This window comes from Tyto alba, unplaced genomic scaffold, assembly GCF_018691265.1.
Source record: "Tyto alba isolate M040663 unplaced genomic scaffold, T.alba_DEE_v4.0 Super-Scaffold_30, whole genome shotgun sequence".
Lineage (NCBI taxonomy): Eukaryota > Metazoa > Chordata > Aves > Strigiformes > Tytonidae > Tyto > Tyto alba.
Genome location: NW_024881305.1, coordinates 3525388 through 3649782, shown reverse-complemented (window position 1 = coordinate 3649782; position 124395 = coordinate 3525388). Strand labels below are relative to the sequence as shown.

At 52.2% G+C, this 124395-nt stretch overlaps 6 protein-coding genes across 8 annotated transcripts; 2 read left to right on the top strand and 4 right to left on the bottom strand.

The window, feature by feature from the left end:
* Nucleotides 1-3980: 3980 nt before the first annotated feature.
* Nucleotides 3981-46639, top strand: ITPR3 (inositol 1,4,5-trisphosphate receptor type 3). The gene is made up of 58 exons (XM_033009490.2): nucleotides 3981-4450; nucleotides 12228-12298; nucleotides 16251-16372; nucleotides 19478-19564; nucleotides 19754-19912; nucleotides 20045-20143; nucleotides 20266-20349; nucleotides 21332-21478; nucleotides 21863-21958; nucleotides 23194-23244; nucleotides 23833-23975; nucleotides 24130-24229; nucleotides 24514-24674; nucleotides 25380-25521; nucleotides 25759-25920; nucleotides 26074-26246; nucleotides 26385-26504; nucleotides 26667-26849; nucleotides 26934-27185; nucleotides 27470-27614; nucleotides 27781-27928; nucleotides 28237-28433; nucleotides 28587-28716; nucleotides 29026-29083; nucleotides 29293-29458; nucleotides 29623-29787; nucleotides 29976-30044; nucleotides 30486-30611; nucleotides 30786-30908; nucleotides 31097-31297; nucleotides 31668-31919; nucleotides 32010-32135; nucleotides 32426-32551; nucleotides 32667-32787; nucleotides 33543-33727; nucleotides 33864-34012; nucleotides 34194-34302; nucleotides 34456-34546; nucleotides 34788-34957; nucleotides 35643-35817; nucleotides 35900-36084; nucleotides 36431-36631; nucleotides 37056-37166; nucleotides 37468-37563; nucleotides 37807-37908; nucleotides 38197-38283; nucleotides 38965-39075; nucleotides 39579-39771; nucleotides 40749-40874; nucleotides 41399-41571; nucleotides 41685-41849; nucleotides 42343-42535; nucleotides 43001-43096; nucleotides 43287-43411; nucleotides 43689-43854; nucleotides 44570-44730; nucleotides 45251-45412; nucleotides 45775-46639. The coding sequence occupies exons 1-58, from the start codon at nucleotides 4362-4364 to the stop codon at nucleotides 45841-45843; spliced, it is 7995 nt and encodes a 2664-aa protein (XP_032865381.2). The 5' UTR covers nucleotides 3981-4361; the 3' UTR covers nucleotides 45844-46639.
* A 1090-nt stretch (nucleotides 46640-47729) lies between these two features.
* Nucleotides 47730-51651, bottom strand: LOC104366223 (ubiquinol-cytochrome-c reductase complex assembly factor 2). The gene is made up of 4 exons (XM_033009330.2): nucleotides 51353-51651; nucleotides 49047-49121; nucleotides 48622-48691; nucleotides 47730-47908 (listed from the first exon to the last, which is right to left on the bottom strand). Exons 1-4 carry the CDS (start codon nucleotides 51488-51490, stop codon nucleotides 47814-47816), a joined length of 378 nt encoding a protein of 125 aa, XP_032865221.1. The 5' UTR covers nucleotides 51491-51651; the 3' UTR covers nucleotides 47730-47813.
* Nucleotides 51652-53333: 1682 nt separating this feature from the next.
* IP6K3 (inositol hexakisphosphate kinase 3) lies at nucleotides 53334-68479 on the bottom strand. Of its 2 annotated transcripts, XM_042800023.1 has the most exons (6): nucleotides 68097-68479; nucleotides 63262-63588; nucleotides 58136-58358; nucleotides 56936-57108; nucleotides 56119-56294; nucleotides 53334-54866 (listed from the first exon to the last, which is right to left on the bottom strand). In XM_042800023.1, the coding sequence occupies exons 2-6, from the start codon at nucleotides 63458-63460 to the stop codon at nucleotides 54396-54398; spliced, it is 1242 nt and encodes a 413-aa protein (XP_042655957.1). In that variant the 5' UTR covers nucleotides 63461-63588; nucleotides 68097-68479; the 3' UTR covers nucleotides 53334-54395. The 2 variants fall into 2 exon arrangements, with proteins under 2 accessions (XP_042655957.1, XP_042655958.1); XM_042800024.1 differs by lacking the exon at nucleotides 68097-68479 and having other exon boundaries at nucleotides 63389-63454.
* Nucleotides 68480-74481: 6002 nt separating this feature from the next.
* Nucleotides 74482-87660, bottom strand: LEMD2 (LEM domain nuclear envelope protein 2). Of its 2 annotated transcripts, none has more exons than XM_033009473.2 (10): nucleotides 86849-87660; nucleotides 85938-86752; nucleotides 84564-84604; nucleotides 83783-83858; nucleotides 82455-82531; nucleotides 81725-81804; nucleotides 79216-79361; nucleotides 78058-78159; nucleotides 77864-77966; nucleotides 74482-76671 (listed from the first exon to the last, which is right to left on the bottom strand). In XM_033009473.2, the coding sequence occupies exons 1-10, from the start codon at nucleotides 87616-87618 to the stop codon at nucleotides 76521-76523; spliced, it is 2361 nt and encodes a 786-aa protein (XP_032865364.2). In that variant the 5' UTR covers nucleotides 87619-87660; the 3' UTR covers nucleotides 74482-76520. The 2 variants fall into 2 exon arrangements, with proteins under 2 accessions (XP_032865364.2, XP_032865363.1); XM_033009472.2 differs by having other exon boundaries at nucleotides 85938-86093; nucleotides 87363-87656.
* A 631-nt stretch (nucleotides 87661-88291) lies between these two features.
* LOC104365015 (promotilin) lies at nucleotides 88292-96689 on the bottom strand. Its single transcript, XM_033009569.1, has 4 exons — nucleotides 96573-96689; nucleotides 94909-95031; nucleotides 93387-93495; nucleotides 88292-88389 (listed from the first exon to the last, which is right to left on the bottom strand). The coding sequence occupies exons 1-4, from the start codon at nucleotides 96687-96689 to the stop codon at nucleotides 88292-88294; spliced, it is 447 nt and encodes a 148-aa protein (XP_032865460.1).
* A 15281-nt stretch (nucleotides 96690-111970) lies between these two features.
* Nucleotides 111971-116260, top strand: LOC104365014 (green-sensitive opsin-like). The gene is given in 7 exon segments (XM_009971739.3): nucleotides 111971-112029; nucleotides 112031-112299; nucleotides 114145-114313; nucleotides 115311-115476; nucleotides 115577-115632; nucleotides 115634-115814; nucleotides 116008-116260. Coding segments are annotated over 7 exon segments (1032 nt in total). The 3' UTR covers nucleotides 116140-116260.
* The last annotated feature ends 8135 nt before the right edge of the window (nucleotides 116261-124395 follow it).

Below are 124395 nucleotides of genomic sequence, written 5' to 3'. Positions count from 1 at the left end.
CACCTTTCAAATAGCTGCTGGCGGGGGGAGGTTTGGTGTTTGGGTTTGCAGCTCGAGCAAAGCAGATTTGGCGTCTAACTCTCATCGCTGCAGATGCGCATAGCATCTTCGGCACCAAAGGAGCAATTTTTTTTTCAGTGGTAGTTACTCTGGGCTCTGAAACCTTCACCCAGAAGGAGAAACAAGGTTGAAAAAAACCCTTCTTTCTGATAGCTGTAGCCTAGAGTTGGTTGTGGCCTCGCTCTGCTGCTCTCTGTGGGGTGGCTGGGGTGGGAGGATGGTGCAGCAGCATGAAAGCCGCCATACAGAGCCTGGACAGCCTTTCTGTTGCACCCGTAGGCAGCAGCGGGGTCAGAACGCACCCGGAGCCAGCACTGAGGGGGCAACTTCGCCTCCAAGCTGAAGAATCCCCCTCTTATGTGCATCTGTCAGCAGAGCTTTCCTGCTCCCCGCTCTGCTCAAGCACAAGGGACCGAGTGTCTCCCTTCTTCCTCCTCAAACAAAGGAGGCTACAGTCATTTTTTCGCTTTCTTCTTCCCAGTGGCTTCACCCTTGAGTTCCCGGCCTTGATTTGGGATGCCTGAGGAGGCCCATGCAAAAGCCAGATGGGGACCTGGCAGAGTGCTGAGATGCTGCTTGGGTACCACTAACCCATCTGCCTCCCCAGCCAGCATCCCTGCTCACCATCCTCCCCATTAGCGGTATATTTGCTCCCAAAATATTTGGACAAAGTTAAGCTCCAGTTGGGCTCCTGCGCAGTCCTGGGGGGCTACAATCGCAGCTGACCTGTTGGAAGGTTGTGGCATGGTTGGGGAGACAACACCATCCCACGTTGAGGAGTTCTCGCTGCCGAGGGCTGTCGTGGGAAGGGTGTGCAGGCGGAGGGGAGCTTTTGCCAAAGGAGCATCCTGTGGACAGGGCCGGGGGGCCTGGGGGAGGGAGGTGGCCCTGCAGTTTGAGGAGTTGCCTGCAAAGGAGCAATTTCAGCATGTAAAAGGAATGTGGCTCTGTCCCTGCCAAAGATAGAGGCCGTGCCTCAGGAATGGGGATGACTGCTGCTGGACTGACTCACCGGCAGCCTCTCTGCAGCCGCTTCCTTTCTGGGAGGCAGAAACTCCCAGGTTTTATGTATCACGTGGCTTAAAGTAGGGGGTAAGGAAGGAAACACTCTTATTTTTATCTCCTCTATCTCCCTGGGGCCTGGGGGAGCAAGGGCTGGCACAGCCCCTGCTGCATGTGCCCATGAGCATCCCCATGGCCAGGGTTGCTTACTCACCTGAGCATTGCAAACTGTTTGCAACTCCTCACAGTATTCTGGGGTCTTAGCCTCTGCACAAAATGTCCCTGCAGGTTGGGAACAGCCCAGAGACCCTGGGCAGAGTGGGGACATGCAGGGCGGGCAGTGTGATGGCTCAGTGTAGTCATAGCTAGGTTGAAGGCAGCTGAGAGTGACTGAGCCACAGCAGAAACACAGTTTTGTTTTCCTCCTAGAAGCCATGCCACCTGCCTGTGCTGCCGCCTGTGTGTCGGCAAACCTTGGGTGGCAGATGCTGGGGGGTCCCTATTTTTGCCCACCACAGGGACAGAGCTGTTGTGTCCCAGCAGCTTGGCCAGGGAGCTGGAGGATGGGGAGAGTTTCCTCCATCCAGGGAGGATTTGGAAATGTAGCGTCACCATCCCCAGGGTGAAGGGTAGGCAGAGCTGCACCCCTGAAACATTTTGGGTTCCCCACCCTCGACTGAGCTGAACTGGGATGTTCAGGCTGGATGTGGTGTCTGCCACCCTGGCGTGGGGAGGGGGCTACCTCCTGCTGTGGGATAGGAATGAGACTTCAAGAGGCTTCATTTTGCTGCTCCCCATTCTCCTGGGTGGGAAAAATCAGGCCAGACGCCTGTTTGTTTAGTGTGATGGGGTTTTTTTTGCAATTCCAGATAATTTGTATTGCTTGGCACTCTTCAAACACAAGTCATCCTAGGGTTGAGGGAGAATGGGTGCATGGGGAGCCTGGTTTGGGCCAGGCTGGGAGAGGTGGTGCCCAGCCCAGCCATGCCCAGCAAGGCTGGTGGGACCAGCGTGGACACTGGCATGGGCACGCCGTGGTGCCCCTCGGCTGAGATGCCCCTTGTGCTTTTGATCAAAGTGGTTGATCTGTGCACAAAGTTTTGGTCTTTGATTCCTTGGGGGCTTTCTTTGAGCTCCTGTTGCGAAACCTTCATTTGCTTTTAACAGCAGCAAGTTTTTTTTTTTTTCCTTATGATCTTCTCTTTTCCCCCTCTGTTGCCCTGAGATAAAGGCTTCTAAATTTGTCCTGTGCTGAAAACGCAGCTAATCCTGATGGACCTGAATTCGCATCTCCCCCGGAGGAATTGCACTAATTTTTTTCCCTTTGTTCTGCCAGGGGACCTGTCCGTTTCCTAGTGGAAAAAAAAATTCACTATTTAGGGCAAGGTTTATATTCCTGAAACCTATGTTTGTTTGCAAGAAAAGAGGACAGGAGGGAAATAAATGAGAAAAGCGTCATGCTTTTTTTTTTTTTTTTTTTTTGCCTTCTGATATTGTTTTTACAGCAGGCGAGTTTTAATTAAAGTGAGGAACTAGGGCACTTGTGCTGTCCAGAAGATGCTCTGAGGATGTGGTCCTTTTCCACCAGTGCTATATTGGGAGCCAGAGCTGCTTGCCCAGCCCAGTGGTGTTGGGCTGATTGGGGAAAGGCTCCTTAAGGGCTGCAGGGATGGGGGGGGGGACGACGACACACACACACACCTTCCTGCTCACAGCTGCCCGTGGTGATGGGGGGGTTGGGTGCTGCAGTGTTGGGTGCTGGGTGAACCCTGCGGCACCGTCAGGTTGGGCAGGGCTGGGGGCAGCAGCTGGAGTGTCACCCTGGTTTAGGGGTGCCGGGGAAAAGCTCCTGCCTTGAACGGGGGGAGGGTTTGGGCCACGGTGTGGGTGGGAGGGGGATGGGGGTGGTGAGAGGTGAAGCAGGTATGAACTGGACCAGTTTGGGAGCGGCAAGCTGGCAGGAGGCAGCTGGGCTTCAGGAAGCCACAAGTGCTCGCCTGGGGCAGAAAAATCCAGCGAGAGCCGCCTTGTCCCCCCCGCCCCGGGGCTTTCCCTGCTCCGGGTGGTGCAGGATCCCCGTGCCTGCCCCGGGCTGGGGGAGCGCTGGCTGAAGGGCAGTTTTTGGGGTGCAGGGATGGAGGACGGGGACGGAAAGCTGCGACTCCCGGTGTCTGGTCCTGTGGCAAAGTGAGGAGGGGGACGAAGAGGAGGGCGAGGGCAGGGCCTGGGGTGGTGGGAGAGGGGCTGCGTGGGACAGGGGCTGGCTGCAGGAGCTGTGGGCCTCAGTTTCCCTCTGCCACGTGTGGGTGGGTGCGGGGGGCTGGAGGGAGTGAGGACACCCCAACGGCACCGGCTGCTCCTTTCGGCTGAGGGATGCTGAGTGTGGCTGGGCTCGCTGTGCCCCCCGTCCCGTGTCTGGGGTGGGGTGTGGGGGACACACACACACACGACACCCCAGCACCCCCATCACTCCCAGGAAAGCAGCCGGTGCTTCCCCGGGCGGTGGAGCCTCAGCCGAGGACAGCGAGGTGTAGAGACCCCCGCTGGGGTGTGTGTGTGTCTGTCTGTCTGTCATGGGGCGCCGGGGCTGAGCACCCCGGGAGGTCGGCTGGCCTGGGGGTGACCCCGGGGGGGGGGGGGTTCCTGCGTGGCCGGGCGTAGGGGCAGCGCTCCCCTCCACCGGCGTGTCCCGTGTCCCCACTCGCGGGGCCCGGGCACCGTTTAAGAGCAGTGGGGCGCGCACTGCCCCCCCCGCCCCCCCAAGGCGGGAGGAGGGGAGAGGAGGGTGGGGCCTCTTTTGGGGCATCCCTACCCCCCCAGCGGCTCCGGTTCTCCTCCCAAGGCCAAAAATATTTGCATGCTTTTTCGAGCAGGACTTCCTGATCGCTCTCCATTGGCTGCAGGTAGAAAGCCGTGCAGAGACGGAGACACGGACAGCCGGACAGATCTCATGCAAACCTCGAATTGAGCTTCATTCCCAGCCCCACCTCTGCTTCTCCCCCCACCCCCCCCACCCCCCCCCGCCCTTCCTCCTCCTCTTCCTCCTCCTTGCTGCACGCCCACGGCTGCCCGGCTCCCCTGGCTCCCTTCCTGCACAGCACATGTAAAAGTTGTGCGTGGGGCTCTCGCTGCCGTCCCGCACCCCTTTGCTGCTCGCAGGGAGCCAGCGAGAGCCGGGCTGGGCTGAGCACTCCCTCCACACACCCCACGAACAGGGTTTCCCCCACGCCCCATGGTGGATTTCGGCACGGGAAGGTGACTTGGGGAAGAAGCGGCGCAGCGCCGGGACGGGATCAACCATGAATGAGATGTCAAGTTTCCTGCACATCGGGGACATCGTCTCCCTGTACGCCGAGGGCTCCGTCAACGGCTTCATCAGCACTTTGGGGTGAGTGAGACGCTCCCGTGACCCCCCCGCCAGCCGGCCCGGTCCTGGGGGCAACTGGGATGGGACGGTGGTGCTGAGCCTGAGCCTGGTGGGAAAAGGGGCTGGCAAGCTCTGGGTGCTGCAGCAAGGATGGACACGGGTGCTAGGGAGGGGAAGCTGTGTGTCTCTGGGGTCTCCTTCAGCTCCAGCCGCTGCCCAGGGCAGGATGTGGCCCTGGAGGGACCCTGCAGCCCACCCTCTCCATGGCCCAGAAGCTGTTTCCCCCCTTCTCCGTTAGGGGCTGGGGGAGATGAAATGGGCTTTAAGCAGCGTGAGGGGTTGTTGGGGTTAGGAAGGGGATGGCTCCGGCAGCCAGGATCCTTCCTGGGGCAAGGGGTGATTAAGTGCTTCCAGCCCTGTCCGGTGTGGCTGGAGGCTGCCGGCCCCAGGGACAGGCAGCGATGGCTCTCGCTGTCCCCCCCTCGAGTTCCCGCACATCTGGTGGTCAGCAGGAATCACCGCAGGGTCACCAACACGCAGGTGCCCGTGGCCACCAAGTGCTGTTTAGGGCTGGGAGGAGCAGGGCACATTGACAGGTCCAGGCTGAGCCCTCTCCTTCCAGCCTCCTGGATGTGTCAGCACGGGCAATGGGATCTCGCAGCCTGACCTGGAGACATGAGCGGAGTGCTCGGGGACCCGTCCCTTGTCCCTTCTGTTCCTGTGCAAGCCAGTGGTGCTCCTTTGGCAAAGCCAGGCCAAGACCTTCAGCGATCCCCTTCTCCATCCATCGGCTTCCTCCCGCTGGCAGTGTTGGCCCTGCAGCGTGGGGAGAGGCTGTGCCCCCGTGGGGTGAGGGCTCTGGCAGGGCTGCTGGATGCCCTGGAGCACGGGTGGGTTTTTTCCTTACCCCGAAGCGGGGACCCAAACCTTGCCCACAGCCCCAAGTGGGTCTGTGCCAGCGCGCCTGCCCCGTGCTGTGTGTGGGAGAGGCTGAGCTCAGGCAGGAATGCTGGCTTGGATGGGATTCCTGGGGCAGGAGCTGCCCGGCTCTATAATCTGCGATGAATGCACTTGCTCCCACATGCCTAGGTATAACCAGAGACGTACATACCTTCGCCTACACGTGTTCGCGCGCCCACCGCTGGGCATGCACAGCCTCTGGGTTAATGCCCATCGAAGTCTTCCTCCAACTGGCTGCCCAGAAACAGGCTGCTGGATGCGACTGGATGCAGACCCAGGCTCAAAATCCCTGAGTGTGCAACTATACGGTGTCAGGCAGAAGGTTCTGCATGTGCAGGATGCAGCCTGTCTGTGCCCAGCCCTGGCTGGGTGGGAGGATATCCCCACGGTCCTTTTTGGAGAGGTCTCCTTGTAGCTGGCCAGCTCTCCCAGTGCCGGAGCCGTCCCGAGGCAGGGGCACAGCCTCTGCAGCTCGGCGCTCAGCACCCCTCCATCCTGTCTGTGAAATCGGGTCTGGAGGAGGCTCTGCTGGGACCCAGCACTGGTTATTAGCCCACACAGCATATCCCAGTGGCCCACCAGGAGCTGAATCAAGAGGTGTTTAGACTCTTTGGAGTTCTGATCCCTTTGCAGCTCTGGCCCCTAGGTCCCTCTTTTTGCTGGGAGCTTCTCTAGGCTTACTTAGAAGCATCTGAAAAGCAGTGCTTGCTTGGAGAGCCCCATCTCCCAGGCCCCAGCACGGCTTTTGCTGGGCAGCCCCATGTTCCCGGGGTTCTGCCTTCTCCGGGTTGCTTCCTGCCCTCTGAAATTGTTTTCCCTTGTGCCCTGGGACCCTGGAGACCCAACCACACCTTAAATCACTCCTCTGATAAGGGACTGGGTGACTCACTGAGAGTGCTTGGGACCTTATTTAGCGCATTTGCAAGGCAAATAGCTCTGCCAGCCCCATGCCGGATGCTCTGTGCCCGGCTGAGCACCCTGCTGGAAATGCTCCCTTCATCCTTCCTTGCAGAGGGACGGGTTTTGGGTGGGGAATCGCTGGGGGTCTGCAGTGGGATCCTCTGTTTATACGGGAGGATGTGGAGTGTTTCGGGGTGCTGGTCACAAGTGTCATGTTAAGGGATGTACCCCAGTGTGCCGGTGCTGTGCCAGCCCTGTGCCAGCATCCCAGCAGGGCAGTGAGCTCCTCCAGAGAGCGTTTCTGGGGTCTCCAGGTCATCCTGGCTGATGCGGGTGTGAACGTCAACTAAATATCAACCTGGTGGTGCTTACGGGCGGTGCTGCAGGAGGCACAGGGCTCTGTCCATCTGTGCTGGGGATGCGCTGCTGGTGGGAGGCACAGCAGAGTTTGGAACCGCTTGCACCAAGCTCCTCCACAGCTGTGTTTGCAAAATGCCTGGAGAAACCGAGGAAAGGGACTGGGGTCTGACGAGAGCGCGGGGAAGGAGTTGGGGTGCACGATGGGGATGCTTCCTCCTCCCTGCCTCCACTGCAGCTCTTGCTTCACCTTACACCCATTAACCCCGGGGCTTTGTCACTGGTGGTGTCTGGCCCAGAAGCAGTGGGTCTGGGAGCCGCGGTGACAGCGTGCAGCCCTGCCCTGCTCCGCGGGGCAATGGGCCGGGAAGGGTCTCACCCAGGGCTGAGCCAGCACACGGGGCACTGGCTGCTCCCCTCGCCCTCAGAGGGACTGGGTGCCGTCGTCTGCCCGAGCTTGCCACGCTCTTAGCAGCTCCCCCACAAAAGCAGCAGCTTTCCCTTGAGCCCCGAGTGCGTTGGGGTACCTGGGGGGCTGGACCGGCCACTCGCACAGCACCAGACTTCCCTCGTCAGACAGCCGTCCCACGGTCAGTGGGGTGCCTTGAGAAGTATCAAGGAAGCAGAATCAGGCCCCTTATTAACACTAACCCCCATTTTATTTTATTTTGCTTTACTTTTGGAAATGCTTTCCTCCTTTTGTACAGGAAACTTGCTGAGGATGATGGAGGGGAGTTGGTGGCAGAGGTGGGGGGAGCCCTGCAGCCCCCGGCTGAGTCCCCTCTGCTCCCAGTCCCCCAAATCGCACTGTCAACAGCCCCTGGGCACAAACCCTTTCTCCCACACACCCGCTCTGTGGTGGGTGTTTGCTCTCAAGGAGGAAAAACATCCCGCTGAAGGGTGGGGAGTACTTCTGTGTGCTCATGTGCTGGGCTAGGTGGGGGAACTCTGAGCCAAAATACCCAAACTAGTTAAAATGCTAAAGACAGCACAAAAGGAGAAGGTTATTTAAGAAGTCCCATGGGAAGGCAGGGCAAGAGCTGGCCGCTGTAAAGGTGGTTTTTTGGTGTTGAGGGAACTGGGCGGTCACATCCCTTGGCTGTGCTGCTCAGTGCCCTGGGAGCAACACGGTCCCTTGGGGGAGATGGCAGGGACAGGATGAGTGTATTGGAGATGCCAGAAGTGGTTTTGGGGACATGGGAAGGTGCCCGGGAGGAGTCTGTGAGATGCAGGGACCCAAGAGTGGTTTGGTCTTCCCTCTTGGCTCGATTCGAGGCTACTCCTGGTCGGGAGGTGGGGAAGGGCTCTGCGGGGCTTCCTGACTTTGCTGCTGCAAATTAAAGGTGTCTGAGGAAATGGCAGCGTGAAACTGTTTGGGACAAAAGCAGCTGTGTGGGTCAGGGATGCGGGGTTGGTGCTGAGCAGCAGCTTCTCCAGGACCCCACAGGGTGCTTGTATGTGCCACTGCTTTGCTGCTTAGGGACTGTCACTGGTAACGCCTGGGAGATCTGTGCTTGGGGAGAGGGAACTTTTGGGACTGGGTCTGGGATGGGGGGAACAGCCACTGTTGTGGGGTGCCCTGTGGGGATCATCCAGGCAAAGCAAACCAGTGGCCAAGCAGGGAAAGTTGCTCGGAGATCTTGATTTGGTTCCTGCTCCAGCACGATGGATGGGGTGAGGCTGTGAGACACCGCTGTCATGAGTGTCCCCGTCTTGTGTCCCTGATAAGCCATCACCAATGGCCGGAGGGGAGCAGAAACGCAGTGCAGGTGCCTGTGCTCACCAGAGCGATGTGCTGCCCTGTCCCTGCCATCCCTGGGGGGGTCCCAGGACCCGCCGGGGGCTCGGGGACCAGTACTGGGGGCTTGCAGAGGGGAAGGGCTGGTGGCGAACCGGCCTGAATGGCAGTTGGCTGTTTAAGGTGAAATAACACCTTTGATAGCTGTAATTGTGATTGCAGGTGGATTTGCAGGGTGGAGCAGTTCAGGGAAATGCAGCTGGTTAAAGGGTAACTCCAGCTCTGCCGGGTCAGGACGAACTTGTCTCTGTGGGGAGGAGAAGCACGCGAGGCCAAGAGCTGCTTCCTCCTCCCCACACCGGGACAATGGGGAAAAAGCTGCATTTTTGTGACAGCCCTGCTTTCACTCCCTTCATTTTCATTCCTCCCCATGAATTCAGCGTCCATCCTGCACCCCAAGCCAGAGGGGCTGACCTGGCGCTGTGCCCGACAGCGAGCTCTCCTCCTCTTCCTCTTCCTCACCTCCAGGGGATGGTGGGCTTTGTAGCGGGGTGCTCCTGCCCGGGTTGGGGCTCTCCCAGGTCACTCCTTCCCCATCCACCCCCGGACCGTGGCGTGCCGGAGCTCCCCTCGGCATCGGGTGCTCCGCGACGGGGGAAGACTCTCTCCTCTCCCCCAGCCCAGGTTCACGTTGCGGGAGCCGTGCCTCCACGTCAGCCCCAGCTGGCTGCCATCCCCGGGGAGGCTCGGGGTGTCCGACCGCCGCGGATTGCAGCGTTGGACGAGCTGTTTTTTCCCCTGACCTCCGGCGAAGGCTCTGCCTCGCACGAGGCCAAGAGCGCTGGCCCCAGGCCAGGGAATCACTTTGGGCTCGATATTTTAAAGCACGCAGAAAGCCCCACTGGAACCGTGGCGATGACTTGCACGGCTTAAAGCTAACCAGATGCTCGCCCGCGCTTTGCCGGGCTGCGGGCAGTCGGCTCAGCGGTGCACAGGATCCAGCCCCTCGTGCTGCCTGGGGGGTAATTTGAAAAAGCAAAGCGTGAGGTTTTCACCAGCGCATCCAGCCTGCTGCTTCGCACAGGATCTTCCTCCAGGTGCTCAGGCACCAACAGCCCGTTTTCTCATTAACACCTGAGAAATGAAAGCTGCCCTCCGCGTGCCCGGCGTCCTCCCTGCAGCTCGGTGTGGCAGCGAGCACCCGCATGTCCCTGCTGCTCTAATAGCAGAGGGAGCTTCGATTTGCCCCATCCCACTGCTGTAATGTCATTTATTAGTGGAAGCACATCCTGGCGCCAGCAGTCACCCAGGTGACTCATGTCAACCCTGTCAGATTCCTTTTATTTTCAGCAATTTTTAACTGAAGAATGTTAGTCCAGAGTATCGGTTTAATAAAAATAACACTTTTCATTTCTGCAGAGCGTGTAATCCCAGGATTAAAGATACTGAAACTGCCTTGAGATCATTAACTAATTAAGACTTCCAGCCTGGCAGGTCACTATCTCTAATCCTGCCTGGTTGGAGCAGTAACGCCGGGCACGGGGAAGCAGCAGGCGAATGCTGCAGGCAGAGCTGGTCTGGGTGGGAGGCTCTGTGCTGTTTACTTCGGCACTGAAAATGGGCCGCGCCGATCAGGCGCTTCCTCGGAGACCCCTAGCCATGGCAGTGGAGGATTTTTATTTTTTAAAGTGCACGGATGAACTGGGCTCTCTGCTTTTGTAGGCACTGGTGGGAGCTGGGCATGTGCCGAGGGTCAGTGCTCCACTCCATGAGCCAGGGCTCAACCCTCGGTGGTCTTTGCTCTCAAATGCATCAAAAATGTTTGTTCCTCCCTGTCCCCTATCCAAATAATAGTAATAGAAACCAAAACCACCTACAATGGCACGGGGCTGGGCTGAGGCTTTGCATATCTCCTGCGGGGTGAGATGTACCAGAGCCCCTGTCCACAGCTGCCTCCGCTCCGCTCTGTTTTTTCCTCTCTTTACCCTTTTCTCTGCCCTCCCGAGGCTCCGTGCCCCGCAGGAGTTTGGGAACGTGCCTGACTACTTCCCTGCTGTCACAGCCCATGGAAAAGGCATTGTGTTTGGGCGGCCCCTGGTCGGGAGCCCAAAACCCCCCGTGCTGCCGACCACGAGTGTTTGCAAAGCCAAGGCAACCCTGTCCAGCAAACAGCTCAGCGTGCATTTAATGAAACCTCGTGGGTTTTTTTTTGTTTTGTTGTTTTTTTTTTTTTTTATTATTACAATCTGCTAGGTCTTTGCTAATTGGTTTTAAGCTTCTGCTGCCACCAAAAGCTTTAGAGAAAATGCTTTTCTCTCTTTATTTGAAATCTAACGTTAATGTCCTCCAGCCCTGGGGAGCTTTGTTGCTGGGGGCTGCGGCAGCGCTGGGTGTTCAGAGCACCCTGCCACCCCACGCCTCCGCTGCGAGGGACACAGCAGCACCGGGGTCCCTGTGGTCCCAATCCATCAGTGTGGAGGCCAAATTCCTCTCTTCCGAGCTATTGAAAGGAATTTTCCCCTCCTCCAGAGAGCGGCTGGGCTGGGGGAAGGAGGCTGGATCTGCAAGTGGGATATCTGTCGCTTTTGCCAACTCTTTGCAGCGCAGCGTGTCTACCTCCAGCAGTGTTTTGGCTGTTTGGTTTATTGGGGCAGGGGCGGGGGGGGGGGGGGATTGAGAGTCCCTTGGGGAGCAGAGCTGTGCCCTTCGCTCCTGTGCCATGTGCATGTGCCCTGTTTCTCCAGGCTGCGTTTTCCCCTCCTGTCCCAGGGACAGAGCTGCCCCCACGGTGGATGCTCCCTCCCGGGATGCATTCCTGCATCCACTCGCGCGCTCACCAGCTGCCTGAATTCAGCCTCCGCAGGTGGGGACATGCTTCTCACTTCCTCGCCCCGGGCAGGAGCGTAGTTTCTCTCCCTGCATCGCTTCCCAAGGGTTGGGAGAAAGCGGGCGAGCGGGAACAGCCTGTCTTGCTGGAGCACCGAGTTCCCTTGAAAGCCTCACGGGCCGTGCAGATGAGCTCCGGGTGTCCCCGGCACTGCGAGCCTCTTGGGCGATGTTTGTCCCCTCCGTCCCACAATCAGTCCTTGGCACCCAAGGCCAAGCCTGCCGGATTTTGCTCAACACTGGGAAAACAAAGAGGTGTGCAGGGAGGAGACACACAGCCCTTTGCATCTGATGGGCAGAGCCAGCACCTCTGATGAGATAATAATTAATAACTGGTTCTGGGGGGAACCTGCCACCTCCGTCTGCAGCAGCTACTCCCTCTGTCTGGTGGGGTAAGCTCCCAGATGGAGGAGAACCGTTGAATGAAAGTTGAACTCATCCCATTTTTTGCCAGATTAACAGTGAAAATGATGCCCCAGCCGGTGCGCTGTGCTGGGGGGTTGGATTCGGCTCAGCTGGGAGCTGGGCAGGGCAGGATTTGTCCCGGCAGCACAGGTCACTGAGCAAAGGGCCTGGGAGCAGGGCTGACACGAAGCATCACATTTTTCCTGCTGCCAATTTGTATCTGCCGCTGTCGCATCCCCAGGGGAGCGGGATGAAAAACGCAGGTGAAAGAAGTGGCGGGTGGTGGCGAACAAGGGGCGACGTGTTCGGAGCAAGCGCCCGCGAGCAGCTGCTTGCTCCAAGAGCCGAGCGTTGTCGTGCTAAATATTTATAGAGTGCAAATGGGCGGGAAACAGGAGACGCAGCTTTTGCTGTTGTTGCTTTGGGCCGGGTGACGGTGGCGCAGAGCTGTGGTTTGTGGCGAAGCCTCTCTGCTTTGCTCGGGCCCCCGCTGTCATCTCGTTGTTGCTGACACCTTGCTCCGTTGTTTTTTTTTTTTTTTTCCCCACGCAGGCTGGTGGATGATCGGTGTGTGGTGGAGCCGGCCGCTGGCGACCTGGACAACCCGCCCAAGAAGTTTCGAGGTGAGACTGGGACTGGACCGGGGCGGCTCCGTCCCTGCCGTGAGCAGCCTCGGGGATGACGATGGCCCCCAGCATCCAGGCCAGGGATGGGGACTGGTGTCCCAGCTATTCCAGGGCTGGGACGTGATGCTTGTCCTTCGCCCAAAGGAGTTTTGGACAGCTCTCATAGCCTTGTTTCTGTGGCTTGGCCAACCAACCTACCCTCCTCTGTTTGCCTCTGGGGGCATTTATGTGTTTATTGGAACCACCTCCATGGTGGGATGGTCTTTGGGACCCTGCAGCCAAGCCCTAAGCAGCAGGGGTGTGTGGCTGGGAACCGTCCTCTGCAAAGATGGGTCCAACCATCCCAAAATGCATCCCTAGGGATGCTGGCAGCTGGGTGTCTACCCGCCAGGAGCCAGGGACAGATAGAGGGGCAGCTGCAACAAGCAAACTATTTCAAGGTGAGCCTGTTAGCACTCAGCACTAATTACATCTGCTGTGCTTGGCTGCACCTCAGAGAGAGCCCGGGGATTAAGCCGCCCATTTACGAGGCAGGCAGGGCTTAGGGAGAGACAGTAAATCCTGATCTGTCCTCGGCCGTCATGTTTTGGGCTGCGTTGTCTCCTCTGGTACTCAGAGCCACGCTCATTATTTCCCATTTGGGCAAGGGGCAGCCCCGGGCAGGAGCGGGCAGCCGCAGCCAGGTCCAGGCGGAAAAGGGGATGAGTCAGTGGAAGCTGGGGCGGCTCCTGGCCTGTGGAAACGGTGCGGAGAAGCCAGGACAGGCTGCTGGGAAAAGTAGATTGTGCCTCCCGCTTCTATGATTTGCAAGCCCTGGGGCCAGCCGGTGAGGTGGCCTCAACCTTCCGGCTCCCAGGGAGCAAACGGCAGCGCTGAGCCCAGGGGATCACAACTCTGCCCTACGCGGAACCTACCTGGGAATTGCTATTTTTGTGCCTGGCTGCCCTGTGTGCTCGGCACGCTGCCAAGCGCAGGGGAAGGGCCGTGTCCCAGAGAGCATCCCGTTGGGTTTGAGTGCTCAGTGCATGGAGCATATAGCTGGGGAGTGTACACAGGGCTGTGCTGGACGCTGAGAAATTGCCCCAAACCAGTGATTGCATTGTTGGATTTGGGGACTGGCTTAGGGCAGCTGTTCATTTCATCCCAGCTACTGTAATTTCTTTTTTAAAAGAAATCTTTAAAAAAAAAATATTTGAAAATATTGGTCTCCCACTCCGCTTTGTGCCTCCACCTTTCTCTCAGGGTAACTTTAACATCCCACATCGGGGTGCTGTACAGACACCCTTCCCCTGGGGGGTCCCACCCGAGCAGCAATCTGCCCCTCCGTGGGAGCTGTTGCCACTAACTTGACATGGGGCTGATTAATGAACCAGCCAACAGCCCCTCAGAGTCCCACAGCCCTGCACAGCCTGGGAAGCCGTCGGGGCTGGATGGGAAGAGCTAGAAGCAGCCAGGGGGTGACTGGTGCAAGCCTTGTCCCAGCAGCCGCACCGTCTCCCAGCCTGGACATGGGTGGGTGTTGAATCTCTTTTCCAGGCAAAGGTCTGGTCTAGACTCAGCCCTGCTCCACACAAACCCTGTCAGGATATCCAGCCGCTTGTTTTAATGGCCGGAAAAGTAGAGGTCTGCCTTCTCGATAGCCATCACCGCGAGGGAGGTAAAAACAACGGGCTGCTGCTGTTTCCCTGCAGCAGCAGCAAGAGGCTTAAGAGGATTTTCATGTGCTGTTGCCGTCCCCATATCCTGTGGCCGGACCCTGCCCTATCCTGCGCTGCGGTGAGGCACACGCGGGTCGTGCCGGGACCCGGCTCGCCTTCCCAGTGGGGAAACAGGACCCTTCTTCTGGAGTCAGGTCCAAATGGTTTTTTGGGAATGCCCAAACCCCGCCGGGAGCCTGTCCCTGCGGCAAGGGATGCCCAGCTCGGCCGCTTGTGTTGCACCAGGGCTCGGCCCTCCGAGAGACCTGGCACCTCTCAGTTATTTGCTTTGCTTTGCGGTTTCTTCCCCCCCACCCTCCCCACCCACCCCCACCCCCCCACCCCAAGGCTCTTCCCAGCCCTGCGTTCAGGCACGTCAGGGAAAAAAGCAAATAAAGCGCTTCCATCCTGCGCTGTGCCGGCGCCGCGGTGGCTGCGAGGCGAGCGGGCGGCGAGGCTCCCGCAATGCCGTGTTCTCCCCGCTGTGGGCTTGCGGGGGGGTTTTGCCCCCGTGGCCGTGCTGGCTCGTGGCAGGTCGGCCGAGCATCGCTCTGCTGGGTCGCTCTCGCCGGGCAGCGCCGACGTGGGAGCTCTCCTCCGCTTCCCTCTTTCCCGCCCGCCATCCGTCTTGCAAAAAATTGTCGGCGCTTAGGCCTGGGTGCCCAAATCTCCGGCTTTCAACGCAAGCTTTGCTGGAGACTTTCTGTGGGCAAATGACTCTGTGCCTCAGTTTCCCTCCTTGCTTAGTACTGAGATGGGGAAGTCAGGCAGCCCCTCCAGGCAGGGTGTGCTTGGAGCCGGGGGTGGGGGGGGGTGTTTGATTGGCACCTATGTCTTAATAGTTATGTCGGTTTTTAACACCCCCTCATCCCCCTCTACTTTCCACCAGATCCTTTTGCAGCCTAATTAGTAATTTAATGAGAACCATTTAAGGTGCTGCAGGTGGCCCAAGTGTTTCTGTAGCTCTGCTCAGAGGCAGGGGGAGAAGGCAGCCAGGCATTGCAGCAGCTACGCTCAGTCCCCGATTAAAAGCCTGGCGTCACGGCCTCCTTGGCACGGGATATGCCATTAGCAAATAGACCTGTAAAATGAAATGTGAAACTTGGCCTCTTCCCAGCAGCCCAAGCCGGTGAGAACTGTGTTCTGCACTTGTTTGTTCAGTCCCAGGTAAATAAATACGTGCTTGCCAGTGACTCGGGACCGGGGCCAGAGATGGAAGTGATTTTTTTTTTTTTTTTTTCCTTTTTGTGTCTGAAGTTTCTGGGCTGCTATTTCAGGCATAATTAGGGTGATCCAGGCTGCAGAGCCCTTCCTGCTCTCACCCTGTACAGCTTCAAACTCTGAATGAGGGTTTGGGAGATATAAGTGCCTCCTTGACTCCAGACATCTGCTCTCGTGCTTCAATTCCCAAAGCTTGGACCTGGGTGTCCGCACTTTCTGCTCCCCATCCCAGCCGCAGCGGCCTGGGGAAAAAACAGGCAAATCGGGGCAATCTGCAGAGCGCGGATGCACCGCAAGTGCTTGGAGGAGCTGGGATGTAAACCCGTGCCCTTCAGGTCCCCAAAGCGTTTCTTTTAGGACTCAAAATGCAGCTGTTGACATACAGATTTTAGGAGCGGTTGCTGGTAGCTTCCAGCGCTGGTAATTGAGGCTCCCTGGGAGCTGTCACGGGAGAACAGCAGCGTGTTTGCAAAACCGGCGTATCCCGATGGCACGGCAGCCACCTGCGGTCCTGCTGCTCAGGGTGTCCGGCGGGCAGGGGAACAAGGGAGGTGTGGAGACATCTGCTCACGTCCCAGTCTCACGGTGCCTGTGTTCTCCTGGTTTCCCTCCCTTTCTCCTGGCGAGATTTTCTCCTCCTTTGGTACAGCTGGGCTTCATCAGTACTTTTTCTCCCCCTGAAGTTTTCCTTCCCAAATTGCACGGCCGTTTCCAATGGGAACACTTCTAATCGCGAGTCCAAGAAGTGGAGTCACTCCTGGACTCATTATTTACCCTGATTTGAAACTAATCCACCAGCTAATACAACGTGATGTGACCCTCCACCGGTCCCAGCCATGGCTCCTTGGGACCCCCAGCAGCAGACGGGGTTGTTGTGGGTTAGGAGGACCATCTCCCAGCGATGCTGCTGGGACAGGAGCACTGTCCTGGAGGAGCACTTGCTCCTGCCCCTCGGTGATGTTGGCCCCACTGGGGACACAGTGGTGGCTGGCGACTGCTGCAGCCTCACGCTTGCCTTCCTCTCCTCCCAGATTGCCTCTTCAAAGTATGTCCCATGAACCGCTACTCTGCCCAGAAGCAGTACTGGAAGGCCAAGCAAACCAAGCAGGACAAGGAGAAGATCGCGGATGTGGTGCTGCTGCAGAAACTCCAGGTGAGCAGGCGTGAGGGACCGTCCTCCCCAGAGTGAACAGACCCCACGGGTTGGTTAGGTGGTGACATCCAAACCTCTTGCCATGCAACTCCTGGTATGTTTTGCTTCCCAGAAAACAGCCTGCATGGAGGCCAGGACCTGTCCTGGATTTTGCTGCCTTCAGGGTGTCCCTCTGCTCAGCTCCGTTGTCTCCTGTCCCACCGCCCTCCCCTCACCATGGACCATTAGCCACAGCCACCTTTTCTAGAGGAACAGCTCCTGTAGCTGTCAGCTCTTAATTAATCATGGCATACGGTGTCTAATTAAGGAGGTTGAGATAGATAGGAGCTCTGTAAGGTGCTTTGCTCTGGCATCTGCAGGACTGAGGGTTGTGGACCCCAGATGGGCTGGGCCCCACGGTTACATGCTGCACCCTGGGTTACTCATCTCGTGTGATGCTCTTACTTGGCCTCAGACATGAGAGGCAATTGAACCCTGGATCCCACCACAGGCTCCTGATGGCTCCTTGGCTGTTGTGCCATGCCTGCACGCATGCCCTTGGCACAGGGGGGACTCCTGGGCAGCATGGCATGGCCACACCGTGACAGCATGGGGTGAATACAGCAGTGACCAAGGAGCTACAGATGATTTTTGTTGCTCCCAGTGCAAGGGAGATGTCCCAGGGCAGACCTGCGGAGAAGGATCCAGGGGACTGAGCAGGCGAAGAGGGGACGGGGGGGCAGCGATGCTACTTTGGGGGTGAGAGATGATGTCCATCTGCCTTTCCACCCTTGCTGACGTGCCCAGCCTTTGCTGTCTCAGCCTTTCTGATGCTCCTTGTGTGGAAGAGCCCGTGGCAGAGCAGTCAGAGGTGCTCTGTGAGCCCCGCAGCACCCAGGGGTACCTGGTGCGGAGGAGGGAGCCGCTGCGGCCAGGACTTGCTCCAAAGGGCTGTGGAAGAGAAAGGCTCCTGTTTACTTCCACGAGGTTTGGAAAAGGCCCATGTTAAACATTGCATAATCGCCTCAGACAGCTGGCGTGGCCCTGAGGATGATTCATAAAACTGAAGCTCAGGAGAGATTCATTAAATCATCTTGTCAGGCTTGAAGCCCAGCCCCACCAGTCCCCCAGTTCTGCCTTTGGGGAGTGAGGTCTGATGCAGCGTCCGGACAGGGTGTCCCGGCTTGGTTTGGAGGCGCTGGGACGGGGCCGGTACCTCCTGCCATGTCCAGCCGTATGTGGTCACTGGCGTATGGAAATGCTGTTTTCCTGCTCCGGTTAGACTGTAACTTGCAATGTCGACAGCTGGACTGGCCCCGACTGGACACAGAGGCTCATTTCTGAGCCTGATTGATTGCACCTTGGTTAAGATTTCTCTTAAAGAGATTCTGTCATTTCCTTGCTCCTTTCCGCTGCTCCCGGTGTTGCCCTTTTGGCGAATGCTCCTTCGCGTCTGGAGCCGAGCTGCCGCGAAGCCCCTTCACGTCCTGGCAGGGCGCAGGACTCCAGGCGGCCGTTTATCAGCGTCTCCCACAGCCTGAAAACATCTTCCAACCCACAGAGATAATTTCCTGAAGCAGAAGCAGCCTGGATCTCGAGCGGAGAAACCCTGCCCAGCCATCCTCAAAGCCCATGGTTGCCTTGCCGAGCTTGTGCTCTTGTGCCATTGCTTTTGAGTGGGTTTGAGGCTCGGTGTCTTCTCCGCTAATTGTGGGTGCAGCCAGAGGCAGTGCAGACATGCCATGGAGGCTTTCCTCCTGCTCTGCTGATATCTCCCCATCCTCCCTGCACCCTCCTGGGCTGCCCACTCCCGTGTGCATCCCTGACACCCCATTCTGCCGTGGCTTGGGGACAGAGCCCGTCCCATCCAAGGGACAGGCTGGGAACATCAGCCCCCGTGGGCTCGCGTGCTCGGGGCAGGCAGTTCCCACTCCCCGCCTCACTGGCTTTTGGCAAGGGAGGAGCTCAGATCTGGATGCAGATTTAGGACTCGCCAGGGTGCCGGATCTCTCACCGGAGCCGTGTTGCTCCACTGGGCTGTTGTTAAACTCACAGCTCTGCATCAGTGCGGGATTTCTTGGCAGCAGGTTTGTTTTCCTGATGGCAGCAGCCACCACCACAGAGCTCGCATCCCCGGGTGGCACCCAGAGCTGCGTGGGGACGGAGAGTTAATTAAAGTGGTGGCAATCTTCAACAGAGCAAAGGGTTTGTGCTGCCACAATGAGTGCCAGGCACGTTTGAAGCCCTGCTATCACCTGCTTGGGCACTCACAGGCCACCTACCCCCTTCCTGCTGCAGGCTGCAGAGCTGCAATTCCAGCCGTTTCCCAATTCCTTCTGCCCTCGAGTGAAAAGGGGGTGAAAGCAAGATGGGAAAGGGTAGATGCTCTCCCAGCTCGGTCCCCCGCTGCCGTTTCCTATCCCAGCTGCGGGGGAGCACTGGGCTGGCGCTGCCTGGGCTGTGCCCGGGCTGGCGCCGGGGCTGTCGGCGCACCCTCCCCATTCCCAGACAAATTCACTGCGGGAGCAAGTTCCTGCCTCGCTCCGTGTACGTCGACATCACTCCGACTGCCAGAGCCACCGCATGGAAAATGTCTGTGGTTTTGGAGGGAGGGGGGCTGAGCAATCTGTTCTTGGGCCATCTTGGCCAGCGGGACCCATCCTGCCGTATCCACCGCAGCAGGTCTGGACCTGCAGCCGTCTCTGGGCACAGCTCCTTTTGCCGTTCAGTCTCAGCTCTGCCGGGACCCCCTGGTCCTCGTGGCCCTGCTGCAGTGGGGCTGAGATGGGTGCATTGCCCCAGCCCCTTGCCTGTGCACCCTTTTGGTGCTGCTCCGTGAGATCTGCTGGAGTTTTGGGGGAAGTTTAGTGCCATTGTGTTCCTGTCCTAATTTTTACGTCCCCAGTTTAAAGATTGCATGGGCTTCATACAGCTGCTCAGGGCCACACTGTGGTCCTCAGCTGAGCTCTCAGATGCTGAGGATATATTGTAGCTCTGGCCTGTGTTGTCTGGGGGACAGAGGGATGCTGATGCTGCATCCCAGCCTGTCCCATCCTCCCTATAGCAGAGGGTGCAGGTGGTCCTTCTGGGACTACTACACTCAGCTCTTCTCCTTTTGGTGTTCAGCATGCGGCCCAGATGGAGCAGAAGCAGAATGAGACGGAGAACAAGAAAGTGCATGGTGACGTGGTGAAATACGGCAGCGTCATACAGGTACGGGCGCTCGCTCTCCCCTCCTCTGCGCCCAGCCGATGGGTTTTGGGGGGAGACGCACAGATTCAGCACGTGAAAGTCAGGCAGCTACTGGGAATGGGCTCAGGGGATCACTCCTGGGTATGACCAGCCCTGGGGACCCTGTGGGAGCTGTACCACCACAGCTCACCCCGGCGTTCGCCTTTCCAGCTCCTCCACATGAAGAGCAACAAGTACCTGACGGTGAACAAGCGGCTGCCGGCCTTGCTTGAGAAAAACGCCATGCGGGTGACGCTGGATGCCACCGGCAACGAGGGGTCCTGGCTCTTCATCCAGCCCTTCTGGAAACTGAGGAGCAATGGAGATAACGTGAGCGTGGGGCCGAAAAGTCCCTGAATGAAGACGTGCAGAAAGCGCCGTGCGTGCCGCCTGCCAGGGCTCGCCTCCCTGCCGGGCACCCAGCCTCATCCTCTCTGCCCTCTTTCTCATTTTGCTCCTCAGGTAGTCGTGGGAGACAAAGTCATCCTGAACCCTGTCAACGCCGGGCAGCCGCTGCACGCCAGCAACTACGAGCTTGCTGACAACGCCGGCTGCAAGGAGGTATGGGGAGGGTGGGCTGCCTGTGCAGGGTCTGGCTTTTAGGGCTTGCTTGTTTTGTTTTGTTTTGTTTTTCCTTCCTTTTTTTCCTTGTCTCAGGCATCATGACCTCTCTTTCTCCTTAGGTGAACTCGGTCAATTGTAACACCAGCTGGAAAATCAACCTTTTCATGCAGTTCCGTGACCACATGGAGGAAGTGCTGAAAGGGGTAAGGAAGGAGGTTCAGTCACCACCAGCCACCCGGGACACGGTGGGCTCCAGGGTCCTGGCCCCACTCCCTGCAGGGGCAGGACATGTGAACAGCCATTTGGCTCTGTGACAAGGGCAGAGGAAAAAGAGATCCTGCCTTGAGGACCTTATTTCTAGGAGAATTCATCACTTGGAGAACTTAACAGCAAGCTAGAGTTGGATATTTTAGTATCTCCTGGCAGCAGGTACCCAGGGGGGCATGAAATTATCCCTCTGCCTTGGTGTATTAAACTGGCTCTTGACAATACGAGGCACACGTAGTGCCAGCAGTAGCTTCTAGCTGTGAGGACAATTTTCAGCTGTTTAGCTGTGCAGCAGGGCTGGCTGTTGCCTGGGAAAGGAACTTTCCCTGCGGAGCTATTGTTTGGGGCTGAGGTTCTCCAGGAAGCAGCTGGATGGCTATTGATTGTTATGATCTTACAGACCCTCGTCCCCAGGCACCACACTTATCCCCAGCTGCTCGCATCCACTGCATCGTCCTTCCTGGGGTGTTAATGCCTTAAACACGTTGGTGAGCGGGGCCTCTGCCCGCTCCAGAGGTGTAAAATGGTGGGTTTGCACCCATTTTACAGCCTGTGGAGGGGAAGCAGAGGGAAGTGACTTGCGTGTGGAAACGGACTGGTGGCATTGTGGAGTGCAGGGTGCCCTGTGCCTGTGCAAGGTGCCCTCCCCTGGGTTCAGAGGAGCATTTGTGCTGCTAGAGGCAAGTTTTAGCACAGCTCAGGTAGGGAGGAGTGGAAGAGCTGATGGTGCCCTGCGATGCCTGGGCTCCCGCAGTCCTGCTGTGCCACGGCTGGGAGCTGTGCTCTGCTCTGGACCTTCTACGGGGGGAATCCCATCCCCTTTGCAGGGTTGGGGCGGGGGGGGGGGGTCACAGGAGGAGCTACATCCTCTTGTAAGACAGCCGTGTCCCTGGGTCTCACCACCGTGTCCTGGTCCAGGGGGATGTGGTGAGGCTCTTCCACGCCGAGCAGGAGAAGTTTCTTACCTGCGACGAGTACAAAGGCAAGCTGCACGTCTTCCTCCGCACCACCCTGCGGCAGTCGGCCACCTCGGCCACCAGCTCCAACGCCCTGTGGGAGGTGGAGGTGAGTGGGGCGGGGATGGACCATGTGTCCGTGGGCTTTCGAGGCACCTCCGTGGGTCGCTGCCCTTTTACTGGGGTGGTGCTAGAAGCAGTGGTTGTTTCTATATGTTTCCACCTCCGGTAGCCTGACTGCCCCGCTGAAAGCCAGCGCAAGGCTCGAGCTCCATGAGAGCGCTGGGATCCGCGGCTGCTGGTGGACGGGCACCGGTGTCTGTCGGAGCTCTGCGCCCCAAGTATATTTGTTCATGGTCATCTTTGAGATAGGATGGGGCTTTTATTGCTGGCGTGTTTGCCTGAGCTCAGCAGAGGCACCGAGGCGGGAACGGCGTCCTGGCTCCCCACAGCCCCGCATGCCACTGGCTGAGCTCTCCTCTGCCTCTCCCAGGTGGTCCACCACGACCCGTGCCGAGGGGGAGCCGGGCACTGGAATGGCTTGTACCGCTTCAAGCACCTCGCCACGGGCAACTACCTGGCAGCAGAGGTAAGGGGGGGCGAGCAGAGGGACGCAGAGACCTGCCTTGCCCTCGAGAGGCTGGAGCCACCCCTTGCAGAGGCAGTGCCCACCCGCCCTTAGCAGAGCCGCGATGCCCGGGGTTGCTCTGGCCCAACTCCAGTTTGCTTTCGGAGCCGTCCTGCCCTGGGCCTCCGCAGCTCCTCCTTGCTCACAGGAGGCATTGGCACAGGGGCTGCGAGCAACATCATCATCATCATTTGCCCATTTGAAGGGCTAGGCTTTTCCCCCTGAAATCCCCCACCCCAAGGTGCAGGGGTTCACTTGCCAAAATTGCTGTTCCTGGCTCCCTCTTCTTCTGGCCTGGGCGGGCAGGAGGGGGTGGCCAGGGTTTTCCTCTATTTGCTCACTCTGGGCCAAGCAACTGTACTGGCACTACCTTCCGGGGGAGATAATTCATCCTGCTGCATTTAACTCTTCCTGCTCAGGTTTTGCCCATTCTCATATTCTGGTCCGCAGCAGCATTCAGGGCTGTCCTTGCCTGGGGAGGGTGTGAGCAAAATCTGGTCCTGGAAAAATCTATTGCCAATTTTTTTTGCTCCCATTTAAGACCAGCTCAAGGCCTTCTGATAGAGGCACAAAGAGGTTTCCGCACTTAGATAATGTGGTTTATATGACACAAATGAGCTGCCAGGACCAAGGGAAAGACAGTGATACACCCTGCTGCCAGGGGAGCAGGGATGTACCAGGGGGGATCTTGGTGCACCGTGTGCCAAACGTGCTCCCTAGCTGGAGAAGATGAGCAGAGGCAGCTCCCAGTGCCCCTTCCAGCCCTGGCAGGATGGAAAAGAGCAAATACTGGGGCTCTGAAATGGCTGCCTTAAACCAAAAGACACTCAGGTGCTATCTTCTGCAGAAGAAAGAAGATCACAGATCAATCCCCATCCTGGGTTGGTGCTGCCCAACTTGCATTGCTCACTGAGACCTCAGCCTGGGGCCTCGAGGGATTTACAGCAAGAGCTCGTCTTGCTGCAACGCAGAGCCCTGGGTCTGCTCAGCAGGGCTCACCCCATCCTGCTCCTCGGGGACGGAGCGCTGTGCACTGGGTATGGGTCACGTCCTCCAGCCCCATCTGGGCAGGTTTCCTTCTCTGTGATGTGAACGAGGAAGGCAGGAATAGAGATAACACCCCGTGCTCAGGGTTTTTGGAGGGACCGAGCGGGAGGACTGATAGCTGTCTTTCATCTCCCTCTTTAACTTTTCAGGAAAACCCAAGTTATAAAGGAGACGTGGCTGAGCCCAAAGCAGCGCCCACGGTGAGCTCTGTGCAGCCTCGCTAGCAGAAATGCTGCTGCCGCTGCCTGAAATCACGCCGTCTCTTAGACTCTGCCTGAAAGCAGGGAAATGCCCCAAAACAGAGCCTGCTGTGGGGACAGTGCCCGTGCCGGGTCCCGCTTGGTGCCGAGGCTGCGGCCGGAGGCTGTGCCGCTGCCCAGCAGAGCATCCCCGCGCCCCGCACTGTAGAGTAGCAACCCCTATGTCCTGCTTGCGAGAGGACGCTGCTGAAATCCGTTGGAGGGATCCCAGCGCATGTTGGATCCCCAGGCGACGGGGAAGTGCTGTAGAAGAGAGATTTGGACTCACCGCGGGTTTTTTTTTTCTCTTTGCTGTTGGTGAGATTTGGAGAAGGGGTGGCCTCGTAGCTCAGGTGCATCGCGCTGCGCTTGTGCTCTTGCAGCCCCTCGTGGGTCTCTGCGCTGCGAGGCTCAGCCCGGCGTCCGAGCGAAAGCTTCTGCTCTGAGCGTTGCCGCTGCGTGTCTCCTCCGGTGCCGTGTGTGCAGGGAGGCCGGGGCCAGCGGGGCGGCCACCCTGCACCAGGCTCAAAGCCATTTTCCCCGGTGCAGGGGGGCAGCAGCCGCGCCAGCCGCAGGAACACGGGGGAGAAGATCAAGTACCGGCTGGTGGCCGTGCCCCATGGCAATGACATCGCCTCCCTCTTCGAGCTGGACCCTACCACGCTGCAAAAGACAGACTCCTTCGTCCCACGGTACGTGAGCATGCGTTGCCGTGGAGGGATTGAAATAAAGGAGGGAGGCTGAATTTTGGCAATTTTGGGGGCTTTGCCAGGCGCTGGGGGGGAAGCGGGGGGTGCTGGTGTGTCTGTGCGGGGATCGCTCACCGGGACACCGTGCCGTTTGCAGGAACTCCTACGTGAGGCTGCGCCACCTCTGCACCAACACCTGGATCCAGAGCACCAACGTGCCCATTGACATCGATGAGGAGAGGCCCATTCGCCTCATGGTATGGCCCCACTCCTTCCTCCCATGCGTGGATTTATCCCCTGTGCCCCAATAGCTCTTAGCATGCTCCTTCCCACCCAGCACCCAGGCTTTACCCAGGGACTGAAATACCCCAGTGATCCATGTGGGTGGCTGAACACCAGCCTAGAGCCCATCCCAGTAACCTGGAGCCCACCCCGGTCCTTACAATGGGGATGAATGACTTCACCCAAGTTGGTGGCAGATGGTGGGGACGTGCTTGGCATTGCCCTCTCTGTGTGATGCTGCTACCCCGTTGCTTCCCAGCTGGGCACGTGCCCCACCAAAGAAGACAAAGAAGCTTTCGCCATCGTCTCCGTGCCTGTGTCCGAGATCCGGGACCTGGACTTTGCTAACGACGCCAGCTCGATGCTGGCCAATGTGGTGGAGAAGATGAACGAAGGTTTTCTCAGCCAGAACGACCGGAGGTAAAAAGTCATTTCCCTTGGGGGATGGGGCCATACCAGGCTCCTCCAAGGGTTCTCCAGCATCGCTGCAGGATGGGGCCCCTGCCTGGGTCTTGGTGCCAGCGCTGTCTTGCTTTCCTGCCCGCAACCCAAATCCACGCCTGCTTCTCCCAGGAGTCTGGCGAGGAAACCAGATAACACCGCAGCCTTGCTCTGGCCCCTCCTTTGCTGCTAGAAAAATATCTGAGGGGCTGAGAGATGGCCCCACGATAGGGGCAGCTGGGTTAGTCACGGTATTATTTTTAGGTGGGTGGGTTCTTGGTGCTTCCTGAGCAAACACAGATCCCTGTGGGACAGAGTGAGCCAATTCCGCCCTGCCAGCCCGCCCCGCGTGGGTCCCGCGAAGGTGACGAAGGGGGCAGAGGCGTTAAATGAAAAATCCCTGGCGTGAATCATGAGCAAAGACCCCCGACTTTTACCCTGACACATATAGTTTCCTTACGAGCCCTAGGGGCTGTAAAACCTCATGCTTCAGGGCAGCCGTTAATCTCTAGCAGGGAGGGGAGGATTGGCCAGCAGTTTCCCTGGCAGACTTTTGAACCCTGAACGTGGGCTCTTTGGTCCTCCCAAAATGTGCCAGCATCCTTGCAGGGAGCCGAGTCTGGATGGACTGCGTGGGGTGGGTGAGCAGCCCCCACAGCCCACGTGCACCGTGCCCCTTTGCAGGTTTGTGATCCAGCTGCTGGAGGACTTGGTGTTTTTCGTCAGCGACGTCCCCAACAATGGCCAGAACGTGCTGGACATCGTGGTGACCAAGCCCAACCGGGAGCGGCAGAAGTTGATGCGGGAGCAGAACATCCTGAAGCAGGCAAGTGTCCGTGGGACCCTGCATCTGAGCAAGGCTGAGGACCTGCAGAGATGTCCTGCGCTGCCCAGGGCCACGCTGGAGTCCTTGGAAACCCCCATGGAGGAGGTGGAGCTGGTCTCCAGCTCATGCCTCACTGGTGCACCAAGCCCTCCTGGCAAGCACGGCTGGTGTCCAGCCATACATGGGGGTGATGGTGTGGAGGGGGACACAGCACTTACCATCTCTGCTTTTGGGCAGATCTTTGGCATCCTGAAAGCCCCCTTCAAGGACAAGGGCGGGGAAGGGCCCCTGGTGCGGTTGGAAGAGCTGTCGGACCAGAAAAATGCTCCCTACCAGTACATGTTTCGGCTGTGCTACCGCGTGCTCCGGCACTCCCAGGAGGACTATCGCAAGAACCAGGTGCATGGGAGGGGGGGTGGCGGGGGGAGCCCCCATCATGCCACATGTTGTAAAGCCCTGGGGGGGGCTGCCAAGGTCTCGGTGGGGGCAAGGTGGCATCGCCAGACTCCAAAACCCAGCCCCATGCGCTCACCACCACTCTGCCCGCTCCAGGAGCACATTGCCAAGCAGTTCGGCATGATGCAGTCCCAGATCGGCTACGACATCCTGGCCGAGGACACCATCACGGCCCTGCTGCACAACAACCGCAAGCTGCTGGAGAAGCACATCACGAAGACGGAGGTGGAGACCTTCGTCAGCCTGGTGCGCAAGAACCGCGAGCCACGGTGCGTGTCCGGAAAGGCCCCGTCCCAAAGGGCTTTGTGCTGCGTGACGGGTGGGGTGTGCCTCGACCAGAGGTGGAGAGAGCCCCCGTGGACCCCCCCCCCCCCCCCCTTTCACAGCGAGCTGTCTCTGCTCTGTAGGTTTTTGGACTACCTCTCAGACCTGTGTGTGTCCAACCACATTGCCATCCCCGTCACCCAGGAGTTGATCTGCAAATGTGTGCTGGACCCGAAGAACAGCGACATCCTTATCAAAACGGAGTGAGTAGCCAAGGGGAGAGGTTTTCCATGTTCAGGGTTTGGTGCCTGGCCCTGCCTCCCACCAGCTCCCACAGCACCCAGGTGAAACCCCTGTCACGCCTCGAGGTGCAGCCACTCTCAGTCCACAGGAGCATCTCCAATTTTATCCCTTTTCTGTCCTAGGCTGAGACCGGTGAAGGAGATGTCCCAGACCCACGAGTACCTGAGCATCGAGTACTCGGAGGAGGAGGTCTGGCTCACCTGGACGGACAAGAACAATGACCACCACGAGAAAAGCATCCGGCAGCTGGCGCAGGAGGCTCGGGCTGGCAATGCCCATGACGAGAATGTCCTCAGCTACTACAGGTGATGGTCCCAGAGCATCTTCTCCTCGGGTGAGGGTGTAAGGGTTGCATGGTCTCACTCCCTCTCCCCCTCATCCCTGGGCAGGTACCAGCTGAAGCTCTTTGCCCGCATGTGCCTGGATCGCCAGTACTTGGCCATCAAGGAGATCTCCCAGCAGCTGGGTGTGGACCTGATCTTCCTCTGCATGGCAGATGAGATGCTACCCTTCGATCTCCGGGCATCCTTCTGCCACCTCATGTTGCACGTGCACGTGGACAGGGACCCCCAGGAGCTGGTGATGCCTGTGAAGTTTGCACGGCTCTGGACCGAGATCCCCACAGCCATCACGATCAAAGAGTGAGACACGCTGGGGCTTGCAATGACTTTGAGGAACAGAGCAGGAGGTGGGATGGCAGATGCCGTACAGTGTAGGGACTGGCTTGGATTTAGCAGGGACTGGGAGAGGGGAACTTGTGGAGTGACCTCGGTAGGTCTTAGCTGTCAGAAGGAAGTGGGCTCGTGAGTCATGAGCATCACTTCTGGCTGTGGTGGCTCAGCGGCTGCCTGGACAGTGCTCCTTCCAGGCTGGGTGCAGGGACACTCGCTGCCATCCAGCTCGTCCCCACCATCTCCCCTCGCAGCTACGACTCCAACCTCAATGTCTCGCGCGATGACAAGAAGAACAAGTTTGCCAGCACCATGGAGTTCGTGGAGGACTACCTCAACAACGTGGTGAGCGAGGCGGTGCCCTTTGCCAACGAGGAGAAGAACAAGCTCACCTTCGAGGTGCGAGTCGTGCCGGTGTCACTGGCACGTTACAGGATGCAACATGGTTTGGCCATGACTGCCTCTGCAACGCGGGTGGCCGTGCTGGCATCCCTCTCCCCTGTGTTTGCTTCTCCTGCTCAGCCCCGAGCACAGAGAGGTCTGGAGTTGCCTTGTCCTTCCCCAGGTCGTCAGCCTTGCCCACAACCTCATCTACTTCGGCTTCTACAGCTTCAGCGAGCTGCTGCGCCTGACACGGACACTGCTGGGCATCATTGACTGCGTCCAAAACCCCCAGCTGATGATGCAGGCAGTCTACAATGATGAGGTGACGGGTGAGTCCCTGCTCCATTACCAGGCATGGTCCTGCAGGAAGGTTTTTTCTATGGTCTGCCCAGTGCTTTCCAGTTTTGGTTGCAAGAAACAAGCCACAGGTTTGCTGACGTGGAAGCTTTGGCTGGGTCTGCACTGGGAGACAGGAGGTATCAAGCCCTTGGCTATGCCAGAGAAACGGCCAGTCCCTCCTACTTGTTCTCTGATTAATACCTACAGCATGTTCTAGACTGAGAGGGTCCTTTTGTTGGTCCTCTGCCACCTCCCTTTCCATCTGCATTAACTCTGCCCGCTGTGGCTGCCTCTGTAGGGAAGAACGTGCGGAGGTCAATCCAGGGTGTTGGGCAGATGATGTCCACCATGGTGCTGAGCAGGAAGCAGTCCATCTTCAGCCCCCCGAGCCTTAGTACCGGGTCTGCCCCAGAGCAAGTGGACAGAGGGAGGAGCATTGAGAATGAAAACATTGTGGTGATGGAGACCAAGCTGAAGATCCTGGAGATCTTGCAGGTTGGAGCTGGTGGGGAGGGAGAAGCATCGTGGAGCTGTGGGTGGGACCCATGGGATGGAGTGATCCGGGGCAGACATGGTTTTCTGATGCAGAGACACAGCTGGCATGAAGAGGGCACTCACTTTTGCTTTCTTCTTCTTTGCTGCTGCCAGTTCATCCTGAATGTGCGGCTGGACTACAGGATTTCCTACCTGCTTTCTGTCTTCAAGAAGGAGTTTGTGGAAGTCTACCCCATGCAGGACAGTGCGGCCGATGGGACAGCTCCAGCCTTTGACTCCACAAGTAACTCTTCCACTTTGCTCCTGGTACACCTTCAACTCAGCAAACCCCACAGGCTGGGGGACACGCAGGTGGCGGCGGTGAGAGCTCCAGCAGCTCTCTGCCTGCCGCTGCTGCTGGCAGGGAGCGTGGCGGGGACTGGAGTTTGTGAAGATGGCATGAGGTGTCCTGTGCCCATACTCGGAGCAGGGGCCAGGGAGCTGGGCTGGTTCCTGCAGGGTTTCTGCCAACGCTCAGGGATCACGTTGGTCATCATGTTGGCATCAGGATCACGTTGGCCACCCCGTTCATCTCCCTTTCCTCTCCCTTCAGCTGCAGCCATGAACCTGGACCGGATCGGCGAGCACGCAGAAGCCATGTTCGGTGTGGGGTGAGTTCCTGCCCTCTCCGGTGCATAGTTAGTCTGGCCATAGGGCTCTTCCTCTCCTGTCCATACTGCCGAGGCTGAAAGCTGCAGGTGATGAGGAAGATGAGGCTCTAAAGGCTAAAGCAGCTGTCCCCATCAGACCTGAGGGGTGACTGAGTGCACGCAACCTCCCACGTGGCTGCTAACGCCAAGTGCTTTCATCCCGGCTTCAGGAAGACGAGCAGCATGTTAGAGGTGGATGACGAGGGAGGGAGGATGTTTCTGAGGGTGCTGATCCACCTGACAATGCACGACTACCCGCCGCTCATCTCCGGCTCCCTGCAGCTCCTCTTCAAGCACTTCAGCCAGAGGCAGGAGGTCTTGCACACCTTCAAACAGGTAACCCTGGTGGGATGCTGCTCTGGAGCATCTCTAAGCCCACGCTTGGCTGTGGGTGCAGGGCGTGGGATGGATCCTGGCCCTTTTCCTTGGGAGGGAGTTCTGGGAGAGGAGGGGAATGGGGTTCATGCCCAATCCGGAGACCCCTGGGAATATCGCTTCAGGTTCAGCTCCTGATCTCAGCCCAGGATGTCGAGAACTACAAGGTGATCAAGTCAGAACTGGACAAACTCCGCACCATGGTGGAGAAATCAGAGCTCTGGGTGGACAAGAAGGGCAGCAGCAAAGGGGACAGCACAGTGGATGGGAACAAGAAGGAGAAGAAAGAGGTGAGAGCCCTGAGCAAGACCCTGGGAACTGGGGTGGGAGAGGAGGGCAGAGGTACAGCTCACTTTAATCTAAAACCTGACACCTCTTGATGCACCATGCGCCCTTCTCCCTGGAAAAGGAGCATCAGGAAGGGTCTTGCGGGGTGGAGAGCTGCAGTGGGCCCCTGATGCTGTCTCTCCCCTTGCAGCATGCTGCTGATGAAGAGGTCATTGCTCCTGGAGAGAAGAGCAGTGAGAACTATCAGATAGTCAAGGGGGTAAGTGAGACTGAATCCTGTCCCCAGGGCTCTTCCTGGAGGCATGGCCAACGACATCTGCCTGGCATGGGTGCAACAGCAAGAAAGGAAAGGGTGAAATCATGAGGAGGATTTCCAAGCCCTCCAGTGGTTCAATAGAAATGAGCTGGCTTGTTCCTGCTCAGCACAAGGAGGAGCCCTGTTATGTCCCCAGGGCTCTCGAGTGGGCCTTGCACTGGGGGGACTGGAGGGGAGAGGGTGACAGGTACGAGGGCTCTCTGTGTGGCACTGCAAGGAGGATTTCTGAGTGACGTGCCGAGATTTGTGAGCAATGTGCAAAGTTGGGCATGCAGGGAGCACCTGGGCTTGCAGAGGGCACATCTGGATTGCAAGCAAGCCCCCAGCACTGGTGACCATCCTTCCAGGCTCAGTTCCCCTCTGCCATGGTCCTTCTCTCCCCAGATCCTGGAACGGCTGAATAAGATGTGCGGGGTCGGAGAGCAAGTGCGCAAGAAGCAGCAGCGCCTTCTGAAGAACATGGATGCCCACAAAGTGATGCTGGATCTGCTGCAGATCCCTTATGAGAAGGTGGGTGGGCAGAAATTGGCTGGTCCTGAAGTGCCCAAGGCAAGAGGTGGGGGATGCGAGGACCCCCCTGCACAGCTGGGTCCTGCAGTGGGGTAGGGCAGGAGGGGCAGCAGCCTGCTGCTGCTCTCCATCCCTCTCCAACTCCGGGTATTTCTCTTCACTGTCCTTCCTCAGGGTGATGCCAAGATGATGGAGATCCTGAAATTCACCCACCAGTTCCTGCAGAAGTTTTGTGCTGGAAATCAGGAAAACCAGGCTCTGCTGCACAAACACCTCAACCTGTTCCTGACCCCAGGGGTAAGGAGAGGGGACCAAAGGGTGGTCACAGGCAGCAGCCCAGGGAGAGACTTCAGTACCGCTCCTGGGGCAGAGAACAAGAGATACAAAAGCCAGGAGAAGACCCCAGGAGGGGAAGGAACAGGGCAGGAGGGGGGAAGCTCTTCCTCACAGTCGCCCGGCCTCATTCCTCTCCTCTGGTCTCACAGCTCCTGGAGGCTGAGACAATGCAGCACATCTTCCTCAACAACTACCAGCTCTGCTCAGAGATCAACGAGACGGTGCCACAGCACTTCATCCACTGCGTGGCCACCCACGGCCGCCACGTGCAGTACCTCGACTTCCTGCACACCATCATCAAGGCCGAGGGCAAGTACGTCAAGAAGTGCCAGGACATGATCATGACCGAGGTGAGCACCTCTCCCCCCAGCCTGTGGGGCGTGAGCGTGGGGTGTAGCAGGGCATGGCTCCTGGGAGGTGCACAGTTGGCTTCTTCCTTGAGGAAGAGCTTTCCTGGCCATGCTGGCTTCTCCCTAAAGTAGGAAGCATCTCCAGGAGCTTCATGCAAGGTCCAAGAGCCAGTAGCCATTTTGGAGTCCCACAAGCTGTGATTTTTTGATTACACTTGCAAATGCCTGGTTTTCCCTGTAAATGCACAGCCCTTTCACCCTTCACCGGCTGCTGCCTCTCATCGCCCCACTGCAGAGGACACCGTTTTCTGCCTTGCGAGGTTTCTGACTCTCCTTCTCTGGAGTGGTGACCACTGACCCTTCCCTGCAGCTCACCAACGCCGGGGACGATGTGGTGGTTTTCTACAACGACAAGGCTTCACTGGCCACACTTCTGGAGATGATGACAGCGGCCAGGGATGGGGTGGAGGAGAACAGCCCACTGATGTACCACATCTCCCTGGTGGACCTGCTGGCTGCCTGCGCCGAGGGCAAGAACGTCTACACAGAGATCAAGTGCACGTCCCTGCTGCCTTTGGAGGATGTGGTGCGGGTGGTGACGCATGAGGATTGCATCACGGAGGTACGGGGTCCCCAGCGAGGAGGGTGCCAGTGGCTGTGCATGGATTGCCTTCTCCTGACGGTGCCTGTGCCCCCACCCTCTCCCCAACAGGTAAAGATGGCCTACGTGAACTTCGTCAACCACTGCTACGTGGACACGGAGGTGGAGATGAAGGAGATCTACACCAGCAACCACATCTGGACTCTCTTTGAGAACTTCACCCTGGACATGGCCCAGGTGTGTGGGGAGTGTTGGGTGGGAGGGACACAGCAGCAATGGCTGCTGTATCGAATGGGGACAGGTTGGTGTCACTGAGGCTCCCTCGAAGCCTGGGGAGCCAGACATGGGATGTGGGCAACCATGGGGACTTGTGTAGCTGCTGCACTAGGGGCTGGGGAACAGTCAGGGCTGTCTGGAGCAGACCCAGGAGCTGTGTCACTGGCCACATCCTTCAGCTCAGCAGCATCTGATCAGGATGCATGCTCACCTCGCCCTGGTGCCATCAGCTTCCTCCTTTCCCCTCACAGATGTGCAAGAAGCGAGAGAAACGCTTGCCAGACCCTACGCTGGAGAAGTACGTCCTGACAGTGGTGCTGGACACCATCAATGCTTTCTTCAGCTCCCCCTTCTCAGAGAACAGCACCTCGCTGCAGGTAATAAGGTTCTGCGTGGACGTGGCTGTTGGAGGAAAGCAGCTCATCGCGCCCCCCCAAAACAAGGCCTGGACCCACCTTGCACTGATAGACACCTGCCTGTTCTGTCCTTCAGACCCACCAGACCATTGTGGTGCAGCTTCTCCAGTCCACCATGAGGCTGCTGGAGTGTCCCTGGCTGCAGCAGCAGCACAAGAGCTCGGTGGAAGCCTGCATCCGCACACTGGCCATGGTCGGTAAGGAGCCACGCCGGGGTGATGCTCCCTTCTTCCCCACCGACCAGGAGGATTCAGCCACCCTTGGCTGCCACTGCTCCAGCAGCGAGCAAGAGCCATCGTCCCTGCTACGGGCCTTGGCAGGGTGCCCCAGCGAGAGGCTGCTGGCTGGGAATGGGGAAGTTTTGGCTCTGGGATGTGCTTTTTTTGAGCTACATCTTCGGGTGTGACCAGGGTGGCGTGGGGATGAGCGAAGCCTGGGCTTGGTTGGGAAATCCCTGGTGTGTCCCAGCTGGTGAAGGGCCTGGAAGCAAAGCCAGCGTTTATGGTGGTTTTCTCTCGCCAGTACTTTGCCCTCAATCTGCTTGTGGCTGCCTGACTCAGGACAAGGGTTGTTAGCACTGAGTCACTGTGTGGAAAGGATTGCTCGGTGGTTAGACACTGGGTGGGGATTTCCCTTTGTAATTTGGGGCAGGGTGCTTACAACATCTCTGTGCCGGGCTTTCCCAACCAAAAACTTGAGGTGGTGCCTCTTTCCATCCTACATGGGGCTGGGAGGGGGGCTGTGGGCAATGTTGTGCTGCAGCGGAGAGGGATGAATGGAAATACTCCACCCCTCACCATCCTGGAGGATTTTACGCTCGTATTTAACCCAAATCTCTGCTGCAAATGAAGAGCTGGTGAAGGGGTGCCCAGCCCACGGCAGTGTGGTAGGACCCAGGCGATGGGGTGGGCTGGGTCGTGGCTGTCCCCAACCCTGACTCTGTGTCCTGCAGCCAAGAGCCGCTCCATCGCACTGCCCATGGACCTGGACGCCCACGTCAGCTCCCTGCTCAACAGCAGCTCCACCAGCACCGTGCAGAGGAACACGTCCAGCTACAAGACGGCCACACGGACCTTCCCCCGCGTCTCCACCACCCCCAACCAGTGGGACTACAAGAACATCATAGAGAAGCTGCAGGTATGGGGCAGGGAAGCAGCGGTGGCATGGATCAGTGCGTGACAGCCAGAAGGTGCTGGCGTTGCAGGGGTCCCTCTCCCGTGCTCGTGTCTCTTAGGCATGCATTGGCCCTAAAGGTGTGTGCTCTGACTTGTAGGACATCATCAACGCCCTTGAGGACCGCTTGAAACCACTGGTGGAAGCTGAGCTGTCTGTCCTGGTGGATGTCCTCCACCGGCCAGAGCTGCTTTTTATGGAGGGGACAGAGGCGTTTCAGCGATGCGAGAGTGGAGGTTTCCTGTCCAAGTGAGGACATTTTGCAATTGGCCAGGGGTTCCTGGGAGTGCTGGGATGGGCTGGTGACCTTCATCCTTTGTGGGTTGTGCATCCCAGTGTGTACCTGCAGCCTGGAGGGATGGTGGGGGACGGTTCCTTCAGGGACCCCCTTGTCCCTCTCGGCTGTGTGACAGTGGCTCTGCTGTGCCAGGCTGGTGCAACACACCAAGGACCTCATGGAGACGGAGGAGAAGCTGTGCATCAAGGTGCTGAGGACATTGCAGCAGATGCTGGTGAAGAGGAACAAATACGGCGAGAGGGTGAGCACCATGGTCCCATGGCACGTCCCCAGCTCTGCTCCTCGTTCGTGCTGGCAGGGCCCTCCCTGCTGCAGCCCAGGGGTGCTCAGCCTCGTTCCGCTCTAGAGCTGGCCCTGGCGTTGGGAGATTCATGACGTTTATTTGTCTTGGCAGGGCAACCTGCTGCGGAAAATGCTCCTGAACAATTACCTGCAGAACAAGAAGTCCAGCTCCAAAGGGGAAATCGTGGATGCTGCTGGGGGAGGTGAGTGCCCCTCTCCTGCGCCTTCCTTGTCTCTCCGTGCTGCTCACACACACCTTGAATTTCTGGCTCCCGAGCCTCGATGGAATCAGGTCTGGAGCTGGTTGCCATACTCCCACCTCCATGGGAGTAAAGGATCTGGGGAGGTGAAGGGATGGGACTCAGATTCCCCTAGCAGTGATTTAGCTGTGCTCATTCTCCTGCACCACCACAGTATCACATCCATCCGTGTCCTATCATGCAGGCCAAGACCAGGACTGGTCTGCTATCGCTGCTGTCCAGTGCCGGCTGGACCGAGAAGGGGCCACCAAGCTGGTGGCTGACCTCATCATGAACACCAAGAATGAGAAGATCTTCCAAGAGAGCATCCTGCTCGCCATCCGGCTGCTGGACGGAGGCAACACCGAGATCCAGGTGCTGAGCCCTGGCTGTGTGGTGGGCACCAGTCGGAGGGGGATTGGGCAGCCATGGTTTGATGTGTGCAGTGTAACCGCCCCAGCCCTTGGAGGACGTGGGTGCAGTCCTGGGCTGGCCCTTGGGCAGCAGGCTTTGCCAGAATACCGTTTGGTTGCATGTGTTTGCTGGCCATCCGGAGGAGGAACTGCAGAAATCTGTCTGGTTTTGAGTTTTCCAGCTCCATGGCTGGATCGAGCTCGAGGGCTGGATGCTGCAAAAGGAGCAGGTTGTTGCAGGTTGTTTCTGGAGCAATGCTGATGCCCTCTGCCGGGTATTGCTAAAATGGCTCAGGGCTGCAGCTCTTGGGTGGTAACTCATGGGTTATCCTGAATCTTTTATCACAGGAAAGCTGAGAAATTGTATGTGCAAATAACAGTAGGGTTCTAGGCCTGGAGCTGTTGTAATTGCTGCTTGCTCTGTCCTTAACGCTGCTCAGGGTAAAGGAGAGCGGTGGCAGGGGACGATCCATCCCTGTAAATCCAAGAGGACTGTGATGTCTGGGGATGCTGCATGGAAATAAACCTGCTCACCAGCTTATCTCAGACAAGGTCTTGAGTGCTGGAGGCTACCAAATCGGAGGGGCAGGCAGGGACAGTTCGGACCCCATGGTGGAGACCTGAATGACTGTCCTCCCTCCTCCCAGAAATCCTTTTACAACCTCATGACGAGTGACAAGAAGTCTGAGAAATTCTTCAAAGTTTTGCATGACCGGATGAAGAAGGCGCAGCAGGAGACCAAGTCTACGGTGTCTGTGAACATGAGTGACATCGGGAACAAGCCTCGTGAGGACAAAGACGAACCTGACCCCGGCACCAAAGGTACAGGGCCCTGTCCCTTTGGTAGAGCCAATGTCTGTCTCGTTGGATAGCCCGATGCTAACGAGGTTGGATTGCCCTCTAGGACAAGGAGACACCTTCCTGATGCCTGGCACCCCCTCCCGATACCCGATGGCCATAGGGCTGCGCAAGGGCCACGACACTGGGGAGCAGGGCCAGAACAATGAAATGGGGGTGACGGTCCTGATCATGGAGCCCATTCTGCGATTCCTGCAACTGCTCTGCGAGAACCACAACCGGGACCTGCAGGTTGGTGATGGGGGCTGGGTGTCAGGACAGAGGCCGTGGGACTGAGGTGTGGGAAGGCTGGGCTCTGCCCCAGTACGATCCAAAAAGCCATTTCACCAGCCGCTCCGTGCCTCGGTTTCCCCATCTGCAAATGCACCTGCCCTTCTGGATAACTTTTGGTGCTGTGGAAAGAGCTGTTCGTGGCATGACTGTGTGCTGCTCTCGGAGGTCTGTACCTTACAGGGGTGGCCCCAGCCCAATTCTCCATCGAGCTGCAGCTGGAGGCGGTGTCAGGAGGGGGATCAGGGCTGACTCCCCCATCAGAGCGATGCCGCTCAGCCCCGTAACTGCAGGCTTTGCTCGACAGAACTTCCTCCGGTGCCAGAACAACAAGACGAACTACAACCTGGTGTGCGAGACGCTGCAGTTCCTCGACATCATGTGCGGCAGCACCACGGGGGGGCTGGGGCTGCTGGGCCTCTACATCAACGAGTACAACGTGGCCCTCATCACCCAGACCCTGGAGACCCTGACCGAGTACTGCCAAGGGCCCTGCCACGAGAACCAGGTCTGTGGGTATCCCTGCAGGTCTGGGTCCTTCCTGGCATGCCTGGGGCGTTTCACTGCGGATCAGGGCTGCCCAAGGGAGGATTTGGAGAGGGGGGGGGGGGGGGGGGGGGGGGATGCGTGGGAAATCAGCAGGGACAGGGCCAGATTTTGGTTTCAGGGTGTGAACAGGAGCAGAATGTGGGCAGCAGAGGATGCCAGGGATGCTGCTTGGCTAGATAATGCAGTGGTGCAAATAGGGGTTAAATAATATAGTGGTGCAAATTGTGTCCAATCCAAGGAGACAGGGGGTCTGGGGCTCCTGGGGTAGTCAGGCAGGGTCAGTGCTGTAGGCAGGGCACTTTTTTGGTCCTGGGCTGTGTTGGGGGGTGAAGCTGGGAGGACTGGCAGCATCCATGGGATAAGACAGTGCATTGCTCCCCCAGAGCTGCATCGTGACCCACGAATCCAACGGGATCGACATCATCACAGCCCTCATCCTTAACGATATCAGCCCCCTCTGCAAGTACCGGATGGACCTGGTCCTGCAGCTGAAGGTAGGCAGAGCCTCGGGCTGGGATGGTGGGCACGTGGGTGTGTGTCACTGCGTGGGCTTGCTGGCATGGCCAGGGGGTGAGGTGGCTGCTGTAGTGGGGACTGTGCATGTGTCGGGTCCTTGAGCGTGGGAGTGTGTGGGCTTGATGGGACAGGGCTGGTGCATCTCCACCACGTGAGTCTCAGATGCCTCGAGCACAGGGGAGTTACAGCTGACCAGGGCCCGGGGGGGTTTCTGCCCACTCCAGAGCCCTGGGCAGGGGCAAGGCACAGCTCCCCTCAGCAAGGGCTTCTCCTCGCCAGGACAATGCCTCCAAGCTCCTCTTGGCCCTCATGGAGAGCAGACACGACAGCGAAAATGCCGAGCGGATCCTCATCAGCCTCCGCCCCCAGGAACTGGTAAGGGCTGACAGTGAAACATCCCCAGCCTCCCCCCTGGCCCATTGCTGGACCTCCTGCCTGCAGGTCCTGATGCAGTTTCTGGTTTGCAATCCAATAACCATCTCAGCTGTCGCACCACTGGTCACCACCTTATGCACAAGCATCCTTGCCTAACGGTTTTCCCAGAGCCATTCATGGCTAGAGGAGGAAAACGAGGCAAGGAGATAGACAGAAGCTCACTGTCCCTCTGCTGCCTTCCAGGTTGACGTGATTAAGAAGGCATATCTGCAGGAGGAGGAGTGTGAAAACGCTGAGGTTTCCCCTAGGGAAGTTGGCCACAACATTTATATACTGGCGCTGCAGGTACTGAGCTGTAACAGCAGGGTCCCTGCCAGGCTGGGCTCCCCGTGCTGTGCTGGGCTCCCACTCACAGAGTTGCACATTTTTCTCTATATTTATTTACATTTCCTCCAGCCAGGCTGGCCTTCTTGGGGAGGCGCATCTAGGAAATGTGCTTTTGGCTCCTGTGAAAAGCCAGTCCCCAGGCTTTTGGCACTCCCACTCCCTTGTGCACCCCATATCCCACTCCCATACTCACCGGTGGCTGCTCACCAGCCTGTGCTCACCCGGCTATCACTGTCCTTCTTCCAGCTGTCCCGACACAACAAGTCTCTGCAGCAGCTCCTGAAGCCGGTGAAACGAATCCAGGAGGAGGAAGAGGAGGGCATCTCATCCATGGTACGGAGGGGCCTTGGGAACGGAGGCAGAGCCCCCGCAACCTGTCCTGACCCTGACCAGAGACCGCAAAGAGTTGCTTCTCCCACCCTTGCTGAGTCACCCTGGGTTTTGTTGTTTAAGATTTGATGGGTTTTGGTATTCCCCAGGGGGACTAAAGAAAGAGAAACTGCTCAGTGCCCTTGTAGCCCAAACTACAAGCCCAAAGGCATAACCAAGCTGTGGAGAGCTGTCTTTATGGGGCTGCCCAAGGAAGGCTCAGCTGTAGGGTGATGTCCAACTCACTGCAGGGACAGGCTGGTGGCCCTGACAGGGTCCCTGCTGGTACCCATTTTCTCCCCTTCCCTTCAGAAAAGGAAGGGCTGAGTCCTTTGCTGTTGTTTCTTGCCTATCTACCTTAGATCCCTAATGAGATTCAGCAGTAATATGATTTCCCTGCGGTTTTATGGGCATTGATTTGTAATTTGTGGATTAGCAGCATTTGGATGTAATTATTGCAGGGAATTGAATGTCTGTCACCTCAGGGAGGGCTTGTACCCCTTTAGGAAGCTTTAATTCATTTGCTTTTCCCTGAAACCTTGTCAGCTTTGGTAGCTTTTGAGGAACGCTGTTCTCAGTGCAGAGTTAGACCTGACCCCCCGGCTGAGGCCACTCTCATCCTCTCTCCCTGTCCCCACATCCCAGCTCAGCCTAAATAACAAGCAGCTGACACAGATGCTGAAGTCGACGGCCCCGGTCCAGGAAGAAGAGGAGGACCCACTGGCATATTACGAGAAACACACATCCCAAATTGAGGCAAGACGTATTAGCTGTTGGGTTGCCAGTATGCACATGGTCGGTAAATCCCACATGTGCTCCAGCTTCTTCATGCCCAGTTATTTTGCACCAGAAGCTTTCCTATCCCTGTGTTGGCAAGAAGCAGACGGGCCCTTTGCTCTGCAGAGAGCTGGAGGCGTTAGTGCAGAGCTGGGGGCACAAGCTGTCCCCCAGACCCTTCCTCTTTCTCCCACCAGCAGCTGGGATTCAGCCATTTCAGCAGCTCCGTCCCTGCTTGCCAGCATGATCCCCTTGCAGATGAACCAGCAAGGGTTCATGCACTCTCCGCTTTCCTCCAGCACAGCCAGGGCTGCCTTTCCTGAGTCGATTTGTAGCATTATAGACAAGTGGCTGATGATGTTTGGATCCTGGTGGAGTGGGAGGGAGGAGGGGAAGGCACATCTGGGTCTAGGAAAGAGGAAACCAAAGCCTGGCAGGGGCAGGAGCTGACGGCACCCTCCCCTTCGCCCTGCTTCCTGCAGATTGTGCGCCTGGACCGAAGCATGGAGCAGATAATCTTCCCCGTGCCTGGCATCTGCGAGTTCCTCACCAAGGAGACCAAGTACCGGCTCTTCACCACCACAGAGCAGGATGAGCAGGGCAGCAAAGTCAGTGATTTCTTCGACCAGTCGTCCTTCCTCCACAATGAGATGGAATGGCAGAAGAAACTGCGCAGTAAGAGCAAACCAGACCTTCCCTTTGGGCTCCCCCGGGCCAGCACAAGCTCTTGGCATAGCCCTTGTTGTGAAACTGGGAGGCAGCCCTGCTTGGGAAGGGCTGTGAACCCTGGTAGCAGCCTGGAAGTCACATCCCTGTGCTCCTCACTCTGTAGAGCAGTTTGCAGGGGGCGGAGGTTAATCAAGATCCCCGGGCTGTATTTCCTCCATGCCTGTTAGTGCAGCTCCTCAGTAGTTTGAAATGCATTTTACAGCACGTTCACTGGGATTACACCTGCAGGTGTTTTCCCCTGGAAAGCCCTCTCTTCATTTGTTTTTAGTTGCCTTCTCCTAAGCCAGGATCTAGCAGCTACATATGGGAAATAAAACTTGTTTCTCTGCACCCTGCAGACCTGCTTAGGTGCTTTCAGGGCTGCATCAGGACGGAAATCCTGGCTTAAAATAACAGGAGCTCAGTGAAGAGTCACACTGTAAATACTGTGATGCAGCAAAGGAGCAGTGTAGCAGCTCTGAAAACACTTGCAGATCCAGTCAAAACTATCTCAGGAATTCAGCAGGAAACAAGTTTCCAGTATGGATGGGAAATTGCTGGCTGGGTCTCCTCTGGGACCAAGCACTAGCACTGAAAACACAGAGACTGTTGTTTTGAAGGATGTGAGTGGTGAGGCTGTAGGATGTGGGAGATGGGGAGGAGGGGGAGGAGGAGAGTGGAGCCCATCTGCTTCCGAGGTGCCAGAGCAGGTCAAAGGGTCGAGAAGCCAAGAAATGTGAGCAGTAACATCTTGAACTTGCACTCCTATTTTAGCAGATGAGGAGAGAGCTTTTATTAATGTTTTGAAGGAAGTGTGAGGCCGGGGTCCCTCCGGGCCCTCTAGCTGTACTGAGCCGAGCCCTTCGGATGTCTGGGAGGACAAAGCCTTCCCCGGTTGGCACAAGGTTGGCTGAGATTTGTGTATCTGCCTCCTCTCCTTCCAGGCATGCCGCTGATGTACTGGTTCTCCCGCAGAATGACACTCTGGGGAAGCATTTCCTTCAACCTGGCTGTCTTCATCAACATAATCATTGCTTTCTTCTACCCTTATGTTGAAGCCACTTCCATGGGTAAGTGCCCCAGCGTCTGCTGCTCCTTGAGGTGGAAGAAAAAGGGGACCTTCATATGCAGGAAAACCAGTCCCCTTACCAGTACTCTTCTCCACCCTCAGTCTTCTTCTGACTCCTAAAGCCCCAAGTATTTTCTGCTGGTCCAAAGGAAGGGATTGAGTCAAGATTTCGGTTGCCAGCCCTCCCACTGCTTTCTTCTTAGGAAAAAGCCTCTTCTCCCTGGGCTGCACTTTCCCTGTTTGTAAAAGAGGGGAAGCAGTGACAGAATACATACCTGCTGTCAGGCAAAGCCTCCATCATTTACAGTGGGTTTGAGATCTCAGATAAAAGATGCTAGAAAAATGTATCTGTAGGACCATCTTAGTCAATACAAGTCCTTGCAGTCAAGTATCATTTCTCTCTTTCTTCCCTCTGATGATCAGCACATTAGTTTTTCTGGACAGTCTGGACAGCAGGACAGTGTCCAGTTGGCAGCACGCATTTAATCTTGTGCCATTTAACTGCCGTGCATCTTATCTTCCCAGGAGTGCTGGATTCCCCACTGATCTCGCTGCTCTTCTGGATTCTGATCTGCTTCTCCATCATGGCCTTGTTCACTAAGCGCTACGGTGTCAGACCGCTCCTCGTGGCACTGATCTTACGATCGATTTATTACTTGGGGATTGGACTCACTCTGAACATATTGGGAGCTCTCAATGTAAGTTCCCCACGTGCTGGAAAAATAGCATAGCAGCCCATGACACAGGAGGCTGTTCTGCATTCCTGAAGTGCAGCAATCCCCACTCCCTCCCATTTCTGGTTGCCCCCCAGCTGACCAACAAGATTGTGTTCGTGGTGAGCTTCGTGGGCAATCGTGGGACCTTCATCCGAGGCTACAAGGCCATGATCATGGATGTGGAATTTCTTTACCATGTTGGCTACATCCTGACGAGCGTCCTGGGACTCTTTGTGCACGAACTCTTCTACAGCATCCTGGTACAATAAATGCAGATGTTTGGGGCATGGAGGTAGCCTGTCTGCCCCGTTAGAAGCTAGAAAGCTCCCGTGACTCCTTCCAGGGGCTGACTGATAACAGCAGTGAGAACAATTCACTGTGCTCTAATCTTTGTGAAGGCCGATCTTTCTGCCTTCCGACAGTATCTATTACTCTTTCTATCCTGGTCTTTTGCTTGGTCTCTCTTTCTAATCTCTACTGTGTACTTTATCTGGGTCAGCTGGGAGGCAATGTGAGCTGGAGAGGGCAGAGGTAGGGTGCATGTATCCTATTCTCGGCTCTCCTGCTGTGCATAAGTCACTTCATTCTTCTCTGCTTCCCTACAGTAAGCTGGGAAACTTAAATGCTTTATTGTGAAAGTTAGCCAAGGTCTGCTGAATGATCCAAGATGTCAGGATAAAAGAGGATATAGGTAGGCCAGGCATTATCAAGAAAAGCACCCCGCAGCATTTCTTTGCTCCTGGGTCCTTTCAGCTGTTTGACTTGATCTACCGTGAGGAGACCTTGTTTAATGTCATCAAAAGTGTGACACGGAACGGGCGCTCCATCCTGCTGACAGCCCTCCTGGCTCTCATCCTCGTCTACCTCTTCTCCATCGTGGGCTTCCTGTTCCTGAAGGATGACTTCATCCTGGAGGTGGACCGGCTGCCGGACAGCAAACCCAAAGGTTGTTCAGCCCTTTTCCTCGTTGGCTCCGGTGCTTGGGCTACAGAGGAGCCGGGCAGAGCGTGGGTCCCCTTCTGCAGCTGGACCATTGCACGAGACCCTGCTCCCTCCCTGCTGCAAAAGCACACACGTGTCTCTGTGTGTGTGTGTGTGTGTGTGTGTGTGCATGTGTTGGGTTTTATACTCTTGGCGCAAACTCCTGGTAGTAATGGTTTTGGGGTTGGCAGAGGAGAGAGCTGCCTGTGCCAACTTAGGGACCTTGTGCTGCAGAGCACAGGAGTTTGGGGCTAGGAGATTGTAGAGAAGGGGATGAACAGCTGCAAATGAAGTTTTAGCACTGTAGGTGTCTTACTGAAACTTGAGCAAGAGATTCAAAGCCTAGAAGAGGCTAGAAGGTGAAGCAACTGAAGAGCTTTACTGAGGCAAGCTGATGCTCTGACAAGGCTGTGGTGTCTTTTACTTCCAGATCACCCCTTGGGGATGCAAAGGAACATGGAGACTTTCATGGAGTCATGCAGCGGTGACAAAATTAGCTGCTCTGCTGTGCCCACTGCCTTGGAAGGTAAGTGAGCTCATTAGAAAGGTTGACTCTGTTGGCTGGTTGGGGAATCCACGATGAGCATCTGCTCGCAGGGGATTTTCTGCTGCGGCAGGAGTCGTCACTGCAGCTCTGGCTTCTTTGTAATGGTCTGGTAGTTAAGCCCTGTCTATGCTCTGGGGCTTTGCTTTTATTTCCCCCCTTGGTACTCTAGAAACAGATGCTGACCAGTGGGAACGTGCCTGTGACACGCTGCTCATGTGCATTGTAACTGTCCTGAACCACGGCCTGAGGAACGGCGGGGGTGTGGGTGACATTCTGCGGAAGCCATCGAAAGATGTGAGTTTGGGCAGCACGAGAACCCTTTCTTCTGCCAAGTTCTGCTGCATTTACCGCTGTGCAGATACCTTCCCTCCCTGGAAACTGTGACACTTCCAGCTCTGTCCCCCCACACTCTCCTCCAGTGCTCTCCTCCTCTCTTCTCCTCCCACACCCTTTATTCCTCCTCACCTGGTACCCTCAGCCCACGGCCTTGTGACAAGGCAGCAGGGTTGTCACAAGGGGCTAGAGAAGAGGTGGGCAGGAGACACACATTTATCCCTTTCATCCATTACAGGAGTCCTTGTTTCCTGCTCGGGTTGTCTACGACCTCCTCTTCTTCTTTATTGTCATTATTATCGTCCTTAACCTCATCTTTGGGGTCATTATTGACACCTTTGCTGATTTGAGGAGTGAGAAGCAAAAGAAGGAAGAGATCCTGAAGACCACGTGTTTCATATGTGGTGAGCACTGGCATCCTGGTGTACAGGAATTGCCCTAAAGCTCTTCCTCTTTTCTAAAGCTGAGGGAAGGAAAAAAGTTTTAGCTGGTTTCTGGTTTTCATTTGGTTCACAGCAAACCTTGAATCTGTTCACCAATGGGTCACTTGCAGTGTGAGGAGGCTTAAACAAAGACACAAACTGAGAGGGGAAATTATCTGTATTGTTCCTCACCTTCTGTTAATGAGGTGTTAAACTAAAATGCCACATTGTGGAGTTTTTGTTGCTGTGCATCTATCAGTCCTGAGACAATCACTTAGGCAGGGGGAAAAAAACACAACATATTACTAAGGAAATAAAATACAGAAAAAGTTCTGGAATGCTTTAAGTCATCGGAAGGCATCCAAAACAAACCGGAAAAGCCAATAAGTCTAGCTGCTTTTTCTTAGAAGATCCACTGGGTGCATGTTATGCTTTTAGATACATAGGCAGGAAGCATAGCTAGCAGTACTTAAAATAGAAGCCTCCTGACTATGCAACTGGGTTATTTTCCTCCTGTTTTGGATGCTTGTCGTGTGCTCAATGCCGACTAATTATTAAAAGTGCTTCTTGAAAGTCACACCTGGGAGAGGATGCAATTATCAGTACTTCCTTTCACATTTGTTAGCTCACTTCTTACCTTCTTCTCCCCTCCCCATCTCCTCCCTCTACCTCCTCTGTTCTTGACTGTCTTTCCCAGGACTCGAAAGGGACAAGTTTGACAACAAGACAGTGTCCTTTGAGGAGCATATTAAATATGAGCACAATATGTGGAACTACTTGTACTTCATAGTGCTGGTGCGAGTGAAGAACAAGACAGACTACACAGGCCCAGAGAGTTACGTGGCGCAGATGATAAAGGTACGTGTCCTCTCAGGGCAGCTCTTCCACTGTTGCAACCTGCCTACCCTGGGGAGATATTTGAGAACAAGGAGCTTGCCAAAGAAAAACAGTTTTGAGAAAGAGCTTTTGGAAAATATTTAGTAACACTATTGTGCCTTAGTTCTTTCTTAGATTGGTTATTTCCACTTTGCAATCTCAGCCAACACCACATTGTCTCTTTGATGTTTTGTACTGAGTATTTAAGGATTGAACCAAGGGCAGAACCAAGCAGTAGAGTGTGCCTTCAAGGTGATTTCAAGACAAGAGAGGGAAAGGAAATTTAGAAAAGAAAAACTTCTGTACTTGAGCCCAGAAAGCTATAAGAAAAAAAAAAACAAAACAAAACCTAGAATTGGAAAATTCGCAGATGCAGACAAGCCAAGCCATTGAGAACTTCTTTAATTCCTAAGCACGGGCAGGCTTCCTGTTAAATCCTACCAGGTGTCTTCCCTCCTCCTCCCCCCTCTCCAACTCCCATTCTCCACGGTCACCTTTCCAGAACAAGAACCTTGACTGGTTCCCCCGGATGCGAGCCATGTCGCTGGTCAGCAATGAAGGGGAAGGGGAACAGAATGAGATCAGAAATCTTCAAGACAAACTCAACACAACGATGAAGCTGGTGTCCCATCTCACCTCCCAGCTGAATGAGCTGAAGGAACAGGTACAAAACACTTTTAAAAATAGGAACACTTGAGGAACACCTGACTGTAGAAACCTGCCGTCCTTACCAAAATAGACAGCAATTGCAAGGAACAGGAGGCGGAACCAGCCCAAGCCAGTACAACTTCAGATACAAAGCAAAGGTCTCCTGCAATTTTTTTTTTTTGGGGGGGGGGGTGTGGTCAGGGACATTTGGGATGTGTGCTTTTTGATACTTCAACTTTCTCATCAGCTAGAGCCTAACTCAGAGGGTTTTCTGGCAGATGCTTAAAGCAGCCATCAGTCACACACTTGAGGAGCATGTTAGTGAGTAGAAAGGTGACCTGGTTTCCTACCTCACTTGTGTCCTTGCTTGAACTCTAGATGACAGAACAACGGAAGCGCAGACAAAGGATGGGGTTTGTGGATGTCCAGAATACCATGAACCACTAAGACACACAAGAAGCATCAGCTTCACTCACAGATGTATCAGCTAACGAGGCTGCTTGTTCCCGAGTTCCGTGCGTGGATGTCGCTGTCAGAAAAAGATGGACCATGCGGAAGGGCTTCACAGTCAACATTTTCCTTAGTGCTTGCAAGCAATTCAGGAACCAGGGACCAGCCAGGACTCCTCACAATACCTGGACCCCCACGTTACTCTAATGCCCTTGTAGGAAGATAAATTATACAGGACTTTTATTCCTCATTGCAATAACTCTTTATTTTGCAAATGTGGAGGGTTGTATCTTTATCTCCATGCGCTACATTCTGGTGGCCTCCCCCTCAGGTGTAGTGTAACTAGCTGTAGGGCTGCAGTATTTAACTTATTCCAAGAGTGGCACTAGTACACGTGGATCGTTGCAAACCAGCCATCGTATTTGCCGTACCTGCTCCATGCTGATCCCTCTCCATTTAAAGAATTCTGTTCATCACTGGGGCGCAGTAAAGAGGAGCTAAACTCAAGGAGATGGATTTGTTACTTTAACTCACCAGATGAAGATGAGTATCCAAGCTTGTACTAGTGTGAACTAGTCTTTTGCCTTCTGTGGACCAAGAGTATCTGGGCAGCAGTAGTAGGAGGTTTACAGGAGTTCACTGTGAAGGGGTGTCCTGTGTTTTAGTTTCATCTCTGGTGTAATGTTTTACTTTTTTTTGTTATTGTTGTTACTTAAGAACCGAAGTGTAAATTGCCTTAACTAAATTAAATACAAAATCATGTTATAATAAAAACTTAAACATGGTAGAGAAAGCTCCCTCCCTGCACACTCTGGTATGTAAAGGGGCTGTTCTGTATTTCCATTTATAACAATCCAAGGATCTGAAGCCAAACCGGGGCTGTATTACCCGAGGTGCTTCACAACCCAATGCTCTCAGCTCCAGCTGTTAAATGTTAAAATGTAGTACGATGTTCCAGTCAGAATATGAAGAACAATGTTACCATGAAGAACTACCTTGAACACCAGCCTTGTTTTCTGAAGCTTTGAATTAGAGCATGCTGCAAAGTCTCAAATTCTTTCACTACTTGCCAGAAAAACACTGTTCAAATACATAAAAAGGAGCAGCTGTTGGTGCTGCCTGGAGCCAAGAGAAGTCCTGGCATAGCTGTGTTCTAGACACTCATCCTTCCAACCCAAGCAGTGCTGTAGCTACCCCAGCTACATTCCTGTGCCTCTGCCTCCCAAGAACAGACACTGATATAAGCATTAAAGCTTTAAAAAGGAATAAAAATAGGCCACAGAAATGGACTAATTACACTTGAAATTTGTTTATGGCCCTATATACCAACATGCCTTTAAATCCTATCTTTATCCCTCAGAGAGGCAGTAACCCATACAGAAGCTTCTTTTCACACTGAGGGAAATCTGCATAGAGCTCAACCAGCAATACACCACTGCAGCACTCCACTGAAATCTCAAACTCTTACCCTGCTCCACTGTTAACCATGGTAAACAGTCAACCTCAGTCCCCTCCTGTTTCTTCTCATAAGGGAAATAAATGTGATAATTACAGTTACTCCTCCTTCAATTTCACTGCTACCAGTGCTAACACACAGAAACACAAGCACAGCTGTTTTCACATCATCCCTATTGTTACCTTCACAGCAAGTTTCAATCTAACATGGTTGCACCTACTTGCTCTGTGCATCTCCTGGTTGTTTCATTTCTTGTAATACAAAAGATCAGGTCTAACACCACAAGGTGCTTTCCTCTACACTACATTGCTCCAATATGGTTTCAGGACAGATGTGTTAAGCTATGTCCTAGATTTTCAGGAAAAAAACAGAGGGAGCACCAAATATGAAGGCTGTAAGGTGTAGTTCTGAAGAAAAATGCTGTTGCTAAGAGGAATAAGTGGTTTTATTCATCATGGCAACATACAGTGCTTTAGGAATATATACAGTGGAGAATCTGGGAGTTAGCCTATCACTTTGAGTCCTCTTCAGGTTTCTTGGCATAAAACTTTTCTCGCAGTTTTTTCCATGTCCCTTTTTTCATGTCTTCCATCTGTTTCAGAACGTCTGCAAAAGGAGAGAGATGGGGAAAGAGGAAGAAAAGCAGAAAAAGCAAAGGAATGAAAGCCCTCTTATAAAAGCTTTGCCTTACATATATTCTCCTTTTTTGACTTTTCATCTTAATGAACTTCTATTTCAAGGCCTGAGGCAAGCTTGTTTTCCCTTTCAGTCAATTGTGTGGGGAGTCCCTTATCACTAACAACTAATACTCAGTTTCCACACACTGCAATCAAAGTTAGGAACTGGAGAACAAAACCGCACTGGCTTCCTATACTGCACTTAATAAATGATCTGGCTGAGAGTATTTCTGCATCATGGTACCCTGTTTTCTCACAAAATCTTCTACAAAAGAAGAAATACTGACAGGAATTTGAACATGGTGCAACAGAAGTTGAGCTACATTTTGGAATGACATAGCAAATGTGCATTTCTTTGACATAGCTCCTGCTATCTGATCTCAAAGAGCCCTTGCAAACCCTTCACTGTTCCTACCCAGTGCAAAATACAATCGACTTTTCACCCTGATTGGTTACTGAAGATGATCTCAATTACTCCTGAACTTACTCCTCATTAAACATCCTAATATACTTGCACGGCAGTCCCATTCTGTTCTTTGGTCACAGGTGTTTAGTAGAAGCAATGCACTGGACATCACAAAGACTAGAACATACTTTATCTCCTGCACTGACTTATTCTTAAATCAAGCACAGTACTAGTACCTGTCGCTAGGATCATCTTGCAGTCTTCTACTGTCACTCCAGTGAAGCTTGTGTCTTTCAGGCGTGGATACTTCACAAGCAAGCAAGTAGGTGAAAGAAAGAGAGAAAAAGATATCACTTGTAGTGCATTAGAAAAGATAAAAATGTAACAATGTGGTAGAGACCAAGCTCATATTCAATCAAGCTCTAAGAATTCTGTTCATCCACACCAAGCACTATCATCTGCATTGTTCATACACGTCCCAGAGGCCAAGATGTCTGCAGCTTTCCCGGAGCAACTAAAGGCACTAGGTAGTGCTGCATCCCCCCTGACTGCTCATTTGTCTGTTAGACATTCCCAGCAACCCTGCTGGGACCAGGCAGCCAAGTGCAGTAAGTGATGACTCAGCCCCAGAAGATGGATGATGGCTAATGCCTAAGCTCACCTTGTTTTTGTAGTAGTTGGTATGGATTCGGACTAAGCTCTCATACATTCGGTCACAGGTCTCGGGGTCAGCAATCTGGAAAGGGATAAAAGTATCACACAAGGCTTATTTTAACCCTCCATAGCAACACCCACCTCGTTTCAAGGGTTGAGAGAAGGACAGTCAAGGAGCAGCTTAGGTGACTTTTCAGTGTAGTGTAGGATGCTGGTGACCCCTACTACACTGTCTCAGAATGCAGATAACTTTCTTTCCCCTCCACTTCTCACTAGCTTGGCCTACAAGAATAATGAGGCATGTGATTTCCAGAATGGAGCTTAAGCTCTGCTCAAAAAGATTTGACAGATCAACTGTGAATACACAGTTAATGAGAATACCGCAGGACAGTTTTCTTCTCACGTATATTGGCCAGGGCTGTGAAATCTGAGACCTCTTGCTCAAAAGCCAGTTTTGCTGCCTGTTTTATTCTAAAACATCAAATAAGACAATGTACTAGGATGGAAGTTAGAAAATCCTGGTGCAGGCTAAAAATAGTTTATAATGATTAGGGAAAAGCAGCATGAGAGACACTGAACAGCTTGTGAAGGGTAAATGTATTTCTATTTTGGTCTAGTAAGTTGGAAAGATCTTGCTAATACGTAAACCACTGCTAGGTGCCTTGGACAGGTGCATCTGCCTTGAAGAGCCATCTATTTAGCAGCGTGAATGGCACGTCATCTTGGTTTTCTGTTTTACAATGGGGGCCGACTCAACCAGAACTCTGCATTGCTGCTCGATGACATCAAACATAAATTATTAAAGTGGATACATGAATAAGAATAGTATCAACAGAAACACGTCAGGATAAAATGACATGGCTCATCTGTCCTTGGGACATTGACACAGGCTCAGCACAAGGCGGGTAAAGCCTCCTCTGCGCAAACTAGGAAAACTAAGGAAAGGCTCTCCTTATTCAGTAGGTAATGGCTGCTGCAGGAGAGAGGATATAGGGACAGACAGACTGTCAAGAGTGAGCACCATCACTCTGCAGGCGATCTTCAGCTTAACTTATCTTGCAGTCATATTTCAAATGACCCTGCTAATGTTTTAGTAATGATAGTAGAAATAGCTATTAAATGGGTAGCAGAAACAGTACTTTCCCCCCACCCCCCGCCAAAAAAAAACCAGCAAATCTTATTTCATGTGAATAAAACAGACATTAAACTGATACAGTATCCTTTATGGTTCTAGTTCTCTTCTCAGACATTCCTCCTGCTGTCTGCCAGCACATTTCCCTTCGCTGTATTAAGCCTTTATACATACAAATTGACATCAGCGCTGCAGGCATCAATTTAGATTTTCAAGATGAGTGGCAGCTTTGGGTTCTTGTAGCCAACTGGTGCAGCATGTTTAGCTGTCCTGAGCATATCAAAAAGCAATAAGCGCTTTCCGAAACGTCTGCTGGAGACTATTCTGGTGACCAATACAGAATTAGGTGCCTATAATGGCCCCCTGAAGTAGAAAATGCATATTTGGAACAATGTTTTTATGCTAAGAAAGGGCCCATTTACATTCCACAGCACCACCTCCGAGACTGCAAAGGTCTGCAGCCCAAGTCAAGCATTAGCTTCTCTAATTTATTTCAGCACCCAAGCCTAAACTCCAACACAATTACAAGTGTAGCCCGAATACAATTTTATAACTGCTGCATCCTGACAGTGCCAGGCAATGCTGCATTTCACCACGCACTCCGCACTGCATCTCGCCATCATCCTGTCATTACGGTAAGCAAAACACACTGATTAACTCGATTCTAGGACAGCACTGACAAATTCACAGTGCTCTGCATCCCACTGCCATACCCACGGGGCTGGGGTTCTCCAAAACACACGGGGTGAAGGGTGCAAGAACTGGGTATAAACCACAGCTTGTCCCAGGCGAGGAACAAGCGATGGGGCTGGCTGGGGCCTGTGTTTCAAAGGCGAGCAGAGCCTTCACACACCGGCCTGTCCCGGGCCCCGAGGAGGCTCCGCGGAAACCCGAGGGGGGCTCGTTTCACAGCGGAGACCCGAGAGGGGCTCGTTTCACAGCGGAGACCCTCAGGCACAACCCAGCGAGCTCCAAGGCGAGAGGCGCTACGGGAAAAACCCCGTGCCAGCACCCACCTCCTTAGGTTTGTGCCCCAAAAGCGACACAGCCGCCTCAGAGAGATGTTAAACCGTGCCGCAGCCCCCCTCCCACCCACCGCCGTGGGCCGGCCGGGAAGAGGCGCCTGCGCGGCCCAGGCCCCGCCTCACACCCCCCCCTCCCACCACCCCCGCCACCCTCACCTGCGTGTTCTCCCCCTCACGAAAAGCCTGCGCCACCCGCTGCCGAAGAAAAACGCCCAGGTCGCGCTGCCGCTTCGTCTCCTCCACCGGCCACTCCTCGCAGAGCTTCAGGAACCGCCGGTACCTGGTGGCCGCCATCGCGGGGGGGGGGGGGAATCACGTGACCTACGGCAGGCGAGGGGGGTCAGGCCGGGCCGCGCATGCGCCGCGCCTGCCCCGGCGGGAAGCGGGGCTCCCCCTCAGCGCTGCCCCCCGAAAAGGGGGGCTGGGGAGCTGCCGGGGGGCTGTCGTCCCCCCCACCCTTTCTCCTCCTCCTCCTCCTCCTCCTCCTCCTCCCCGCGGTCCCCGGGAGTGCTTTCGCTGAGGGCTGGGAGAATCGCCAGGCACTCGGGCCCCACGTCGCTAAAAGGGGTGGGGGGGGGTCGAGGCCTGGGCAGCACCGGGCGGACTCACAGCCTGCTCTGTGTTGTTAAAAAGCGGCTGAGGAGCAGCCTGGCTTTGCCCCTGCGTTTGTAAGGTCTCTGGCCGTGCTGCCAAGCGCTCTGCCTTGCGGGGCTGGCACAGGGACCTCGCTGCAGATACCCGGGCCAGGCAGCCAGCAGCGCGACACGGAACAGCCACCTCAGTGCTTGGTTTCTGTCCATTTTAAAACCTAGAAAGTCTTGCCTGGTTTTCCCCTTCTCCACGTGGAGTACATAAGGTTGTACACTGGCTCAGCGCTCCTCCTCTTGGCAGGAAAATGGTTAAACACTCGGTAATGTAAAGAATGTAATATAATGCATTTTGCTTCAGCCATATAGGTGGATGGAAAGTATGTTAGTCTCCCAGTGCCCCATCAGAAGGGGAACTGAGATGAGGCTTGGGCGGGTGGGCTTAGGGCCATGTACAGCATACACCTCTGTTAGACAATAGTGCTATAGTATTCCTGGAACAATAGCCGAAGCAGTCAGATAACCAAGCACAGCCAGGAGCACGCTCCAACCCCTGGTGTTGAAAATTAAAGACTGAGGAAGATACTGAGCCTTCCTCCTGAGACCCCCAAAAAGACCCCCTCGAACCAGACTGCGCAGACTTGGAGGGGAAGGATCCGATGTTAACGAGTCCCCCGAAATAATAAAATATGTAAGAGATTTCTGAGAAAATTGATGAATGGGTAATTGATAAGGACTATAAATATCGGAAACCGCGGCTGAATGCGCTTAGTGGAACCCCCACCTTCCCTATGCGCCCTGTACCGTAATAAAGGGCTTTGCTTCACTAAAATTTGTCTCCCGACTGACTCTGTTTCTGAGCTATTTCCCACAATTAATTATGTGCTCGTATATAAGGGGTGAAAAAGGAGGGAGAGGGGTGCATTCTATCATTATTCAAGCAACAGATTGCTCTTTTCTTTCCGGGAGCAATGGCAGGCGAGGCGCTCAGCCAAGGGGGGTGTTTGGCTCTGCTGGGGAGGGGGTCTGGCTGCTGGTGTCGTGCTTAGACCCTTCTTCATCCTTCCCCACCTTCAGACCTGGCAGCCCCACGAGCTCATCCCACAAGAGGCTCGGCAGCGACGCAGATGCTGAGGTGGGTCTGTATAAACCCCATCAGCAGGACCACAGTGCCCGCGTGTCAGCCAAGCCCGTTGATGACTCAATCCTTTCACTACTGAAGTGGAAGGTTTGTGGCTTTTTTTATAGGCATCTGAGTATGGGCAAGAAATAGGCAGCACTGTGGACAACATCCAGTAAATAATGAGGTCTTCCCAGATGGACTTTAGGCCAAGTGAAATAATGCAACTGGGCCAGATGACTTAAATTTTCCAGCTATAAATTGTAGCCATTCACCAGCTGTATGCAGTAAAATACAAGTGAAGGGGTCTCCCTTGAGATCTGGTGTTTAAACCTGTGGAAATAACAGCTTACGTCAAAACATACAGCCCTAAACAAAAGATAAAATAATGTGAGGATGCTGTGGAAGTGAAAAAGAGATGGACAACAGGTAACAGTTACTTAGACAATTTTATTTATATCCCCACTCCCCAGTAACGGGGTTCTGTACCTCTGTTCCTTGTGTAAGGACTTTTTCAGGTTTCCCACACCGTGCAGGAAGGAATTACGTTTGTTTTGTAATAATAAAATCTGTCCACAAAAGCTGTAAACATTTTGAGTCTTTTGTTATTGTCTCCTTCAAACACACACACAATATTGGTATCAAATAATTTCTAGGTGACCTTTAATGTCTAGGTGACCTTTTTTTTTTTCTTTTTTTAAGCAAAAATACCTTGATGTGAATGTTTTTTTGTGACAGATATCTGACAGAATCATCGCATTCCCATACTCCCAGCCCCTAGGGAGCCCCTTGCTTATAAAGTTTCTGAAACATGCCCTGTTATAATCCCTCAGGGATATTAAACCTTTGTGAAGTCCAGTTCTTGGTCTGAGGCCCCCCTGCTTTTACACCTTAAGCAGCACAGAACCCCCTCAGCGTCTCATTTCCACACCTGCACTGTACGAAGAACACCCAACTGTCCTGCAGTGCTGGACAGGTGGAGTGTGAATGTCAGGGTGTGCGGTTTTTTTCTCTCCCGCTTGTGTCTTTGCATTCAGCCCGTAGCGTTGAGCATGAGTTGAAAGTAATGCTGCAATATGTTCAGTCCTGCCAGCTCATTTTAATAGTCTCACTCAGATGCACAATATCTCCTTAGCCCGCTTGGCTTCGTGAGTGTAGAGGTGAGCAGGTCCTATTTTATCATTAAGACTCTTTCAAGTAATGCTTTCTTTCGGCTCACAAATAAATCAAGGACAGCAGTAAAACAAGAAAGGAAAATAAATCTTCTGATTGATCGCAGACAGAGCAGATTCTTTCAGCTCTTTGCTTTTTACGCTTGAGTTCAGTAATGGCACGTAGCGTTTTTTGCACTTTCGTAGCAAGCTGTCCATGCTCTCATTCCAAACCGTGCACGTGACGTCCAGCAGCTGTGAGGGTCCCACACAACTGACCCAATGCGGTACTTCTCAGGGCTATCGGTCACTAGTAAATCCAGGCTATATCACAGAATTTGTCATTTTCCTTCTGAGATATTCTGAAGGATTTTGATGAGATTCTCCAGGCCAAAAATATAGCCGTGGTCTGGCCCGTCGTAAGTGGTGTGATTGCATTTGGAGCCTTTAAAAGTGGTGTGGGCAAAGTCTATCATCCGGACGTCAACTCTGGAGTGATTAGTGCTGTGTGACGCGGTGCGGTTTGGTTTTTGGAAGTGAAGGTGATTATCCAAGGGTGCCGTGTTCTCCTTGTGCTCCTGTCCATCATAAATGATGAGAAGTGAGCTGGAGTAGAACCTGTAAGAGCTTTGCTTCCTAATGACAGAAAGCAGAGCTTTTAGCCGCAGGATGATGGGCTCCAGGAGATCCGCTCGGAGGTGGTTACCGTTGCACAGGAACTGGTGCAAGGTCTGCCTGAATCCCTCTGGTGAGAGTTTCCTGCCGTAATACTTATCTTTGCAGAGGAAATGGCCAGTGTCCACTTGGTAAACCTTGAGGAAAGAGAGCAACAGTCCGGATTCAGTTGTTCAGCTTTCCCAAAGCTCTAGGTTTTGCCCTAATCTAAAAAGTTCAGACCCAAGCTGAAGAGTGGGACACAGATCCTCTGCAGTCTGGCATTATCTAGCAGTGCTGGCAGTGTCCTGCAGGCTTCTCACTGAATCCCACCTCCTGTCTTTTCTGGAGATTTAAACTATTCAATTTAAACCACTGGCGCAGATTCTTGTTGTACTGCTATAAATCACCCCTTTGTGAAACCCAAATAGCTGTAAGTCATAGCCGTGCCACTAGTGATTTACAGCATTTTCCCTCTGGCTATATGGTAGGAGTTTGCAGTAGTACAGGAATACCCCAGCTTTGCAGCTTCTTGCAATATGTAATGCACAGGTAGCCATAACCTTGCTTTCTTAAACACAGAGAGACAAGATGTAGACAGAAATTTGTATGTGAGGCTCTGGTAACGCTAAGAAATGAGGGAGTGAATTTAGAATTAGCTCACATGCCAGTTGTAATTTAAAGGATAATCTCCTCAACAGAAGGATGTCAGAGACCAGAAAGGGACACAAGGTTTGACACTGAGTGTTTATGCTGCTATATATGTGCTTTATAATCATCATTCTCATAATTATCCTTCAGGCACAGCAGAACAACATTTTGAAACCTGCTTGAGAAGTGTGAGTGAAACAAATGCATGGTTTTGGTTTGTAGGAGGAAGGGCGGTGATTTTGAGCAAGAGCAACCATAATATTTAGCACAAAATAAACCCCTTGCTCTTGCCGTGACAGGATGAGACAGCTCTGCAAAGGCACAAGCAGGGCAATGGGATACTCTTTTGTTTTTCTTTTCTGCGCAGCAGCCAAGAAGTGAGCATGAGAGGGGAATCTGTTCATACACAGGCAGATTCTCAGCTGGGGTAAACTGGTTCCAGCTGCTCATGCTGGTGGCAGTGGTGCGGACTGGTGCTTATGCAGCCACTGCTTGTGAAAGCAGCCAGATCTCCAGAAGCCAGAGGGATACGGGGAAAGGGTTACCCTAAATGTGCATATTCTATACTCTTCCCTACGCATCCTCGCCTGTTTGAGGATAGGACACACAGCTGAGTGACCAGTTCTTACAGCCGGTATTTGGTGGGAGATGAGAGTAAAACTGCTTCAATTTACACCAACAAAGAGTCCCTTTAGACTTCCAGCTTGGTTTCAAGCTGTGTGTCGGGAAAGCACTGAAAGGACCCAGGCTTTGTCTTACCTGCATCCCACAGACGCGAACTCCCAGAGACGCAGAGGTGCTTTGTTCACACTTCTTGATGTGCCGGGCTTTCTTCTCCTCTGAGGCATCATCGCCATGCTGCCGAGTTCCCATCTTTAAGTCCAGGATGCAGGGATAGTTGTATTTTGATACCACATTTTCAAGCAATAGAAACTCTGAACGTGAGTTAAGGGAAACCCAATACTTCTAAATTCTAATTGAAAGAGGTCTTAAATCAGAGCAACTGCTGACTCTCTCCATAATAGCTCACGACTCTAATGAGACTTTCTGAGCCAATTTTACCAACATGTCATTGCTATAGGCCCCTTGCTGCCAATTTCAGTTAATTTACTGTAGTACAGTCCTACCAATTAAAGCACCAACAGCTCCATTCTCCAGTGACACGATAGCCCTGGGCTGTCAATCCGACACCTTGCCTCAGTGCTGTACTCACTCCAGTGGGTGTGGGGGAAATTGTTAAACTGTATTACTCACATGACTGGTGGGTAATGAAGTGTAATAGGAAAATAAAAGGTGAGGCAGCTGCTAATTCCTATATAGTTGTGTTTTTAAATGCATGCCACAGGGATCCTTGACTTACACTGAATACCCTTCATGGGAAGTGGGTTTTTTTCTTTTTCTTATTTTTTTTTTTTTTTTATAAACAGTGGGAGAAGATAACAGAGCAACTATATTCTGTGTTTTCCCAGAGACTGGGCAGAGGAGGGATGCATACCCCTGCAATAAAACATACATTGATTACAAGCTGTTATTCACACCCAAGACTACGCTGGAGGGGAGAGAGGAAAAAGGATACGATGAAGTTTGTTCTCATTATGCTTGGAGGACATGCGGTTCAGGTGCTGCCTGTGACAGTGCAGTCCCCAGGGGTTGTAGCTGTTTCTTTCTGGCTGGTTTCCATTTGCATCTTCCAAAAGTGAATCTGTGCGGTACTGAAGGTCTGTCCTCAATAGCATCTTCCCCGGGCAGCTAGACAAAACACACAAAAGAACATGTTTGGTTTATAAACTCCAGAAGAGAATATTCCTTCCCCTCCTCTTTTGTAGAACCTCAAACTTGATAAAGTAAATTTTCAGGGACTCTCAAAGGAAACATGTTCATCATGTCCAACCTGCGGAGATCCTTTGTTACTCCGTAAAAGTAATTTTCAGAAAGCCAGCTATTGCTGGGTGCCAATATTTTCTTTCATTATCATTTCGAAGCGTGCTTGGCTCCCTTGAAAAGTGCCATTCGTAGCACCAATGACCAGCAGTCTCTATTTATCTACCTAATGGGCACAACACAGGCAAATTGTCCAACAATAGGAATGATTCCCAATTTAGAGGGGCTGGCTTCGCGGAGGGGAGGGAAGGAGCGATGAGGAGGTTTGTTCTCCTTGGAGGGTCATTCCTTGGTCTCGCTCATCCAAAAAACATAACTCCCATCACACCGAAGGCAGCAGTTTCACGGTAGCAGTATTGCACCCTTCAGTCATAGCTGAACCAGCTGAGATGAAAGATGTCTTGCAGAAAGTCTCTGCAAGCCCTAAGGTCGTGGTGTGCTTGCAAGCACCTCACTGCCCTTCGGAGACAGCTCTCCCCTGGGACAAGGACAGGGTTGAACCACCCTCGAGCGCGGAGTTGCTGCGTGGCTGTTACCAGCAGAAGGGTGTTACATGCTCTGTGCTTGGTGGCAGCTCTCCGGGGGCCTCTCCTCCTTCTGGAGCCTGCTGCGTTCCAAGGAAACAGGTTTAAAGCAGAGTTTGAGGCACATAGTTGAGCAACAGCATCTCAGCGATAGACAGATCTGCCCCGCTCCATCCAAAAACTGGGAAAGAGATGAACCACGAAGCCACCAGGCTGGCGTTTGCTTTTCGTCACCTTGAGCTTTTGCTCACTTTGCTTTAAACCAGGAGTTGTGCCACCAAAACCATCCCGGTTAGACCCGACCCAAAGCAGCAGGCGAGGACCAAGAGGAGGTTTTCAGGGAGCGTCCCACCCGCGTGCCAGGCCCTCACCTGTCTTTGAAGGTCTTGGTGAGCTGCGTGTGACTCCACTTGACGAGCGTGTGCTCGCTGCCGCTGCCGGTGCTGGCAGCCCACTTGCATTTGTGCCATATCGTCACCGAGGAGTCGCTGATGGCTTTATCCAACCGGCCGCAGCTCTCCGTCTGCAGGCTGGGGCTGGCGATCAGGGTCAGGTTGCCGAGGCTGTCCTTTTTGAGGTGCACGGAAACAACGCCTGGACCAAAAGGGAGGGAAAAACAAACGTGAATGAGATGAACTCATGGGTTACCATGCAGGCTTGCCCGCCGTCTGCACCAGCCCGAGGTGGTGCAGCCCTCCTGAGCGGGCTGGTGCTTAGCAGGACAGCTGCCTCCTCATATTTTAGTGGCCTCTCACACTGATCCCACTCTGATTTGAGGTCCAATCAACACCATTAGTCTGAGACCCTGGAAAACAGCCACAGGCTTTGCTGATTTTCCCTCCTTTTGAGGCACTGCTTGAAACCTGCCTCCTCTGAACATCATGTTCCTTTGTCCTCCATCCCTCCAGGCTCTTCTATGTCGCAAGTGACCCAGCAAAGACCCCTGTGTTGGACCAGGAGCTCCTGGCTTATTTATGACAAGGGATTTAGGTCTCACTTTTTAAGACAGGGCAAGGTTGGAAACGGTTTCCATTGGCAGGAAGCAGAGGGAGGGTCGGGGACCAGGAATTTTCCAAAGACAACCAGTATGCCAACTGCTTCCTTTAATTGGAGAGCCCCCAGGAGCAAGGGCAGAGGCATGTGCATGGGCTGGCAGCGCTGCCTGCATCTGCGATGCCCGTACATTGTCATGGTTGTGTCCTTCCCCAGGTGCCAAGGACCAGCATCCAAAGAGCCGATGGTGGGGACTGGACCTTCACATGTCAGGTGTTCACACACGAGAGGGGGGGATGTGACCATGACCGGCGATTATAACTTTCCACCCTACGTGCTTAAAACACCCTTGGGTATTTTAGCATTGCAATTTTCCCTGACTCTAACAGGAATCACAGGGCTCAAATGCCATTCAGCCCATCACAGATTTAGCCCAGTCTCAGCCCATCCCTGGCATGGGGATGGCTGCCTCCGCCTCTCAAATGACAGAGCAGGAATGGCCATGTCTCGCATACCAGACAGCTCTGACCTTTCTGGGAAAGGCTGATAACCGCAATCCTGCCCCTGCAGCCCGCTGGCATTTTTAGAGTGTCGCCTTTTGGGGCTCAGAGGGGATGCCAGCTGCGTGAGTCGCGCCCTGCTGCTTTCCAGTCTAGCTGCAGGAAGGCAGATCCAAAAGAGGACGGTCAAGGCTGTTGGACCAGCAAAACTCATCATTGTAAAGAGCCCTCGTTAGCAACACGTGGAGCTGCATTTTATCCAACTGTCCCCAGGGTACCCTCGCTTGGTCTGTTGGGCACTGCAGGGTGTCTTAATAAACATGGGAGCTCTGTTCTGCCAAGCAAATTTTCCAAAGCAAATAAATATGCAAACTCCCATCTCTCCATTTAAAGTGAGATTGTAGTAAGTAAACACGGACACAAGGGTTTGCCGTCTCTGTGTGCGCAGAGTCCTGCCTGCTGAGTTCTGCTGTCTGAGGGAGGTTTTCACCCCCTGAATTGCAGGAGCCCTGTGTGTCTGCAGCCACCGGCCGCCTCCGTTAGACTCGGGGTGCCCAGCCCTCCCCAGGCCCTGCACCCCATAACCCTGCGGCTCCAGCTGTATTTGGACACACGTCCCTCCTGCCCCTCGGCTCAGGCACCACAACCATTTCTGTTTCCTTTTGCTATAAAATCAGCATTAATCCAAACAACGTACCATGGCAGGCTCGATTAAATCGGCTAATTTTGCTCTGAAATGCAGGAGGAATATACACAGGCTGCTCTGCCAAGGGAGCTGGGCGGGCTGGAAACCTTAATTAGGGGGTAAGGAATATTTTTAGCTATCTCAGTCCTTTGCTTATGGTGATGGTGAGCACAGGGAGCTCTGTCTTTCTCAGGCACCAACATTACACACCTGATCTTTCACTGAGTCCCATTCGTAAAAAATCTATATTATAGATAACTGAGAGCAAGCAAAATTCCTATCAGCTCGCATGCCTGCTTTGAATTTTCAGGGGAGGTAGGCAGGAAAAAAAGCCAGTGTATCTTTTGCCTAAATCAAAGTCTTTTTATTTTTAAAAAGTCACTGTGAGGCGAACAGAGTCCTCGATTCCAAATCTAGCGCTACGCCTCAGTTATGGCGCTATAGCAGCCTGTAACCTTAAAAACTGTCCCAATTACATATCTGCAAGTCAATGGAGCTGTGCTGATTTACATAGTGCTGACAATCTGGCCCTAAAAACATTACATATATCATGAAACTAAGAGTTCTTAAGTATCTTATACTAATATGAAAATTAATGGAAAGATTTTCAAAGGCAAGAACGAGCAGTTAAATGGCAAGGGAATGTGATCCTCTCACTTCTTCCAGCTGGAAACTCTTGTCTTCAAAAATCTATGTCTCAGTCTGAAAAATACTTTTGTTTCCTGATGTGTTTCCATACAGGTTTTGCATATGTCCAGTGACCAGTGTGCGCAAAACAACCCTGTAGCACATGGCTACCAACCTCCTCTTCTATTGCAACAAGGAAATATCTATCTGGGAGCAAAGGTTTATTAAGCTACTCATTTTTGCTAGCCTTTTAGTGTCACCAAAACTTCAATCCCCCTCCTGCCCAGCACCGGAGTGGCTGCCAGCGGGTATTTACGGGTGCTGTCACCATGCTAGTGGCATCCCAGTGATCCTCAAGAGCATTTTGCTATGGAGCTCTACCCTCATGGATTTATTTTTACATTTACAAGTGCATTTATTTACTGCCACGTGCAATAGGAATCTGAGCAGAACTGAGCTTGAAAACAAGCCCAGCATCCCACTGCAAGCTCAGCTCGGGGCAGACAGAGGCTTACAAGGGGCTGGTGGGGGAAAGCCAGTCCCAAGGTCACCAACCTCCCTGAAATGGTTAAGTGAGCGCTAGACATTTTTTAAGCAGCCGACTTGGTGTTAGATTTGAATGATGACATTTGATCAACATTGCACATAATGTCATCATTACATAATGGTCTCCAAGCCGTCCCCACCCCCGCAGCCTAAGAATAGAGATGAGGAACATGGACACGTGTGAACGGGTGATGAAGACCTCAGGATTATTCCCCCTGATGCTCATTCTCCCCATCAACCTCGTGGGAAAATGTTCCACCTCTTTAATTTGCCTGGCATTCAGGGCTGGGACAGTTATAATCAGAATAAAAAAAATGTGTGTGCCCAATGCCAAATTGGAGAAGAATTGCTATTTAATTACCCCTCATTGCAAAACTCACTGGGATTTGCAACAGAAGAGAAAAAGGAGACCAAAAGTTATTAATAACCAGGCCACCCCTGAACTGATAAGCTGGGACTGCTTAACATCTTTATTAGAGAGACAGAGCAGGGCCCAGCTTTCCAGCAGTGAACTGTGGCCCTGGCTAAAGAAAATTGCTTAGAGGAAGACTTGTTTTCTCTCTTAAGCATCTTTTTAATATTGTCCCATAAATCTGCAAAGGCTCCTGACTTTCTGGGAAAGGGAGAGATTGGATTGGAAGCGCATTGAAACCTCAGCTGACACTTTGAGGTCTTTTCTGTAACGCTGAAGGACCAAAAGATATTTTAAGTTTTTACGTGACAGCTGAGCTTCTCGCCTCTCGCAAAAATCCAGGGTCAGGAGCTTTATGAGCGGCACAAGTCTGGCAGTAAAAGCAGAAATAGCAAGGGAATAAGAAAGGGAGGGAAGGAAGATGTCTTAAAAAATTACTAGGACCCCCACAGACACCAAGGGCTGCTTTTCAGTAGCTAAGCTGAGAAATTCATCTGGGAAAGCGATTCAGGGCAAGGAGAGTTAGGGACAAAGGAGGTGTCTGAAGGGCGAGACCGGGCAGTGGTGGGGGGCACCAAGCGGAGGGGCAGGCGGGAGGCTCTCCCCTATCCTGGGAAGGTCTCGCTTATGGCTGGATAGCTGCCTGGGTTTGATTTTTAAGAAGTGGTCTGTACCTCTGGTTTTCCAGGGACCAGTGCTCACAGGAGTCCTGGGGGGAGCAGGGCTTGGCTCCGGTGGAGCACCCAGGAAAAGCGATGCTTACTACATCCCTGGGCTGATTTTTCAGGCTCGGTATTTCATGATGGCCCCAAGGATCTCTCCCCCAGCTTGTGGTAGTGCCAACCCTGACCCTTTCCTTGCCCTCACTGACTTCTCTGCTTTTGAAACAAACCTTGACCTCTTCTAAAACCAAGGCCTGGAGCAATGGGGGCATGCACGTGGGGTAAAGGCACCCTTAGCTCTGCTCTTGGTACAGAAAAACCTTTCTTATCAGGAGACGCTAATTCCAAGCCCTACTGAACAGAGCACGTAATGTGTCAGACCTTGGGAATCCTGTTTTGGTCAAGTCCCTCCTAGTCCCTGCTTTCCTGCCACCATTCACATGCCATCAGACAAACTTGTGTGGAGCCATGACCTGCAAAATCCTCAAAGAAAACACTGTTGGGAAACCCCATCCTAGTCCTGCCCCTTAGTCTGTGTTTTTTCTGCGTTTACCCTCTTTGTCCCGCTCCTGTGTTGCTCAGGCTCTCAGCTCCCCAGGAGGGGATCATGTTCACGCGCTCAGCCTCCACCTTCTCATGCCTGTCCCCATCAAGAACAAACCAATTTCAGCCCCGTTTGACATAATGGGAATCCCCTGTGTTACCAAGTCCAACCATGGCAGCAAGGGGATGGGCAGAGGGAAGGATCTCCTGGTGCCATCAACCAGCTCAACCCTTATTAGACATCAGAGATTCCCCCACCACCACCAGTCACAGAGACCCAGCAAACCCTCCCAGTCTCACAGACCTGCTCCTGTGCACCCTCTCACCCGGGCAGCATCCTTGCTTAGCAAAACCTGCACAAGCGATGGGGCTCCCACTGCTCAGACCCAGTCTGACCGAGCCAGCCGGTACCTCCCACGCTGTCACTCGTCCCTCACCCCAACCTCAGGACTAACCCTGGGGACAACACAGCCGGCCCTTGGCCCCTTCCCCCAGCATCCCCACCCCCCCCACCCCCCCACCCCCTTACCTTTGTACTGGGGCGTGAACTGCCTCATGGCCAAGGGCAGCGACTCGTAGAAGCTCAGCTCCTGCGAGACCAAGGGCTTGCAGACCGTGTGCTCGTCGTACTTCATCATGCTCATGTGGCCGCCTACCTGGTGGACGAAGGGCTCCAGGAGGACCACGGCCCTGCTCTCGCTGGGGTCCAGAGGGCTCTGCCCCACCATGGTGCTGGGCGGAAGGCGGAGGGGGGCTCGCTCCTCTTTAGCAGCAGCGAAAGGGGGTTGGAAGCGGAGTTGAGGACATGCCGCGCTTGGGCCAGTCAACACCCGCTGTGGGTTTCCACCGGCAGTGTCTGCAAAACAGAGGGTACGGGGGGAGTGTGAGAAAGGGGGACGAGCCACTGCAAAGCCACCGTCTGCGCCGGCACCCCGGCGGGTGGGAGCACAGCCTGGCCTCGCACCGCTCGCCGGCAGCCGGGGCCGGGCGTCGAGGGCAAAGCTGGGCGGGAGGAGAGCTTTAGGTGCCCAGGGGCTGGCAGGAAGCCCCAGCCTGAAATGCAGAATCCAGAAAAGACCCAATTTAGACCTGTTGGAGGGAAAAAAAAAAAAAAAAAAAAACAGAGGGGAATGATCGAGAAGAGCTATCAAGTTAATGCAGTGGCCTCGTCAAAGCAGCTGGATCAGGGCATTCCTTGGACTGGTAGTGCCATGTTATTAATATGCTGTATTAATGACACCCCTTGCTGTGAAACAGCCCCAGTTTGCCTTACAAGACAGTGTTAATGATGGACTTAGTCTTTCCCAAGCTATGACATTTCTTGCAAAGGAGGTTTATTAATAAAGCCTCTGCAAGCTCACGTCCCCGGGCAGTCCCTTGCCTCTTAACACTGCCGATGGGGTTAGCAACATTTTCCGCACCTTCTAAAGAAACCTCAGTTTGGGATATTCCCTGTCATTTAACACCGGAGCATTAGCAGGAGTGTTTCCTCCACTGTGCTAAGACGTGGCATGAGGATGTGTCAAACCAGCACCGAGATGGTTCGCACCCAAGCGCCGGCTCCCCGAGCTCTCCAGCCCTGCCCTCTGCTACAACCCAAAGAAGCATCCAGCAACAAATCCATTCCTGATTCTAGTTCCTGAGAGAAATTCCTTCTTGATTTTGACAAGAACATGTCCTGGCTTTAAAACTGCAAAGCACATACATGGGCCACATCTGTGCCATACTGCCTCAGCAGCAGCACCCTGGTTTCTCTTGCAAGCATCCAGCAACACCCACTCCTTCACTTTATTCTTTGCAAGAAGCCCATGGATAGCTCTTGCTCTGGTGCACATCGGGCAGGGGAATCCCATGGCCACTGAGGAAGATAAAAAGGCAGCTGAACTAGTAGCTACACTGGAAAAATAGTCTGGCTTCATACCACTGAGGCAGTAAAATCAGAGGAAGACACTACAGACCTCAAACTAAGAGGGATGGGTGAAAAAAAAAAAATCATCATCCTTTTGAGGACTGGTCCATGTTCCTGCAGCCCTCAAAAATGGGTGTGCAGAGCCCTGGTTTGCCTGCCCCTGTTAACACAGGTGACTTTCTCTTTGTTCCTCCAGCTTCAGCATAGCTTGGGTAGTTTTGCATCTTATTTTTGCTAGCAAAACTCAGTGCAGTAGACCGTAACATCTTTGGAAGGTCCATTTCTCTCTAGCAAAGCCTCCAGGATGTGGTGTTGGGTGAGCGACACCAACTCTGCCAACCCCAAGCCTTGCTGGGACCAGAGCAGCACCATCACCCCCTCCTTAACCAGGAGACACCAAATAGCAGCGGGATGGGGATGGTGATACCTCCCTGTACCACGCCAGGAATAAACCTGGAATTTCCCATCACGGGCTGCCGGCTGCCAGTCGGCTCCCAGGTCTCTGCAAGCTGGGCAGGCTCAGCCTCTCCGCTGGTGCCAGCGCTTACAGCCCAACCTGGGAGCTTTATCTGCTGAAATGCAGCGTATTCCTCATCCTGCAACAGAGCCAAAGCTGCGCTGCTTAAATTTCCACTTCACGCTCCTCCTGCTGCAATTAAACCACCAAGCAAACAAGCACTCAGCGCAGGTGCCTGTTTTGTTTTCCGCCTGGAGGAGTGGGATGAAGTGGGTTGAAGGCAAAGGGAGAAAAGAAACACTCCTACCTCCAAAACACATGGAGCAGCTCCTTTACCTTCCCCCAAGGTGTTTCCCCCCTCCCCCCATTTTTCTATTCTTCCATCACCGCACACTTTGGAGAGGAATTTCTACTCTACAATTACCAGCCTGTACCGGAGGGAACAAAGCCAGGCCACTTAGATGAGTGCTTTTCAGCTGGGGAAGAAAGCAGCTCTTCAGAGCCTTTCTACAAGTTAATAAAGGCATTTAGCATTTTGTTAAGTTGTGGCAACTTTTAAAGAGGATTTCTTCCTTGAAAGCTGCAGGTTTGTTGTGTGGGTTTTGGTTTTGTTTTTTTGTTTTTTTGTTTTTTTTTCCCTCCTCCCTTCTTTAAAAAAAAAAAAAAAAAAAAAAAGGAGAAAAGCAAAAAGCAAGCGGAGCGGATTTGTCATAACACCTCTTCGGAGCAGAGAGCACAACCTGACTTCAATCCAGTATTTATTACTTCAGAAACAGTCCAAGGCTGAAACTCAGCTGACATAGCACACAATTCTGGCAACCTTGGCATTGCAAAGAGAGTTGGGGGGGAAAAAACCCCACAGTTTGATAAGGCTCTTATTGTTTTCTCTTAAGCAAAACCTCATATTTGTAGTAAGAGAAAGAGGTTCTTTTAATTCAGTTTTTGTTCTGAAGCAGCTTGTCCATTTGGAGCAGATAAATGTTACTGCAAACACTTACTGAGCTGCTCTGAGCTCTTCTGAAACAAGACACTCTTGAAATAAATCACTTCTGCTGGCTCAAGTTATCGCGAATGCCAAAAGATATTTACGTCACTAAAAATACATGGAATTACAGATAAATCTGTATCCTCAAAAACAAAACCAGAAACCTTGAATATTTTTCCCCTACCTAAAAGAAAAAAAAAAAAAAAAAAAAAAAGCAACCGAGGCACTGCAGAGGAAGATGAGTCAGAAAATATTGGGGAAGAAAAATAAAGAGACCTCCCCTCTCCAGAAAAAAAATACCAAGGTACTTTGAAAGATCTGCATCTCCCCAGTGACTGTCAGAACACAGCAGCTTCCCTTCCAGTGCATCGCAGCAGCATCACTGCCCTGAGATGGGCTTGCATTTCTAACGATGGCAGATGCGAAACGAGGACCTGCCAGGCTGATGGGCACGGCCAGACCAGGGTGCCCTTACCCTCCACCCTGCTCTTAGTTAGGACCAAATGTCAACAAAATCTGAATTCAACAGGTTATTTATTCCCAACACAGCCAAAAGAAATCAAGCAGATTGAATTCACTAATCTTTAATTAGCGCCTCACCGTCCCATCCCCATCGTGGCTCTGACATGCTGGGGGCAAAATACAGACAGCCCAGCCCTGAGAGCAAGCCCATGCCTCATAAATAGCTGGGGTCCTCTTAGCAGAAATACTTTGGAATAATACTAAAAATCAGAATCACTTCACAAACAAGTGCTCTGTCAGCACAAAACTGGGTTTCAAGCACTGCAGGGGGCTGCTAACTTTGTTTTCACTTGTTGAAACGCAAGAAAATAACGTAGCTGTTAATTTGAAGAGATCTGTATGTCCGTAATTTTTGGTACTGGAGCCGAACTGGAATCAAAGCCAGCTCCTGCACCAAGCGCCAGCCCAGCCCAAGGGTGAGGTGCGGGCGAAGCCCGGTTGCCCCATTTCCCTCCAGTCTTTGGCCTCGTGCCTCCAAACCCCACGACACCTTGGCCATCAGGAAAATCCTACCGGTTCCAGCTCAGCGCCCATCCCAGCAGGGCTCGAAGCAGACTCGTGCTGTTCACACAGGCAGGCAAGCGGCTGCAAACCTCAATGAACCTTCAAATCTGCCTTTCCTGCTCTTCCCTCGACTACAACCAAAGTCAGAAATAGTTGCAGGGCAGCACCATGCCGCGAGCAAAAAGCTCAGCTCTCAGCAAGAAACCTCACTCTAACCATCCTGCCATAAATCCTTACGTGCAGAAACCCTCGGCCCTTTTATCTTATGTTTCCTTTCCTGAAAGAAAATGATGTTCGCAAAGTTGATGGCTGGTCCCCACATCCCTCACGAAGAAGATGCAAAAATTCAGTTTGCTGATCTGAAGGATTTATTTGGCTGCTTTGCGGGAAGCAGCAGGGTCAACGGGGAGGGATGGGAGCCGCGTTATGTGGGGCTGGCCGGCTGCTGACAGCCCCCTGCCCACCCCCGGGGCTGGCATGTGGGCATCAGGAGATGCTGTGGGGCTGGCAAGGGCTGGGCTTCCCGGCGGGACACGGGGACGTGCCTGTGGACCACGGTAGCGAGCGTGAGGCTGCCAGCAGTGCCATGGGATGGGGGGACACGGTGCCACCACGTCCTGTGGGAAAGGGCACGGGTCCCCACAGCCCCTTGCCTGGTTTCTGCCTTTCACACCACCAAATACCATCTGCCCTTTTTTTTTTTGAGCCTCCCCGCGCTTCCCGGCGATGCCGCGAATGTGACAGAGAACCGAAAGCCACCGGGCTCATTCTTCACAGACCCTGGGTTGCTCCAGAGGTTTGCACCAGCCCCCCAGTTGCCGGCTGCTCCCCTCACTCCCATCCCTTCCCACAACCCGTGGCTGTGCTCGAAGCCTTCCTACTAATATCCCACCCGCTCTCCAAAATCAAGCGCTTGTTCATCCTGCCCGTATTCATCCCGTCCTGGAAGGCGGCTGGTGCTGATGCAGAAGCCACCCTGGACCTCACCTTTCTGGGCGAGTGTGGCCGCTCCGGGCTCGGCGGGGAGCGGGGGTTCGGGGTGCTGCCCGCGCTGGGGTTCTCGCTGCTTCTTGGTGTGGCTCGAGTACGAGAAATGAAGGAGTGGGGGGAGCCCGCAGACATTTGGGCCATCACCTGACCGCCGCCGCGGGTGCTGACAAGCTCCTGGTATGTCCAGCTGACAGCTGAGCTTTAAAGGGGGGAGAAAACACCCTTGGGTGTTAAAGAAAAACAAATCTGCATGTGAGAGAGGGTTACGGATGGAGGGAGAAGGGGCCAGCCTTGTGCAAGGCTTTCCAGAAAGCAGAGCTCCGGCTCCCTTATGCAATCGTCTCTCCAGGAAAACAACTGTTGCTTTTTTCCGGTCTGTTTTCCACTTTACTGCCTGCAAAAGTCCCCCCAGCTCGGCCCCCCCCCCCCCGGTGTTTATCACCTCCCCGTGCGATCGGGGGGAGGATGGGCCAAGGGGCTGCAACCGCTGCAGGGAGAGGGGCTGGGATGCTGCGGGACAGACCGAATCACCAGTCTTTTTGTCGGAGAAAAGCTATTTACGGCAAAGGCGAGACCGGGGTTTGCCTGGAGTGGCGCAGCAGGGGAGCGGATCGGGGAGCGGAGCCCGCAGCCACCCAGCCCCCGGCCCTGCCACCAGCCTCGGGCAGGGAAAAACGACACCCCAGCACTTCGGGCCTGCTGGGGGAATGGAAAAGTCCCGGGGAGTTTCCTGCCAGGGCCGAATTGTCTCCTCCAGTGAGTCAAGGACAGTGCGTGCCCCCCCCCCCAGCCCCCTCCGGACCCCCTCCCCGTGTCCTCTCCAGTGCGTGCCAAGGGCAGGCGTGCTCTGGACATGCCGTGCCAGCCCCGTGCATGCCGAGACAGGACACGTATTATTTAAGGGATCCAGACATCCCCCAGGACAAGGAGGGGGTGGTGCCCACTCTCATCCCCCAGTCCCAGGGGACCCAGACCAGTCCTCAACGAGAACTCGAGGACATTAGCACATCAGTGCCCACAACCGGGGGGGCCCCCCCAGGCTGCGATGGGGGAAGGCGCTGGGAGGGCCTTGCAGCAAAACAGCAGGAGGTTGGGAAGAAAATCTCGCTGTTGAGATAACGATTGATGGATGTGGTAATTCTCGATAACTGGAGGGGAGAAAATAGACTCACGAAGACCAGAGGGATCGAACTGATGGTCGGGGGCAGAGGCCAACATTAAAGACAAAGATGAAACAAAGACCCTGATTCCCAAGACCTGAGTTCACTCTGCTTTATACTGGTACTTTAGTTCAAGAAAGTGCTTTTTTTTAAAAAAAAAAAAAAAAATAAAAATCTTGGTTTCTGAAGGAAAAAAAGCTGATGTGGACGCTCTGCAAAGCCAGCTGTGGACCATCCCCCACCAGCGAATTCTCAACCCATCAGCTAATCTCAGCAAAATGCAATAGAAGTGTCAAAACCTCAGGGTGTGAAATCCCCAAACGTTCCTCACCACCTTCCAGGGACCGGGTGAAACATCCCCTGGCCACGATCCGACTCTGCCCGGCCTCACCTGCACCACACCCGCCCTGGAGCAGCTAGAGGCTGGGGGAGAGAACAGATTGGGAGTAAAACACATGGGGCTGGGGGAGATGGAGTGACCTTTCCAGCCAGGGTGCCTTGCTCAGCCGTGGGGAACATGCTCCCGTCCTCCCCCTCGCCACCATGTCGTCCCTGATCGCATCCCCTCAGCTGAACAGCTGAGCTACAGGTTTTCCTTAAATGTCACTGCTGAGGGGCTGTGGAAAACCCCACCCTGGTGAGGGGTGGAGGGTTTCTGTGGGTTTAGGTGCCGTTCAAGTGGGCGGCAGAGCGGGGAAGGGCCAGCCCAGTCCTGGGGCTGCGGTCACAGCTGGGGGATGCTGGTGCAGACCCGGAGCCAGCTGCTGCCTTCACCACCCCACCTGGGCTGTGGTCCCTGCTGGGCTTACCACCAACAGCGGTACAGGTGACCCAGCTCAGGGCTGAAGCACCTCTTGCCTTTCAGCAAGCCAGGGGCGATCGCTGCAGGCACCAGCTGCCTCTCCTGCGTGTCTGGAAGGGGCTCAGCAGCGCAGGATGGGCCACGGCTCAGCATCACGGACCATCCCAGCAGCGAGAACATGCTGTTTCCTAACATCTGTTTCTCCCTTCCGACCCCTGAGCCAAGTTTCTCTGGTGGTTTCCTCCTCCTTTTCCAGCACAGCTGGGGCAGGGCAGGTCTCCAAGCCAGCTCCCCCCTTGCCATGCCCGCTGCGAGCAGCAGGTCCCGACATCCCCTATTCTGTCCTCCGTGCGCGATAGCACATCGCTCCAAAAGCCCCTGAAAAGAGAAGCCAGGCCAGTATGCAATCCCCAAACACATCAGGCTTTAAATCTAATCATTATTGAGCTGGTAGAAGAGGGCCAGGCCATGCTGGCTGGGGGGGGGGGGGGGTGGGGGGTGTCCCTTGGGCTCAGTGAGAGGCAGCACCAAGCACCCAGTTTGCCCTGTGGCCCCAGGGAGCCCAGCACTGGTGTCTGGCTGCTGCAGCACATTACCGGCGCGCACCTTTCCCCTTTGCAGGAGCCTGTCCTGCCGCATATCGTGTATATTTTTAACGCGTGTGTTAATTGAAGCAATCTGATTTTTATGTCGGGTGTATTGCCGGGCCAGGAGACATGTCCTTTGCAGTTATCACTCCATTAAAACAAGAGCACAGAGGCTGCCCGAGCTGGAGCCCGTGAGCGGCTGCGGGATCCCCACGCAGGTAGCCGGGCTGATTGCGGCTGCCGAACGGCCGCAGAGCCACAGAGGCAATTACTCAGCCTCTTGTAAAAAGCACAGCACTCTAAGGGGAGAGCAACCCTGTCTCATATTAAAACTATGCTAATTAGGAACTAATTACAGGCACAAAGATATTATTACCCTTGGCTAGCCTGCAGGCTGCAGCCTTGGTCCTGACTCCAAACTTCTCCAAGCCCGGCACAATCTCGGGGCAAGATGGGGACGTTGTCATTAATAGAAGTGGAGGCCAAGCCTCAAGTGAGCCAGGGCTGCCTGGTCCCCAGCTCTCAGATAACCTCAGCACCACTGAGCCTCATCCTGACATGACCTGTGCAGGACCTGTCTCATATTAAATGACTAAATTTATACCTGTGGGAGAGCTGGAATAAAACTGTGTGACTCGGGATTGCCTTGGACAATAAAGAAAACCAACAAAAACTGCCAAGGACACGCAGAGAGCCAGCACTGATCCCGTTGTGCTGTGCCCGTCCTTCCCCCTCCTGCACAGATGCTGGCAGTGCAGCTTGTCCCCCTTCCCACCTCCAAAGGCTTTGGACCATCCTTAAGTCTTTGCTGTTGTTTTATTCTCCCCTTTCTCCCCAGACAGGCAGCGGTGCCAGATGGGAGCTGGTGGCACGGTGACACCAGGACAGCCACCCCCCGGGCCAGGCACCCTGAGCCAGCCCCGGGGCTGGAAATGCCCCTGTGCTGCTGGTGGGTGCTGGAGCCTCACCCGTAACCCCTCGTCGAGGTGTCGTTGCTGCTGGTGGCACCTTTGGGACCCCAGCTGGGAGCAAAGCAGGAGCTGTTCTCCCGGAGGGAGCACAGGGACACCCCCAGGACCCATTTCTGAGCTGTTTTACATGGGAGAGCCTCAGCTGCACCCTGCGGGCCCAGCCCTGCTCCCAGCCCCTCGCCACCCGCGAGTATTTTCCTCTGCTGTCGCTGTTTGGATGCCAAGAGCTGTTTTGGAGCTGGGATGTAAACACTGAATCTGGCCCTACAGCAGGTCTCTGCAAAGTGACACGGGGCAGGCGGTCTCCTCCGTCAGAGGGGAGGTCAGCCGAGGCTCCAGTGTCCTCCTGCCACCCGAGAGTATGGCCCCGGGGAGCCGCTGCTCTGCCAGGAGCTGGGGATGGGGAAGCGGCGGGGTGGGGGGTCCTGCGGCACAGAGCCCACACTGCACCCCTGGGTGAGATGAGCTCGAAGCCAAAGGAAGGTTTTCACAGCCCGCTGGGGTCTCCTCGTTTTGGAGGGCCAGTTGAAAAGACACCCGTGGGCTTTGCGCCAGACCTCACCAGCCTTACAGGAGCGTTCCTTCAAAAACAACGTGCCAGTTTGAGGTCAGCGCAGAGGTTTGCTCCCCGCATCGGAGTTTGCTCTGCAGCTCCGGGCAGCCCCCGCCACCCCTAGGGGTAGGGACAGGACTCGCCCCTCACGCTCTGCTGTTGCGAGGGGTCTGCTTATGTCCAAAAACTTTTCACCAGACCTACCTGGAGGCCGGGCTTTAAAGGTTGGATGAAGTCACGGTGGAAATCCCGGGGCAGGCGCTGGAGAGCTGATTGCTTGGGACGCGGGACAGGGGCCGTGCTGGAGGGAGGCACCTTCGGGCAGGACTCGCTGCCCGTGCTCGTTCTTCTCCAGTTCACGTTGATCTTTCCAGGAGAACTGGCACGGCGCCCTGACTCTGCGCCCCATAAATGAGGCGCAGCATCAGCTGTCATGTCAGCAGGAGACAAAATATTTAATGTGAAAGGCTTTAAATGGAAGCAGGAAATGAAAAGATAAAGGGCAAATTTTATTTTAGATTCCTTGTTGGTACATATTTTCCTTTTTGACAGTAAGGGGATGTGATGGCTTTATCAGCCCACCGTTGGAGAATTTATTTATAGAAACTTAATACTTTGCAAGAAGGTGGGAGGGGGATGTTAGCAATTCTGGTTGAGCGAATGCAAGTTGTAAGAAGAGCAGGGCAGGGGGATGAAGAACCCAGCTATTCCCTCTTCTTTGAATGGCCCTGGGGTTCTGGGAAAACTGCTAGTACCACAGAAATTATCAATGCAGTTTGTACAGAGCAAGCAGGAGCTTGGCAGTGAGCGTGGCATGAAACTAGTCTCTGCTCTCAAGATAGTAAATGAAAGAAGGGACACGGAGGGAAGACTATTGCTGAAAATACCACGGCAGCTTGGCTGAAAGCAAACATCCTCTGGCACGTGTAATTACACCAAACCAAAGACTATTTCCTAACCCTGAATATATTTCAGCTGTAACTTAGCAACCTGGACTGGGTAAAAGCATCTGAGCAGGAATGCAGGTTCAGAGGAGAGATTTAGCCTTGCGTTGCCTTTTGTTCCCATACCTTAGCAACAACTCAACGCCAGAGAGGATGGAGCCAGCTCCCACTGACTGCCACGGAGCCAACCTCCTCCTGCGCCGGTGGAAATCTCCCCCTTTGTCATCCAGACCTACATTATGAGACTAATTAAACTTTTCGCTAACCGAACGAGTGACTCAACCACGTCCACAGAAGTTACGCAACGATGATTCATGGACTACTCGTGCTGTGTCCGGAGAAGACTCTGAAGAAGCTGAAACTCACGGTAGCACATGTTCTGAGTCACTCGTGCTCAGGTGAGAGAGGAATTAAAAACACCCATGGAAATGGACCCTGAAGACAACTCAGACCCTGCATCAAGATGTGTTTATGTGTCTTCTACTCACCAGGCAACCTTGGAAACCTTGGGGATCTGGTGAACAGGCTAAGACTTGACTTTTTGCCTTTTTCCTTGACAAAAATCCCCCTTTTTACAGTGCTTTGTAAAAGCCTTGCTTAAAGCTTGTTAACCCTTGGAAGAGGAGGAGGGAAGCGATGTATCCAGTGACAAGAAACAGCCTGGGAGCAAGGGTGGGAAGGGACATCCATCCCACTCCAGCACCATATCCAACACTTCCCTTATTGCTTCCCAGTCTTCCAATGCCGTCACCGGACACTTCACATCACGTCCCAAAAAACCAGGCGAGCTAACCAGGCCCCGAGGATGCCACAACACACACAGGATCAGCAGCTTGGACCAGAGTCAGGGTTTTCTGCAGCAGCTGTTGACTACAGACACCCAACGCACGAGGGATCTGCCTTTCACGGAACAACTGCAAAACACATGAAGCTTGAGGCACCCTCACTCAGTTACCACAGACTTATTGCACCATCCCATTCCCTGCTTTAAATAACTGCTTTATGATGGGCCACAGGAATACTGATCAACCTGCTAAACTAATACAATTTCACAACCCGCCAAGCTGTCAGTCTTTAGAAAACGCAGCTAAAGACGCTAACTGCCTTTCACACACACCTCTGCTTCATGCCAACTGTTCCCAAAACACAGATTTCAGTTGCAACCAAAAAACTTGGCGATTGCGCCCAGGTCAGCGAGCGTCACAAGGATCCACGCTGTCTCGTTAGGCTGTCATGCAATCCCCATGACATCTTCAGTCTTATTCTTAGAAACTGTGAGCTCCCCGGCACAGGATCTATTTGATCTGCCTGACCGAAAGCACTTGGAACAATCTGTGACTCCTCAATAAAAATAAAGGTAACGAGTTATTTGTAATAAATTTATTTTATATATGGATTTACAGAGCTAAATTGAACATATAAACAGCACCAAGCTAGTAAAATTTATTCTACAAAAACAAGTTTAATGCTTAAAGATGACTGCAACGCCTGACTCTTCACTCCAGGATTTGGACGGATTAAAAAAAGCTAACCCAAACCCCACAAATATTTTAAAAAGGCTTAAGAATGTAGGCACTGGTGTTTGCAAAAATTTCTAAGGCAGCAGTGATGATCTTGTTACAGTTTAGAAGAATCAAGCTGCCTTCGCTTTATCCCGTTTTATTAATGGTGGAAGAAGCTGGTCACTGAAGACAGCTGTCGAGTCTCATCTCCTCTTCTGTTCAAACACCCTGCCTTCGCAACCAAAATTAAATATGGGGTAAGAGTCAACTCCACGCAGGATATTTCCCAGTTAGCGGGAAACACCTCCCCGTGTTTAGTTTCCGGAGAAACCTGCTCTCTCCGCTCGTTTCGGCTGACCAGGTACACCAGGAGTCCCTGCAGCCCTTCGGCAGCGGCCCGCGGGGTGCGGAGGTGCCGAAGCCCACGGCGGGCAGCAGCGGGGCGGAGGGAGAGCAGGCTTCACACCGCGAGGTGAGCAGGGACCCTCCTTGGACGTGGCGTCACCAGCCTGCGAAGCGGGGAGCGGGGCTTCGGCCCCCGGCCAGCGCGGGGGAAGCTCCCCCTGCACCCGCCGGCGGAGGTGAGCGCGAGCGTCCGCGCTGTACCCGCGACGCTAAGGAGAACGACATCCATGGGTCACACAGGTTCAGATCAAGGCTGGCTTCTCTTCGCACGTTTTACTGGCTTATGCCAGGAATTAATTTGGTCCCTGCTGTCTTAGCGGTGAGCTGGACAGCTGCTCTGCAGTACTGGGAAGAGCAGATTAGCAGTATCTCTGCCTAGCCTAAACTGCCACACACCGGTGCTATTTTCTTTGAAACAAACACTCCTTTGCTGGACATAAAAAGAAACTTAAGTAGCAAAATGGTTATAGATACAAAACGCAATGCCTGCAGCAGGAAGAGAGGATGGATTGCTGCTCCCTGTACCTATTGTGAGGCTGCAGGAACACTGACTTGGCGATCCCTGTACTGACACTCCACGCGTGGTAGGTACATCTCTGCTCTGACACACAGCACATACATTGCAGCTGCCCAGGATAAACATGTACATTCAGTCCTAGCAGCCTTTCCAAAGCTGCTCTTTAATAGCCCATGAAGCAGTCCCTTTGGCTGCAGCCACAAGAAAGCGCCTTCTGAAGCTTCCTACATCCTTTATTTTCCACCCAAATTTCCCACCCCCCCACCCCCCAGAAATCATAAAGCACACAGACTGCAGACTTAAAAGGTATAACAGGGTCACAGCCACTCCTCCATCCCATCCAACCCAGCCCAAACCACCAAGGCACATTCGACTGCCCTCCCTCTAGGACTATCTTCACCTGACTTTTCCCCTTCTCACCCATTTTTAAAGGGTGAAGCCAACACAGACATTTTCCTCTCTAGGAAGCAGCAAGTGCTTTCATCACTGTTTTTGCACAGATAAAAACAAATTCTAACAAAATGCATCTTAACTGCCATCCTAATGTTTCCATGGGAAATGTTAAATCTTCTTTAAACACATTCCCTGATGGACATTGCCACCAGTTGGCCTTTGCAGAATTAAGGTCAAATTTTAAACACCTGTGCTGTGTCAGAGAGATCTTAAGTCTCTCCGTATTAGGTATGCTTTTTCTTTTTTTCTTTTTAAAAGGTTATTCTAGGTTTGCTTGCCTACAGAAGCCAGAAGGCTAACTTTGGCACAATTCTTGCTTCCCACCAGCTCAAGCCCATCTTCTTTCCAAGCCAACATTATTGCCCTGAATTTTTGTGTGTGAAGATTTTCAGAAAGAAGAGCAAAGAGATATGTGCAATCCCCAACCCTAGGAGATTAGGACCGTAACCTGCTCTTTCCCACCACCAGAGAAGGGACTGTCCCCTTGCAAAGGTCCGTATCAACAGTTGCTCAACTTCTGCTCCTCTTCAGTGCTCTGAATCTGAGACGTAAGAAGGCTGAGTCCATCTCCACACAAGCATATCTTCTCCTGCTACTCTGTGTGACTCTGTCTGAATCCGTGATTCATTTGAAGCCAGAAAGTCCACAGCCCTCTCCCAGACCCGCTTCATTTTTTTCCTGCAAGAAACAGCAACAAAAAGAAAATAAACTGGAATCATATCCTCATTGTGCTTTCCTGCTTACAGCAGCTGTGGCTGCCGATCAAGCTACTGCTAGCTGCCTCCTGTTCCTCGTGCAGACAGTAAAGGAGATTAAACCAGAATTCTGGTTTAGAAGCAATTTCAGGCCAGGTCATGAAAACACAAGTCCTGCCCCGGGGTTGGGAAGACAAGACCCCTCTGTCAGCACCAGTAATTGATGACTGCCCTGAATTTCAAGCTCAATTCATATTGCGAAGGGACTCAATTAGCAAACTGCCCTCACTCTTCCTGCATGCAGAGAGATCTCAGACCAGGGAAGACAAACTGAAGCTCACCCCAGTTTTGAATCAGTGTCCAGTAATTGTGGGCACCGCACACACGGAGATCTGTTCAAACCAGATGAAGTTACCACTAGTAGGAAAAGGAATTTTGTGACTGATAAAGAGTGAGGACCTTTAAGACTTCGCAGCACACATAGCATTCTGTGTCATCAGGAGAACAAAGTAGCTCCATTTAACCAAAACACAAGAAACACTCCTTCGGAGATGGAGCAAGTGGCATCTAAAGTAAGAACCAGGCTGCCGACCTCTGGCCCCACCACCCATGGAGCAAATCTCTTGACCACAGCTCCTTTTTGCAAAAGCACCAGAACCAGCCATCTCACCCTATCTCCCTTTCAAGTTGCCCAACTCAAACTTGCAATTTTCCAAGCAGCAACATACACAACCACTTCAGAAGAGCCTCCCAATACCCTACTCAACTCATGGGAAGGTTTGTTCTGCAAAGCACAGCACCTGTCGGGAGAATAAGGTACAACTGCTGAGAAAGAGGATAGCATCCAACACATGTTAGATGTAGGAGAGAAAATCAGATGTTCCATGCCCAAGCAAAACAAAATCCAATTACTGTTTGATAGAACAATGACAATACACCTGTGTCACTGCACAAAATATCAGCCCTGGGACTGTCACATTAATCTGCAGCAGGTTAAGACATAGCCTGAGTTATGTCAAAATCCTTTATAAACTGAAGGGACAGACACACTCTTCTTGCAGTCCAGCTTCCCATCAATTGTCTGCTCATGGTCCATTGCTCCATAACTGCATTTCTTAGCTGAGCTGCAAAACATCATGCTGACAGCCCTCCTTAATGAATAAAATTCAGCTCACCTGCTTTGAGGAGGGATGAGGCTGTCCCGAACATGGAAAATGCCGACATAGGGGTAACGCTCCAAATTCCGTTCCCATTCCTTGTAGTGGTCCTGGACTACAGCTGGAGGGCAGGAGGACAAAATAGTGAGAAATCTCAACACTGCAGAGGGGAGAACAGGGCTACTTGCATTTACAGAGCTACTGGATTCTACCTATGATCTTCTTCACCATTTCATACATGGCTTGTTCCTCTTCCTCCATCTTCCGCCAGCGATACCTAAGGAAGATCAGGATCCCCCAGAGGATTATCAGACCTAGAAAAATAAAACCAAATGGAAGTTAGTAACTGACAGATGCATACTTGCTGGATGCTAGCAGTTTTATTTCCGATGCTACCCCTCCCCAGAGGCGGCTTTCACTCCCTGCTACCCAGGCCTGCTTGGAACTGAATCCAAGCAATTCATTTTGTTTACCAGTGCAGCTGCGCCCCGCAAAAACCTTGGTACTGACGACACCTGCAGCAGAAGAGCACGTGTGGATGTGGGAAGAGGTGGTTGGAAGGCCTCACCACGGAGTTTCCCTCCCCATCGCCACCCTAGAAACCTCAGCACAACCACAGGGCTTCAATTCTCTAAATCCCAGAGCTATCTCTTTGCTAGAGGCCTCCCCCACAATAATCACTTAGGAAGACTGTCAAGCTTCACTGCTCCGAAGATAGCCGCCTGATAAGGAAATAAAGCCCGGGGCTCCAGCACAAGCCCAAAATTCAGGAGATCTATATTGAAGGTTTAGCACTGACAAATGCCCCCATTACACCATGAGCTAACTTTAGTATCTCAGCCTCTACAATAAACATAACTATCCCCTTTCACCCCCACCTTGTCTGGTTAGATTATAAACTCTTCTAGTCAACACTCATCTCTCGTTATCACCTCACTCAGTAAGACCTCTGTCTCAGCTGGGGCATGACAGACTACTCCAATAAAACCTCTAACACTAAAATGCTACAAGTCGTTATTAAAGAGGCTAGAAGACTCTGCAGCTTAGTGCAAGAAAAGAAAGAAAAACTTGCATCTTTTAGGTAAGTTAACATACTTATTTTGCAGACCGTAGTAATGGGTACTTGAGAAATACCCAGAGAGCTAATCAGCTTGCTGATTTAAAGTAAGTGTTAAGCACTCACAGCACAAGAGCAGGTCTACAGGTCTCCCTCTGCTGCCAGAACAAAGGTTAATTAGAAATTAACTCATCAGTAGGTTTATTTCACCTCTGTTACCAATTTCATATGGCTGGGAGAATGTGTGCACGCGCACAGGTTCATCTCTACAGCTAGCAAGGGGAGAAGCTGATTACTAACACCGACAACTTACACCAGAAAAACAGGAAAAGGTTCATAATGGCCGTGACCACTGCCCGACGGAAACGGCAGCCGAGCCCCATCTGAGGATGGGCTGATTCAAGACAGAACACTTCCTCCACTCTGGTAACTGGTTCCGAAAGGTCTCTGCCTTTCAACCTGATGGGAAGAGGCAGAAAATCTTCACTGAAGAGAGCAGACACTCCAACTGCAGTCTTTAATCAAGACAGGGAGAACAAACAGACTGCGGATGCAGTAACTCGTTCTGTACACCACACAGAAAATACACCAACATCCTTGCAGCTTGTCTTTCCAGAACATTTTGGGACTGGCTGCTTAGCAAGGAATGGATATGGCTTTAGAAAAGGCAGCAGGGCTGGAACTCCCACTGGTAAACTGAAGTCTCCCTCTGCAGACTCTTTGACAGCACCTCTCAGCGTGCAGAAGATTAAACTTTAAATTGGATTCCCACCTCCCAGCATAGAGAAATGGAAATGTTTACTGAGTCACTCATCAGCAATTGCAGAGAGAGCAGTTGAGGGAGACTGCGAATGTCTGTGGAGGTTGCGCTGTTTTCCTCAGTACAGATGAGCATAAACAGTTTAGCTAGAAAAGTGACAACGCATCAACTGTATCTGCAGTGAGAACAGACACACCCTCGGAAAGCATTCATGGCAAAATCGATAACACATCCTCCTGCAAAATCACTTCTACACACCTGCTGTGCTATCCGATATGCTTTTTACCCACTTCTTTGTATACAGGTCTACACTGATGCGGTTTCCTTATTAGATACACTTAGCCAACAGGCATCAAGTAATCCAAGTGAGAGCCATCAGATTCAGAGGAATTTAGACTAAAGGGGATATTATTTTTTTAAGCTACTAATTCATTCTATGTTTGCAATGAATAACCTATTAGACAAAGACGTTTTCTCAATTTACTAGTGCACAGCTCACAAACTGCTGGCAGCTTGTACTTAGCTACTGGATTCTACAGTAGCTGGAGACACACAGTTGTTTCCCACCCCCTTGTCTTATTTACAATCCAAATTCCATGAAAATATTTAAAATATGCAGCAGAATCACCCAGTGCAGAGCTCATTTTCAGTTCTGCCTCCCAGACTAGCACCTAGAAAAATAATCTCATGTAGCATTTGCTAAAAAATGCCACCAGCAGGTTTTTAAGCATGCTGAACACTCATTCTGCATGCTATGCAGACTTCGTGAAAGTGGATCCATTCAGCCAACAGCCAGCGGAGCTGCTAATTATGAAAAAAAAAAAAAAAAAAAGGGAGTATATTGTATCACACAGCTCATGACATAAGCAATGCTCCTGTATAAAAGTATGAATTTGAAAACTCTGGATCCCAGCCCACCTACAAATCCAAACCTGCCACTAAGGAAACTCTATCCTGTCCTGTGAATTTCCACACACCAATAATCAAAGCAGTAGACACATGTCTGATTCCTAAATCACTGCAGTAGCTGCAGGAATTTTTCAGAGAAAAATCGAGCAGTGGAAATTCATACAAGCTATGCCCACCCAACTCCAGCGTTACTACTGTTACAATTCATTTAATCAGAGATGCGTTTAGCAATGTTAAAATGCAAACAAATGTTAGACTTCAGAGTTAACACAGACTGGAAGAAGCCCACACTTCCCAGAAGAAGATAATGATGTCTGTGGACTATGGGTAAGAGTCTTTCATTAGGTTATAGCCCGAATGTTGCATTTTTTACCTGAAAAAAATAGTACTTCTGCTATTTCTCATGTACTGAAGAGGCTGCTAGCCAAGAAACCCCAGAGAAAAAAGCCCCACCAATGACCAACCAACACCCTAAATAGTCAGTAAGACCGTTCGTTTTAACATGTACTGTGTGTTCTGCCAGAAAGACAACTGACACTAAAAAAAAGGCACCATTCAAGAATTCATTTTCCTCTCCTCCTCATCAGGACTTGCTCCAAAGGATCCCAAAGCATGGGTGACGTTACCCACTGAAGAGAGTGCTTTGCTGTCCAATAAACCCTTTGGTCAAAGGATGCAGTTCCACACAGTACTACAGCTCTGTCTCCGTTAACTGTACTGAAGAAAAGTTATATTGGGAAAAGCAACTGCAAGGGCAAGTTTAAGCAGCGTGCTGTAGTCACAGGAGTGTGGGCAGGACACCAGGACCATCACCTCTAATCTTGCGAGAAGCACAACCCAACCATTGACAGCCATAAGGAGCCCTGACCTCACATTTATGCCTCATCTGCAACCAGTGTGTTCGTGAACACAGTGAACACAGTGTCCCCCATTGCAAAGGCTCCCAAGGAATGAGCTCAGTTGCCAATTTTTGTGGCAGGGCTGTACTTTTCATTTGGAAGCTTGCCCAGCAAGCACTGGTAAAGCCAATCCCAGATTATCTTCTGGAATCTAATGAGGTATGGGAGCTTTTAGGGCACACCACAAAGGATGTCAGATTACGTATCAGCCAACACCAAGAAACATAACTTTGACACAGTGGGCTTCCACTTACCATATTCCCAAATCCTTGTTACTGTTTAGTATCCAGTGCAGGGCAGCTTCAAACTTCTGTGGGGAACTACCAGTTATATTCTGTTCAGAAAAATCCGTAAGAAGATTAGTTCTCCATTCATTTAAAATACTGAATAACGCTATTCCATTACAGTGGTGGGAGAATTTGTTCTATACGGTCTGTCCCTAGGTTAATTCTTATCATAACTCTGCAAACTGGAGGAAGGAGAACTAAATCTGAAGGTCTGTCTGGACTAAAGTCTTCTGACTATGATAGACGATGCATGAAGCACTCTGTGAAATAACACTATCCCAGACTGTTAAGACTAACCACTAAATACAACATAATCTTACTGACAGTTTACCATGAAAGAAATGGAATGCTAGATCAAAGCAGTCTGTCTTCTGACACTTTGGGGTATAGAAAAATCCTTCTTCCGCCCAGCCCTCAATCCAAGGAAATTTCTGGTTTCAGAAGACTGATGACTATGGTGAAACAACAAACCGTTAAGTTAGATTTACAGGGGCTGAATCAGAGATGTTGGAGAAGATTATTTTCAAAAGAACTGCTGAGAACAGGACTGGCCAAAGGGGAAGCTAGAGATATGGGAAAGAATCAAAACAGGATGAGGAAGTAAAACAGATGGTGAATTGCTTTAGTATCTATTATTTATTGCCTTATAAGAGACTAAGCACTACGTTATAACAATAGCTGTTCACAGCCTACTCACCACCACATGATCCTTCGCTTCACTAACCCAAACGCATTTGCTCTTCAGATTCTCAGGGTTTCCGCATTCAAAATTACCTGGTAAAAAAGTCAAACAGAAATAATGTTTTGAAAAAAAGCCCTTGAACAGTTCAGAAACACACTAAACTGTCTGGAAATGCCATCCTTTAAAATCTGCTATAGCTCTGAGCAAAATGATTACAAGGTAAGATTGATACTGTAGGCAGATAAGATTATGACTATTAATAAAATGCTCAGCCGCTGCACATAGGTTGGATAAGGGCAATCAAACCTCACACTTCAGTGTGTGAGCTACTCAACACAGAATGAAGGGGAAAAAATACTGTTTCTCCCCCTTGCAAGGTACATAACCATCTTTCCGACCTTATGTCCTGCAGAGGGGTTCCTTCCATCAGATATCAAATGCTGTAGTGTTGGAGTTAGTGATCAGCATTCAAAATGCTTCCAAGGAGCCTAAATTGCAGCTCTACTTTTTACCCAGGCAGAGAAATGCTGGTGAGGAACTAAATCTTATAAATCTTCCTTTATAAAGTTGACTAAACAAATGTGCTGAGAACCTATGCAAAACTGGTGGAAATTCTGCAGGTGCCGAAGTCTGATTTGAAAAGATTTAGAAATCCTGTGAAGCTTAAGTATCTAAAGGCTTCATCCTTGTTGAGGTCTGAAAATCTAGAAAATGGAATTTAAGTACTTTTACTGATTAACACTGTTATACATCTTGCTGAACAAGTTCCTACTCATACACTGAATATCTAGCAGCCTTCTCCATCACAAAACACTAGTTATGGACCAGAGTTGGTCATACATAGTAGAGGCTAGCTGAACTACTGTGCTCGGTTAGCTCCTCATCTAGGAGAGCCTGTCTTAGTTGGTACTGAGAAAAAAAGAGAGGCACTCCTATAATTAACTGCCACATTTCAGCAGAGAGCTGGCAATTTCTTAAGTCACTTTATTTGTAAGAACACGTCAGCTTACACTTACTGGCTCTGAGTGTCTTGAAGACAATTTCAAGACGCTGGTAGAAAAGAACCATAAAACTGAATATTTCCACCTCAAATTCCCAATATATCAAGTGCAAATAAGGACCACTCCACAAGAGCACAGTGATATGAATGCATTAGCTAAGCACTGTTCAGAATAAAAATAAACAGACCTTTTTCTATTTTTCTATTACCTGACTTTCTCAGAGCCTTTCAAGTGGAACTGACTGTTCCATAAACCCCTTCTCTTCAAACTGAGGTCCAGAGAGCTGGGAGAGGCAGTTTACTGAATGCTTGTAAGTGTTTTATAATGACAATTGGAACTTACCAGCTTGTACAGACAAGTAGTTATACAACTCGTGCAGCATGTTCATTATTATGTCCTTCTGTTTAGCTTGACAGAACTGAAAGTCACAAACAGGTAACAAACATGAATAGACAGGCAGGAACAGGACAGCGGTCAGACTAGCTAAAAACATCAAAACAAAATACCAGCAGTGAGGTTTAGCTCAGCCATGCACCACTAGTTCAAATTAAACACATCTGCAGCAAAGACCTAAGTTTCTGAGTCAAAAGCAAGACAGTGCATCCTCTGAAAGTGCCACTGACTTCCCCAGCCCAGACTGGGCCACCAGACGTCCCTGCTGACTGACCACAGGTGGCTTCTTTGCCTCCAGAACATCACAGAAGATTAAGCATAACTCTGAATTCAATACAAAATTTTCTCTCTCCTAATAATACATTAGGATAAAAGAAACAGGGCTGTACAAACACTTCATGATGGAGTTCAGGGAATTAGTTGGATTAAATCTTGTATTGTTAAAGCTGAACACAGCTTTATTGCAAACCAATATCAATTCTGTTACAACTATTAAAGAAATTGATTCACATAATTGGGAATTTAAATTTTTATCTTTCAGAGTCTCATATACAGTTCTAATTTAATCTGGCTCATTAATTCCAACTCATCAAATCAAAACTGTTCTGTAAAATGATAAAACTAATACTTTTACAGTAATACTGATACTGTTGGAAGTGACCTAGAATAATTACTCTTCTGTGAAAACTCCCTGTCCACAATACCTGAAGATAAATAAACATGTGCTTACATCATCCGTTCTTTTGTCACAGTCCACAGGCAAGAGATTAACTATGAGAAAGAAGGGGAAGGCAAATTAGTTGGCTGCAAAACAAGAGCTTTGATCAAAAAAGTAATTATTTTTTTAAAAGAGGGCTCTACTTTAAAGCCCGATTCCTCTATTCTTAATTGCACTCTACACAGTGCCTTGCTATGCAAATAGCGCATTCAAAGCACTGCTTTGGTGGGCAGCACTGAAAGCAAAACAAATAAAACAGGTGCAAACGATGAACATCGTTCAGCTGGAAAGTAAAAACTGGGGTCTGAATACTTTAACAGATCCTTTTAAGTAGATGTTTCGTGCTCTACTACCTACTGCTTTGCACTGATCTTTTACAGTCTAGTAATGCCATTCGCTGCGTGCCATGGTCACCTGAAATATCACGGTGATAACAGGGATTTAAATCAAGCCTCCTCAAGGCAAAAGCGGAGGATTTATTTTAGTTGGAGCTGCTAGCTCTGCAGATTACAGCCTCTGGTTTAACAGCCCCCTCCTGCCCTGACAACTGGATATACACCGGCCACCAGTCCACCACGCAGCACTTTCTAGCAATCTTAACTGCCTGCGAATTTAAAGAATTTGCAGCTGTACCACAAGATTTCTTGCTTCAAAATACCACTGGTTTCAAAATAGCTAACAAAGTTGTAAAGGGTGCATCAGAAATTCACTGACATCGGACAGTTTTATTCTGACTTTGAGAAAGCAGGAAACAGCTTTCCCAGCCCATGCAAAGTGCACAAACACTTACAGGCGGAGCGAGCTGAGGGTCAGGACTCGCACCTTCCCAACCAGACCCCAAGCCCTACTTTCAGTTCAAAGCCATGAAATGCCAGTATTTCCATCTGTTCTAGCTGGTGAATGCTGCTTTTAAAACCAGGTGATGGGGAAGCCCTTTTAATTTCTTCTGGAAGCTCTGGAACACTTGAAGTGCCAAAGTACTAATTCAACCGTTGCGCTTTTCACGTGGCCAGGATAAAGGCCATGAAGGGCTGTGCTGTGCAGAGGCTAACATTAAAGCCACACAACGGGCCATTACACAGACATTATGTTACACAACGGACAATCATAAAACGCATCCTTGGCCTAGCAGGAATGTCACTCTCCATAAAATCCACGGTTTTGAGGAACCGAAGGCCAAACTCGTTTGAAAAAAAGCACACACTTGACTTACTTTCCATGACTAACAAGGTTTCCCATGGGCAAGGGGAGATGGAAATGTGGACAGAAGCAAAGATGTCAGGTTATAGCAATGAGAATGATAAACGTGATGGCAATGGAAGTAATAAAGCAGAAAAGAAAGGTGAAGAATGAAGTTTAAAAACAGGATTAAACCAGTGCACGTACAGTTATCCTCTCTCCTGTCAAGCCAGCCTGACCCAATCATCTTCACCACGAGGATGCCCAGAAAAATCATCAGCAGCACAAAGCTGGCGAGACAGAGGAACTGGGAGAGGTAGTACTCGAGGCCTTTGCCCTTTCCCTCCATCTGCTGCTTGGGGGCTGACCGCAACAAGTGAGTGCGGGAGGTTATTCCCCGCCCTGCTCCCGACGCTTCCCACCGGCTCCCTGAGGCCAGCCCCGCATCAGCTGGAGCCCTCCACGGGAACCGCCGCATCAATCCCCCTCCCCTGCTGCCAGGGTTCAGCTCCCTGTCTGCCTCCTTCCGAACGCTGGAAGCCAAATCCTCTTTCCCTCTCCCAAACTGGTGACTCAACCCCCCAGGTCCCACCGAGGTGCCCCAGTGGGAGCTGGGTGTCACCTCGCTTTCCTGCCTCCATGAGCTGTTAGAGGAGAGCCCCTTCCTTTCCCCTGCTGTCTCCCACTGAGCTCGGGAACTCACCCCCCCAATACCTCCTCCCGACATCCCCCAATGGCTCCTGGACTTCAGATCCCCACTCTCATTGCTGGAAAGTGGTTTAGAGCCGAGTCCCCCACTCCTGCCTGTGGAGGTACCCCAGGGGGACATGGAGCTCAGCCCCCCAACCCCATCCAAGGATGCCCCCAACCCCGCCCTGATGCCAAGCCCCCCACTTCTCTCTGCAGATGGGCTCCACTGGGATGTGGAGTTCGACTCACGAAACCTGTCCAGGGACGGCCTCAACCCCGTGCTGAGCCCCCCACTTCTCTCTGCTGACGTGTCCCACTGCAATGAGGAGCCTGAGCCCCGAAACCCATCCAGGGACAGCTCTGACCTTGCGCTGGGCTCCTCACTTCTCTCCGTAAATGTGCTCCATTGGGACATGGAGGTTGGCTCCCGAAACCCATCCAGGGATGCCCCCAGCCCAGTGCTGAGCCCCCTGCTTCTCTCTGCAGATGTGTACCACTGGGACTTTGACCCAGCCCCAAGCCCCCCACTTCTCTCTGCCGATGCATCCCACTGGGAATGGGAGCTCAGTTCCCCGTGTCCATCCAGGGATGTCCCCAGCCCAGCCCCAAGCCCCCCACTTCTCTCTAGAGATGTATCCCACTGGGAGCGGGAGCTCAGACCCCCGAGCCCACCCAGGGATCCCCCCAGCCCAATCCCGGCCCCCCCACTTCTCTCTACAGACACCCCCCACTGTGCCGAGGGGCTCAGCCCCCCAAAGCTGTCCCGGGACAGGCTTCCCTCAGCCCTGGAGCCGAGTCCTCCGCCCCGGCCGGGGGGGGACCCCCGGGAGTCCCCCCAGGACAGCCCACCACCCTCCCCAGACGTCCCCCAGCGGGACGCGGGTGGTCGCCCCCCTTCCTCCTCCTCCTCCTCCTCCTCCTCCTCCTCCTCCTCCTCCTCACTGTCGCGGGCGGCCCCGACGGGGCTGAGGGTGAAGTCGGAGCGCTGCCGGGAAGGAGAGGCCTGCTGCGGCCTAGCGGCGGTGCGGGCCGGGCTCGATGACGGGCCGCGGCCCCTGCGCCTGGCCGCCGCCATCTCAGCCCGCAGGCAGCCCAGCTTCTTAGCGTAAACCTTGCGGGTGGTGGCGGTGATGGGCCCCGGCCGGTAGCCGAGAGCGATCAGCTCCTTCCGGAGCTCCGCATCTGTCAAGTCCGCCATGGCCGCAGCGCTGACACCAGGCCCCACCGGAAGCGCTCTAGCGAGGAGGGAAGCGCGGCCGCCATCTTGGGTGGGGCCTGCCAGCCCCTCTCGGGCGGCCATCTTGGGAAGGGCAGCGCGGGGCTCAGCCATGCACGGCCGGCGCCATGTTGCTAAGGGAGGCGGGGGGGAGGGGGTAGGGGGCGCCATATTGAGAAGGTCGAAGGAAAAAGGTGCTTCCCGGATACCGCTCCCGCCATCTTGGGAAGGCAGGGTCGCTGATTCCGCCATGTTGAGGAGGTCAGGAGGGGTCTCTCTCAGAGAGGGAATGGCGCTGTGCGGGAGCTGTTGCTCATCTCAGGAGAGGGGAAAGGACGGAGAAATGGAGAAAGCGAAGGGCAAAAGCATCCTCAGCATCTGAGTGCGTCCGTCCATCACGCTGAGGTACCCTGCTCAGGAACAAGCAGTGAGGTTGAGCACCTCTCGCCTCACTCCAACCAAGCCACACCAATGTTTTTCTTGCCTCACTCCAACCAAGCCACACCAATGTTTTGACACTTCTAAGGACATTTATGAGGAGAAAGAAATATCTTTCCCAGCCACCTGCCACTCCCCCCCCACCCCCACCCCACCCCCCCCCGTTTCCCTCATCTCTCTCATCACTGCCAAGTGACAGACATTGAACTGGCATCTGTCAAGTGGGCTGGAGCTTTGCCATGACTTTCAGCAGGATCAGGATCCGGGTCTTCGGGATATTTGCTAGGGAAGGAGGTTCCTTGCATACTTTGCAGCCTAAAAAGGCAAAACCAAGCATCAACTTGAAAATTTATTTTGGCACAGCAATGATGTACAGTAATTGCTTTTTCTTGCTGCCGCCTATAAAGAAAGTAATGAAAGTGGCTGAAATACTGTGGCGTAATATCAGAATTTAATTAAAGGTAATGAAAAAGTAGTGATGAATGCAGGCTGTCTGTGCATTGCCATTTTTATGATTGACACATGATACTGGAGTGATAGAAACTTGGTGGTCCTGCAGGAGTGGGAGCTGGTGGGGGCTCCGGGAGAGCTCTCAGCGTGGACACCCACGGCTTGCTACCGTGAGGCTGGAGATGCTAGCCTGTGCCTTCGCAACATAAAAACCACTTTAGGGATACCCCTCCTTTCACACCCACCCTGCTGCTGTGCCCTTCTTGTTCAGGGCACCAGACAAAGCTCGCCTCGCTATTCCTGATTTATGCAAGAAAGCAGCAACAAGCTGCTGAGATTTGTTAGTCTGGTTAGCAACAACAAATACACACTTAGTAGAGGCCAGGGAGCCCATTAAAAGAGCATACTCGGTTCTGATGGGAAGTGTGAACGTGCTAAGCCAAGCCTCCCCTGCTCACTAACTGGAAAGCACAACTGACAGCTAATAATGTGGCGCAGTGTCTAATGTAAATACAGAATTATAATATGCTCTTAGTACCCAGTTTCTGTAAGCTCACAGCTTTTAGTTTGGAGAATCTCTGCCTAGACATGCAGATGCATGCTGGCATCTAAGCCTGAGCTGATACAAGCCCGTGAATTAAGTGAACTCTTTTGTTTTGGAGAAAAAAGAGCAACAGCAAAAACCCCAAAACCATCCTCCCAACTTCTTGTGTTTCTGGAGGTCAGGGAAGTTATACCAGGACAGAGTTTGTCCCAGCAGCCTCATTTCATGACCTTCCGAGTGGAGAACATGGGAGTGGTGTTTGAAAACTGGAGGGCTGGGGAAAACCTGTGATTCCTTCACAGAAGGGAGGTTGGCAGCGCTGAAGCTCAGCAGGAACAGATGCCTCTTCTTTGTGGAGAGAATCCACAATCCTTCTCCCTTCCTCCCTAGCAAGACAACCCTCGGGAGCATCCCTGCCTTCCCTTGAAGGTACCTGGACACCGTGGAGAAGGCAGCAGGAGAAGACAGCCCTCCGTCTCTCAGACGTGACAGAGCCTATATCCCCATGGAAAATCACCTATTTGTTTCCATCACCCCGCCCACAGTGGCGATGATGAGGCTGATGGTGGATTTTCTGCTTTTTGCAGCCCCTTCGTCATCCCCACAGCTCTGGGCAGCCACAAAGGCTGCTGGGGCGAGCACAGGCCTGCTGATGCTGCAGATGGGCTGTGATGCTTAGAGATGCTCGACTGTGAAAAGCCAGTTTCCCAGCCCACGGTGTAGCCCTTGAATATCTTGGCTGTAAATATCCTGAGCTGGATGTGGGAAGATGGGACAGCGAGGAGGGGACAGCCTCCACCTTCCTTGCTAGCCCAGAAGCTGCCTTAGGCCTGCTGGCAGTAACTCAGATATCGAATGGGAAGAGCAGGCGTGCTGTGCCGTCTGCTTCTCCTCTTGAAGTATCAAGAACAGGACTGGTGTAAGCAGAGGGGTAGAAATAGATCTGCACTATCTTCATGAGACGCCCGAAGAGGGGAGCATGCTGCACCCCAAAAAGCACGGGCAGTAGATGAACCCTTCCACCCCCGATTGAGGGGCTGCTGAAAAAAACCTGCCATCCCACCCCCTCTTCTTATCCCATGGCATTTGGACGACAGTCCTGCATATGTCACCAGGGGAAGTGTCAAATCTTACTCAGGAGCCAACTGTGCCAATTTAACACCCTGTCACTCACAGCCGCAGCACAGGTGTGACCCAAGAACACCACTTCTCATCCTTCCGATCATATGTCATGTCCTCAGCTCTCTGAGCTTCTTATTAGGTTAGAAAGTCAGTGTTGATTTAATTCTTTTCTCTCCTCCTTCTCCTCCTTCCCTTGCCTCTTTCCCCCAACTGTTTGGCTGTTCATCTTGCCGTGAAACTCTTGTTCGGTTTCTAGACTGGCAAGATCTTCCTGCCTGCTTGCAGGCATGGACTTAGGTGCTACTGACTTCCAAAGCAGGCTTCCAGGGCACTGTGGATACGGATCTGTCCTGCAACTTGGAGACAATTTTGCTTCTTAACAAGAGATAAAGCCCTGACAGCAGGAGTCATACCTGGGAGGATGGTTGGGGTCCATCCATCTTCTCCTTCCAGCAGAAGAATATCTGCTTCTTTCCCACTATTCAAGCCTCTGAGGGTAGAAGCAAGGTAATTCCAAAAGCTGAAGGCCCCCTTGGACTTTGGTGCCTATTTGGACAGCACAGTTGTTGCTGCAGGACAAGACAGGGAGTTCATACTGTTACTGTCACAACCAGCCATGTGTCCCTGAACTCATTTATAACTGGGTCAACTGGGAAGAGCCATTGGCACACAACTGAGCACCGGGGTAATAGCAGACTTTTGCTGAAGAAGCTTGCCTGGGTCAAAAGAGCAGAGGGAAATATTCCAGCAAAGTCACATTGGTGGATCTCCTTATGGACCTCTGCAGCATCAGCCCCACCATCACCATGGTGGGAGATGGTCCAGGAAGCAAATCCAAGAGGCTCATGTTCACTTTCTTCCTTGCTATCACTGGACAACATTCCTTCCTAGATGGCACAGGGAAACCACTTGAGTGAAAGTGCTGGGCAAGGGGGGATGCTATAGAGACAGCGCTGACCTGCAGTGGAGCTTATGTAGGGTTTTTAGGAGCAGTTTGCCCCTCAGGTGAAAACTATCCATGTTTTTCCATGGCACAGCAAATTTAAAGAAGGGGTAAAAGTTTGGGTCTTTCAGAAAGAATGAGTCAACTGTGCCCCCTTTGAAGCAAACAGCCTTGCCTCTGGTCTTGCTGACCTCTGGTGTAAATGCAGTGCAGATCCTCTGGTGATTTCCATGCTGGGTATCCCATGGATTTCACTCCACTGCAGACTGATTTGCACTGGCTGAGCTCCTATAGCCCAGCAATACATGCAGTTACTTTCACTTTCATCCTAATGGAATGTATTATTTTCTATCTTCCTCCCGTTCAGACTCATTTATAGTGATTTCGTAGATCAGCAACAATCCCTGCAAACTTTGAGTTACACTGAGCTGATCAGTCCATGGACTTGGAGTGTGCCTTTGAATCAAACGTTAAAGCTGGAATCCACTCTATGCTGGATGTTACATTATACATCGGGAGATTTCTTTTTTCCTAAGGGATGGCTTGCAGCAGAGAATGTACCGAGGAGTGTTGTTCTAGCACAAACACAGCTATTTAAATGAGCCACAGTGAGAACAGAATTTGTGTTAGGTTGGGAGGATAAAATTGGATTGAAATTGGATATACTGACATACATACCATTGGTCTCATCTGTCCTTACTTTACATATGATGGATTTCCTGCTGCCAGTATAGAGGAGCAGCTCTAAAATAAGCCAAAGGTATGTAAATGGAGAGCAATGTGTTCAAGTGGAATTACAATTTCACCTCTAGGTTTGTTTGAGAGGCAGAAATAAGGCCAGAGCTCTGCGCTGTTACACACAGGCTGTGCCTGTTCACATCGTAGTTATGGGAGAGGTGCTCCCCACAATGTTATTTAGATTTATATCGCCTGGGTGAGTAGGAGCACAGGTAGGAACTGCAGATCAGGGCTCCTGCTTTCTCCCAGCAGTGTGGGAGAGTGCCCTCCTGCGTCCAGAGCAGGGAGCCCTCTTAGGGACACGCAGGTCCCCAAGCCAACACTCCTCATCCTACACTTGTGTCACCAGTTTGGCTGGGAGATCCAGTAAATATTTGCCTCAGTTTCCCTCACTGCAAAAAGGGAGAACTAAAACTATTAATCCACAATGATTAATTACTCAGGCTTTGCAAAATGCTTTGTACTTCTCAGAAGGATGGTGATGTTCTCTGGAACTGGAAACCCTCCCTCTCTTCTTTCCCACACTTGCTGCTTGCCATCTGGCTGAGAGGCATGCAGAAAAGACAACACAAATCCTCCATTTAATTATACTGCGCATTTTATTATCTCACCTCAGATTTTGTTGTTAATCTCTTTTACAGATTTCGTTTACATAAGTGGAGTCTTTTAGCTCTAGCAAGCTACGTTGCTTTCTCTTCTGATTCTGCAGATATCAGTCAGCTAAAAAGGAAAGAGGAGAGAACAAGTGTCCTTAAATTTGTCATTCAGTCTTTCCTAGGCTTTATATATTGTTTCCTCCTCCTCAGCTCCCCAGCTAAAAACCTAGAAGGCAAACTGAAATCAGCACAGCCAAAGCAGAATAACAGCTCCCACAGGGATAGATAGAGGAGACCCTCCTGTCTGAGACATCTAAGCCTAGATAAGGCAAAGGTCCAGAGATATCACTAGTGAGACCCATTCCACCACCCCTCAAGTCCACAGGCAGGAATAGCTGCATAACGTATTGCCCCTGGATACTTTCCATTGCAATTCCCATATACTAAGAACAAAGACCAGGGCTGGATTTGTTAGCTCTCAACACTTTGAACTACAGCTAATTATAGTTGTAGTTAAGTGTTCATGTTAAGTCCCTGTGCAGTGAGCAAGGTGTTCAGATCTGACTGCAGGTGCTGAGCTGCCTTGCAGGTGTAGCTTGTTGGAAATTGCACATTGAGGACTGAGGACTTTTGGGGAGGAGGAGTAGGGAAGTGGGAAGAAGTCCCAGCTGCTAGGAAGTGTTGCAATGCTCCTGACAGTCAATATCAGCTCTAAGGCACAGACAGCACCCTAAGAGAGTGAATAACCTTCCCAGAAGCGCGTGTACATGAGAGCGGGTGAGGTATCTGAGGACTCAGTAAAGTGAACAAACATGACACAAAAGCCCTTCTGAGGAATATAAATATCTCCGTGATGATAAGCTGGAGAGAGAAGGGAAAGGCAGAATTCCCAAGGCAGAAATCAACCTCCTGACAGTACCGTCTGGGGTGTCCTGTAACATCTCTGCTAGCAGTTTCTCCAGGACATCTTGGTATTTTTCCAGCTGCTTTGAGGTGAGCCACATCCCAGCTCTGACAGGAACAGCTAGCTGTGGAGGAAGCCAGAAGAGTCAGAAGGAAAAGCTGAGGAGGGCAGAGGAAGCTAGGTTGGGGTGATTTGACCCCACTTTGCTCAAGGCAGTAAGAGGGTCTAGGGCTGATTTGAAAGGAAAAGGATGATCCTTATATGGCGAAAAGCAACATTTTGAAGTCAATCCAATCTTGTGCTGTTCAGCATGCCAAAGTTTTCATGCATTGGACCATCTATGGGCTGATTCAGAAACACAGATAAAGGTACCTCCTGGAAACAGAGACTGTAAAGAAGAAAATAATTTCTGAACCTTATAATCCTCCACTATCTCACACCTTGGCCATTCAAGCCGTCAGCTTTACTGATGCTGGTGAAGCACCCTGCCTCAGTAAAGACTGAGGATGAGACAACATCCTGCCCCCAGCCTGCCTGACTTTGAGCCAGCTGTGGCTCAGATGTACCTGAAATAAATAGAGTTGTTCCAGTCATGGCTGGAGGCACAGGAGGGCTTGTGGTTGCAGCGGAGAGGGGTGTTAGACACTGGCATGTGGCAGTTATTTAATGCTTTGAACTGTGAATCCTTGCTGTTTAAATCCTATTATTGATTGTTGGTGTACCACGTTTGTGAGAGTAGTTTTACATTAACCTGCATCTTGGAAAAATTCCAGTCTAGCTAGTCCCACTGCCTGGCCTGCTCAGTCTCTCCTGCAGTTTGGGGTGGACCTACACACTCCTTTTGCTAGCAGAGAGAATGGCCGAGCTCACCGCAGGAGTGGCTGCATGGACAGGGCAAAGAGTTTCCTGTATTCAAGTGGAAAAGCACAATTTTCAGACTCTGCTAACCAGGTAAGCATGCCTTTGAAGGTTTAGATTGGCACTTAAATCCCTAAAATTGGCAATTTTCTGCTCTGTATATAGACTTCAGGGAGGTGTGGCTGTATGGGCCCATGTTTATAAATAAGGTGTTGCCAGTGCAGAGGACCTTTAGATCAGAGGTGACACCTAGAAGCTAATATGGACCTGGGTGAAAAAGTGACAAGTTAAACCCAGAGCTGAAGCAGAGCTGAAAATTCCTGCCTTGCAGTTGGCTGGCGTTCACTGAATGGCAAAGAAAGACTGCATGTAGTTTCCATCTCCCAAAGGCAGAATCCAGGTGGGTCTGAGGGGTGACCAGGCTGCTGAACGTCCAAGATAATTTATAGGGTGGAAGTAAAACCTGTCTCTAATACAACCTTGCCCAGTTGCCTGCAAGGAAACAGGTGATACTCCTTTATATTGACTGTGAGCTCCCTGATAACACCCGCTGTCTTCTCACACACCACCACCAAACACCGCCCTGTGCTCTGTAACCAGGCCCTGTGGGCTGATTCTTGGGCTACTTGTGCCCTTGTGTGTCCTTGTGGGCTCCTTCGAGTCACACGGTTCAACATACCTGGATGGTCTTGACCTTGTTGACACCTGCACTGGATTGCTCAGAGAAGCCTTCCTCTTCCAGCTGCTGCAGCGAGGTCAGGGATTTCTTCTGCCCTCCTTTGTTCCTCTCCTTTTCCTGCAACTTCACAGCAGAGAGCAGACAGGGCAGTGATGCTGGGACACAGCATCGTGCGGGTATCAAACCCGCTCTGCACCGTATCAACAGTGTGAAGCCCAGCAGCCAGGAGCCTGCGGAGCTGGGCACAAAACCAGAGGGACTGGAGGTCTAAGTGCTGCCTGGAGCCAGTGCAGCATCCTTCCCCAGGACCACAGCTCGCTGAGGAGGGACCCGTTGGCTGCGGTCAGCTTGGCCTTGGGAACCGTAATTCTGACATGCAGCAGGAGCTGCAATGTTGGCTGTAAGTTCAGGTTACAGGACTGCGTGCAAAGATCTGTAGCAAACATGGCACTGTAGACGACTCTTTTGATCTGTGTAAGATAGCACTGTCAGCAGGGTGTGGTAGCCAAGTGTACTGATGTTACAGAGCTATTCCAGAGGCCTGGTCCTGACTCCTGCTGTAGCAGTGGCAATGAAGTTTAATAAAAGCCTGCACAGCCTTCATTGCAAATGGAGAGCTCTGTGCAGATATTCTGTATTACCAGCCTTTCTTGCAGGTCTGTAATGTCAGTCCTTCCTCATTTATGGGGCTAACCTTGGCTTTAGGACCCTCCCTTTCTTCCCAGCACGAAGAGAAAAGCCAAAGTTGCTTTGGGATATGACAGACATGACAGGGCATGTAAAATGCACTGAAGGCTGTGCTCAGTGTCAAACTGACTGCTTGCTGTGCACTTGCTTTGGTTTGAATGCGTGCTCAGAGGAGAAGAGACAGCCTTTGGAAGACTGATTTCACCCACGTACATCTAGAAGACCCTCAATCACTAGCAGATACATTAGCTACGAGGGTTGTGATGTATGAACAATTGATCTGGGGACTGTGCGTGGGTCCCCATCATCTTCCTCAAGGAGGCTGAAGGGTGACTGTACTCCCCACAAAAAGCAATCGCTATCCAGTGAGAGGATAGGTGTTGGAAACGAGATTTCTCCCTGGTATCAATGGGTTGTGTCGTGCGGGGGAAGCTCACTTCAGCTGTGTTTAAGAAGATGCAGTCTCTGAGGCTGCCTGCCTGACACCTTTCAACAGTATTAGTTTCACATCAAAAGAAAAAGCATTCTCCTCTCTGCACATCCCAGAGGTGACAACCATCTGGAGGATCGTTAATTATTTGTTACAACAAAAAGACCCATCAGCATGGTGATGGGAGGCTGCAGCTTCTCTATAAAAATTACAGCCACTAACATGGAGGAAAGAAAAACAAGACCCACTAGCTGCAGATGGTAATCCATACAGGTCTTTTAGTTCTTATGCAAAGGAATACAGGCTCTTCCTTTCTAGTCTCACATCTTAAAAGTTGTCTCTGCCCGCTCCCATAGCCCTTAACTTTGGGATGAGTGAGGGACTGCCAGTATCATTGTATCTCCCCTTTGAACAGAAGGGGCAGGTGATGGGAATGATGACAGTGCCACGATGTGTGCTGGCAGAGCTTGGGGGGTGAGGGAGGAAGAAACACCTTTCCTGATTTATTCAAGGCTCCAGGTCCTGCAGTATGTTTCTTAGGGGTTACCTGCATTTTCTGGAAGTCGCTCTGGGTGAAAAAGGGCACAAAGCCTTCGGTCTGTTCAGCCAGCATAGACACCATGTACACCAAGAGCAAACCGGCCACCACCTTCTTTGAAACCATCACGAGAGTCTGACACAGGAAAGAAGATACCAGGGTGATAGTGAGAGGGCCATTCGACAGAAAAACCCTTTGGCTTTTGATCAGCTGCAATCTAATTTATTCACCAGCTAACTAGAGGTGTATTTACTCTTCCAGTTGCTCCTGAGCTGAGAATAGAAGTGTCTTGACTGACAATTCTCCTTTCAAACCTTTTTCTGTAAACAGATTTGTTCTTGAGCAATATCTCCAGAGACTTCAAGCCCAGCCCTTCAGTACTGTTAAAGACTCCCTCTGTTCTGCAAGCTTTAGCCCTCCAGCTGTACTGGTTTAAGACCTGCACATATCCAGAGCAAAACGCTCCCATCAATCCCACTGACAGCAAGGGAGATAGAGTGATGCTGTAAGAGAGAAAAACCTTAAGACAGCTGTTTTGTTAAATTTTGTTTTCATATTCCTCACCCCTGAAAACCTTCCTTGATGGACTGAATCTTTTAATAAGCCTCATGGGGTCCAAGAGCGCTGGGAAGGGCATTTGCCAGCCTGCCTCCGTAAGAGCCTAGTATAAAGGGCTTTAAAAACTACCTTCTGAAGTGATTTAACAGCAACTTCACGTCAGGAGAGGACTTACGTAAACATTAAATGTTCTCTTTAAATATTAAAATATTCTCTCTGGATGAATTTAATGAAGTCTGGTCCCACAGCTTAACTACTCTACCTGAATGAAGCCAGATCCTTAATTAGTTTCAGAAACCTCTTGGTTTGGACATTATTGAAAGGACACTTAGGTCAAATTTGACCCCTAAATTAGATTTCCCATAAATATCAGCTGATATTGAACTGAAGGCTAGTGGAAGTTAATGAATATTCCCCTTCCATAGTACTTGCCAGCTGCAAAGGCAGCTGTAAGCCCCTCTCCTCTTCCTTGGCACTGCTTAGGGCAGCAGCAGTGCCATCTCCCCCCTGCCCACCTACGCTGGGTCATCAAAGCTCTCGGCTGCCATCGTCCTGGGTGACCCTACCAGATGTACCATTTGCTGCAGTGATCAAAAGGGGATTTCTCAGGCTCTCCCCTTGTAATATAACACGTCAATACGCATATGTGCTGATAACATGGTGTTATCTCAGTAGCATCAATCTTTTGTGTCTTTTCATTTATTCTATCACCGCAATAAAATACTGTTATATACAAAGAAATAAACCCAGTTACCTCCTTCATCTCTTATTGACTATCCCTTTGTGAACTGATTCCCTCCCTCTTCCCCCAGAGAAACACCTTCAACACATTACTCCTGTCAAAAAAATGTCATTTCTGAATGTCCCTTCCTTATTTTGTAAGCAGGACATGTCTTTCAGACCTGAGATCTCTAGCTCAATGCCTCTCCAGGCAGATATGTACTTTGTTGTTAGTGAATTTGCTTCCCAGCTACAAAGAGAAAGCACAAAGCAGGAGGATCCCAAGTTCAGCATCAGCACAACAAAGTACTGCGGTCGCATGGGGCTGGGTGTAGCACTGCCCAGCTCTGCTTAAGCCTGTGTAAAATGGGGTGAAATGCCAGTTTGGGGGCAGGAGGGGTGAACATCCACCTGGTACTGGTGTGAGCACAGTGACAAGACAGTACATTTATCTACCGAGCTGTCTTCCAAAAATATCAAATCATTACTGTTAATAGGGACAGTCTATGACTCATCTTCTGTCTGTTCAAAGCAGCTCCCAAGTGCAGAGGGTACCCAGGGCTCCCTGCGCCTCTGCAGCACGCTTCGGTGTCTGCCGGGTGCTCACGACGAGCAGGAAGGCAGGAGCTGGTGGAATCAATGATCCCGTGATGGGGGGATGAGCAGAAAGCATCTTTCCCCTTGTTTAAGCATTGATTTTGTCCCCCCCTCCTTGCCAGAGCTCCCTACTGAAGCCAACATGTAACACCAGCGCCTACCTGAGCACCCATGACATGCCCATCCACCAAGCTTGAAAGTGGGAGCAGAGACCAAGCACCTACCTGGCGAGCACAGCCACGGGATGCTGGAGGTCAGATTTCTTGCTCCTGCCCACGCCTGGATGCTCCTGCTCGCTTTCCCACCCTTTATATACGTGTAGGGGCACCGGTGCGCAATCACTTACCTGCTCAGGTGCCCACACTTCCAGCAGAGCTGACGAACGGCTACCCGGCGTGCATGGAAACGAGTTTGCCAGACAGGGAACGTTGTTATCTGCATTGGATTTTTAGCAGTTGCTCGTTTCCAGGAAGATCCCCTTTCCTCCTTCCTCAGACTTTAGGCTGGCAGCTGTTCTCAGTGGGTCCCACAGCTGGACAGGGGATCTCTGCCTCAATTTCCCCATCTATAAGTTGGAGAAACTCCTCTCTGACAGCTTGTCTATTTAGCTTACGAGCCCTCCAGCATAAAGCATTCTCTGATATGAGTGTAGCAGTGATCAAATGATGCCTGTGTCTTAATTATATTTCTACTGTAATGTGGACAAATCACAGTAATAACAATGTTGCCACAAAATAAGCATAATGCAGAATGAAATTTGACCCACCAGCATTATAAAAATCCCCGGTCCTCACAAGGGACTTCAAGCACCCCGATACCTGTTGGAGGGACACCCCAGCAGGGCCTAAGCAGTCTGGGAGATTGCTGGAACATGTTGATGATAACTTCCTTCTCCAAGTGATGGAGGAGCGAACAAGGAGAGGTGCTGTGCTGGACCTTGTTCTCACCAACAAGTAGTGAAATGTGAGACTCGAGGGCAGCCTTGGCTGCAGTGACCATGAAATGGTGGAGTTCAAGATCCTTAGGGCAGCGAGGATGGCACACAGCAAGCTCGCTACCACGGACTTCAGGAGAGCACTTTGGCCTCTTCAGGGATCTGCTTGGCAGAGTAGCATGGGACAAAGCCCTGGAGGGAAAAGGGACCCAAGAAAGCTGGTTAATGTTCAAGGATCACCTCCTCCACGCCCAGGACCGATGCACGCCGGCAAAGAGAAAGTCAGGTAAAAACACCAGGAGGCTGCGTAGGTGGACAATTAGCTCCTGGGCAAGCTCAAACACAGAAAGGAAGCCTACAGAGGATGGAAGCAAGGGCAGGGAGCCTGGGAGGAAATCAGACAAACTGCCTGAGCAGCCAGGGACCAGGTGTGGAAGGCCAGAGCACTGATAGAATTAAATCTGGCCGGGGATGTCAAGGGCAACAAGAAAAGCTTCTATAGGTACATTGGTGCTAAAAGGAAGATTAGGGAAAGCGTGGGCCCTTTCTGGAAGGAAATGGGAGACCTGGTAACCTGGGACATGGAGAAGGCTGAGGTACTCAAGGACTTTTCTGCCTCAGTCTTCACTGGCAAATGCTCCAGCAACACTGCCCAAGGTGCAGGAGGCAAAGGCAGGGACTGGGAGAATGAAGAGAGGGATTTTTTTACAAGCGCCCATGGTGACAGGACAAGGAGTAATGGCTTTAAATTGAAAGAGGGCAGATTCAGATTAGACATAAGGAAGAAATTCTTCCCTGTGCAGGGGGTGAGGCGCTGGCCCAGGGTGCCCAGAGAAGCTGTGGCTGCCCCCTCCCTGGAAGGGGTCAAGGCCAGGTTGGACGGGGCTGCCCGGGGCAGGGGGGTTGGAATTAGATGATCTTTTAGGTCCCTTCCAACCCAAAGCATTCTATGATTCTATTAAAAAGCATAGATTTGAGGTAGTAAATCCCCTGACATGACCTAGAGCTAAATATTAAAATAATAAATAAAATTATACATGATAAATCTATCACCAAAGAGCTTTATAAACTGGGCAGACAAGTGGGGAGATATAAAAGCAGTCCAAACAGTCCAGGGGATTTATCTGTCCATTTTGAGTCTTCATGTGGTCCCTTTTACCATCATAATTGGGCATCTCACAGTCCTGGACACACTGATCTCCCTCAGGGACACAAAACTGCACACTGACATCTCTCTCCAGATAAATGAGGTGCAGAGCGAGCAAGTGACTTGTGTAAGATCTCATCTTTGCTTTCCCAAGACCATCAGACGGGCGCTGATGCTGGACGGTTTGGGATCAGGCCAGAAACATCCTGGTGCTTCTCACAGCCGGGTGGCTACGTGTGAGGAAACCTGAGAGCAACCAGGCAAGATGCAAGAGGAAAAAATGAGTCGGGAAAGCAATGAAATCCTCCTGCATCAAATGGCTTTATGGGGTATTATAGCAGGGGTGTGCAGCAGCATTCCTGCCTGGCTGGGTGAAAGCTAAGCACTGGTAGTATTTGCTGGAGACGAGGGGAAAAGAGCTGTTGCCCAAGCCTGTAAAATAGCTTTTCTCACCTAGCTCCAACACAGCTAGTCAATACGACGTGTACACACTGCCCTGCGTGTTGGTCCTCACAAGGGACTTGCTGCTGTCACTACAGTCAATAACGCTCAATTTGGGCCAAAACCTTCCTTAAAAAATGTGGCAGTCACTAAGATGCTTCCCAGATCCCTGTGCATTTACTGCAGCTTATCACCAGGCAATGAAGTGGTTCTAGCTATAAAACTTCCAGAGAGGTCAACATAGTTTTTCTCCCTGGGACCATGTGTATGTGTGTCAATGAAAAGAACATCTCATGTGACAGGTTATTTTTTTTTTTCCCCTCCTTTTGCTAAAGAATTTGCGCAAAACCCATTGGACACTGGTTCTCATTTTAATTGACTTTTCCAGTATTTTTTGCACGGTTATGATGGATGCAGCTGACGAGTCAGCAGATGGTGTTGGGAAGTGACAAATTAATTACCAAGAAAGGTCATTTTTTTTAAAGCACTAAACTTTCCCATGTCTTGTCCCCTTTTACCTCAAAAATGTGACTGTCTGGCAGGTTTCCCATCCATCCGCAATGAAGCTTTCTTCATTGGAAAGGACAGCCTTTAAAATAAAAAGGGAAGATAAAAATTAATCACATCTGTATTAGCTGAATGCTGTCTACCAGATTCACCTCTTCATTATACAAGACTACTCAAAAAGGAAAGGAATCCAAGAGCTGAAAATAAGGGACCCCAAGACTTCGTCAATGGAAGCACCAGACTGGGTGGGAGCAACAGGCACTTTTCTGCTCTAGGTTTCCCTGGTCCGTAAAAGCGGCTTTTGGCACATCCCACTTGCCAATGAAGAATGAGGATAAATGAAAATAAGAATCACAGCTGGAAATAGCACTCCCTAGCATTATAATGCAAAAAACCTGTCCTGCTGCAGTCCTTGTGACAATTTGCAATCCGCAGGCCCCCTGGAACTCTGTTTTATGAAGCAAAATTGCAGTAGAGGTTAGAAGCTTAACAAAAATATGATGTACCAAATGGAGTTGCTTGCAGTTCTGCTCGTACCTAAAGTTAAACATTTGCCATAATTGGGAGTAATTTTAACAGGGAACTGGCAGTAGTAGTAAAGTCCATTAAGCCATGTATCAATTGCAGTGTCAAGGAATCAAGGGAAAATGAGCTCCCTGTGCCAGCGACACTGAGCATTTGTCTCCATGTCCTGTACTTTTCCCTCCAAGTCGCTCTGTGCTCGGGGTATTTTGGCAAGTGGGTTGCATAAAAACCAGGAGATAGAAGCCAATATGAGTCTGAAGCTGAATTTCAGCCCCAGGCAAACGCAGCGGGCGGAGAGCGTGTGGGGAGAGTGTGAAGGACTGAAATCCTGCCCTGCCACTCTGCCTGGCTCCTGGTCAGTCATTGGGGTGTCCCCTAGCAAAGTTTCCTATTTGGGGGTGAGCACCAGAGCCGTAGCACTAGCCCCGACAGCTACGGTGGGGCAAATCACCCTCTTGTCCCCCACATCTGACAACCTCCTTGGACTGGGCTGGTACATATGGGAAGGGAGGACGCGGCTTTGCACATGTCCAGTTTGCTCTCACATCCTCACCAGACCCGCAGCAGCCATCAGGCTTGGAAAAAACGTCTCTCCCAGCCCCAGTTCCCCTTCCCACTGCTCACAGGAATATCTATCTCAGCCTGCTCACATGAAATTATTTTTGCTTGGAGTCAGGTGGGTCAAAAACCTGGCGCATGCTCTGCTGAGTGGAACGTCTGCAGTCACACAGCTCAAGTTGACATGGGTAAGGAGTTAATTTTCGGCTCCCTGCTTTGGAAGTAGGAGCAGAAAACTCCTTCTCACAGCCCAGGCACCATCCTCCAGCTGCTGTCTCTGCATGGACGCATTACAGATTTAGCAGGCACTGCCGTCTGTGGCTGCTGAATGCTCCTGATGAATAAAGCACCAGTGGCAAATTTTAATGCAGTTTTAAAAATATTAATGCTAGATAAATATTTGAAGAATCACAGGCTTAAAACACATGTTAATTTGCAGCATAAATATTTTAAGGGCTCAGACTTCCCCCCTCCCCTCCCCGCACTTGCCTCGCGCCCACTTCAATTCCTCCCCACTGCTCGGTGGTGTAATTCACAGTAATTCACGGCTGCACAGCAGGGCTGGGCAAGAATCAATGGCAGGGATTTAACTCCTGCTGACTCCCCAAAACAGTTCACCCTCCTGGTTCTAGCAGCAAATAATGATCTCTTAGATTAATGGGGAATTTGTCTCACATTGTTTCTCTCTCCTCCCACTCTGCCTGGTTCCTACAGCCAACCCAGAGACCGGGGGCTCTTCTCGCTGGCGGCAGTGAGCTGTGGATGAGGTGCAGGTTAGACGTGGGGAAGGAGGTGAAGTTTTGGATGTGCAGCAGAAGGTAGGGACCATCCCACCACTCGCTTTCCAGAGGCAGCGATCTCCGTTTTACCTGCAAATGCAATGCTCTGTAGATCTTTCAGCACCCACCCCCATCTCCAAGGGATCCCATGTGGAGCAGCATCTTTGCAGCAGACCCAACTCCAGCAAGATTGTGCTGATTTACATCTTCAGCAACTCACTGAGACTCTCTGGGTCTGCAACGCGCCTGCAAGAGCTTTCCACAAGCATTGAAAGCCTGACAAGTGAGTGCTGCACCCTGTAATGCCAAAGCCTCTCTGAAAACCAGGCCTGAGGTGGCCTGAAGTAGACACCCTAAAACTGGGGACACCTGGAAATTCTGCCTGCTGCCTCAGTTTCTTGATGGAAGGGCAAAAAAAAAGAAGAAAATATGTGTTTCTGGACATAGCCTGGATAGATTCAGCTTTTCTACCAGTGGTGGAAGAGACAGGGCCTGGTCAACATGTCCTATCCCAGAACAATTCCCTTCCCTTCTTTTTACATATATATATATAAAACAGATTTTTGTGCTTATAAAAACTTTCTAGCCTCTCAACGAAGGAAGAAGAATAAACAAGAGAAAAATGTCTCCTTGCTTTGTTTTTCTTCAATTTTGGTCACTCCTTTGCCATTCTCTCCCCAGTCTGGAACAAGTGAAGAGAGAAAGGAGAGGAGGTGAGAAAACAAGATGGGAATGCATCTCATCTGTTTCCATTTTGGTTTTCAAATCCAAACCACCAGGTTTTCACTTGAAGGCTCAGGAATATTTTTAGGAACGGTGGAAAAACGCAGTTTCATGCTCAGTGAGGGGCTGCGTCTGGCTGCTCTCCCCGCGCACCCCGCTGCCCTGGCTGCAGGCACGGGGATGCTGCAGGCACGGGGCTTGGCCGGCGGGGCCCAGGGCAGGCGAGGTGTCACGGCTGGTGGTGGGAGACCCTGCCTTCTTCTGATAATCCGAGTCCTGGACTGAGGCTCTGAGGCAGGGAAATCACTTAGCATTTCAGAAAATCAGCTCCCTACCCCACTCACAGGGAATATTTATTAGATTTGATGAAAGAGCAATTTAGCCTTTACACACACCAGGCACCCACTGACCTTTTATTTTCTTATTACCTCCTTTTACCCCCCCTACTGTTCCCGTATCAAACAACAATATATCAGGTTAAGCATAGCAAGACGAAACGCTAAGGCACCAAGAAGTGCATTAAATTGCTGCTTTGCAGGGCCGCTTGCACTGTCAAATCAGCAGGAGGATGATGTATGATATTCTTGCTCACACGTGGGATGCAAAATTCAGTCCTGTGGTCACCGTTGCAGATGAAGTTTGCAGGTAAGCCCCGTCTCACAGCAGAAGGCAGCGGTTGTTTTGCTGACAAGGGAGGTAGGAGCAGTCAGGATCCAACCTCCAGCATTTGCAGTTGTTGTCCATGGGGATTATCTGTCCATGGGAGAACTGTAGCATGAAAAGGAATTGCTGCGCTCAGTGTTGCCAGCTCCCAAGAGATTTCCTGATACAGCGGACTGGATTATGCTGGATGCCCAGGATTTATCAGCGCTTTCAATGGAGAGTCGCCCTTCTCATTCCAGAAACCCTCAGCAGTTAATAGCAGTTTATCTGAAACAGGGGAGAAGAGTTTGCTGCTGCTTTATCTCCTTTCAGGCTTTCAAGGCACCAATTCATTCTGCAAGGCAACAAGGAAACAGGGTCAGATGCTTTTAGGGCAAAAAAGAGACCGTCAATGTGCTCACTGGTGAGTGTTTCTCATGGGAGAAACCTGGTGATCAGTGAAACAGCGGCATATCCATCCCTGTTGGGACAAGGGGCTGGGAGAAGCAAATGGAAAACTCTGACAACAGCAGAAAGGTCTGCAGAGACACTTGGGCCTGTCCAGCCAAGTCTGATTCCAGCACAGGACTCAAATTTGATAAAATGCCCGTTTAATCCATGGATATTTTGCTTAGGTGATGAATAGCCACGTCAGTGAAAGCCTCTCAACCACAGAGGCTTTGGAGAGCTAAAGAGTAAAGATTGGGAATTAAGGAAAATAAATATTAATGAAAGGAGTGGAAAAATCAATAGTTTTTCAAGATAATCCTGCTGTTGCTTTGCTCATCTGTGCGGGGCTGTTGCATTTACTACTTCTCTCGTGCTGTAGGACCATGTGCTCAAAGGTTTCGTGCGGGGTTGCAACGGCTGCACGAGCAATGCAGAGGCTGGAGGGAGCACGCATGGCACGTGGCAAGGAAAAGGAGGCAGCAAATGGGAAGGGGGCAGGAACTGGAAAAGAAAAGGGTCGTTGCACCAGTGTGGGATTCGAGATGCAGTAGGAATCGGTGCAAACACCCCCAGTGGTTCCAGTGGCTGCAGGTCGAGCCCTGAGCAGCACCGTTACACAAAGGGATGGGGAGAAGCCCGGCATGGGCTGGATGGAAGAAATTAATCCAATTACAGGATGAAGGGCAAAGGGAGAGAAAGGACATGTTTGGTCTCAAGCAAATCCCTAGAAGGCTTTAAAGCAGGGACAGCAAGAAAAGGACAAAAATGAATTGCAGTGCAGGACACCCAGCCACCATCAAGAGGAGCAGGGGCCTCAAAATGGGGCAAAAGGCAGGGGATGGGGCTCTTCAGCTGGCTGAGAGTATGGCCAGGGCAGCGAGGTGAGGGATTCTTCCTGGGACACCCAAAGTACCACCAGGACATGGTTTTTCTGGGAGCTGGAACACCAGGTTGGCTGTTCGTGGTCCTGAAGGGACATTGGAGCAAGGAGCCAGCCCAGCCAGGCACCAGGGAACAGCCCTGCTGGAAAGCAGAAAACAAGCAAACAAACCCCAAATTTCCTCTGTATCAATTCCCAAAAGATTATAACCTAGATGGCTGTGTCACAGCAGTCTCCAGGCTTCCACGGAGAAAACCAAGGGCTCTGCACTAGAAATTAAAAAAAAAAAAAAAAATGACCCAGTTACGACAAAACTAAACAGCATGTATAAAGCATCGCTGCAGAGGTCTGTGAACATCTACAATAAGGCCCTCAGGAATAATGGAGTTCAACTTCAAATGGGATTTACAAATTAAAAATAAAAGAGCTGGATTATTTCTATTTGCCTAAACCCCCCTTTCTGACTGCTCAGCTGTTCTCAAAGCTGGGCCATGGCAGGCGCTGCTGGACACTATATAACGAAGGTGGTGGTGAGATGCTCTTGGGTCCCTCTGGAATTAAATGAAAGACTTTCTTTTGCCTCTCTGACTTTGCAGTTAATTACCTGCCGCTGGTTGGGAGAAGCAGAGCTTGGAGAATATAGCTGGACATAGAACTCTGGCTCTCAGCTCTCCCTGTTAACTCCGGCCTAACACCTACCTGGCTCAAATAGCCCATAAACCAGGACAAAGTCCAGCGAGGGATTGACTGAAGTTTGCAAGACAGGAAGAACTCACAGGAGCAGACGGTGTCTTCTCCCTTGCATTGTCCATCACCCTCGGCAGAGGATGGCTTGCTCCGTTGCACAGATGCTACCACAGAGAAATGTGTTTTTTCTGCTTGGATTTTCTGGGCTGGGCTGGCTGCTCATCCCGTGGTGCTGCGTGGCCGGTGAGACTGTCTTGCAAACCTGCCTACTCTGCTACAGCCCTGGTTTATCACTTAGTTAAAAGTGTTGACAGCACCACACGGAGTGGTGCAGGTTCACAGCTGATCCGGGATTGCTCAGCTCCTTGGCAAGAAAATGACACATCCCAAAGACTTTCTGTCTCTCCAAGGAAATCCTACGGTGCTGGTAGAGATGTTACCTGGCTCGGCAGCAGGAGGAAAAGCCTGGGAGGTGACAGGGGCCTGCTTGCTTGCAAATACCATGCACATGAGATGAGGTTGGCAGTGGTGAAGCTCTCCCCACTTCCCAGCTGCCTTCTGGCTCTATCCACCCCCTGCAAGAGAGGGGAGAGCTGGTGGGGAGAGCCTGGGGAAGGAGCTGTGACAGGGAACCCGCATGGAAAACAGGAGCTGGGGTTCCTCCTGCCCAACCCTTGTGGGTGCAGCCCTTTGGAGGCTGTGAGCAAGGCAGGGGGCAGAATTCTGTGCACTTTTATTTTTTTTGGGGGGGGGGGGGCGGGGCAGAAGCAAGGGCAGGGTACCTAGAACCTCTCTGCACCACCAGATCTTTGTCCTGGATGGATGCAAACCCAGAGGAGCAGCAGGCAGCTGGCCCCAGCGTTGAGGCTGCTGGCCATGGCTGGGTTAATCCCTGCTGCGGGAGGACCGGCCCACCGAACCGAATTGTAAATACATCTGTGTCCTCCTTCTCCCCACCACACATTTAAATCTATTTGATCCACTCTAATGGATTGATCTACAAGTTTGTGCACACACATCCTGCTTTGGACGGGGCGGCTGGCAGCGCCTCACCCATCACGACCTGTCAGCTCCACTCAGCCTCACCTCCACCGGGGAATTAATCCAATCACAGGATAAAGGGTTTTCTTCCCCTCCATATGGTCTCTATAATGCTCCGGCTTTATCTTTCTTTAACCCCTTTCCTGGCGAGGGAGCTCACAAGCCCGGCGTAAGCAGTTCAGCACAGTGGCCACTCATGGCTGCGATCTGATATGGGGAAACAGGGTCTTCCCAGGGCAGCTGGGGGTACCAGAAGGCATCAAAATATTTGCACCTTCCTCCCTCTTCTCCTGCCCACCAGGGAGGAGTGAGCCCCTCCAGAAGGGAGACTCCGAGCAGCACGTTACAGAACCAGCCAAAATCACAAAAGCGAGCTCAGCACCATTTTACATTTGGTGTTGGTGCTCAGGGCCAAGGCTTAAGATCCTGTGCGTTAGTCCATCACCATAATCTAGACACAGATGTTTGCTTCATGACTGATTTCTTTTGCTTTTGCATTTCTCCACATCTTGCTCTGCAAGTCATTCCCTCTGTGCCCTTGGGCAAGTCGCTCCCGTGCCTCTGCCCAAGCAGCAAGGAAGAACCTTGCACAGGGATGGGGAGAGGCACCACAAAGAGCTCCCAACTGCCACCACTCTGGGAAATCCACCTCCCCTGGCACAGCCTCGTGGTTTGCTCTGCCTGTCGCTCGAGCCCAGTGAGCCAACCGTATCAGCTCAGTGCAAGTTAGTTATTTGATTATAATTATCATTTCTTGCTTTACACAGGACATGAAAGCCCAGAGCAGCTCAGGGCTCCGTCACGCGTTGTGCTGACAAACAATGAATAAGAGACAATCTCATCTCAAAGAGCTTAGCAAAGCAGAAAAAACCTGCAAGAGGGAAAGAAACCCTTCATTTTCTTACGGACAAACACAAAGAAAGCAAACCTCTCCTCTCACATTAAACAGGTCCTGAATTTTGCTATTGCCTTCTTTGTCATAGAGTCAGCATAGAAAACAATTGAGAGCTCTCTGGGAGACAGCCTATAAAGTTCCCCTGCTAAGAGACACCAAATTAAAGGCATCACTTTCCATTTCTGTGACAGAGACACAGAGGGAACTGAGGTTACATTCAGGACATGTCCTAGAGGAACCAGCTATCCCCACCGGTGTCATTTTCCTACCCTGAGTTTATGCGAGGCCTTCAGCATTGCTCCAGCTGCCACTGACCTGCGGGGAGCTCTAAATCCACCAGCCTCGGGGTATCGACCGAAACACCAGTCTCAGCTCGCAGGGGAAGAAAACTGAGTCTGTGAGGACAACTGGGAAGGGACAGCCCACTGTCAGCATGACAGAGGAGGCTCAGGCTTACCTGCTCCATATTCAGCTTCCAAAATGGGGAAAGGTCCTGGTCCAGATCTAATTGAAGGTCTGGTAAAAGTCCTCTTGGTCCAGTCGTTGGCAGCCCTCTGTATGAAAAGTTTCTGGGTACCGCATATGAAGCCAAAACTGCATCACACCTTAGCATGTGGAGAGGGTCCACTGATCAAGGAAAAAACCTCTGTGCAAAAAATACTGCTGATCCTTCCCCCTACCACCCAAACCAGACTGTCATTTCACCTCTTCTCCCCATAGCTATGCTTCATTTGTACAACTCTTTACTCCTTGGGAGAAGTCAGGACACGATGAGGGTGTGTTAGAAAGCCTCACAGAGATAGGAGGAGAAAATTACTTTCTGGGAGATGAAAATTAACTTTCCCATGAGAGAACCATGTTTGTATACAAAACCTTGGAGAAGCAGCAGAGCTTTCAGATGCTGCTGGCACTGGCAGCGAGGTCCAAGGCTTCTGAAGGTAGACCATCATAGTGAAATATTTTAGCTGAAAAGAGTTGCTTTCTACCATGGAAGTTGGGAATGTCATATTGGACCTGAGGTGCACATCTGTTTATGTGTATCAACATTTTTTTAATAGTCAACTAATTCTGAAAAAATGTGCCCAACTTTTGAACATCCAGAAGCCTGACTGTGGCCAGAAGAGGCATGAAATACCGCCAGGGAAAGGTTTATGAGAAATAAGGCCATGGAACTTCTCCACAAGAAACTCTACCGCTCAAGGAAGGCCTAGATTTGGAATTTCATGACTGGTGGTTTCACAGGACATGAAGTAAGATAATTCTGTGAGGCACAGACGTCCCATGGGGAATCCTTGTCCCAGGGCACCTGAGGCTGACGTGACCCACTTACTCTCACCGTGTCCTAGTCTGCTCCTCTTGGATCTCTGCAGACGGATCAGCGATTAGGACATCATTCATCCCACCCACACCCCTTAGCCTTCCACCCCTGTCCCCTAGCTCTGAGACGCTCCCATCTGGCAGAAGTCCTCATTCATCCAGCAAGACAGCACTGACTTCTTCCATCCACCCTGCCTTGGCAGAGGGCAGCGGTGAGGAGGAGGCTAGCAGCTTAGTGCATTAACAGATCAGGGCCATTAACGCCACCAGATGTCAGAGATTAATGGAAGAGCTTCGCTAAGGTGCCTTAGGCAGGTCTCCTGGAGAAGGAGCACCCATGACCCAGAAAGAAGAAGTGGGGAAGAACTTGGATGGGATGGAGCTTTGGTGGTCCACGTGGCCACTGACCCTGCTGAGAAGGGTTTCACACTCTTGTGTGTGCTGGGATGGGGATCCCCACACCTTGTACTCAGTGCTAAAAGACTGGGAGAGGATTCTTTCCATCCCACTTGCTCTCCCAGTGTGGCTACGGGCTGGTGCTGATCTCTCTGCACTATCTCTGGTGGGAATTCAGGATATCAGCGTTACTGAGGCTTTACCTTCCCTCCCCAGGGGCACCCAGACACTGTTTCTCCAGCAGGTAGTGGCATTTCGTCAGGCTGCTTTCAGAGCTGTGGCTAAACCCTGCCAACCCTTGCAAAGCTAACCCAGATTGGTGTCCCGCTTGTTGGGATGAGGAGGGGGCTCGGCTGGGAAACACTCACCAGCAGCTCCCCAGGAGACAGGGATCCCCAGGACTGGCCGTTCCCCATCCAGCCCTGCTTGATGGTGTGCTCCCTCCAGTCCTGCCAGAGATCCTTGGAGGTTCAGCTGAATAATGGATCTCCTTTAGCCCAAAGAGGAGGCAAGGCAGAGGAGGAAATTCAGTCCTTTGTACTCTAGCACAACCAGGGTACATGATTCAGCGCATAATTCAACCAAGAGACCTGCCCACAAAATGCTGTGTTTACCAAGATTTCAGCCTTTGAGATGGGAAGCAGCTTTCCCTCCTGCCTTTGCACAGAGGTGGCCCTTGGCCATGTCAGCAGAGCCTGGTTTTGCTCTGTGATGGAGACACATACCCATATCAGGCAGCACCCACACTGAACCGGGCACCCAAACAGCCAGAGCTGAGCCCGCAGCTCAGACCCGCAGAGCTCAGTCCAGCTTTTCCCCAGCAATCTCCCCAAGATCAGCAGGTCAGACCTGGGTGCTCCCCAGACCCCAGACACCCCCATGGAGCCCTTCAGCTGCCCAGGGACACCCCAAAGGCTGTGACCCACCACCAACCTGAGCGTGGATCCATTTCCCCATCAATCGCCCAAAGCACCTGCTCCTCAACTCACCGCCGCTCCTCCTACATTTACTCCTCTTCCAAAGGGCTCCCCACCACATCCCTTCCTCCCTCCAACTCCTTAAACAATATTAAACACTTAATGGCAATTATTACGCTTTAATACAGGTTTTGGGGCCAACTGGCTGCTTAGAGGGTACTTAAACCATCAACCCCTCTCAATCCCGTTGCTCTTGTCATACAAAGTTAGCCGAGCCCCTAATCCAGCCTCCTCCCGCGCTTCCTCAAGGAGGCCAGAGGGTATAAAACCTTCTCTGGCATGTGGGCATTGCCAGCCCTCGGGCTGGAGCAGGGGCAGGGTACCATCTCCCATCACCTCAGGACTTACCGTTGTTCTTATTAATTTATTTTTGGATTGCGGGGCCAGCGGGAGAAATCCTTTAGTTGGGTATTTTTCCACATAGAGGGGTGAGGCTTCCTGTTGGTTTTGGGGGTTTTGTTCAACTGGGCATGAAGCAAAATTAGTTAAAAAAAGCCAGAGTGTTTGATTTAAAAACAAAAACAAAAACAAAAAAAACAAAAACAAAAACAAAAACAAAAACAAAAACAAAAACAAAAACAAAAACAAAAACAACCAAACTAAAAGCAAAGCAGCTTCCGTAACATTGGCAGGATGAATGGGACAGGTGTCAATTTTTACATGCCTATGTCCAACAAGACAGGGGTGGTGCGAAGCTGAGCCCTGGAAATACCACGTTGTGTGTTGCTACATCTTCTTCCTCATCTCTACCGGTTCCCCCATCAACCTCCTCACCCTCCTGGTCATCTTCAAACACAAGAAGCTCCGGCAGCCACTCAACTATATCTTGGTCAACTTGGCAGTGGCTGACCTCTTCATGGCCTGTTTTGGCTTCACAGTCACTTTCTACTCTGCCTGGAATGGCTCCTTCGTCTTTGGCCCCGTCGGCTGTGCCATGGAGGGTTTCTTTGCCACACTGGGAGGTAAGGGCTGTGGGGTGGGAGCTTGGGTTTAAGGGCCAGGCTCGGCAGTGGGTGATCTTGCTTCTTCAGGGCTTTAGGAGCCCAATTCCACCCCTTCATCATGTTACTGGGATGGCTGCGATGCCTCCAGCGTCCCTCCTGTGCGGAAAGCCATCTCCCATGCCGCGGCGGTGTCACAGCTCCTAGCACGGGGCAGAGCTCACCATGCAAGGTGCTGCTTCCCTTGATGGGGATAACGAGAGAGATTTATGCAAGTTTGATCTCGATGCCAAGAAGAGCCCATTTCACAACTAGCAGGGCAGCTGTAAGGAAATTAACCCCGGGGAGGGATCCTTGTTTGGAGGATCAAGCCTGGGGTCATCTGGCCACACTGCCCAGGGGTCTCACACCGAAGCTGCATGGCTAGCAGAGACCTGCTGGGGATGACCACACCATGTCCTTGAATCGATGACAAGCACCTTTTCCAAAAGCATCTTCTTGGGAGAAGGTCAAGCATTTGGGAGGGTTTGGGGAGGGAAAAGACATCCCCTAGGAGAGGGACCACTTGGGAGAGGGGCCCTGAAGAAGGGGTATGGACATGGAGAGGAGGAGTTCAAGACAAGGCGAGGGGGTCACCACTTATCTAGGGACAAAAGGAAGACGTGACAGTGCTTAACCAGAAGAGAAGAGCAGCAGCACGGAGGGGAAAGAGGATTCAGAGTAGCAGAGAGCTAGGGAAACCAGGTCCAGGTTTTGCAGCAATTGCTCAGCTCTTGTCCCAGTTGTACTCATTTTGAGTGCCCTTGGGAGCTTCCTTATTTCACTTCTCAGGGACATGAGAGCCGCTAACACTTCGCCCTGCAGAAAGCCCCCGTGCAAAACAGGGAAAATTCATTTTGCACCCTGTGCCCACGCAGCCAGCCGGGCCCACACAACACCTCGTGATGGATCTGACAACTGCTAATCCCTGCTGTAGAGATCCATAACCACTGCTAGGACTTCACTTTTTCTCCCCTAAATGGGGCAATTTCCTGCAATGATGCTGATCTGAAAAAAAAAAAAAAAAAAAAAAAAAAAAAAAAAAGGATATTCTGCCAGGCAAAAGCAGAATGTCCTGATCTAAGCTGAGGATCAAGGAAGGGCTCGGTCATGGGGTCAGAAGATCGCATGGGTCTACACCATTTCTGACCAAGGGAGCCTGTGGGCTTTCAGACAACATTACTTGCCCATCCAATGTTTGTATCTAGTAAAGAACAAGGAGGCTCCTGTTCACAGGGAAGAAAGTTTGATGGGAGGCAGCCACTGTGCAAGCAGCGGGTCTCCAGCGAATCCTAGCACAGGGTGTAGTTATCAGCAGATTATCACAGCTGGGGGCATTAGCAGGCTTACAGCACCGACTAAACGCTCCCAATCCCCTGAAGTTTAATTATCCCTTATAAATACATGTGCACGCATGCCCACCCACACAGCCTCCCCCTGATCCAGAACTGGCGGAAGGCTCATGAAATACACATTTAAAGGCATCAACAGGTTGGACACATCTGGCATTTTTGCCGGAAATTCTGCTTCCTCACACCCAGGTGGAATTCACCCCCTTGATTTTTAAGTTATTAAAAAAACATCATGATCCCCTCCTCCATTGCCAGCATCCCACTGCAGCACAGAATCCCCTTGGCTCCCAGACCTTTTGCATGTTATGGCCAGGATATTCTCAGTTATCGAGTAGGATGCTGGTTATCCCTTGCTGATCCCCAACTCTTCAGTTACCTCCGCTCTTCACCGCAACCACGAGACCACGAAGGGAAGATCAAGCCCAGGGGAGCTCCTGCCACCACCACATGCTCTGTCTTTTTCTCCCTCCCACAGGCCAAGTTGCCCTGTGGTCCCTGGTTGTCTTGGCCATAGAGCACTACATCATCATCTGCAAACCCATGGGAAACTTCCGCTTCTCCACAACCCACGCCATGGGGGGCATTGCTTTTACCTGGATAATGGCCCTTTCCTGTGCTGCTCCACCCCTCTTTGGCTGATCCAGGTGAGCTGAAGGACGCTGAGCAGGAACCCCAGCTGCTGTGCAAACACCCCAGTGGGACAGGAGATGCACTCATGGCTTGGACGTGAAAGTCCCCGGGCTCCAGGAAAAAGAGGCAATGGGGCAAGTTAGAACAGAAACAGGACTTCAGTCTCATGCTGGCTTGGTGTCCCCTAACCAAGGCATCCACAGGCTCAACATCTCCAGTTGCAGTAGCCCCTTGTGCTCCTGTTATGTTCCGCAGAGAAATAGGGTCTTCGATAGGCACGGCTCGCCTCACCCATGCTGCAAAGGGCCCATTTCTCTCTGCAGATCATAAAGAGCATTTGCACAACCAGGCCAGCAGGCAAGGCTGCTCTGGGGAGACAAACCTGGCCTTGCTGACATGCTGCCACCCTGCTCCACTCTCCCCATGATCCCATCTGCCCTGCTCCCAGCACCGCAGCACATTTCAGCCCTCCACCAACAAATGCCCCCCAAGAATAACAGAGGCAACGCTGGCTGCTCACAAGGCTCCAGCAAATGTGTCCCCTGAGCCGCTGAAGCCCATATCTGGCTCTTGCACCCACCCACATCCCTGGCTGGGAGCAGATGTAGCAAGCAAAGGCCACCCAGAGCGTAAGGGAGGTGTTGAGGAGATGGAGGCAATTTCCCTATTGCTGCAGCTCTGGCCCCTCCTGACACCCCACTGCAGAGCTGCGCTGTGGGGTCATAGCAAACCCCTACCAGCCCTTTCCTGTGGGAGGGAGCGAGTGTCACAACAAACTGATGCTATGTGCCCAAGTGCAACCCACCGGCAGGGCTCGTGCCGGCCGCGAAGGAGTCGCACGCTGCAGAGACAGCAAGGGTGCACACGGGAGAAGCTGGGGAGGAGCTCACCCAACTCACACGTGCCACTCTCCAAGCATCCCCCTATCCTTGGGGAGTTCGGTCCCTAAATTGAGCTCCTGCTTTTCCCAGGGAAGGTCCCGGTGAAGGTCCTAACCTCTCTCACCGGCAGATACATGCCAGAGGGGATGCAGTGTTCCTGCAGTCCCGACTACTGCACCCACAATGCTGACTACTACAATGAGTCCTACATCCTCTGCATGTTCATCATCCACTTCATCATCCCCGTCATGGTCATTTTCTTCTCCTACAGGCGCCTTATTTGCAAAGTCTGAGAGGTAATGCTGGGAAGAGGCATGGGCCAGGGTGGGCGGGAGAAGGGACGTGGTCCGGGGACAGAAAGCTGCGTGGTGGCCCTCACCATCCCCCTGCCCACAGGCAGCTGCCCAGCAGCAGGAATCAGCTACGACCCAGAAGGCTGAGAAGGAGGTGACACATGGTGATCCTCATGGTACTGGGGTTTATGCTGGCCTGGACACCCTACGCTGTTGTGGCATTCTGGATCTTCACCAACAAGGGAGCAGACTTCACCGCCACGCTCATGGCAGTGCCTGCTTTCTCCTCCAAGAGCTCCTCCCTCTACAACCCTGTCATCTACATCTTCATGAACAAACAGGTGAGATGCCCCATGCCGTGCAGGGCATACCAGCATGTCTGGGGTCACCACTGGCACCTTGCTCTTTCCCAGAAGTGGTTGAATCAGCCTGCGAAAGAGCAGCAAGTTCAGGGGCTGCTGGGGGCTCTTGGTCCTGCAGCACATCCCCGTTGGCCCTCGATACCTTCATCCTCCATTTCTCTGCCCTCTTCAGTTCCGTCATTGTATGATCACCACAATCTGCTGTGGCAAGAACCCCTCTGAGGATGAAGACATCTCCTCCAACATAGCCCAGGGCAAGACTGAGGTCTCCTCCATCTCCTCCAGCCAAGTATCACCTGCATAGACCATGGACAGCTGGTCAGCTTTTGGGGACCGTCCCTACCTGCCCCAAGCACCAGCAAAACCCCCAGCTTTGTTCACATTATGTTTAAACAGCCACAGCCAGCGCGAAACCCCAGACTGCAATATTTTCCTCCCTGCCACCCTGAAACGCGCTCCCTGCCAGCCTCCCCTTTCCCTGGCATTCAAGGGAGTGTTGCAGGAGCATTCAACCCTCAATTGCGAAAAACTAAGTATATGACAACCCACCGCTGCAGAAACCCCAGAAGCACGAGCCCGTGGCTGGAGCAGTCCCGGCTGCCCCTTGCCAGCCCCCGAGCCCGGGGCTCCGTGGAGCTGCGCGCCCCGCCGCTGGCACAGCCGATGGAAATCAATACCCATAGTCTTCATAAATCAATATAACAAATGGAGCTGTGAGCAGGCGTTGCTTCCAGCCCGACTCCCTGCATCCCCAAGACAACACTGTAGATATATTTTTTTTGTCTTGGAACTTGTAAATATTTGCTCACATACTTTGAAGTCTCTATCTTTCTCAGCCCTTTCCTTTCCCTCCTCCTCCTGACTCCAAAGCAGAGCAACTGTCTCTCACCTCTGCTCCTGCCAGCTGGACACGCGTGGCCAACCTTGGAGGGTGGGACAGGTTCCCAAGCACTTTCCTGTACATATTTTATAAATAAATAATATTGTGTCAGCACAAGGACTTCTACAGACAAGAAGTAGGGATTAAAAAATAAGAAATAAGCAGAAGCAGCACAGAGAAAATTACAGATGCTCAGTCCTTGTCCTTTCTCTTGGGCTGCGTTGACAAGATGTTGGTGTCCAGCCGAGAAAATGCAGTGCTGCTGTCGGGGTTGCAAACCTGGAACTGTCTCAAAAGCCACGGGAAGGGGGATCTGTGGTTTAGACCGGCCCGGCTCACAGAGCGGGGAGCAGTGACCATCCCCAGCAAGGTGACAGCCCCGTTCGCTGGAGCACCAAAGGGGTTCAGAGGCAAAAAGAGACACAGACAGGGCACAGGGCAGTCGGTGCCACCATTTGTACCATGACCCTCGCTGCCCGGCCTACCACCAGCCATTATTTTTTCATCCTTTAATATTTAAGTATCCCCCACGTAGTCTTAAATAAAGCTTCAGCAGAGAGCTTTTTGCAGAGTTCAAGTTCCCCTCCCCGCGGGGCCCTTCGAGTCAGCGTCGTTAAGGAATTGGCAGAGTCAGGGAAAAATTGTTCCCTGTGTCAGTGAATTTGTTACCGAGCTGGCTGGAGAACAAGCCCAAGCTCATTCATTGCCGGGGCTCTTGCCCTCTGCCACCCTCCCCGTTCAGCACACACATGCCCCTTCTCATGCATTTTTCCTCCTTTTTTGGTCCAAAGCAACCAAAAATGGTGGGAAGTCCACGGCTCGCCCCTGGGATGAGAATGCAGGAATAGAAACCACCTTTTCCTCCAAGCCACCAGCACAGCCGTGCCCTTGGGAGGGGGAAAAGGATGGTACCCCCAGCCCCAGCTCTCCAGGCACCCTCCTGCCTCCACACCCAGCAGGTCTGCGCCTGAATCCATCCAAATTCGGGGCTCCCAGCCAGGGCCTGATGCTGGGGTCACCACAGGAGTGGGTCTTGGCATCACTCCTGCACTGACAGCTACACTGAATAATTCATGGCCCGCTCTCCCCCGGTCTCAGGAGCCTCCTTTCCTTCGCCTACAAAGCAACAAGCCCATTTCCTTTTGTTCTCTGAAGCGAGGGAGAAGCAGAGGAGCGGAGGCACCGGGGCTTTTTTATAGTGAGTGATTGAACACGCCGCGTGCGAAGGAGGCCTCCTCGGCATTGCTTATCTCACCCCCTAGACTTTTGAGCGCAATATATTATGGGAACGCAACCCTCCACAACCACGCGTCCTGAACAGAGCACAGTGCCTGGCTGTGTATCCCCCCCTCCCTGCTTTTTTTTTTTCTTTTTTTTTTTTTAAATGCTGCAGTTATAGCGGAGAGCTGCTTGCCTTTTGCTACCGTGCAGCAATGCTGGAAGAATTCACAACGATGTGGCAGACCCTGGAGGGGGATAACAGCAGCTCATGACCCCTAACAGGGAGCTCCGGAGAGCCAGGGACCACGCCGGGATGGGCTGAGGGGGATTTCCCACGGGTACGAGAGGGATGGAGCAGATGCCAGCTGCCCATGACACCGCAGCGGCCGAGCGAGAGCCCTTCACAAAACCAGCGGAGGTCACGAGCACCCGGGGGTGGTTTGAGAGGGAATTATCTCCAACAGAATAGTTTTACCTCCTTGGTGCATCTACCCCGCTGCAAGGAGCCTGCTCAAGGTGGACGTCGCCTGGGGGTGCCCCGAGTGTGGCTGGCTGGTGATGCTCTCGAGGTACAGGCAGCTTGAAGTCATCCACGATGCAAAGGAAGAGTGCTTTATTTGGGGTGGACGCTGCAGATGGGAATAAAGAAATAAACCCACCCCAAGAGAGCAGGCCTTCTCCATCCGAGGTGGCCCCGCAGCAGCAGCTGATGATGATGATGCTTGGCTCCCCTTGAACAAATCCCCGCAAAAAATTAAGGCTTCCAAGTTGCAGCACGGTTTTTCCAAAATCACAGGGGTAGGGGAAGAGTGAAGCAGCCAGGCAATCTGCAACCAAAAGCTGAAACCTCATCTAGTCCTCATCAATTCAACCTTTCAGTAGCAGAAAGCATCTCATCGAGGGGTTTTTTCTTTTTTGTCCACCCCCTCCTTGTTTTAAACAGTGGTTTTGGGATGTGTGAAGTCATAATTTTCTTGCAACTGCCCGCCAGGCTATGGTCCCCTCATTTTTCAAATCCAGAGGCTTTTAAAGATGTTCTTTATCGATCCAACACTTATTTATATGCAAACAAAAGGAGAAGATGGTTAGTTCAGTTATTAAATTTAGAGAGCTGGCAAAAGCAATCAGAAGATATATCACTTAATAGGAGATTAAAAGGGAAGCAGCCAGCAGGAGCCCAGATTTCTGACCCAGTGTTTCAGATTGTTTTATACGTGTATATCTATGTATTTTTACTGCTCAGATGGCAACATAATAAAATGATACAATTGTACTCTTTGCCCACAGGGTTTTATCACTAATTGATTTTGCAACAGCTCATCTAGCCTCAATTCCAGAGGCTTTTGCGTGGGCTGCAGAGGGGACTGTCCTGTCCAGGGGCAGCTCCTGGCGGAGGGAAACCCAGGGCTGGGGGGGGGCTGCAGCCAAACCGGGGAACACGACGGGCCCTGGGAAGAGCTCGGGCTTGGTCCCACCATCCTCAGTGAGACGGAGCCTGGGCACCAGCCTTGGCGTGAGGGAGTGATGCCCAGCCTCTTCCTCGGCTCGGTCCCCGGTGCTCCCATGCCCAGGGCTCGGGGCAAACGGAGTTGGCTGAGGAGCGGCGCAGGATTCGACCTGCCCCCGTCCCGCAGAGCCGGTGGCACGTGTGTCACTCCTCACCCTCTCTGCTGGGACCGTGGCGTGCTGTCACTGCTTCTGGTGCAAGTAAATCAATATTTCCCATGATTTGGAAAGGCAGACAAATGGGAACTTGATTTCAAGATTCCTTAACTCATTTTCACACAGTTAAGCTTTAATCCATCTTCATTATATTTCCTTTTCACTGAAGCTGATCACATCACGAGGACAAGACATCCAGTGACAATTATTTGTTCTTTAAAATTTGATGAACTTCATCTACAGATCAGATCTGGGCACAGCAAACCAGCTTGGCACATCTATGAAATAACCATTTGGTTGACTAACCTGGGGCAGGAGCTACCCTTTAGGAGCCCTTGGACAACCCACACCTTTCCCATACGGGAAATCCCCACATGCCCCAAGGAACTGGGAGATCCCCAAACCCAGCCCCAAGGCCCCACCCTTGAAAAATCATTCAGGAGTTATTTCTTTCCACTTTTCCATAAATACAGGGATATTTTCAGGCACTGCTTGCTCGTAATCAGGAAGGATCATTCCAGCATCACTCATTCTTAGCAGGTAATTGCACACAGAGCAGATACTGTCACCTTCTCCAGCGCCGTTGGCCTGAGGTGGCTCAGCAGCCCCTGGCTGCTACCACCTAAATTCACATGCAACCGAGGAAAAGCAGCCAGACTTACCCAGGAAACCGTGACAGCTGGAAATTCGGGCCCAAAGGGCATTTCAGTGTCTAACTCTTATCCCCGCTGCAGCTGGGATTGCTCCTCCTTACCCGAGAATTGCTGTCTGTTTTAGGAAAACCGCAGTAATTGGCTCAATTCATTTAAAATCAGTTATCATTTGTGCAAGCAGCAGTCAGGGGAAAAGCAGCTTGTAATTAATAACATCCCTAATTTGGAGACATCCACAGGGATGGGGAGGGAGAACTCAGCAAGGGGATGTTTTTTGGTCCTTGCCTCCTCCTTGTCCCACGGTAGCTGTGAGCGGGGTGCTGACCAAAACCCCCCACCGAGGCACGGGGACTGGCACAGGGTGTGAGGCTGCAAGGTTTGAGACAAAGTCCTGGCCTGGTGCCGTGCCGTACAGCACTCATCCTGCCCCGGGGCTGGGAAATTGGGGTTTCTCCTGGGACCTGTTCATCATGTCTGAGAGCAGAAGCGGCAGCCGGGAGGGTCTGGCTCTGTCTATTTGTCTCTGCCAAAAGAAAAACACCTCCCTGTCCCGCCACGCCAGCAGCTCTGGAAACAACAAGATTAAGATTAAAAAACTGCCCCGCTTCCCTCCGTGCCATCAAACTCACAGGGCTGGGGGGTCCAAATCCCACCCCAGCCCCTCTCAGAGGGGCTGGGACCCTGCTTCCGTGGGGAGAAGCTTCCCCTCAGGGGAAAAGCTGTTGGGGTTACAGCTCAGGAGAGGCTGATTTTCCCCTCCCAGTGCCAGGGGATGTGCCAGGGGCACACTGCACCGCCCCAACAGCCTCTCCTCCATGAAGCCAAACCCAGGGAGACCCAGGCAAGTGTTTGCACCCCTCGGGAGGGAGCACAAGCACCCACTTTTGTGCCACTTCTCAGCATGAACATCCTCAGCCTGTGCAAAGGCTCTCTGAATCCATCACCACTGCCTGTGTCACATTAGCAGCAATAAAAAGATTCAAACAGCAATTCCTTACTTTTATGAACAAATGGCCCTGGATGGATGATTCAGGCAGCATTCAATTTCCAGAAGAAAGTGTCAGCAAAAACCCAGCCTCTTTCATGTAGGTGGATAACTGCAAATAAAAGTAGGGAATTATTAGCACTTAATACTGGGTGGGTTTTTTACTCCCTAGTGCTCTTCTCTGGTAGATGCCAAGCACTTTAGATAAACCAGCAGGCAGAGGGGCCCTTGCTAAGGGCAGATGCAGGGACTGCAGTGATGGATCCGGACACTGAGACCATCCCTGTCCCGCTGCCAGGGCTCTCCTCCAGCCTGTCCCCTCCAGAGCCCCTTTTTCATCTCCCCACCCCTGCCCTCCCCTTCACAGCTCGCTGCCACCAACGTGGGTGTCTCAGGTCCCCCCAGCCCCATCATGGCACAAGCCCCCAGCCCCGGGGGGGTCCAGGGCAACTTCCCCATGAATCTGGGGCTGCTCCTGGCTGTGAACGTCCATGGAGAGACACACGCCAGCCTCCTCCAGACTCTCTATTTCTCCTTCATCAAGCCTGCCTATATTTTTCTTGTTCATCAGACTGACAAATGGGCAGAAAACAGACTTCTGGCTATTTCCTGCGCAAGCTGCCCACTCCTCCTCTCCCCTTGGTGATGACTGAGAGCTGAAGAAGCAGGAATAGCATATAAATTTCCTCCCTCCTTTAATAAATACCTCTATTACCTAGCGCTTTCTCCCAGCTCTCTCTAGCTGGCTGCTGCAGGCTCCTTCTCGCTCGCTTGGTGGCTTGCTGCCCGCCAGGCAGACGTGATAAACTGAAATTCTCATTTCTATGGGGGAAAAAGCAGCAGGACTGAACCAGGCTGGCTGCAAAGGACTGGGGGCAGCACAGGAGGGGAGAAACCCGCTCTTTGGGGTCTGGCTGCAGCTTTGCATCACCATGCGGGGAGCCAAATGAGTTAATTTATTAAGGAAGGTGAGGTTGAGGCTTGTCGGACTGCGTGGCAGCACGTCGTGTCTTCTTTGGACACCCTGCCCTGGTTCCGAGGGGGAGGAGGATTCCCACAGCCCCTGGGGACCCCGGCGCTGGGGGTGCAGCTCAGCTTGTCCCAGGCACCGCCGTGCACCTTGGGGTGAGCCTGAGATTTAATGCAGAAGGGGAATTAGGACAAACCATGCTTAAAATCTCACCAAGACAATGCAGAGGGAGCAGAAGGGTTTGACGGCAGAGGGAGAGCCATTGCAGAAGTGATTTGCACTGTGGTCAGCAGCAAAAGCTGTCTCCTGAGGCAGCTTCTTTCTGCTCTGGAGCAGAAGTGATGCAGGTGGCTTCTGCTGGAAAAACGCTGATGGCAGAGAAAGTTGCAGTGGCTTGGGAAAGGTGAAATGCCCGCCTGCCACCCCTGCAGAAGGCTTCCAGCATGAGGAGAAAGCGGTGGACCCAAAGCAAAAGGCATTGCTGAGGTAGGGGGATACAAATAGAGACCCCCCCCATCCACGCTGGAACAGCCACATCCCGCTCAGGGCTCCTGGAGAACCCATGCTGGCACGGCTGGGGTGGCAGGGGATGGTGTCTTGGTAGCACTGCAGCCAAACAGCCCCCCCCCAGCAAACCCAGGGTGCCCCCAGCTCCGTGTAACTCCCTTCTGCTGGGGGCACAGAGCAGGAGGGGAGAGACGTCCCCGACTCACACCCGCAATGCACTCGGTAGCATTCGGACAAAGTAAAGCATAGAAAAAAGCCATAAAAATACAGAAGCCACATGAAGCGAGCTGCAGACCTCGGGGCACAGGGCAATCTGGCTGATTTTCAGCGAGATGAGAGCATCCTCGCAGTGGAAAACCCCCACGGGTGTCACTTGGCATCAGCGCAGCTCTGCGGGCGCCGCTGCATCTCTGCCGCCCAGAGCTCCCTGCCCGGGACGTGTCAGCGCCGTGCGACAGCTTGTTTACGGAGAGGCCCTGCCCAGAGGCAACTCCGAAACACACATTTCGCTCCATATGATGCTGCAAAGCATCACGCGAGGGCCAGGATTTGTCCCCTGCCTCGCCTTACTGAATAGCTTTTGCACCCACGCCTGAGCAGGGCGTCCAGAACTGCCCCGTGCAAACCCGAATGCACCACCCTGCCGAGACGGCCTGAATTCCCGTCCTCAGCCCAGCTCCAGCCCACAAATGAAAACAAGCCACGAGGCTGGCAGCCTCACCCTCTGCTGGGTTTCTCCTCCCTGAACCTCCTTTTATTCCTAACCCTTTCCTGCCGCTGTCGAGGACATCCAGGACAAGGCTCACTTTCTCAAACGAGGAAAGCAGCAGGACAGCGGAGACCTTGCTCCATCCCCACTCCAGCTGGTCTGGGAGACGACAGGTAAAAGCCACCAGCTTTTCACATGCCCAGCAGTGCTGACAGAGCCGCAGGGGATCAGGCTGCCCCCCGCTCTGCATCGGGCACGTCCCCCGTGCTTCATGCAAGTGGGGCGGCTGCAGTCCCACCATCCCTTCTCCCACCCACCAAGCAGGCAGCAGCGCTGTCCCCGTTCCCCACGGCACAACACTCCGCTGCAGCCCACGAGCCACCCTCAGCTGCCCTCACCCTTGCAACCAGATTGATGGCAGTGCCTTGCAAAGCCTGAAAAAATAAAAACAAAAAAAAACCAAAAAACCCACCACCTTAAAAAGGAGTATTAGGGGGTGGCAACCACCCAATTTCCCCCATAGCCGGCACTTGGTGTGTCTCATCCATTTCCTGGAGTCTATTTAACTTCTAAATTTAACAAGCTCCTAAAGAAGTAATAGCAGCAAGTGGCAGCGCCTGGCTCCCAACCTGCGAGTGGCATTTTAGGGGCCAGGCTGCCATCAACACGAGCAATGGGAAATTTCTCAAATGTCTCTTTGATTTATGGCTCTAGTTAATTCTCCAGGAGGCCTGCAAGCTGCCCCAAGTGCATGAAAGCTCAGAGGGATAAATAATTTACCAGGAGGTTGAATATTCTTTAAGGTCTAGAGAACATCAGCAGGAGCACAGGTTTGGGGGAAAACTACAGACTGAGCACAACAAGAGGGAGAATGGCCCAAACTGGGCACTACCATCAGCTTAGTGCTGAAGAAGCACCAAGATGCAGCAGCTGAGCCCATGCCACGGGCGGGAAAGGACCAGCACATCCCATC

Excerpts from the sequence above, each read along its gene's own strand:
- ITPR3 (XM_033009490.2), top strand. The coding sequence starts at position 4,362 with ATGAATGAGATGTCAAGTTTCCTGCACATCGGGGACATCGTCTCCCTG. Across the intron at positions 20,144-20,265 it reads ACAACGCCGGCTGCAAGGAG|GTGAACTCGGTCAATTGTAA; the intron begins GTATGGGGAGGG and ends CTTTCTCCTTAG. Across the intron at positions 21,479-21,862 it reads ACGCCCTGTGGGAGGTGGAG|GTGGTCCACCACGACCCGTG; the intron begins GTGAGTGGGGCG and ends TGCCTCTCCCAG.
- LOC104366223 (XM_033009330.2), bottom strand. The coding sequence starts at position 51,490 with ATGGCGGCCACCAGGTACCGGCGGTTCCTGAAGCTCTGCGAGGAGTGG. Across the intron at positions 49,122-51,352 it reads GTGAGGGGGAGAACACGCAG|ATTGCTGACCCCGAGACCTG; the intron begins GTGAGGGTGGCG and ends ATCCCTTTCCAG. Across the intron at positions 47,909-48,621 it reads CAAGATGATCCTAGCGACAG|ACGTTCTGAAACAGATGGAA; the intron begins GTACTAGTACTG and ends CTCCTTTTGCAG.
- IP6K3 (XM_042800023.1), bottom strand. The coding sequence starts at position 63,460 with ATGGTGGGGCAGAGCCCTCTGGACCCCAGCGAGAGCAGGGCCGTGGTC. Across the intron at positions 58,359-63,261 it reads GTTCACGCCCCAGTACAAAG|GCGTTGTTTCCGTGCACCTC; the intron begins GTAAGGGGGTGG and ends CTTTTGGTCCAG. Across the intron at positions 54,867-56,118 it reads TTCGCGTCTGTGGGATGCAG|GTTTACCAAGTGGACACTGG; the intron begins GTAAGACAAAGC and ends TCTTTCCTCAAG.
- LEMD2 (XM_033009473.2), bottom strand. The coding sequence starts at position 87,618 with ATGGCGGACTTGACAGATGCGGAGCTCCGGAAGGAGCTGATCGCTCTC. Across the intron at positions 78,160-79,215 it reads CCTTTTCCTGTTTTTCTGGT|GTCTGATAATCCTCTGGGGG; the intron begins GTAAGTTGTCGG and ends TTATTTTTCTAG. Across the intron at positions 76,672-77,863 it reads CTCATCCCTCCTCAAAGCAG|GAAAAAAATGAAGCGGGTCT; the intron begins GTGAGCTGAATT and ends TGTTTCTTGCAG.
- LOC104365015 (XM_033009569.1), bottom strand. The coding sequence starts at position 96,689 with ATGGTTTCAAAGAAGGTGGTGGCCGGTTTGCTCTTGGTGTACATGGTG. Across the intron at positions 93,496-94,908 it reads ACAAGGTCAAGACCATCCAG|CTAGCTGTTCCTGTCAGAGC; the intron begins GTATGTTGAACC and ends CTTCCTCCACAG. Across the intron at positions 88,390-93,386 it reads GTTACAGGACACCCCAGACG|GCTGCAAAGTATGCAAGGAA; the intron begins GTACTGTCAGGA and ends TTGCCTTTTTAG.